This window comes from Dipodomys merriami, unplaced genomic scaffold (assembly GCF_024711535.1).
Source record: "Dipodomys merriami isolate MVZ:Mamm:240054 unplaced genomic scaffold, mDipMer1.0.p SCAF_322, whole genome shotgun sequence".
NCBI classification, from domain to species: Eukaryota; Metazoa; Chordata; class Mammalia; order Rodentia; family Heteromyidae; genus Dipodomys; species Dipodomys merriami.
The window spans coordinates 593539-717195 of NW_027204738.1; the positions used below are offsets into that span (position 1 = coordinate 593539).

General features: G+C 63.6%; 3 protein-coding genes across 11 annotated transcripts; 2 read left to right on the forward strand and 1 right to left on the reverse strand.

Annotated features, from left to right (window-relative positions):
* The first annotated feature begins 3603 nt into the window (after positions 1 to 3603).
* Positions 3604 to 21635, forward strand: LOC138841561 (ADP-ribosylation factor GTPase-activating protein 1). Of its 7 annotated transcripts, none has more exons than XM_070042286.1 (14): positions 3604 to 3744; positions 8333 to 8396; positions 8710 to 8819; positions 9083 to 9254; positions 9639 to 9739; positions 11043 to 11129; positions 12126 to 12222; positions 14064 to 14120; positions 15230 to 15262; positions 17979 to 18008; positions 18532 to 18588; positions 19049 to 19108; positions 19615 to 19691; positions 20108 to 21635. In XM_070042286.1, the coding sequence occupies exons 2-14, from the start codon at positions 8337 to 8339 to the stop codon at positions 20439 to 20441; spliced, it is 1275 nt and encodes a 424-aa protein (XP_069898387.1). In that variant the 5' UTR covers positions 3604 to 3744; positions 8333 to 8336; the 3' UTR covers positions 20442 to 21635. The 7 variants fall into 7 exon arrangements, with proteins under 7 accessions (XP_069898387.1, XP_069898388.1, XP_069898390.1 ...); XM_070042287.1 differs by having other exon boundaries at positions 19621 to 19691; XM_070042289.1 differs by lacking the exon at positions 19049 to 19108.
* A 2803-nt stretch (positions 21636 to 24438) lies between these two features.
* LOC138841593 (collagen alpha-1(XX) chain-like) lies at positions 24439 to 60435 on the forward strand. The gene is made up of 38 exons (XM_070042382.1): positions 24439 to 24512; positions 24848 to 24994; positions 25831 to 25925; positions 28328 to 28438; positions 31606 to 31749; positions 31996 to 32154; positions 33105 to 33269; positions 35647 to 35766; positions 36870 to 37034; positions 39086 to 39238; positions 39377 to 39546; positions 39917 to 40046; positions 41072 to 41217; positions 41290 to 41413; positions 41523 to 41662; positions 42083 to 42212; positions 42404 to 42546; positions 42713 to 42845; positions 43077 to 43225; positions 43415 to 43544; positions 46261 to 46299; positions 48073 to 48211; positions 48937 to 49076; positions 49303 to 49409; positions 49954 to 50112; positions 50268 to 50345; positions 50473 to 50559; positions 51398 to 51451; positions 56785 to 56880; positions 56951 to 57004; positions 57091 to 57144; positions 57933 to 57986; positions 58723 to 58794; positions 59306 to 59341; positions 59430 to 59496; positions 59587 to 59712; positions 60011 to 60088; positions 60356 to 60435. Exons 1-37 carry the CDS (start codon positions 24439 to 24441, stop codon positions 60082 to 60084), a joined length of 4164 nt encoding a protein of 1387 aa, XP_069898483.1. The 3' UTR covers positions 60085 to 60088; positions 60356 to 60435.
* A 10019-nt stretch (positions 60436 to 70454) lies between these two features.
* On the reverse strand, positions 70455 to 90011 carry LOC138841563 (neuronal acetylcholine receptor subunit alpha-4-like). 3 transcript variants are annotated; one of them, XM_070042295.1, is made up of 6 exons: positions 89909 to 90011; positions 84932 to 85083; positions 77697 to 77741; positions 77508 to 77617; positions 71155 to 72520; positions 70455 to 70822 (listed from the first exon to the last, which is right to left on the reverse strand). In XM_070042295.1, the coding sequence occupies exons 3-6, from the start codon at positions 77724 to 77726 to the stop codon at positions 70697 to 70699; spliced, it is 1632 nt and encodes a 543-aa protein (XP_069898396.1). In that variant the 5' UTR covers positions 77727 to 77741; positions 84932 to 85083; positions 89909 to 90011; the 3' UTR covers positions 70455 to 70696. The 3 variants fall into 3 exon arrangements, with proteins under 3 accessions (XP_069898396.1, XP_069898394.1, XP_069898395.1); XM_070042293.1 differs by lacking the exon at positions 89909 to 90011 and adding an exon at positions 86078 to 86209; XM_070042294.1 differs by lacking the exons at positions 77697 to 77741; positions 84932 to 85083; positions 89909 to 90011 and having other exon boundaries at positions 71155 to 72384; positions 77508 to 77580.
* Between the last annotated feature and the right edge of the window lie 33646 nt (positions 90012 to 123657).

Genomic DNA, 123657 nt, shown 5'->3' on the forward strand with positions numbered 1-123657 from the left:
GGGCCTCATGCATGCAAGGCAAGCACTCTACCACTGGGCCACCTTCCCAGCCCCACAATTTGTCTGTCTTAAGGTGGACTATGGAAATACTCCAAACTGCAGCTAGCCATTTTGTACCATGCATCATGTATTGCTATTTTGGCCTTAATGGACATCTCCTCCCGCTCTCTGTACTGTTGCCACTGCATAAAGTGACACAGTAGAGCCAGAGGCGGTCATGGGAACTCCAGGTGGCAGATCACCTGTCCCTGGAGAAGCCACACCTCCATCTTAACTCTGGGGATGAATGCAGCTCCAGACCTCCTAGAGTCATGGAGCCAGCCAGAGGGAGAGAGAGAGACCAGCAGACAAACACACACAGACACAGATGGCTGGGTGAGGAGGCGCGGTGACCTGTTTATGATCCCCAACCAGAAAGAGCCTCCGCTGGTGGTCAGAGGTCTGTGTGGCAGTGCCTTCCCAGGAATGCTTTCCGTTTCTCTTTCTCCTCTCCCAGGAAGCCTGCTGTGACTACACAGCTGGTCGTCCTGCCCACCGGAGGGCCATGCCGGCTGGCACTTTCCGCACTTGTGGAGATGCCGCCCAGGCCCACCCATTGCCTTGGCCCCCACCCTTTCTGTACATTTTACTAAGTGGGTGCTCCCTCTCAAGCACGCCCTCTGGGGGTGTGTAAGTGCAAGCAGCTGTAAGGGTGTAAAGAGCCCCTCTAACCAGGGACGAGGGAAATGCCAATCAACTGCAAGGACAGGATTTGGTGCCTCCTGCCTGTCTGTAGTATTAGAGCTCTCATATGGATGGCCCAGCCATTCTGGAAAGCTGTTTGACACTGTTATCAAGTCCAATCTACATCTACGAAATTATCCAGGGGAAACAGACAAAATACTCATAACATTCAAGGCTTTATTCCTAACAGCTTTATTGAGTGGAAAAAATCTAGAAACAGGGGCTGGGAAGATGGCTCAGTGGTAGAGCGCTTGCCTTGCACGCAGGAGGCCCTGGGTTCGATTCCTCAGCACCACATAAGCAAAAAGAAAAAAGCCGGAAGTGGCACTGTGGCTCAAGTGGTAGAGCTCCAACCTTGAGCTGAAGAGCTGAGGGACAGCGCCCAGGCCCAGAGTTCAGGCCCCACGACCGGACCCACCCCCCAAAAAAATCTAGAAACAATCAAAGTGTCTACTCTATGAACAGAGGAGTGCCTGTCCACCCAACGGAAGACCATGCAGCAATAGAGTGAGTAGTGGCCAAACGAGGGGGAATCTGAGCATCATAATGAACTCTTTTGTGTGTGATTCTATTTATATGAAGCTCTAGGCCAGGTAGGGACAGAAATGCAGGGTACGCTCTATTATTCAATGTAGAGGAGACACAAAGGGGTCACGTTTACCAAAACCACTCAGTGAGCTATAAGCTTTATTGAAAGTGGATATTTCCTCAATAAAAATGTATCTTATTTCCAGGAGATGGTGACTCACGCCTGTAATCCTACTTGGGAGGCTGAGCCCTGGAGGAGTGCCAGCCAATTAATGAACAATAAAAGACTGGCGTCCCAAGTGGTGGAGGGCCAGGCTGTAGGAAAGGCCAGTCCCGGAGCTCAAGTGCCACACAAAAAGAAAGAGAAAGAAAGAAAGAAAAAGGTTCTACTGACTAATGAGGGACAGGTAGCAGAGGAAGGCACAAAATAAACACTATCAAAAATCCACCTGCAGATGCCCTCCAGAGACTGGCAGAGTAGAGGCTCGCCAGAGCCTATCTTCACCCAGAGCCTAGGCTTCAAGGGCCTGTGGCCACAGCCAGCTTCCTCTGGGGGAACGATGGTGCCCTCCCATGCACGCCAGGGGAAGGGGGTGGCGAACTCCTGCTGGACACTCCCAACCTGGGCACCCCACACCGGGCACCCCTACACTAGGCATCCTCACACCGGGCACCCCCACACTGGGCACCTTCACATACTGGGCACCCACACACACCAGGCACCCCACACCGGGCACCCCTACACTAGGCATCCTCACACCGGGTACCCCCATACCAGGGACTCACACACACTGGCACCTTCACACACTGGGTACACACACACCCCAGGCACCTCCACACACCGGGTACACACATACATAGGGCACCCCCACACACTGGGGACCCCCACACACTGGGGACCCCCCCCACAAACTGGGCACCTCCACACACCAGGTACACACACCCCAGGCACCTCCACACACTGGGTACACACGCACACCGGGCGCCCCCACACCAGGGACACACACACCAGGTACACACACACGGGGCGCCCCCACGCCGGAGACACACACACCGGGTACACACACACAGGGCGCCCCCACGCCGGGGACACACACACCGGGTACACACACACAGGGCGCCCCCACGCCGGGGACACACACTGGGTACACACACGCCGAACGTCTCCACACGGGGCACCCCCACGCCGGGGACACACACACGGGGCACCCCCACACTGGGGACACACACACGGGGCGCCCCCACGCCGGGGACACACACACGGGGCACCCCCACGCCGGGGACACACACGGGGTACACACACGGGGCACCCCCACGCCGGGGACACACACGGGGTACACACACGGGGTACACACACGCCGGGGACACACACGCCGGGGACACACACGCCGGGGACACACACCGGGTACACACACGGGGCGCCCCCACGCCGGGGACACACACGCCGGGTACACACACACCGGGGACACACACACAGGGCGCCCCCACGCCGGGGACACACACACGGGGCGCCCCCATGCCGGGGACACACACGGGGTACACACGCCGGGGACACACGCCGGGGACACACAGACGGGGCACCCCCAACGCCGGGGACACACAGACGGGTACACACACGCCGGGTACACACACGCCGGGGACACACACCGGATACACACACGCCGGGGACACACACGCCGGGGACACACGCCGGGGACACACACGCCGGGGACACACACCGGATACACACACGGGGCGCCCCCACGCCGGGGACACACACACCGGGGACACACACCGGATACACACACGCCGGGGACACACACGCCGGGGACACACACACCGGGGACACACACGCCGGGGACACACACACCGGGGACACACACGCCGGGGACACACACGCCGGGACACACACCGGGGACACACGCCGGGGACACACGCCGGGGACACACACGCCGGGGACACACACCGGATACACACACGCCGGGTACACACACGCCGGGGACACACACGCCGGGGACACACACGCCGGGGACACACACCGGATACACACACGCCGGGTACACACACGCCGGGGACACACACGCCGGGGACACACACGCCGGGTACACACACGCCGGGTACACACACGCCGGGGACACACACGCCGGGGACACACACGCCGGGGACACACACGCCGGGGACACACACGCCGGGCGCCCCCAGGCCGGGCGCAGCCTTCGCCCAGGGGCTCAGGCGGGGCTCCAGCAAGCAGCGGGGCGGGGACCGGAAGGACGTCGTCCGGGTCAAGCGCCGGGCCTCACTTCCGGGCTCCGACACGGAGGCGGAAGTCCCGCCCTGCCCGTCTCCCGTGAGGCCTTGCGAAGCGCGACGTCGCCGGAAGCTGCTGGCGGCCGGTGGCGACCTGTGCTCCGGGCGCGGCGGCCCCGGGGTCCCGACCCGACGCCCGGCCCGGCCCGACCCGGCCCGACGCCCCGCCGGCCCCGTCCCGACGCCCGGCCCGCCCGGCCCTGCCAGGTAAGCGCGGGCGCGGCGCCGGAGGCCGTGCGGAGCCGTGCGGAGGCCCCGCGCCCGCAGGCCCCGCGCGCACCCCGCAGAGCCCGGCGCGCCCCGGCCCGGGAGCGGGGAGACGGCGGCGGACCGGCCCCGGACCCGCGTCGCCCGGTTCGCCGCCGGCCGCGGGTTCCGGACTAGCGGGGCTTGTGGCGCGGGCTCGCGCGCCTGCCGGCTGCCAGCCGGGGCCGGCCGTGCGGGGCGCTGACCCTGCCAGGCCTGGCCCTGCGGACCCTGCCCCGGCCTGACCCTGCGGACCCTGCCTGGCCTGACCCTGCGGACCCTGCCCCGGCCTGACCCTGCGGACCCTGCCTGGCCTGACCCTGCGGACCCTGCCCCGCCTGCCCTGCCCGACCCTGCCTGGCCTGGCCCTGCGGACCCTGCCCCGGCCTGACCCTGCGGACCCTGCCTGGCCTGGCCCTGCAGACCCTGCCCCGGCCTGACCCTGCGGACCCTGCCTGGCCTGGACCTGCAGACCCTGCCCCGGCCTGGCCCTGCAGACCCTGCCCCGCCTGCCCTGGCCGACCCTGCCTGGCCTGCCCTGCCCGACCCTGCCCCGCCTGCCCTAGCCGACCATGCCCCGCCTGCCCTGCCCGACCCTGCCTGGCCTGGCCCTGCGGACCCTGCCCCGCCTGCCCTGCCCGACCCTGCCTGGCCTGGCCCTGCGGACCCTGCCCCGCCTGCCCTGCCCGACCCTGCCTGGCCTGCCCTGCGGACCCTGCCCCGCCTGCCCTGTCCGACCCTGCCTGGCCTGGCCCTGCGGACCCTGCCCCGCCTGCCCTGCCCGACCCTGCCTGGCCTGGTCCTGCTCGACCCTGCCCCGGCCTGTCCCGGCCCGCTGACCCCGCCCGGCCCTGCCCGACCCTGCCCGGCCCGCTGACCCCGCCCGGCCCTGCCCGACCCTGCCCGGCCCTGCCCGGCCCTGCCCTGCCCGGCGCAGGGAAGGCCTCTGCTCTGAGGCACAGCTTCTCCCAGCGCCTGGCTGCCTCGGGCCTCGAGCCAGGCAGCATCCCCGAGCCCCCGAGCGGGTCTCAGCGAAAGGACCCGGTGGTCTGTGGCCCGACAGGTGGCTGCATGAGGTCTCTTTCTCTCTTTTTCTTCTTTTTTTTGTGTGTCGTGGGGCCTGAACTCTGGGCCTGGGCGCTGTCCCTCAGCTCTTCAGCTCAAAGCTAGCGCTCTACCACTTGAGCCACAGCGCCACTTCCGGCTTTTTCCTTTTTGTTTATGTGGTGCTGAGAAATCGAACCCAGGGCCTCTTGCATGCGAGGCAAGTGCTCTACCACTGAGCCACCTTCCCAGATCCATCGAGTTTCTTCATTTCTTTTGCATGTAACCACACTGACGTCTACTTAAAGCCACAGCAACATTGGCTTTAGGTGTTCTGAAGTCTAGAGCTATTTTTTGTGCTAGGCTCCAGTTATGCTCTTGAAAGCCAGCAGGTATTTGCTTTGCTATTGTTAAAGGTGGCATTTCTGGTTTTCAAACTTCCAAGATTGGTGCCCGGTGGAGGATGCGCCAGACCCAAGGCCAGCCCGCTCTTCCCATTTCCCCCCTGGGGTTCCGTTCTGTGAGCATCCTTTGGCCTTGTTTTGGTCTTGCCAGCTCGGCCCCTTGGTTTACCTCTGAGAGGTTGGCTAGGGTGTGAGCCCCTGACGGTGGGCAGTGCCGCTGCAGGAGGCCAGGCTGAGTGCGGCTGCCCAGGTGCTGTGACTGCTGCCCAGGCCAATGGGCGTGGGGCCTGGGAGCTTTGCAAACTCAAGCCGCCGGGTGCCTCGCCACATACATGTTTATGAGAGGCTTGGTCTAGTGACAGTGGTCTGCCCCAGTCACGTGGGCCTGGGGCCTGCAGGTGGGAGTTGGCACTTGTGTTCACCTCCCGTTTGTAGCTTCAGGGCCACATCCTGGCACAGACAGCCACGCCATGGAAGGAACGAAAGGGGAACATATGCTTTTTTTTTTTTGTCGGTCGTGGGGCTTGAACTCTGGGCCTGGGCGCTGTCCCTCAGCTCTTCAGCTCAAAGCGAGCGCTCTACCACTTGAGCTACAGCGCCACTTCCGGTTTTCTGGTGGTTTATTGGAGATAGGAGTCTCACGGTCTCTCCTGGCCGGGCTGGCTTTGAACCGCGATCCTCAGATCTCAGCCTCCTGAGTAGCTAGGATTACAGGCGTGAGCCACCAGCGCCCGGCAACCATATGCTTTTTTTAAAGTCAGTTACAAAAAACACTTCGTAACGTCAGGTAGCTTAGGAGTGGGTCCTAGTGGAGGTGAAGTAATGAAGGTTTGGTAGGTTGAGAGTGCTTCCTTCTGTGGAGACCCCTTCTCTGCAGACTTAAGATGAAAAATAATATACAAAAGGCTCTGGTGGCTCATACCTGTCATCCTAGCTACTCAGGGGGCTGAGATCTGAGGATCACAGTTTGAAGCCAGCCTGGGCAGGAAAGTCCATGAGACTAATCTCCAGTTAACCTCCATAAAACCAGAAGTGGTGTTGTGGCTCAACCTTGAGCAAAAGAGCTCAGGGACAATGCCCGGGCCCCAAGTTCTAGCCCCATGACTGACCAAAAATAAATACAGAATATATCACAGGTGTTCTTTTTGGTTGTTTGTTTTCAACGTGTCCCTCACATTGAGCTCGACTTACATCATAATAGAAAGCCAGTCTTAACTAGCTATCTTTAGACTACTAGTACAGTGGCAGTGAAAATGTTGCCTGAGTATAGCTTCTGTTACTTACTAAGTCCTCCTGAGTGTGCTGTCTGTGGGAGAGTGTTACCCAGTGCTGGTGAGTGTGCTGTCTGTGGGAGAGTGTTACCCAGTGCTGGTGAGTGTGCTGTCTGTGGGAGAGTGTTACCCAGTGCTGGTGAGTGTGCTGTCTGTGGGAGAGTGTTACAGAGTGCTGGTGAGTGTGCTGTCTGTGGGAGAGTGTTACAGAGTGCTGGTGAGTGTGCTGTCTGTGGGAGAGTGTTACCGAGTGCTGGTGAGTGTGCTGTCTGTGGGAGCGTGTTACCCAGTGCTGGTGAGTGTGCTGTCTGTGGGAGAGTGTTACAGAGTGCTGGTGAGTGTGCTGTCTGTGGGAGAGTGTTACGGAGTGCTGGTGAGTGTGCTGTCTGTGGGAGAGTGTTACCCAGTGCTGGTGAGTGTGCTGTCTGTGGGAGAGTGTTACCCAGTGCTGGTGAGTGTGCTGTCTGTGGGAGAGTGTTACCCAGTGCTGGTGAGCGTGCTGTCTGTGGGAGAGTGTTACCGAGTGCTGGTGAGTGTGCTGTCTGTGGGAGCGTGTTACCGAGTGCTGGTGAGTGTGCTGTCTGTGGGAGAGTGTTACCCAGTGCTGGTGAGTGTGCTGTCTGTGGGAGAGTGTTACCCAGTGCTGGTGAGTGTGCTGTCTGTGGGAGAGTGTTACAGAGTGCTGGTGAGTGTGCTGTCTGTGGGAGAGTGTTACCCAGTGCTGGTGAGTGTGCTGTCTGTGGGAGAGTGTTACCCAGTGCTGGTGAGTGTGCTGTCTGTGGGAGAGTGTTACAGAGTGCTGGTGGGTGTGCTGTCTGTGGGAGAGTGTTACCGAGTGCTGGTGAGCGTGCTGTCTGTGGGAGAGTGTTACCCAGTGCTGGTGAGCGTGCTGTCTGTGGGAGTGTGAGCAGCACACGCAGGCTCACTGGGACGCCCACAGCCTCGGTGTGGCGAGGGCGTGGCCCTGGGCCCAGGCCCCGCCTCCAGTCGCGTCGCTGTTGGTCTGGGTTAAGTCATGTCTGACATGGTTTGGTCGCGCTGCTTTCTCCAGCTTTGATATTCCTGGCCCTGAATTAAACGGCCACTGGTTGAATTTGAGCCTTGCTAAAACCTGTAGATGTATAAATAAATAAGTAATAGCTTTCTCTTCAGCCTGAGCGCTGGGGTCATCATGCCCACTCGTGTTCCAGTCAGGTTTTTTTTTTTTTTTTCCTTAAACCAGTCCTGGGGCTTGAACTCAGGGCCTGGGCACTGTCCCTGAGCTTCTTTTGCTCTAGGCTAGCACTCTACCACTTGAGCCACAGTGCTCTTTCTGGCCTTTTCTGCGTATGTGGTGCTGAGGAATGGAACCCAGGGTTGTATGCTTGCTAGGCGAGCCCTGTGCCACTGAGCCACCTTCCCAGCGCCCAGTCAGATTTTGACAGGCCTCGTGGCTGGGGCCAGCACCCAGGAAGGGCGGGGGTGTGGCTGCCGACTGTAGGACCCTTCATGGGCTGGTCCCCTGCACATGGTCAGCGGCTGCAGAGTGCCCCCCCTGCCGTCCCGGTGTCGCTGTTGCAGCCGATCTGCTTGTTTTGTGAAGCCCTCCCCCTCTGAAAGCTGTCTTAAAAAGCATGGTGTTGATGACCCACGGTGCCAAGTGGAGAGACACCCCGGTAGTTCCTGGTTTCCTCGTCACCACACCCGCCCAGCCCGGAGCCTTTCTAGCTGTGGGCTCTGGCGTGGCCTGTGGAAAGTGCTTTCTCAGAGGGGTTCCGGAACTCCCAGTTTCTTTCCTTTCTTGTAAAGTAACCTGTTCATAAGCTGAAGGGCTTGTCTTCTTCTTTGCAGCATCATGGCCAGTCCAAGAACCAGGAAAGTTCTTAAAGAAGTCAGAGTGCAAGATGAGAACAACGTGAGTGTGTTGGTGCGGGTGAGCTTCCGGCCGCACTCTCCCGTCGTGGCTGGCCTGGGTACACCTGGCCCTCAGCCGCACTGTGCAGACCTCTGAGGACCATTCATATCCCCTTCACACTCATTTCTGGGAAGACCCTTCTGTAGCTTTTCCCTGACTCATGCCCTAGGGCCAGCCAGGAAGCCCTGTTAGTCTCCCTCCCTGCTCTTTAAATGCTGCCCGTCCTCCCCTGCACCCGTGTGGGGCAGTTGTCAGGTCGTTAGGCCCTGCCTACCTTGGGTTGCCTGGTAACCTGCACGTGGCTGCTTTGCAGGTTTGTTTTGAGTGCGGCGCATTCAACCCTCAGTGGGTGAGTGTGAGCTACGGCATCTGGATCTGCCTGGAGTGCTCCGGGAGACACCGCGGCCTTGGAGTGCACCTCAGGTCAGTGTCCTCTCGGCCTCCGCAGTTGGCGTCTGCCCCAGCGTCCCTGTCACGCCATCTGACTGGGACGTGCAGGGGACTGGTGCTGCTGGGTGGCCTGGTCAGTAGCACCACCGTCCATCTTGTCACCTGCCTGGCTGTTCTCTGTGGAGCTCCGGCCTGGCCTGCTGTAGGAAGCACCCCTGGCCAGTTCTCAGCTTGACCCTGGCTGGGGGCTTCTGGCTCTCTCCTCCTGTTTGGTGACTCTGTCACTCCGTTTCTAGCTTTGTGCGCTCCGTTACAATGGACAAATGGAAAGACATCGAGCTGGAGAAAATGAAGGCTGGTGGGAATGCCAAATTCCGAGAGTTCTTGGAGGCACAGGAGGATTACGATCCTGACTGGTCCCTGCAGGACAAGTACAACAGCAGGGCCGCAGCGCTCTTCAGGGATAAGGTAAGAGGCCCGGCTTGTCCCACTGTGGGCGGTGCCCCCCGGGGTGGCGGCCGTGTGGCTTTAGTGGCCCTGGGAGGCCCTTGCCTTTTCCAGAGCAGGCTCTTCCTGCCCAGAGGAGATTACTGCTTCCAGAGTGTCTTGGAGACGCCGTGAAGCCATTGTTTGGGGTCCCAATAAGTGGGTCCCTGTGCTTTTGAAATTGGAGCTGCACTGGTTGGGTGCTCACCAGACTGTTGTTTACTGCAGCCCTGCACTTACCCTTGGTGTGTAAACCTGAGCCGTGGCTTCCTAGCCCAGACAGAACCTGCAGAGGAGCTGGCGGGGAGGGCTGGGCGTGCTGAGAGGACAGTGAACGTGCCCTCCTGCCTCATGTCCCTGTCTCAGGTGGCCACGCTGGCTGAAGGTAGAGAGTGGTCTCTGGAGTCATCACCTGCCCAGAACTGGACCCCACCACAGCCCAAGATGCTGTCATCCACTGCCCACAGGTAGCTACACCTGGCCTGCCGTGTGGGCTCAGCTGTCCTCAGCTCAGCCTCGGTCTTAGCTGTAGCTCAGGGATCCCAGCAAAGCCTCACGAATGGCTCCTGTTGAGAGCTGCTTCTGAAAGTCAGTGTGGAGACCCCTTTTCAAAAAGATGCACCTAGTAAAGACATGTCTGGGATGAAGAGCAGCGCCCCCATGCTCAGGAGGTCGTGGCCCCGTCCCCATGCTCAGGAGGTCGTGGCCCCGTCCCCATGCTCAGGAGGTCGTGGCCCCGTCCCCATGCTCAGGAGGTCGTGGCCCCGTCCCCATGCTCAGGAGGTCGTGGCCCCGTCCCCATGCTCAGGAGGTCGTGGCCCCGTCCCCATGCTCAGGAGGTCGTGGCCCCGTCCCCATGCTCAGGAGGTCGTGGCCCCCTCCCCATGCTCAGGAGGTCGTGGCCCCGTCCCCATGCTCAGGAGGTCGTGGCCCCGTCCCCATGCTCAGGAGGTCGTGGCCCCGTCCCCATGCTCAGGAGGTCGTGGCCCCCTCCCCATGCTCAGGAGGTCGTGACCCCCGTCTCCATGCTCAGGAGGTCGTGACCCCATCCCCATGCTCAGGAGGTCGTGGCCCCGTCTCCATGCTCAGGAGGTCGTGGCCCCGTCCCCATGCTCAGGAGGTCGTGGCCCCATCCCCATGCTCGGGAGGTCGTGGCCCCGTCCCCATGCTCAGGAGGTCGTGACCCCGTCCCCATGCTCAGGAGGGCGCAGCACACTCCAGGTGGTGCCACCCGTGAGTGATGGCATGTTGGGATGGTGTTGGTTTCTCACAATCACTGGTTTCTGAGTCTCCGGTCACTGGACAGCACAGCCTCTTGACACCGCAGCCCCCTAGGTGTGGATGCATCCCACTTCCTGTGGGGGAGTCAACCAGAGGCTGGTGTAGGGCCAGCAGCATGGGAGGACCCTGTGTCTGCTGGGTGACAGTGTCCCACTGCCTGCCTCTCCCCTGGCCCTGCCTTCGATGGCCTCAGCCTATTTCTCAGCCTGGAGCCTCCCTGCCTTTCCCAGCTGCCACAGATCCTACTCTGGGCTGCTTTTGAGGACAGTGAGTTTGGGCGCTGCTGGGATTTTGGTACCTGAACCGGATCATCCTGTGGGTCAGAGCTGGGGGGTGGGCCTGGCCGTGGTGCTCTCCAGGTGTGGTGTGAAAGGCCCTGTCCCATGGACCATGTGGCTCAAGTGAGCATTGCCGGGCCACCCACGGTCTGTGAGCCTCTGCCTGCTGCTCCCAGGCCTGGCTCCTCTGGACTTTGACTCTTGGTTTCAGGCCCACCGGCCAGTCTCAGCACATGAGCGCCTCTGGGGACAAGGCCTTCGAGGACTGGCTGAACGACGACCTCAAGTCCTATCAAGGGTAAGGCTCGTCCAGCTGCCATGGTGCCTGGGGCAGGCCCCTCTCGAGGCTGAGCCATGGGGTTAGGGCCGCCTCCTGTGTACCACCACAGCATGTGTGCGGCCAGCCTGAGTAGCCCAGCTGTGAATGGAAGGCTTTCTGTTTTACAGTACTGGTGTTTGAATTCAGGGCCTCAGGTTTAATGGATAGGGTCAAATATTGAGGGTCGTGAGGGTAGAGAAGATCTAAAACTTCAGAAGAGAAAAAAAGGTGCGTTTTATTTCTTAAAGTATTTATTGTGGGCCAGGCACCAGTGGCTCATGCCTGTAATCCTAGCTACTCAGGAGGCTGAGATCTGAGGATTGCGGTTCAAAGCCAGCCCGGGCAGGAAAGTCCATGAAACTTATTTCCAATAAGCCACCAGAAAACCGGAAGTGGTGCTGTAGCTCAAGTGATAGAGCACTAGCCTTGAGCTGAAGAGCTGAGGGACAGTGCCCAGGCCCAGAGTTCAAGCCCCACGACCAACAACAACAATGAATTACTGTGGGTGTGGGTGTGTACTGGGACTTGCACTTGGGGCCTTGAACTCTTGCATGGCGTTTTACACTCAAGGCTGGCACCTTCTGCCTGAGTCACACCTCCACTTTCAGCTTTTTGCTGGTTACTTGGAGACTAAAAAGTCTCATAGACATTTTCTACCTAGGCTGGCGTAGGTAGATCTCAATCTCCCAAGTAGCTAGGCGTGAGCCACCAACACCCAACTAACAGGTGCCTTTTCTAAGTGGGTTTTTACTCCTGGAACCGTTGTTTTGGTGTTGCTGGTTTGAGTACTGGTGAGGACGCTCGGGTGGCGTGGCAGAGGAACTTCTCTTGACTTCTAATATCTAGATGGGCCCTAGTGGATGTTCAGAGGCAGAACTGTGTAGTTCTGGTCAGTACCTCCTCCAGAGGCCGGGAGCCTTGCCGCTTAAGAGCAGAGATTCATGTTCTTGCCTGGTGTTTTCTATTCACCCTCAGGGCCCAGGAGAATCGCTACGTGGGGTTTGGGAACACCGTGCCACCTCAGAAAAGAGAGGACGACTTCCTCAACAATGCCATGTCATCCCTGTACTCGGTGAGGCCAGCGGCCGGCCGGCCAGTGCGGCCCAGCCAGCCAGTGCGGCCCAGCCAGCCAGTGCGGCCCAGCCAGCCAGCGCGGCGCCGGGGCAGCCTGCCCTGCAGAGCCAGGCTGCCTCAGAGCCCAGCAGTAGTTGTGGGCCCCTAGGAACCTCCCTGTCCTGCAGGTCTTCCAGTCACTCGGGAAGCCTGGGAGATGGCCTGACTGGGCACTGGCAGCCATAGTTACTCTCCCTAGTCAGGCCACGTCTAGTGTGGGTAGGAAAGGCAGGCTCTTCACCTAAAGCCTGTCGTGTTTTTTTCTTTAATCGCACCCCAAAGTCATGTCTGAGCCAGCATCTTTCCCTCTGGTGAGGACTCCTGTGGTGGTAGAACCATGCGCTATGCGCCTTTGACGGGTGGGGTGCCTTACACACACACACACACACACACACACACACACACACACACGCATACACACGCACGCACGCGCCCCCGGGGGGGGGTGCCTTACACACACATACACACACATACGCACGCACGTGCCCCGGGGGGGTGCCTTACACACACATACACACCCCCCCCGTGGGGGGTGCCTTACACACACACACACGCACGCACACGCCCCCATGGGGGGTGCCTTACACACACACACACACATACACACACGCACGCGCCCCCGGGGGGTGTGCCTTACACACACACACACACATACACACGCACGCACGCGCCCCCATGGGGGTGCCTTACACACACACACACGCCCCCGTGGGGGGTGCCTTACACACGCACGCACGCGCCCCCGTGGGGGGTGCCTTACACACACACACACGCACGCGCCCCCGTGGGGGGTGCCTTACACACATATGCACACACACCCGCCCCCGTGGGGGGTGCCTTACACACACACACCCCCGTGGGGGGTGCCTTACACACACACACACCCGCCCCCGTGGGGGGTGCCTTACACACACACACACACCCCGCCCCCGTGGGGGGTGCCTTGCACACACACACACACACCCCGCCCCCGTGGGGGGTGCCTTGCACACACACACACACCGCCCCCGTGGGGGGTGCCTTGCACACACACACACCCCGCCCCCGTGGGGGGTGCCTTACACACATACACACACACACACACACCGCCCCCGTGGGGGGTGCCTTACACACACACACACACACCCCGCCCCCGTGGGGGGTGCCTTACACACACACACACACACCCCGCCCCCGTGGGGGGTGCCTTGCACACACACACACACACCCCGCCCCCGTGGGGGGTGCCTTACACACATACACACACACACACACACCGCCCCCGTGGGGGGTGCCTTACACACATACACACACACACACACACCGCCCCCGTGGGGGGTGCCTTACACACATACACACACACACACACACCGCCCCCGTGGCGGGTGCAGGTTGAGGTTGATCTCAAACAAGGCTGTCTTTGAATAGCCTCAATTTGCCATGTGAACTTAGAGTGGCCTGAGGTGAGCTCTGTCCATCTGTCTGCTCTGTGTGAGCGGGGAGGGCCAGGAAGAGGGCTCCCCAGAGGCCCAGGGCCAGGCTGCAGGGCCAGAGATTCCCTGGGCGTGGAGCCTGGCCCCTTGCTTTTGCCAGTCGGTCCTCTTGGGGACAGGCAGTGCGGATGTGAGTTGTGAGGGGTGAGGGCGGCTGCGGCTGTGGCTTCCTCACGGGACACGGGGGCCCTGGAGGGCCTAGGTGCTTCTGTCTAGCCTCTTCTCTGCTGCAGAGCTTTGTCAAGGGGCCAGGAGCCCAGCATGCCCAGGTCTGACGCGGCCATGCAAGGAACTGTGCAACATGGCTTGTTCTCTGTTGTCTCCCCAGGGTTGGAGTAGTTTTACCACTGGAGCCAGCAAGTTTGCTTCTGCAGCCAAGGAAGGTGTAAGTAACCTCAGAACATGGGAGTCTGGGAGCTTTGACTGCTGGGGCTGCCCACTCCCCAGCGGGCTGGCCTGAGGCCCTGGCACCAGGATGGCCCTGCCCTGCCTGTGGTAGTGGGCGTTCTCTGTTAGGAACAAGGTGCCTGCAGAGTTGACTTGCCTGATGGTCCTGTCTGACCCCTGATGACATGTGCTTAGACACTTGTGCACCCTGAGTTTCTGCACCAGGCTCTCTCTCTCACCTTTGCCTGGAATGAGGAGGGAACTTGGGGTCTCACTAGACATCCATGTAGGAGAAGCATGCCTGGCTGTGGGTGTCATCTACCAAGTGCTGGTAGTGAAGGAAAGGGGGTGGGCTGGAGGAGTGAGTGGGTGTGGGGCAGGTGGTCAGGGACAGGCAGCATCATCCCCTGACCAAGCAGACAGGCCACAGCGCCCATAGCTGTCCAGTCAGTCAGTCAGAAGCCATGTGACACCAGTCAAGGCCCATGAATGCAAGCCTGGCTTCTCAGGAGGCTTGGAGCAGCTCAGGCTAAGGAATCCTTGAGATTTCTACCTCCAGTTAACCAGCAGAAGGTTGGAACTTGAGACTTGACTCAAGTGGTAGAATGTCAGTCATGAGTAAAAAAGCCAAGTAAGAATGCAGAGCTCTGAGTTCAAACCCCAGTGCCTGCATCCAAAAAAGAAAAGCCACTTGCTTGGTTCTCACCATTCCCTTTGCCGCATAGCTGCTGCGGGGCCTCTTGTCTCATCTGTAGAGAGGCTGGAGGTCAAGGCAGGGCCAGGCATCTTCCCTCGGGGCCATCCATGTTAGTCTCTCCTTCCTTACCTGGTGTGTCAGCCCTCAAGTTCTGTGCAGCCACATGTGCAGGCAGGCGGGGTGGCGGGAAGGCCAGCTTCTGGACCTAGCTCCACAGCCCGGAAGATTGGCTCCCTGGTGGGGCCGTGGCTGGACAATGTCCGAGAGTGGAGGAAGTGCCAAGCCAGGCCTTCCACCTGGGAGCCGCCGCTGCATTACCAGTGTCAGGACAGAGTCCTGGAAGCCACAGGCCCTGAGGGAATAAAGCCTGTGGCCAGGGTTAAGAAACTCATCTTTGTTTTTCCTTTTAGGCTACAAAATTTGGATCACAAGCAAGTCAAAAGGTAAAAAGCAGGAGCTTGCGCCTTCTAGTGTGTTAGAAACTTTTTGCATCTGTGATGACATGTGCAGTGTCCAGGAGCCTTTGGGCCAGACGCCTGGTCTGAGAGGGTCCCGGTGCACAAGGACCTGCACTGTGCTCACACGTCCAGGTCTGAGGGTCCCGGTGCACAAGGACCTGCACTGTGCTCACACGTCCAGGTCTGAGGGTCCCGGTGCACAAGGACCTGCACTGTGTTCACACGTCCAGGTCTGAGGGTCCCAGTGCACAAGGCCTGCACTGTGCTCACACGTCCAGGTCTGAGGGTCCCAGTGCACAAGGCCTGCACTGTGCTCACACGTCCAGGTCTGAGAGGGTCCCGGTGCACAAGGCCTGCACTGTGCTCACACGTCCAGGTCTGAGGGTCCCAGTGCACAAGGCCTGCACTGTGCTCACACGTCCAGGTCTGAGGGTCCCAGTGCACAAGGCCTGCACTGTGCTCACACGTCCAGGTCTGAGGGTCCCGGTGCACAAGGACCTGCACTGTGCTCACACGTCCAGGTCTGAGGGTCCCGGTGCACAAGGACCTGCACTGTGCTCACATGTCCAGGTCTGAGGGTCCCGGTGCACAAGGACCTGCACTGTGCTTACACGTCCAGGTCTGAGGGTCCCAGTGCACAAGGACCTGCACTGTGCTTACACGTCCAGGTCTGAGGGTCCCAGTGCACAAGGCCTGCACTGTGCGCTCACATCCAGGTCTGAGAGGGTCCCGGTGCACAAGGCCTGCACTGTGCTCACACGTCCAGGTCTGAGGGTCCCGGTGCACAAGGACCTGCACTGTGCTCACACGTCCAGGTCTGAGGGGTCCCAGTGCACAAGGCCTGCACTGTGCTCACACGTCCAGGTCTGAGGGTCCCAGTGCACAAGGCCTGCACTGTGCTCACACGTCCAGGTCTGAGGGTCCCAGTGCACAAGGCCTGCACTGTGCTCACACGTCCAGGTCTGAGGGTCCCGGTGCACAAGGACCTGCACTGTGCTCACACGTCCAGGTCTGAGGGTCCCAGTGCACAAGGCCTGCACTGTGCTCACACGTCCAGGTCTGAGGGTCCCGGTGCACAAGGCCTGCACTGTGCTCACACATCGGCACGGTCACCGTGGGTCTGGCAGGTAGAGGCAGCAGCCTCCTTGTTGGGAAGGGAGTCAGACTGCCTGGGTCACTGCCACTTAGCAGGAAAGGTTGCTGCTGCCACCCAGCACCTCTGTCAGGTTCCTGTGGGAATTCTGTCTTGGGCGAAGCCATCTGGGCCTTGCCATTTCTTTCTCTTCCCCTCGCCCCCCTTCAAAACTTGATGTAGCCCAGCAGTAGCCATGAGGACTCAGTGTAGATCAGCAGTAGCCGTGAGGACTCGGTGTAGCTCAGCAGTAGCCGTGAGGACTTGGTATAGATCAGCAGTAGCCGTGAGGACTTGGTATAGATCAGCAGTAGCCGTGAGGACTCTGTGTAGATCAGCAGTAGCCGTGAGGACTCGGTGTAGCCCAGCAGCAGCCGTGAGGACTCGGTGTAACTCAGCAGTAGCCATGAGGACTCTGTGTAGATCAGCAGTAGCCATGAGGACTCGGTATAGATCAGCAGTAGCCGTGAGGATTCTGTGTAGATCAGCAGTAGCCGTGAGGACTCGGTGTAGCCCAGCAGTAGCCGTGAGGACTCGGTGTAGATCAGCAGTAGCCGTGAGGACTTGGTATAGATCAGCAGTAGCCGTGAGGACTCTGTGTAGATCAGCAGTAGCCGTGAGGACTCGGTGTAGCCCAGCAGCAGCCGTGAGGACTCGGTGTAGCCCAGCAGCAGCCGTGAGGACTCTGTGTAGATCAGCAGTAGCCCTGAGGACTCTGTGTAGATCAGCAGTAGCCGTGAGGATTCTGTGTAGATCAGCAGTAGCCGTGAGGACTCGGTGTAGCCCAGCAGTAGCCGTGAGGACTTGGTGTAGATCAGCAGTAGCCATGAGGACTCGGTGTAGATCAGCAGTAGCCGTGAGGACTCGGTGTAGCCCAGCAGTAGCCGTGAGGACTCGGTGTAGCCCAGCAGCAGCCGTGAGGATTCTGTGTAGATCAGCAGTAGCCGTGAGGACTCTGTGTAGATCAGCAGTAGCCGTGAGGACTCTGTGTAGATCAGCAGTAGCCGTGAGGACTCGGTGTAGATCAGCAGTAGCCGTGAGGACTTGGTATAGCCCAACAGTAGCCGTGAGGCACACAGGCCTCTGGTCTTGCCTTGGTGGCTCTGCAGGTACTTACTGTTCTGTGCTCCGCCCTCACACCCTGAGGGACAGCAGCAGTTGTCGTGAAGCTTCTTCCCTGCAGCCTGCACTTCTGCTCTGAGGGCCTCTCGTCTGCCTTTTGTGCTGAGTCTATTCCGGGCCATGTCTTTGGCTCCAAGTTGGGCTTCTGAGGCTCTTGGGATTCTGGACAGTGGCAAGTTTGAAGCAGAAAACTGTTGATGCAGGGGCCCAGGGCAGGCTGGCAGGACCTGGTCCCACCATTAGGAATGTCAGGTTGAGCATGGTGGCACATGACGTAAGCCCAGCGCAGGTCAAGCTGATGTAAGTTGAGGCTGGAGACCCTGTCTACAAAGAAAAAAGCCAGTTCTGGGGAAGAGTGGTATTGTTAAGGATTTCCTGGGTATTGCTAAATCCTGCTCCTACTCCCTTGCTCTCTCTGCTAACCTGCTCCGGGCGATCTGGGTGAAGTTTTGGGGTTATAAGCAGCAACCAGAGCCGGTAAAGCCCGTGTCTGCTGGTGCATGCAGCCCACGTCTGCTGAGAATGCTTTGCTCCTGGCTGCTACCTGTCTGTGTGCTTGTCACCTGTGTGTGCTGTGCTTGCACCTCCGTGGCCTGCTGGAGCTGGGGGGTGGGCGGCTGGCCCCAGGCCCAGAGCCCAGGTACTCGCAAACATAATGCCGGGGAGCCTTGGGAATTCACCTGCTGGGAGGCGGTGTGGGAGGGGAGAATGCAGCTCAAAGCCACTGTCACCAAGGTGGTGCAGGGAGGCTGGGCCCTTCCCTTTGCCTCCCTCTGCCTGTGGTCAGCAGGGCCCACGGCCTTCCCTGTCATGGATGAGTGTGGGCTCAGGCTTGTTCCTGTTGCGCTGCGTGTGAGGAAGGCCCAAGGGTGCGGGCTTTGCCCTGGCTCTGCGCTCAGCCAGCCCGTGCCACCGCTGTCCCCTACCTCGGCAAAGCCTGTGCGCTTGCGCCTCGCAGAGCCTGCCTGCCGTGAAGCTCACGCCACACCCTTTCCAACAGGCTTCAGAGTTGGGCCACAGCCTGAACGAGAACGTCCTCAAGCCTGCTCAGGAGAAGGTAGGGGGAGGCCCTTCATTTCCGAGCGGAGCGGGACACGGGGGGGGGGGGGGGGGGGGGGGGGGGACGACACAGGGCTCGGAGCACCGTCGGCCCCGCCCCTTGTGCGGCCCCGCCCCTTGTGCGGCCCCGCCCCTTGTGTGGTCTGGGAGCCGGGGCACCTCTGCCCTCCAGTGTGCTCATCCATTCCAGGCTCGCTTCTCTCTGCTAGGTCCCCAGTGCGTGGGTTGCGTTTGCCTGTTCTCCACTGGCCTGTTGAGCCTTGAGAGTGCACAGATCCTGGGCCGGGGGGGTCACCACCCCCCTCCGCAGCAGAGGCCAGGCCTAGACACCGGGGTCCCCCTTGCAGTGGCGGGTGAGGTCTCCTGAGGTGCACTTGATGGTTGTGACAGTGTGACGGGTTTCAGATGACCCCTCCCTGAGGTGCTCCTCCCCTGACTGTGCTCTTTAAACCGCACAGGTGAAGGAGGGAAGGATTTTTGATGATGTGTCCAGTGGGGTCTCTCAGTTGGCATCCAAGGTAGGGCAACCCTGCCAGCATGGGCACAGCTAGAGCCAGTCTCCATGTTCCAGGCCCTGGGGCCAGTGTCCCTGGAGGAGCCGGGCACTGGTGTCCACGCAGGTCTGGCCAGGAGCCGCAGTGCCTGCTGTCGAGCCCCGGGCTCGAGTGTGGGGGCAGCAGGCACTGCCGGCCACTAACCTGTCGCTCTCCTCCCGCTTCTCTCGCTGCCCTGGCCTTTCCTGTGGTAAGTGCCAGCACCTGTCTGCCACAGCCTTGGCTCTTCTTCTCTGCTAATGGTGGCCCACCGGTGGCTTCAGGAAACTGCTGAGGGCAGGGTGTGGGGAGGGAAAGGGAGGCTGCCACGGCCGCTGCCACGGAAACAAGCCGGGGCCTCCCCTCGTGCCTGAGCACTGCGTTCTGACCCAGGTCTTCTCAGCAAGGCCTAGGTGTGCTGTCTCAGGCCAGCCCACTGGGGGCTGCGGGCCGCTGCAGGACCCTGGCTAGCTAGCCTCTTTCCCTTCCAGGTTCAGGGAGTTGGCAGTAAAGGATGGCGGGATGTCACCACCTTCTTTTCTGGGAAGGCAGATGATCCCTTGGATAGGTATGTTGCGATCCCTCCCCCCAGACCCCTTGGATAGCTATGTTGTGGTCCCTCCTTCCACCCTCCCCCCAGACCCTGGGTCTTTGGGTTCTCCCGGTTCTTTGAGGCTGTCGGCCTCCAGTGTGCTTCCTCTGGGCCTGGCACCGTGTGCAGGGCTTGCTGTTCGGGGCACAGGCTGCCTTCCTTCCCTGACGTGCTGCGGTGCAGGGTGGGCTCTCTGTCCCTCCATCAGGCTCCAGGCTTGGCACCAGGGTAGAGCCTCACCAAGGCCAAGTTTGCTCTGTGCGTGTAAGGTGCTCTCACCCCACGCGCATGCTTTGACGGGGTGTGTGCGGGGCTTGGGAGGGCTGGCGTGGGAAGTGCCAGCGTGAGTCTGGTTCTGTACCCACCGTTGAGAGCTTTTCTCTCTGTGCAAGGCCCCTGGAGGGCCAGAGCTACCAGAACAGTGGCGGGGACGGCTTCCAGAACAGCGCTATAGACCAGAGCTTCTGGGAGACCTTTGGGAGCACCGAGCCCATGAAGACCAAGTCGCCCAGCAGCGAGAGCTGGACCTGTGCAGACGCCTCAGCGGGGCGGAGGAGCTCGGACAGCTGGGAGGTGTGGGGCTCGGGCTCTGCGTCCAACAACAAGAACAGCAACAGCGACGGCTGGGAGAGCTGGGAGCCCAGTGGGGAGGGCAGGGCCAGGGCCGGCAAGCCGGCCGCGCCGGCCACAGCTGCCGACGAGGGCTGGGACAACCAGAACTGGTAGGGCCCCGTCTGCCGGCCCGGCCGTTGGGGCGACTGGTCTGTTTGCACTTTGCCCTTGTTGTTCCTCTTCCCATTAATCCAAAAAACAGCGACCTCGGTGAGAAGACAGGCAGGACTCAGGTGTGCGGCGGTGCCCCGGGGCCCCGCGGAGCGCGCCACCCGCCGTGCTGTCCGCGTGGGACCAGGCTGCTGTGGGGGCCGGCTGTCGTGCCCGGCCGGCCCCGGGTCGGCGGGGCCTCCGCCCCAGGAGTGCTGTCGGCAAGGCCAGACGTCACCTGCGCAGTTGGCATGGAACACTAAGCGTTTGCTCTCGTTCTTCTGTGTGAAGAAACCTGGAATCTTACAAGAAACACCAAAAGCAATACTGGAGCTCGTACTGCCACCCGACGCCCCTCCCAAGTCCACGTCTCCTTGTGGCCTGTGCTGTGAATCGCCCACCGTGACGACCCTCCTGCATCCCCTGCATCTCCGGAGCTGCCGTCCAGCCCCTGGTTCCCCAGGACGCCCCCCCCCGCAGCCCCTCCCCCCTCCGTGGCCCCAGACAGCCACGAGGGCTCCATCCCTGACCTGAAGTCACAGCTGGTCTCCAGTCTCCACGTTGAGCTTATCCCTCCCGGACACGCTGGACAGCTCAGGGATGAAAGGAGAGCCACTGGGAGGGGGCGGGGAGACGTCTGTCCCCTCCCACCCCTGGTACAGGGGCTGATGTGGTGGCCTAGCGATGTCTGTCCCCTTGTACAGGGGCTGATGTGGGAGGCTGGGCATCGGCAGGCAGGGCCTGTGTCACGGCCAGGGTCAGGACAGCACCTTGTGGGGACACTGTCCAGGAGGGGCAGTTTGTTGGACATTTTGCTGTGTGTTGTGTCTGCACAGCTGGACTTTGGAGGTTCAGGGCCGCTGAGCACCCAGGGCACGCCACTGTGCCGTGGCTCTGTCCCTCAGGCCTGGCCCCATCCATGGGCATTGAGTGTCAGTGACCCTCCGGGAGCCCTCCCCACTTTTAACCAGTGACTGTGTGAAGAGTGCTGCGCCGGCCTGCTTGGTGGACTTGTGGAGCCTGGTGCCCTGCAGATGAGATGCTTCCCTCCCAGAGTTGGGGTAGAGCCGCCTGGAATGCTGGGGGCACGGCTGGGCCTCTGACCCCACACCCATTCCTTTTCCGATCCTCAGTTTGACCAGCAGTGCATGAACTGAAGCTCCTGTGTTCTTTGTGTGTGACAGTGCCTACACCTGCCGCAGCCAGCCGCTACCTTTAGTCTCTCTACCCAGGGCCCACAGTCCTCCCCCTGGGACAGGGGGGGGCTCTGTCCACCTGGGGACCCCCCTGGGACAGGCGGGGCTCTGTCCACCTGGGGACCTCCCTGGGACAGGCGGGGCTCTGTCCACCTGGGGACCCCCCGGGACAGGAGGGGCTCTGTCCACCTGGGGACCCCCCTGGGACAGGAGGGGCTCTGTCCACCTGGGGCCCGCAGTCCTCCCCCTGGGACAGGGGGGGCTCTGTCCACCTGGGGACCCCCCGGGACAGGAGGGGCTCTGTCCACCTGGGGACCTCCCTGGGACAGGCGGGGCTCTGTCCACCTGGGGACCTCCCTGGGACAGGAGGGGCTCTGTCCACCTGGGGACCCCCCTGGGACAGGAGGGGCTCTGTCCACCTGGGGACCTCCCTGGGACAGGAGGGGCTCTGTCCACCTGGGGACCTCCCTGGGACAGGAGGGGCTCTGTCCACCTGGGGACCCCCCTGGGACAGGCGGGGCTCTGTCCACCTGGGGACCCCCCTGGGACAGGCAGGGCTCTGTCCACCTGGGGCCCGCAGTCCTCCCCCTGGGACAGGCGGGGCTCTGTCCACCTGGGGACCCCCCTGGGACAGGCGGGGCTCTGTCCACCTGGGGCCCGCAGTCCTCCCCCTGGGACAGGCGGGGCTCTGTCCACCTGGGGACCCCCCTGGGACAGGCGGGGCTCTGTCTTCTGAGGTGTGCTCCCTGTGGCTGGCCAGGTGCCAGGGTGTTCCAAGCAGGAAGGGCAGGTGCGCCAAGGTCAGTCTGCAACCCCGGGCAGGCCTTCACTGTATGTATGTGTCTTTCTCACAAGGGTTTTTCTTTTTTCTTTTTTGGTCAGCTGTGGGGCTTTCAGCTCAAGGCTATTGTTCTACCACTTGAGCTACAGCACCACTTCGGTTTTCTGAATGGTTTATTGGAGATAGAGTCTCATGCCCGGGCTGGCTTTGAACTGCGATCCTCAGATCTCAGCCTCCTGAGTAGTTACGATGACAGGCGTGAGCCACCAGTGCCCAGCTTCACAAGGATTTTTCTTTGTGTCCCAGCACCAATGAGATTTATTGCCCCTCACCCCTGAATTCAAGGCCTATCTCTGTGTAAGCCGGACCCTCCGGATGAAGTAGCCAGCAAGGGGTTGAGCGCCCCTCAACAAGGGGTGTTGCTGCTCCTAGAAACCGGACAGCCTTGGAGGTGGAGCAGGGTGTGGAGTAGGAGTGGGTCCTGGGACCTCAGTGCACAGCACCCCTGCATCCCCCGGCTGAGCAGGAGGCCCTTCTGCAGACCTCCATGCCCAGGCTGGACCCGTTCCTCACCCCAGAGGACAGGGATGTGGGTGTGTGGGCTGGGCCCTCTTCAGATGGTCTGGCTCCGGAGCACGAGGGACCAGCAGCCATTCAACACAAAGGTGGTGTCCCGGGCCCTGGATGGTTGGGGGCCCTGGAGTGAGGGGTGGGGGGTGAGCATGGAGCTAGCTCCCGAGGCCAGCTGACCACTAGAGATGGCGTATCTGAAGCCAGCCTCTGGTTTGCTCTAGCCCAGAACCAACCTTCCTTCCTTCCTTCCTTCTTTCCTTCCTTCCTTCCTTCCTTCCTTCCTGTCAGTCGTGGAGCTTGAACTCTGGGCCTGGGCGTTGTCCCTCAGCTCTTCAGCTCAAGGCTAGCGCTCTACCACTTGAACTACAGCACCACTTCCGGTTTTCTGGTGGTTTATTGGAGGTAAGAGTCTCACGGACTTTCCTGCCTGGGCTGGCTTTGAACTGCGATCTTGGATCTCAGCCTCCTGAGTAGCTAGGATGACAGGTGTGAGCCACTGGTGCCCGGCTGAGCCTTCTTTTGTAAAACTTCCTACGCCCCACCTGGCGGCCCTCAGGATGCCCTTCACCCATGCCACTTCTACCCGGGTGTGTCCACTGGCAGCAGCTGGCAGGATGGGCCTCCCCAGGTGCCCGTGGCCCCACAGGCCCTGCCCCGCACCTCTGGGCTTTGATCCACTGCCGAGTGAGGACTTGTGTGTTCCTTCCAGATGTCCTCAGGTGAGCGGGACTGCTGGCATGCAGATGAAACAAACACCTGCTGCTATGTGTCCCAGCCCCAGTGGGGGTGCAAGGGGGGCTGGTCCAGTTCAGCAGCACCCATCTGCAGGGCTATGGACCCCGCTAGGTCTCGACGCAAGGCCGGATGGGGTCCGGGGACACGCCGCGGCTTCCCTTGCATGGGCTGCCAGTGGTTGCCAGACTGGGCTGCAGGTGACTTCCAGGTGTCCTATGGTCGGATGGCATCACGAGGGTCCTCTGTGGCAGGTAGCAGCCTGCCTTTCCCCAGGGGATGGGGACTGCAGTAGAGAAGGAAGTAGCTCTCAAGATCTCTATGGAGCTGGGCACCGGTGGCTCACACCTGTCATCCTAGCTACTGAGGAGCCTGAGATCTGAGGATCGCGGTTCAAAGCCAGCCTGGGCAGGAAAGTCCATGAAACTCTTATCTCCAATAAACCACCAGAAAACTGGAAGTGGTGCTGTGGCTCAAGTGGTAGAGCATTTGCCTTGAGCTGAAAGGCTGAGGGACAGCGCCTGGGCTCAGAGTTCAAGCCTCACGACCAAACCAAATAAAGAAATGTAAAGATCTGTGGATGAGCCCAGGACAAGAAGACAGGCTGCCCAGTGCTGCCCAGCAATGAGGTCCGTGGGGACCTGCAGGACAGCCTTGTCTGGGGGGGGGGTCTTCACCCATGGATCTGGCCTGTGGGAACCAGCAAGAGCCAGACCACCGGGCCAAGCACATGGGAGTTGTGCAGGAGGCAGTGTGGGCCTGAGCCTAAGGAGCGCAATACAGGGTCTTGGGGGAAAGCAGAGGTTCCCTGAGCCGGCGGCTGCTGCCCTGGACCTCCCCCCCCCCCCGGCTCTGCCAAGAGCCACACTGTCTGCCCCAAGTGTCTCTGAGACGGGATGGGGTGATTGGCTTGTGTCTCCTCACCTTCCTCGCCTGGCAGGACCCCTGCCTGTGTACGTGCAGTGGTGGGGCGTGTATCACTGCTGTTTCCCATCTGGGCGCCTCAGACGCCAGCAGGCGGAGTGAAGGGGGGGGCGGTGACATTAAGAGAGGGCCTTTGATAAGCTTCACAATTCACGTGGCCACAGCCAGCAGATGGAACCAGATGGCCCCCAGGAACAAGGGACGCTGCCTGTGGAGCAGGAGGTGGGTGCGGTGCCTGCGGCCCTGGGCCCCAAGGGATTCCCAGGTCCGACAGGGCCGCCTCCATGGGTGCTGTCCCTGGGCGCAGCCAGGTGAAGCTGGGCACGCTGGAGCCACAGCCACAGGCTCGGGGGAGGGGGGGAGTCCAGCATGGGCTGGACTCCCTGCGGGGGGAGGGGGGGAGTCCAGCAGAAAGGGGCTTTGTACTGACCCCTTCACCCGTGGTGGCGGCAGTCTGGCTTCGGTGTGCAGATGGAGAAGGGCCTTGCTCTGGGAGGGCGCTCATGTGTCCTGTGCTTCCTGGTCACAGGCGGTCAGCCCATGCCACCTCCTGGAGGCTGCCTGAGCCTCAGTATTGGAGCCAAGCTTAAATGTGGAAGGGGGCAGGTACATGGTGGGGGCAGAGAGTGTGTTTCCCAGCAAGCCACTGCTGGAGGCCTCTGCTCAGGGGGACCGACCCCCTGGTGGGGACACCCTGGCGCTTGTGCAATGAGGGGGGCCTCCAGGAGAGGGGCTTGGGTCCCTCAGGCCACTGGGGAGGACTCGGGGATGCCTCTTCCGTCCTCAGCTGTCCTGGGTAAGCAAGGGGCAGGGGCAGAGCTGGGCCTTGTCTGGAGGCCCGCCCCGCCTGCACAGGGCTCTCAGTGCTGGGGTCGGATGGCAGGTGGTGTACTCTGGTTATCTCCAGTCGGCATGGCCGCAGCCCGTTCCTGCCTGGCTAGGGTGCCCCGGGCCCACCCTGTGTCACCTGAGCTGGGTCTGGCGTCAGTTCTGCCTTGAGGAGCAGGCTGAGGCTGGCAGCGACTGCTGTGCACCACGACAAGGCCTCTCCGGCCTGTGGCCCCGTGGGAGCAGGCCTGCTCTGCCACGCTGGCCCTGGGGCCCAGGGCCCTGGCCTGTTGTCAGGAAGCACGACCTCTTCCCTCAGGCTAGACGCCATGAGCCGGAGAGTGTTCCGCCTCAGCCTCTGCCTGTGGGCGTGGATGTGGCTGAGCATCACCCTGGCCCTCGGGCAAGGGCGAGGTAAGGAGTGGAGCCCGTCCCCGCACCTCCGGCAGGCCTGGCCACTGCCCCCCACCTCCCCTCAGGAAGATCTGCTTAAGTAAGAGCCCTGGAGACAACAGACAGAAGCAGGAAGGGCTTCTCGGCCAGTCCTCTGCTTTGGCCTTGACCTCTGACCTCTGGCCTTTGGTCTTGCAGTCTTTCAGCCTTGCTTCATAAGCTTTTGTGTGCTGTGCTTCTGTGCAGGCTATCGACGTACTCTTCATTTAACTCTCCATTAAATGTTTCCCTTAGTCATCCCACAAAGGCCTTACAATTTCAGGCAGCACACATCTGGCGTGAAGAGAGGCGCTCCATCACCCCCCCCGCCCTGCTGCCCTCCAGCCCTGTCCCGCTGGGTAGTCAGGGTTTAACTGGACTGAGGGCTGCCTCCCCAGAAAGAAAGGCTCTCTGTCCTCTGTGAGCAAGGGGGCATGCACGGACGCCGGGCTCTGTGCCAGGCCCTCCCTGCTGGCCCAGGCAGAGTCCTGGAAGGCAAGTTCCGGCGTTCCCTGGGTCCCTCAAGGCCCCATTCATGCCCTACACTGCTTCCTGGGCCAGGCAGCCCCGTGCCTTTCCTGGCACATGTCACTCTGCAGAGCGGCGTCCACTGCTTGTTCCTGTCTGCATCTGCCTTCTGGGCACCACGGAGGGCTGGTGACCTCCGAGTTAGGATCCCTGCCACCCACAGTACGCCCCGCCCCATGGCCTTGTCACCCCTCCTGTCCTCTGCCGACCACAGCCCCCTGACCACCTCACCCCTCCCGTCCTCTGCCGACCACAGCCCCATGGCCTTGTCACCCCTCCCGTCCTCTGCCGACCACAGCCCCATGGCCTTGTCACCCCTCCTGTCCTCTGCCGACCACAGCCCCCTGACCACCTCACCCCTCCTGTCCTCTGCTGACCACAGCCCCATGGCCTTGTCACCCCTCCCGTCCTCTGGTGACCACAGCCCCTGACCACCTCACCCTTCCCATCCTCTGCTGACCACAGCCCCTGACCACCTCACCCCTCCCGTCCTCTGCTGACCACAGCCCCCTGACCACCTCACCCCTCCCGTCCTCTGCTGACCACAGCCCCCTGACCACCTCACCCCTCCCGTCCTCTGCCGACCACAGCCCCTTGACGACCTCACCCCTCCTGTCCTCTGCCATCCACAGCCCCTGACCTCACCCCTCCCATCCTCTGCCGACCACAGCCCCTGACCTCACTCCTCCCGTCCTCTGCCGACCACAGCCCCTGACCACCTCACCCCTCCCGTCCTCTGCCATCCACAGCCCCTGACCTCACCCCTCCCGTCCTCTGCTGATCACAGCCCCTGACCTCACCCCTCCCGTCCTCTGCCATCCACAGCCCCTGACCACCTCACCCCTCCCGTCCTCTGCTGACCACAGCCCCTGACCACCTCACCCCTCCCGTCCTCTGCTGACCACAGCCCCTGACCTCACCCCTCCCATCCTCTGCCGACCACAGCCCCTGACCACCTCACCCCTCCCGTCCTCTGCCGTCCCTGTACAGAGGTGAGCTGAGGGGACCCTGACGAGTCAAGGGCAGGGGGAACAGAAGGCTCTTCATGAGCTGGAGAGGGACCCCTCTCACAGCTGGCTTTCCAGCGCCCCCACCGCCCCCACACATTGCTGCCTGTCAGTGGGCACCCCCAGGGCAGCGGGCCCCATCTGGAGATGCTTCGAGTGCGCCCCGCTCTGAATGGACCATTGTGTCTGCCCCGGGCCCACTTGGCTGTGGCCGTCTGTATCCCGTTACAATGAAGCCATCTCTGTCCTCATTTTCCACAACCAGCCCTTCACACCAGGCCCGGAAGCTTCCCGGAGGCCGGCCCAGGCCCCGCGCCCCTTCTCCACGGCGGGAGTCGGCCCCAGCGTGAGCGCTGAGGCCGCTCGCACACGGGCCCGCGCGGACACTGCATTCGGTGGCACGCCAGCGGGCGTCGGCTAAGGCTTCCATCCGGGATGCTTTGCGGCCTCCCGCAGGGGGCTCACGGGAGGCGGGGCTGCGGGGCGCCGCTGTGCTGTGACCTCCTCGCCAGGGCCGGTGGGCAGCTCTGAGCCTCGGGACGGCGAGGGCTCCCGAGGGCCCCGTCCACCCTCGCTGGGGGTGATTTGTTTATGCGTGGGCCTGGGCGCTGCCCCTTCGCTCTCTTTACTCAAGGCTGAGCCCCAGCTCCACGTCCAGCCTTTTGTGGTTGGTCGGAGCGTCTGCCAGACTTCTTCCAGGGCTGGCTTCGAACCGTGGTCCTCAGCGCCAGCCCCCTGCGCCGCGGGGGTGGCGGCGGACGCCGCTCCCGGCTGGCTTCCCCGCGGCCGGGCTGTCCTCAGGGTGCTCGGTGGAGGGGGTCTGCGGTGACCCGCCTGTCCTTTCTGCAGCGAGGGGCCGCCTGCGGCTGGCCGTGCTGCCCGAGGACCGGCTGCAGATGCAGTGGAGCGAGTCGGAGGCCAGCGGCCGCGGCTACCGCGTCCAGGTGAAGCCCATGGCCGGTAAGGGCACTGCGCCTTCCTCCTCTTCAGATCCCTCCGCCAGGCCAGCACCTCCACGTGCAGACTGGGGCGGTCACCGCCCCACCCGGGACACGTGGCACGGCCACGCCTCCCAGCGGGGACACGTGGCAGGCCACGCCTCCCAGCGGGGACACGTGGCACGGCCACGCCTCCCAGCGACAGACACGTGGCAGGCCACGCCTCCCAGTGGGGGACACGTGGCATGGCCACGCCTCCCAGCGGGGACACGTGGCATGGCCACGCCTCCCAGCGGGGGACACGTGGCATGGCCACGCCTCCCAGCGGGGGGGGGAACACGTGGCAGGCCACGCCTCCCAGCGGGGGGGGACACGTGGCATGGCCACGCCTCCCAGCGGGGGGGGGAACACGTGGCAGGCCACGCCTCCCAGCGGGGGACACGTGGCATGGCCACGCCTCCCAGCGGGGGGGGGGGGAACACGTGGCAGGCCACGCATCCCAGCGGGGGACACGTGGCATGGCCACGCCTCCCAGCGGGGGGGGGGAACACGTGGCAGGCCACGCCTCCCAGTGGGGGACACGTGGCATGGCCACGCCTCCCAGCAACGGACACGTGGCACGGCCACGCCTCCCAGCAACGGACACGTGGCACGGCCACGCCTCCCAGCGGGGCTCCAGCAGGTGACGCGTGGATCGTGCGCTCAGCAGGCGTGCGCCTCAGACGTACGGTCGCAGGTAGAGGTGCTCAGGACGCGTGCGCCTCAGGCGGAGGGTCGCAGGCGAGGTGCTCAGGACGCATGCGCCTCAGGCGGAGGAGGGTCGCAGGCGGAGGTGTTCAGGACCAGGACGCATGCGCCTCAGGAGGAGGGTCGCAGGCAGAGGTGCTCAGCACGCTGCGCCTCAGGCAGAGGGTCGCAGGCGGAGGTGCCCAGGACGCATGCGCGGGTCGCAGGTGAAGAGGGTGCTCAGCACGCGTGCGCCTCAGGCGGAGGGTCGCGGGCGGAGAGGGTGCTCAGCACGCTGCGCCTCAGGCAGAGGGTCGCAGGCGGAGGTGCCCAGGACGCATGCGCGGGTCGCAGGTGAAGAGGGTGCTCAGCACGCGTGCGCCTCAGGCGGAGGGTCGCGGGCGGAGGGGTGCTCAGCACGCGTGCGCCTCAGGCAGGCGCTGGGCTCCGGTGCCGGGCGCGGCCGCGGTGCCCGGCCGAGTCCACAGGCCGTCTCCCCCGTTTGCCGGCCGCGTGCCCCGGGCCTGCGGCTGACCGCTGAGGTTGGCGTGTGGGGCTGGCAGCGGGCGTCTCCGTGGTGCTGGTGTTTATCGCCCCCTTCGCGGTGGGAGGACTGGCCGGGTGCGGCTGGGGCTCCGCGCCCCTTGGGTTAGTGGCTCCCTGGGGACCGTGCGTGCGTGCGAGTGGCTTAGTGGCACCCTGGGGACCATGCGTGCGTGCGCGTGCGTGCGTGCGTGTGCGCGCTCACACACTGCAGTGGCTGCTCGCACCTGGCGCTGCCCCCGCCCGGAGCACCCCACCTCCACGGGAGCCGCATCCATCCTGACGGTCATGCGGCAGGACTCACGTCCTACTTTGTTTTCTGCCTCTAGAACGGTGAGAATAGCTCACTTGGCTCATGGTTGCAGAGGCTGGGCATGTAACGGGGCCTGCAGTGTGTGCAGTGCAGAGAGCTACACCCTCCTATTCGGGAGATTGACCCTCTCCGGCCTCCCCTGGGCTCGCTCACCTCCCAGCAGTGTGTGGATTTCCTAGGAGATGTGAAAGGGATGCTGCCTACAAATTGTGATGGTGCCCACACATCAAAGAAGGATTTGAGCAACGCCAGCTTGCTGAGTAAATAAATACCAGGGCCAGCCGAGCGCATCACCTTGGGGTGGCCGGGGCCGCGCCGGGCGTGGGAAGACTAGCTCTGCTGCCTGCGGTCTGACTGGACTCAGCGAGGACGGCGAGGCCGCAGCCGCGCAGGCAGCTGCACTTTGGCTGGCGGGGAGCATCCTCTCTGTGCCCAGTCACAACCGCAGTTGAGTCTTGCACACACTTGGAGAGGACGTTCATCGCAGGGCGGGAGGGGTGTCAGTCACATGGCCAATGCCCAAAAAGCCAACTGTGGCTGCGGTGGGGCCACCTGTAATCCCTACACTCAGAAGGTGGAGCAGGATGGTGAGCTCCAGGCCAGCCTGGGCTACAAGACCCTGTCTCAAACCCAGACCAAAGAAAGCCAAGTTAGCCGTCAGTACCAGCAAGGTGCTCTCCTGCCTGTTCTACCCCGTGTGCTCAGGAGCACAAGCGTCAGCCCCGGGGTGGGTCCGGGAGGGGTGCTGAGCTGGGGTCAGCACAGGCTGCTTTCCTCCAAGGGGCGAGTGTGACTCCCCTCCTGCTGCTTGAGGCCGAGGCTCCCGTGGGCCTCTGCCGTGCTGCCTGCGTCTCTCCAGCTCGTGCCAGGCCACTCCTGGCTCTGACTTCTGGAGCAGCACAGGGCCCTCTGGAGCGGTTTGTGTTTAACACTGAAATCCAGCCCTGTCTGTAGTGGGCCCCGAGCGGGCCGTGTGGGTGCGGGGGGAGGCGGGGTCCCTGGAGGGCTCTGCGGGCAGTGCAGCCCTTTTCCTGCAAGTTCCCGGGAGAGCCAGTCATCCCCCCCCACCTCCCACCGGTCGTCACCCCTCCTCTTCCGTGGCCTCCAGGGAGACCTGCAGGGCATCCTACCCTGTGTGCACATGCCCCCACATGCATGAGAACACAGCACATGGGTGCAGGCACACACAGTCACACGAGGCACAGACACAGCCAGAAGACACATGAGCGCACACCCCATGTGCACACGATGCTCCCACACACAGATGTGAGAATCAGTGTGTATGCACACACACACGGACACCATTTATCACCCATGTATGCATTCTCAAGGCACGGAGATACGTAAGCACACACCACAGGCATGTGTGCACACACATGCACACCAGTGCTCACAGGACCACAGTCAAGTGAGCAGATACAGCACATGTGTATGCATGCGCGCACAAATACGTCTACCTCACACATGTATGCAGAGAACACGTGGCCACACGAGCACACATCACAGACGTGTGATGTGCTCTATGAAGACATGTGAGTGAACACGTGTGCGTGCATACATGTTCACACTCACTGGACAGCACCCACAGCTCTCCCACCCCCACCCAGGGGACTCGGAGCAGGAGGTCATGCTGACCACCAAGACCCCGAAGGCCACTGTGGGAGGCCTGAGCCCCTCCGAGGGCTACACCCTGCAGATCTTCCAGCTCACGGACTCTGGGCCTGTGCTGCGGGTGCAAAGGGATTTTGTGAGTAAGTCCGCTGCCCCCTGCTGGCCCAGGCTGGGTGGGTGAGGGAGAAATGCCCCTGGATTCAGCCCAGGCCCTGGGTCAGGTCCCAGCTTGCCCACAAGATGTCTTGGGGTCTTGTCACCTGCCCACTTCCTGGGGACAGTTCCTGGGGCCCGCAGCAGTGTCCTCCTCGGAGGCTGGTGTGCATGGCCTCAGCCCAGGCCCTCTGTGCCTCCCCAGAGGACCCTGACAGCCCTTCTCTCTGCAGTTGACGCTCTGAAGAGGAATTCCCCGGGCAGGAGCAGCCGGAGGCCTGCAGGACCCGCCCTGGAGCCCAGCCCTTCTCTGGGGGGCCCAGACCTCGAGCCGACTCCGGAGCCAGCTCCTCAGCCCAGCATCACTTTTGCTTCACCACTAGACCTACCCACTGTTCATCCACCCAAGCCAAGAGAAAGTGAGCCCTGGGGAAGGGAGCATGTGTGGCCCACGGCCCACCCTGCATCCGGAATTCTCCTCCTGGCTGTATGGTCTAGCTTTAACTGAAGCTCGCCCATTGAGTGCCTGGATTCACTCCAGCCTGGGCACCGGAGGCAGCCGCCTGGCCAGCCCGGGTGCTGAGGTGCGGGGGGGCTGCGTCCTCCCGCAGGAGTGCGCAGCGTGGGTCAGGAGCCGGAAGCAGAGCCGGTCCCAGGGCCCTGCTCCGGACCTGGAGAGCCGGAGCCACGACCCAGCCTCCACCGGAAGGAGGGGGAGGCCGGGTGCGTGGGGCGGCTCTGCGGTGGGCCCGGGGCTGTCTGTGACATTCAGTGTCCTCAGGGGGAGGGCCCTGCCCATCTCCCAACAGCTCAGGAGTGCCTTGCTGCAGACCCTGTGCCCGGAACTCGGGCCCACGGCGGGGGTCACCGCCACCAGTCGGCCCGCCGCAGAGGGGTCGCCATGCTGGCCGTGCCAGGCAGCCCCAGGGCCAGCCTGGCTCTGGGGCTCAGCCACCAGCGCTGTCAGGAAGGCTGGAGGCGCCGGCCTTGCATCTCCAGAGGAGCTTCCTGGCGTTGTGGGAAGTGCTGACCTGCCCCAGTCCAGGCGGGGACCCGGGGGACAGCTGGCTGGGCAGCCTGGGCTTCAGAGCCCCTCAGCTGGGGGACGGCAGAGTAGCGGCTGGCAGGACCTTGGAGGGCAGGGCAGCCGCTGAGGCCATTGGCTCTCTTCGTGGAGGTCTTAGATGCGCTGCCGCTGACCAGCGTTCTGTGAGATCTTCCAAGTCTGGTCAGACCCGAGGTCCTCAGAGACCCTGCTGAGCCCTCCTTGGAGGAGAGGCCACAGCCAAGCCCACACGCTCGGGGTCCGTAGAGGCCACAGGCCTCACCCACCCCCTCCTGCTCCTAGCCGGCCCCCACTTCCGCTGTACACCCCCCGTTCCCACGGACATGGTCTTCCTGGTGGATGGGTCCTGGAGCGTCGGCCACAGCCACTTCCAGCAGGTCAAAGACTTCCTGACCAGTGTCATCGAACCCTTTGAGATTGGGCCGGACAAAGTCCAAGTAGGTGAGCTGTGCCCCCTGCTGCCCCTCTGTGGGCTGGGCCTCGTCCCTGGGGCTCCCTCGGGAGGGCCACCGGCCACCTGCTCTGAGTGGCTCATGCCAGCCCTGCGCCAGCTGCAGCTGCCGAGCTGGTCTCCTGGACCAACTCCAGAGGCTTCTGGAGGCTTCTGCGTCAGCTCTGGGCCTGTAGCTGTGTCTGTGGGAGGAGCCGCCATCTGCCCAGAACTCTAGCAGTCCACACGGGCCACAGTCAGGGCTCGGCCAGGCTGTGGTCTGGCTGTGGTCAGGATGGGGCCCTGTGGACACACTGCATGCCACCTTGTCTGCTGCACGCTGCACTCAGCCCTGTCTGCTGCACTCAGCTGTCTGCTGCACACTGCACTCAGCTGTCTGCTGCATGCTGCACTCATCCCTGTCTGCTGCACTCAGCTGTCTGCTGCATGCTGCACTCAGCTGTCTGCTGCACACTGCACTCAGCTGTCTGCTGCATGCTGCACTCATCCCTGTCTGCTGCACTCAGCTGTCTGCTGCACACTGCAGTCAGCTGTCTGCTGCACACTGCACTCAGCTGTCTGCTGCATGCTGCACTCAGCCCTGTCTGCTGCACTCAGCTGTCTGCTGCACACTGCAGTCAGCTGTCTGCTGCACACTGCACTCAGCTGTCTGCTGCATGCTGCACTCAGCCCTGTCTGCTGCACTCAGCCCTGTCTGCTGCATGCTGCACTCAGCCCTGTCTGCTGCACTCAGCTGTTTGCTGCATGCTGCACTCAGCCCTGTCTGCTGCACACTGCACGCTGCACTCAGCTGTCTGCTGCATGCTGCACTCAGCCCTGTCTGCTGCATGCTGCACTCAGCTGTCTGCTGCACGCTGCACTCAGCCCTGTCTGCTGCATGCTGCACTCACCTGTCTGCTGCACTCAGCCCTGTCTCTGCACTCAGCTGTCTGCTGCATGCTGCACTCAGCTGTCTGCTGCATGCTGCACTCAGCTGTCTGCTGCACGCTGCACTCAGCCCTGTCTGCTGCATGCTGCACTCAGCCCTGTCTGCTGCACGCTGCACTCAGCCCTGTCTGCTGCATGCTGCACTCAGCCCTGTCTACTGCACGCTGCACTCAGCCCTGTGTGCTGCATGCTGCACTCAGCCCTGTCTGCTGCATGCTGCACTCAGCCCTGTCTGCTGCACTCAGCCCTGTCTGCTGCATGCTGCACTCAGCTGTCTGCTGCATGCTGCACTCATCCCTGTCTGCTGCATGCTGCACTCAGCCCTGTCTACTGCATGCTGCACTCAGCCCTATCTGCTGCATGCTGCACTCAGCTGTCTGCTGCATGCTGCACTCAGCTGTCTGCTGCATGCTGCACTCAGCCCTGTCTGCTGCACTCACCTGTCTGCTGCATGCTGCACTCAGCCCTGTCTGCTGCACTCAGCTGTCTGCTGCACTCAGCTATCTGCTGCATGCTGCACTCAGCCCTGTCTGCTGCACGCTGCACTCAGCCCTGTCTGCTGCATGCTGCACTCAGCCCTGTCTGCTGCATGCTGCACTCAGCTGTCTGCTGCATGCTGCACTCAGCTGTCTGCTGCATGCTGCACTCAGCCGTCTGCTGCACGCTGCACTCAGCCCTGTCTGCTGCACTCAGCCCTGTCTGCTGCATGCTGCACTCAGCTGTCTGCTGCACGCTGCACTCAGCCCTGTCTGCTGCACTCAGCTGTCTGCTGCATGCTGCACTCATCCCTGTCTGCTGCACTCAGCTATCTGCTGCATGCTGCACTCAGCCCTGTCTGCTGCACTCAGCTGTCTGCTGCACGCTGCACTCAGCCCTGTCTGCTGCACTCAGCTGTCTGCTGCACGCTGCACTCAGCCCTGTCCGCTGCACACTGCACGCTGCACTCAGCTGTGCTGCATGCTGCACTCAGCTGTCTGCTGCACGCTGCACTCAGCCCTGTCTGCTGCACGCTGCACTCAGCTGTCTGCTGCACGCTGCACTCAGCTGTCTGCTGCACGCTGCACTCAGCCCTGTCTGCTGCACTCAGCCCTGTCTGCTGCACTCAGCCCTGTCTGCTGCACGCTGCACTCAGCTGTCTGCTGCACGCTGCACTCAACCCTGTCTGCTGCACGCTGCACTCAGCCCTGTCTGCTGCACACTGCACGCTGCACTCAGCTGTCTGCTGCACGCTGCACTCAGCCCTGTCTGCTGCATGCTGCACTCAGCTGTCTGCTGCACTCAGCTGTCTGCTGCACGCTGCACTCAGCCCTGTCTGCTGCACACTGCACGCTGCACTCAGCTGTCTGCTGCACGCTGCACTCAGCCCTGTCTGCTGCATGCTGCACTCAGCTTTCTGCTGCACGCTGCACTCAGCCCTGTCTGCCGGGCGCCTCTCCCCAGGCCTGACACAGTACAGCGGGGACCCCCGGACAGAGTGGGAGCTCAGTGCCTTCTGCACCAGGGAGCAGGTGCTGGCCGCTGTGCGCGACCTCCGCTACAAGGGAGGAAACACCTTCACAGGTAGGTCTGCGCGGCCTGTGTGGCTGTCCTGCCGGCCTCCGTTCTGTCTGGTCTCCGTCCCGGTGTCCTGGCCTGAGCATGTGTGCTGTGCAGACTCCCAGCCCTGTTTGCACCCTCCTTTACCGCGGCCCGGCTGGGTCTGGCGGGAAGCCAGTAGCTCTCCAATCAGACCCTGCCTTTGTTTGGGTCCTCCCCGCTGCCCGGCTGGGCAGCGGATGCCCTTGGAGGAGGCACTGGGGGGGAGGGGGGGAGAAGGGCACCAGAGGAGGGCACCAGGGAAGGGCACCAGGGCAGGGCTGCAGGAGGAGGGCACCGGGGCAGGGCTGCGGGAGGAGGGCACCGGGGAAGGGCACCGGGGCAGGGCTGCAGGAGGAGGGCACCAGGGAAGGGCACCGGGGCAGGGTTGTGGGAGGAGGGCACCGGGGAAGGGCACCGGGGCAGGGCTGCGGGAGGAGGGTACCGGGGAAGGGCACCGGGGCAGGGCTGCGGGAGGAGGGCACCGGGGCAGGGCTGCGGGAGGAGGGCACCGGGGAAGGGCACCGGGGCAGGGCTGCAGGAGGAGGGCACCAGGGAAGGGCACCGGGGCAGGGTTGTGGGAGGAGGGCACCGGGGAAGGGCACCGGGGCAGGGCTGCGGGAGGAGGGCACCGGGGAAGGGCACTGGGGCAGGGCTGCAGGAGGAGGGTACCAGGGAAGGGCACTGGGGCAGGGCTGCAGGAGGAGGGTACCAGGGAAGGGCACTGGGGCAGGGCTGCAGGAGGAGGGTACCAGGGAAGGGCACCGGGGCAGGGCTGCGGGAGGAGGGCACCAGGGAAGGGCACCGGGGCAGGGCTGTGGGAGGAGGGCACCGGGGAAGGGCACTGGGGCAGGGCTGTGGGAGGAGGGCACCGGGGAAGGGCACCGGGGCAGGGCTGTGGGAGGAGGGCACCGGGGAAGGGCACTGGGGCAGGGCTGCGGGAGGAGGGTACCAGGGAAGGGCACTGGGGCAGGGCTGCAGGAGGAGGGTACCAGGGAAGGGCACTGGGGCAGGGCTGCGGGAGGAGGGTACCAGGGAAGGGCACCGGGGCAGGGCTGCTGCAGGCTGTCTGGTGTCTTGCTCCCCAGGCCTCGCCCTGACCCACGTGCTGGGTTGGAACCTGCAGCGGGCGGCAGGTCTCCGGCCAGAGGCCGCCAAGGTGGTGGTTGTGGTGACGGACGGCAAGTCACAGGACGACGTGGGCACAGCTGCCCGTGTCCTCAGGGACCTGGACGTCCACGTCTTCGCTGTGGGTGAGCCACATCTCCCTGGCCCTGGGTCAGCCAGGAGAGATGACACCCTGGCCTCACCCTGCTGGCTTCTGACCTGACCTTGGAACTGGCCCGGGACCACGTCCCTCCCTCGGGGGCACTGTGCTGTGTATCCATGGCCCAGGACCACGTCCCTCCCTCATGAGCACTGTGCCGTGTATCCGTGGCCCAGCCCAGGACCACGTCCCTCCCTCATGAGCACTGTGCTGTGTATCCGTGGCCCAGCCCAGGACCACGTCCCTCCCTCATGAGCACTGTGCCTGTGTATCCATGGCCCGGGACCACGTCCCTCACTCATGAGCACTGTGCCCGTGTATCTGTGGCCCGGGACCACGTCCCTCACTCATGAGCACTGTGCCCGTGTATCCGTGGCCTGGGACCACGTCCCTCACTCATGAGCACTGTGCCCGTGTATCCGTGGCCCAGCCCAGGACCACGTCCCTCACTCATGAGCACTGTGCCCGTGTATCCGTGGCCCGGGACCACGTCCCTCACTCATGAGCACTGTGCCCGTGTATCCGTGGCCCAGCCCAGGACCACGTCCCTCACTCATGAGCACTGTGCCCGTGTATCCGTGGCCCAGGACCACGTCCCTCCCTCATGAGCACTGTGCCGTGTATCCGTGGCCCAGCCCAGGACCACGTCCCTCCCTCATGAGCACTGTGCCTGTGTATCCATGGCCCAGCCCAGGACCACGTCCCTCACTCATGAGCACTGTGCCCGTGCATCCGTGGCCCAGGACCACGTCCCTCACTCATGAGCACTGTGCCGTGTATCCGTGGCCCAGTCTGGGACCACGTCCCTCACTCATGAGCACTGTGCCCGTGTATCCGTGGCCCGGGACCACGTCCCTCACTCATGAGCACTGTGCCGTGTATCCGTGGCCCAGCCCAGGACCATGTCCCTCCCTCATGAGCACTGTGCCTGTGTATCCGTGGCCCGGGACCACGTCCCTCACTCATGAGCACTGTGCCGTGTATCCGTGGCCCAGCCCAGGACCACGTCCCTCCCTCATGAGCACTGTGCCGTGTATCCGTGGCCCAGCCCAGGACCACGTCCCTCCCTCATGAGCACTGTGCCTGTGTATCCATGGCCCAGCCCAGGACCACGTCCCTCACTCATGAGCACTGTGCCCGTGTATCCGTGGCCCGGGACCATGTCCCTCACTCGTGAGCACTGTGCCCATGTATCCGTGGCCCAGTCTGGGACCACGTCCCTCACTCATGAGCACTGTGCCGTGTATCCGTGGCCCGGGACCACATCCCTCACTCATGAGCACTGTGCCGTGTATCCGTGGCCCGGGACCACGTCCCTCACTCATGAGCACTGTGCCCGTGTATCCGTGGCCCAGTCTGGGACCACGTCCCTCACTCGTGAGCACTGTGCCCGTGTATCCGTGGCCCAGTCTGGGACCACGTCCCTCCCTCATGAGCACTGTGCCCGTGTATCCGTGGCCCAGTCTGGGACCACGTCCCTCCCTCATGAGCACTGTGCCCGTGTATCCGTGGCCCGGGACCACGTCCCTCACTCATGAGCACTGTGCCCGTGTATCCGTGGCCCAGGACCACATCCCTCACTCATGAGCACTGTGCCGTGTATCCGTGGCCCAGGACCACGTCCCTCACTCATGAGCACTGTGCCGTGTATCCATGGCCCAGCCCAGGACCACGTCCTTCACTCATGAGCACTGTGCCATGTATCTGTGGCCCAGCCCAGGACCACGTCCCTCACTCATGAGCACTGTGCCCGTGTATCTGTGGCCCAGGACCACATCCCTCACTCATGAGCACTGTGCCTGTGTATCCGTGGCCCGGGACCACATCCCTCCCTCGTGGGACCACCCCACTGAAGCTCAAGGTTCACTGGACAGGCTGGAAGACCCTGGCTCCAGCTCCCCTCTCCCATGGCTCTGATCCCTCCCTCTCCTATGTGGGGGGCTGGTAGGGTACCCCACCTAATCCTGTTTGGACGGAGGAGGATGAAGGCCAGGTGGCAGGCAGCCCCACACTCTTAACCCTCTTGACCCCAAGCAGGTGTGAAGAATGCAGACGAGGCTGAACTGAAGCTCCTGGCATCCTGGCCTCTGGACATCACTGTCCACAATGTGCTGGACTTCTCCCAGCTGGCCACTTTGGCTGGCCTGCTCAGCCGCCTTATCTGCCAGAAGGTCCAGGGCAGGAGCCCAGGCAGGAACCCAGGTAGGGGCCTGGGCAGAGCCTGCCCCACCCCCCTGGGGCTGTGGACTAGCCTGTGGCCAGCTCTCCTTCCTTTCTCTGAGTGGCCATGGGGGACTTGGGTCCTGACTGTGGCCTACCTACCCACAGCCACACAGGCTCAGCCCGTGTCAGCCCTGCCCCCTCTCCCTGCATCTGCCAGCCTGGACTTCACCCGGGTCACCTCCTCCAGCCTCCACCTGTCCTGGACTCCGGCCCCGCAGCCTCCCCTCAAGTATCTGGTTGTGTGGCGATCTTCCAGGGGCAGCGTCCCCAGGGAGGTAAGGGCCCGGCACCCCACCCGCCCCAGAAGGCAGCTGGCGGGGACCCTGCCAGCCACGCTCGGGGTCTGGTGAGCTGTGGCTGAACACTGGAATCGAGCCCACGGATAACCGGGTCCTGTGGACAAAGGGGGCCAGAGTGAAGGGCAGGTTCCTTGAACACATGGGTGGGGCTGGAAGGGGAGCACTGGTGCTGGCCGGGGCGGGTGGGCTCTGGTGCCCGGGGCTTCGCTGTCAGAAGGGCTGGATTGGGAGGGTGTGTCCCATGCCTGGGCCTGGGTGCACGTCTTATGTCCCTGAACCTACGCTCTGTCCTGCGTCCCTGCTGCCTGCACCTGCCCGGCCCGGCCCAACGTGGCCCTCTGTCCAGCTGCTGGTGGAGGGGGCCGCCTCATCCTTGGAGCTTCACAACCTGACGGCCAGCACGCAGTACCTGGTCTCCGTGCTCCCCGTGTACGAGGGAGGGGCTGGTGAGGGCCTGCAGGGCCTGGCCACCACAGGTAGGTGCCGCCCGCCTTCCTCCCGGGGCCTGGCTCCGTCAGCGCAGTGACCTCGCAAGGCCCGGCCTGGGGCTTGCCGGCCTGTGTCCTCCGCGGGACGCCAAAGGCATTCCACTGTGGCCGGCACTGCCCATACCACGCGGCCGGGTCCGGGCTTCACGGGCCATGACCACGGCCGAGCCAGGTTCTCAGTCAGCCCCAGGGACGGCCACCACAAGTTACAGCTCCAAAGGAAAACCACAGTTCCCAAAAGAAAACCACACCCTCACCTTCACCCAGGCCCCTTGCCCGGCCCTGGCGACCTCTGACCTGTCTGCCGCGCTGGCATTCATCGATGGCCGTGTTCCCTGTGTGGCTTTTAGTGAGCCCTTCCCGCCAGCGTCCCCGCCCCCACTGCCCCAGGGACCATGACCTTCATTTCTCAGCGTGGTTTGCCTTCTTAGAACTTTGAGCCAAAAAGCTCAGTCAAATTGGGCTGGGCTGGGGCTCAGCACCCTGTGCCCCCTGGCTTTCCCCAGCCCCCCCAGCCCCCCCAGCCCCCTCCAGCCCCCTCCAGCCCCCTCCAGCCCCCCCCCAGCTCCCTCTAGCCGGGCTGGGCTGGGGCTCAGCACCCTGTGCCCCCCTGGCTTTCCCAGCCCCCCCCAGCCCCCTCCAGCCCCCTCCAGCTCCCTCCAGTCCCCTTCAGCCCCCTTCAGCCCCCCCCAGCTCCCTCCAGCCAGGCTGGGCTGGGGCTCAGCGCCCTGTGCCCCCCTGGCTTTCCCCAGCCCCCCAACCCCCTCCAGCCCCTTCCAGCCCCCTCCAGCCCCCTCCAGGCCCCCCCAGCTCCCTCCAGCCAGGCTGGGATGGGGCTCAGCACCCTGTGGGCCCCCCTCCCCCTGCCCCACGTGTTCCCCATCTTACCCAACCCCATTTCCGGGAGGCACTGCACAGGCCTTGCCCTATGAGAGGGCCCCTGTGTTTGTGGGTTTGATTTCTGCATGTGCCGTGTGCCCCGACTCCCCGCTGATGGTCACCCTCCCCCCCAGCACCCCTGCCTCCGCCCCAGGCCCTGACCCTGGCCGCAGTGACGTCCAGAACCCTTCACCTCACCTGGCAGCCCTCGGCCGAGGCCGCCCAATACCTGGTGAGGTGCCTGCCCGCCTTCCTCCCAGGCGAGGAGCAGAGAAGAGAGGTACGAGGCTGGGCGAGGGAGCTGGGGGCCAGGGAGGCGTCGCGGCGCCAGCCTTGATGCTCCGTCCCCCAGGTCCGTGTGGGGCGGCCGGAGGTGCTGCTGGGTGGTCTGGAGCCAGGCAGGAGCTATGAGGTTTCCGTGCAGAGCCTCCGTGGGCCGGAGGTCAGCGAGGCCCGACGCCTCCGTGCCAGGACCTGTGAGTGTCCCCTCCCCCCACAGCCGCCCTCGGTCCCCGCACACCAGCCACTCGGCCGGAGTGTGCACAGGCGCTGGGGCTTGGGCTCTAAGGCTCTGCGTGCCCACAGCGGCCCTGGCACCCACAAGACACTTGAACTTCACGAACGTGAGCCACAGCTCAGTCCATGTGTCCTGGGAGGCCACCCGGAGGCCCCTCCGCCTGGTCAGGGTCAGCTACGTTTCCAGTGACGGTGGCCACTCGGGGCAGGTGAGACCAGAGCTGCCACGGTCCAATGTCCAGCGTTTACACACCGACCTCGGGACCCCTGGGGACCAGCGTTTACACACTGACCTCGGGGACCCAGTGTTTACACACCGACCTCTGGGACCCGGCGTTTACACACTGACCTCGGGGACCCTGCGTTTACACACCGACCCCAGCAGGCCCCGGTGCGCCCTCGTGGGCCGGCCTCGGGCTGAGGCTCCAGGGCTGCACTGTGCAGCTTTGGGGGAGGGGCGGGCTCACACGGGCGCCGTGGACAATGCAGGGAGACTGAGGCTGGGCTTGGTGTGGGCAGTTGGGGGGAGGCCCCACCCGTGGGTTATTCCGGGGTTCCTCATGTTAAGGGCCCTGGGCCTCCGTCCTGGCAGCAGCTCTGGGTCTGTGGGTCTGCCCGTGTCCCCACAGACGCAGGTCTCTGGGGACGCCACTTCAGCCGCCTTGGGGCCCCTGTCCTCCTCCACCACGTACGCCGTGCGCGTCACCCGCCTCTACCTCGGGGGGGGCTCTTCCTCCCTGACCGGCCGTGTGACCACACGTGAGTTGGGGAGCAGGCTGGGGCCAGAAGTGACACGCTTCAAGTCCCCAGCCTGCATGGACGTCTGAGCCACACGGGGACCAGCGTCCGGTGGCCGTGGCGGGCGGGCTGGGTGTGGGGCGCCCCCACACGGGGCCGGGGCCGACACTGGTGTAAGGAACAGAGGCTTCACCCGCACCTCCACCCTCCAGGGCGGACCCCCGGCCCCAGCCAGCTGTCGGTGACGGAGCTGCCAGGGGACGCGGTCAGACTGTCCTGGGTGGCCGTGGGCTCTCCGGGCGCGCTCGGCTACCACATCACGTGGACACCCTTGGGAGAGGAAGAGGCTCGTGAGGTGCAGGGGCTGAGAGGGGCGGCTGACCCTCCCTTTCTAGATCCCAGGACAAGCTGGGGCCGGGCCCTGGGCATCCCCAGATCCTGTATCTCCAGGACTTCCTGGGCCCACGAGCTAGTCCCCCAGTGCAAGGTCCGGGAGGACACTCGGGCCCTCCTCTCCCCAGATCTCTGTCGCAGGGACTCTACGCACGGCCGTCCTGCCTGGGCTGGGCAGGCATGCAGAATATGAGATCACCATTCTGGCCTACTACGAGGACGGGGCCCGCAGCCACCCCGTGTCCATCCGCTATGCCCCTGGTAGGTGGCCCTTCCCCCATTCCCAGAGGGAGCCTAGACGCTTCCAGACCCTGAATTCTGTGAGTCCCCAAGCCCCGGACTTGGCCACCCAGCAGCAGGGCGCAGGCGCTCCTGGTGGCTGAGGGACGGAGCCTGGCCAGGGTGACACCCCGGCAGAGGCAGCGGGTCCCCTGGTGGCAGCATGCCCCGTCCGGAGGGCCTGAGCCTCACACCGCCCGTGCCATTGGCCAGCTGCAGCGAGCAGAAGCCCTCCATCCAGTCTGGCCCTGGCCTCGGACATCCCCAACAGCCTGCAGGTCAGCTGGACACCCCCAGCTGGACACGTCCTCCACTACCGGCTCACCTACGCCCCGGCCTCAGGCGCAGGACCTGAGAAATCGGTGAGTCCGTGAAGAGCTAGCAGCTGCCACTCCACAGAGGTCTTTGGGTCTGGGGGGAATGGCCAACTGGGGTCCTGGGGGCCAGTGGATGACGTGGCCCAGTTGGTCTGCTGAGGTCCTCGGTCGTGGAGCAGACAAGAGGAAGTGGATGCTCCGGAAGGGGCGGCTTGAGGAACCCCTGTCCCACAGATCTCTGTACCAGGCCCCAGGAACCACACAATACTCACTGACCTCCTGGCTGCCACCAAATACAGAGTCCTGGTCTCGGCCATCGACAGAGCAGGGGAGAGCGTGGCGGTGTCTGCCACTGGCCAAACAGGTAGGTGAACGCAGATGTCAGAGCCAGACAGATAACCCAGGCCTGACCAGATGCCAGAAGGCAGCAGACCGGTCCTAGTGCATTCACGTGGCGTGGTCACGCTTGTTCCTGAGTGTGCACTTCACGTGGCGCGGTCATGCTTGCTCCTGTGTGTGCACTTCATGTGGCGTGGTCACGCTCGCTCCTGCGTGTACACTTCACGTGGCGTGGTCACACTCCTGTGTGTGTACTTCACATGGCGTGGTCACGCTTGCTCCTGCGTGTGCACTTCACGTGGCATGGTCACGCTTGTTCCTGAGTGTGCACTTCACGTGGCGCGGTCATGCTTGCTCCTGTGTGTGCACTTCATGTGGCGTGGTCACGCTCGCTCCTGCGTGTACACTTCACGTGGCGTGGTCACACTCCTGTGTGTGTACTTCACATGGCGTGGTCACGCTTGCTCCTGCGTGTGCACTTCACGTGGCATGGTCACACTTGCTCCTGTGTGTGCACTTCACGTGGCGTGGTCACGCTTGCTCCTGCGTGTGCACTTCACGTGGCGTGGTCACGCTCCTGCGTGTGCACTTCACGTGGCGTGGTCACGCTCGCTCCTGCGTGTGCACTTCACGTGGCGTGGTCACACTTGCTCCTGCGTGTGCACTTCACGTGGCATGGTCACACTTGCTCCTGCATGTGCACTTCACGTGGTATGGTCACACTTGCTCCTGCGTGTGCACTTCATGTGGCGTGGTCACACTTGCTCCTGCGTGTGCACTTCACGTGGCGTGGTCACACTCCTGTGTGTGTACTTCACATGGCATGGTCACGCTTGCTCCTGCATGTGCACTTCACGTGGCGTGGTCACACTCGCTCCTGCGTGTGCACTTCACGTGGCGTGGTCACACTCGCTCCTGCGTGTGCACTTCACGTGGCGTGGTCACGCCTGCTCCTGCGTGTGCACTTCACGTGGTGTGGTCACGCTTGCTCCTGCGTGTGCACTTCATGTGGCATGGTCACACTTGCTCCTGCGTGTGCACTTCATGTGGCGTGGTCACACTCGCTCCTGCGTGTGCACTTCACGTGGCGTGGTCACACTCCTGTGTGTGTACTTCACATGGCATGGTCACGCTTGCTCCTGCGTGTGCACTTCACGTGGCGTGGTCACACTCGCTCCTGCGTGTGCACTTCACGTGGCGTGGTCACACTTGCTCCTGCGTGTGCACTTCACGTGGTCACGCTCGTTCCTGCGTGTGCACTTCATGTGGCGTGGTCACGCTCGCTCCTGCGTGTGCACTTCACGTGGCGTGGTCACGCTTGCTCCTGCGTGTGCACTTCACGTGGCGTGGTCACGCCTGCTCCTGCATGTACACTTCACATGGCATGGTCACGCTCGCTCCTGCATGTACACTTCACATGGCGTGGTCACACTTGCTCCTGTGTGTGCACTTCACGTGGCGTGGTCACACTTGCTCCTGTGTTCACTTCACGTGGTGTGGTCACACCTGCTCCTGCGTGTGCACTTCATGTGGCGTGGTCACGCCTGCTCCTGCGTGTACACTTCACGTGGCGTGGTCACGCTCGCTCCTGTGTGTGCACTTCACGTGGCGTGGTCACACTCCTGTGTGTGTACTTCACATGGCATGGTCACGCTTGCTCCTGCATGTGCACTTCACGTGGCGTGGTCACACTCGCTCCTGCGTGTGCACTTCACGTGGCGTGGTCACACTCGCTCCTGCGTGTGCACTTCACGTGGCGTGGTCACGCCTGCTCCTGCGTGTGCACTTCACGTGGTGTGGTCACGCTTGCTCCTGCGTGTGCACTTCATGTGGCATGGTCACACTTGCTCCTGCGTGTGCACTTCATGTGGCGTGGTCACACTCGCTCCTGCATGTGCACTTCACGTGGCGTGGTCACACTCCTGTGTGTGTACTTCACATGGCATGGTCACGCTTGCTCCTGCGTGTGCACTTCACGTGGCGTGGTCACACTCGCTCCTGCGTGTGCACTTCACGTGGCGTGGTCACACTTGCTCCTGCGTGTGCACTTCACGTGGCGTGGTCACGCTCGTTCCTGCGTGTGCACTTCATGTGGCGTGGTCACGCTCGCTCCTGCGTGTGCACTTCACGTGGCGTGGTCACGCTTGCTCCTGCGTGTGCACTTCACGTGGCGTGGTCACGCCTGCTCCTGCATGTACACTTCACATGGCATGGTCACGCTCGCTCCTGCATGTACACTTCACATGGCATGGTCACACTTGCTCCTGTGTGTGCACTTCACGTGGCGTGGTCACACTTGCTCCTGTGTTCACTTCACGTGGTGTGGTCACACCTGCTCCTGCGTGTGCACTTCATGTGGCGTGGTCACGCCTGCTCCTGCGTGTACACTTCACGTGGCGTGGTCACGCTCGCTCCTGTGTGTGCACTGTGTGGATCCGGTGTGGGGCCGGCCTGCATCTCCCGCTGCAGACCTCATCCCGTCCCCAGGGTGACCATCACCAAGGCAGCCCCTGGCCGTGCTGTTGGGATCTGGGGCTCTGGGGATGGAGTGCAGCCCCCGCGTTGGGCCAGGACTCAGGATGGCAGCACCATCCTGTCCCCTCCTGGAGGGTGGAGAGAAGGGGGGCGGGGAGGGGGCGGGGATGCCATGCAGGCCCTCGGGAAGGAGGTGTCTCCCCAAGGTGGCCCTCCCTGGTGGCAGGGTCAGGCTCGAAGTGACCCCTGATTCTGTGTCCTCTCAGCAGCCTGCCCGGCCCTGCACCCAGGCGCCCCCAGCGCTGGCACCCTCCCAGGTAGGCGCTGCACACGTCTGGCCGCTGTTTGTGCTTTGCCTGCTTCTCTCCGGCTCCTGCTGGCCGGCAGGGGCAGTGGTGGCCAGGGACCCTCCACGAGGTGCTGGGGAGACCGCCTTGACCCTCGAGGGGCCCCGGAGGCTGGGAGGGCAGTTTTGTTCCTGCCTCACGGGAGAGAGGACCCACCTTCGCCTCCGAGGACGCTCAGCCCGGAGCCGAGGCAGAGGCCAGGGTCCCGCCAGGCTCATGGCTGCCGGTGAGCCAGAGGTGCACGACGCAGAGCCAGGCCCCTCGCGTGTGCGTCTCCAGGGCCCGGGCCTCTCCAGGGAGGACTGTGGGGGACACTGTCGTGAGCTCTCAGAGGACGTGTGTGAGCAGGCAGCATAGGCAGGTGCTCAGCCCCTGGGGAGCCATGCCTGGCCTGGGCCGCTGCGGGGCTGGCAGAGCCGGTGGGTGGCCGTGGTGGGCCAGGGGGAAGAGGGACAGCCACAGGTGATTCCCAGGAACAGGACTTGCGTCGGGCGTGTCGTGTACACCTGAAGGTGAGCCCAGCCAAGGAAAAGTTGGAGAGAATCTGTCTCAAAAAGGAAGTAAGATCCAAGAGGCTCAGGGTGCAGTTCAAGTGGTAGAGCGCTCTCCTAGCACGGGAGAGACCATGGTTCAACCAGTGCCACAAACAGAAGAGAAGGAGGGGGAGGGAGGAAGACAAGGAAGAAGAGGAGGATGGAGAGAAAAACAGGAAGAAGAAGAAGATGAGCAAGATGGAGAAGGGAAAGGCAATGGAGGAGGAAGAGGAACAGGAAGAGGGGGTACCATGTTGAAAGGGCCCTGGGCCTGCTGGCGGGTGACGGCGCTGAAGTCCCCGAGAGCGGGCACCTCCAGTGAGGGCAGTGCCCCCGAGGAGGGGCGGAGCTTTACAGACCCGTCGTGGGCCCCAGCCCTTTGGGTTCAGGCCTTGGCAGGCCTGGCTGGGTCAGATCGTAGCGGGGGGGGGGGGGTGTGGAGGGAAGGTGCACGGTGGGGAGGTGGGGTGGCTCAGGCCGTGGCTGGGAGGCCGTGGCTGGCTCAGGCCGTGGCTGGCTCAGGCCGTGGCTGGGAGGCTGTGGCTGGCTCAGGCTGTGGCTGGGAGGCCGTGGCTGGCTCAGGCCGTGGCTGGCTCAGGCTGTGGCTGGCTCAGGCCGTGGCTGGCTCAGGCCATGGCTGGCTCAGGCCGTGGCTGGCTCAGGCCGTGGCTGGCTCAGGCTGTGGCTGGCTCAGGCCGTGGAGGGCCCCTGGGCTCTGCGGAACAGATGGGCATGGAGGGTGTGGTGCCAGGCAAGTGCACACAGGGAGGTCTTCTTTAAGGAGAAAAGCACGTTGGGTGCTGGGCTCTGCTTGCTGCAGGGGTGAGCCGGGGCTTGTGGAGGGCAGGGGCAGACACCCCACCCTGTGCCAGCCCTGGGCCTCCCAAGCAGAGGCATCTGGCTGAGCGTTTTCCCCGGTATCAGCTGTGGAGGCCGGGGAAGGGGTAGTGTGGAATGGGATAGGATGAGATGGCCAGCCAGGGACTGGATGCCAGGGCGGGCCACACGCGCCACCCTCCTGCCCCCATCTGCCACCCCAGATCCCACCCCTGTCCCCTCTGAGCAGTGAGCCTGCCCCCCCGTCCCCCCCAGATCCCACCCCTGTCCCCTCTGAGCAGTGAGCCTGCCCCCCCGTCCCCCCCAGATCCCACCCCTGTCCCCTCTGAGCAGTGAGCCTGCCCCCCCCCGTCTCCCCCAGGGTTTGACCTGATGGGGGCCTTTGGCCTGGTGGCAACGGAATATGCCTCCACCCCGGGCGTGGCCATGGAGCCCTCGGCCTGGGGCTGGGCCCCAACCTTCACGCTCTTCAAGGATGCACAGCTGACGCGGCGGGCCAGGTATGCGGGCAGAGGGACCGGGGCGGCGGTGGGGGCTGTGGGAGGCCAGGCGTGCAGGGGGGCGTGGGAAGACTGGCCGCGTCTCCTGTGGCCCGTCACGACCTCCACCCCGGACTGACCCGCCCCCCACGCCACTTCACAAACCAGAGACAGACCTCAGCCCATGCGCTTCACGGGTCAGTCTCCGGCGGTGGACGGGGCCACTCCCTGGCATGCGCCACTCACACGAATCTGCCCCATGTGGCCTAGGCACTGGTCACACCTGCAGGATTTTTTTTTTCCAATTCTGGGGCTTGAACTCAGGGCCTAGGCACTGTCCTTGAGCTTCTCTGTATTCAAGGCTAGCACTCTACCACTTGAGCCATAGCACCACTTCCAGCCTTTTCTGTGTATGTGGTACGGAGGAATCGAACCCAGGGCTTCATGCGTGCCAGGCTAGCACTCTACCACTGAGCCACCTTCCCAGCCCACACTTGCAGGATTCTGTGTGTGGGACACCATGCTGGTCTCCTTTGGCAGGGCAGGGCAAAGGCTCTGTCTTTCTGTGCAGTATCACAACCTTCCTGTTCTGTGCTTCACGCACGCCTGGTTACTCCTGGGAATGGAGGCAGGGAGATCTGGGCTCTGAGGGTGGATGGACAGCGCTGGGGGACAGGGCCTGGAGCAGGGGCAGCGCTGCCCGGCCCGGCCGCCCCTGGCGACCGGTGATGGAGCCCTGTCCTCAGGGACGTCCACCCCGCCCTCCCGCCCGAGCATACCATTGTCTTCCTTGTGCGCGTGCTCCCCGAGACACCCCGAGAAGCCTTCGCTCTGTGGCAGATGACCACGGAGGACTTCCGGCCCCTCCGTGGGGTGCTGCTGGACGGTGACTGTCCCCCTGCCCTTGGGAGGGGGAGGGGCCCTACGTTGCCTCTCTCGACTCCACGGCTGGTGGTCTGGGGAGATGGCCTTGCCCGGCTTGCCCGGCTTGGGCGTGGTGCCCGTCCTCAGGGAGACAGGCGGGGTCTGGGGTCCCCACGAAGGGCTGCCCCACCCTGGACCCTGCCCTCTGCCTTCTCTGCCGTTCTCACCCGCTCCCCCTCCCCCCACAGCTGGCAGGAAGTCGCTGACCTACTTCAACCACGCTGCTGGGACCCCCACGCAGGCCACCTTCGACCTGCCAGAGGCAAAGAAGATTTTCTTTGGAAGCTTCCACAAGGTTCTGAAACCACCGGCTTGCCCTATAGGCAGCTGCCTGCCCCAGAGCTCTAGAATGTTCTCTGCCTCAGGGGCTGGTCAGTCCGGGGACTCCGACCCTCCCACCTCTGTCTTCAAAGTTAACGATGGCAGTACCAGACTGTCCTCGGGGCAGCCCTTGCCAGGCAGGTGCTCTCCCGCATAGCCACCCCCCCGTCCATCTGCATTGGTTGTGAGGAGGGCCTCACGCCATGCCTTTGCTGGTGCAGCCTTGGATCCTGCCGCCTGGCTGCCCGGTGTGCTGGTGTGGCAGGTGTGTGCCACAGTGCTGGGCGTTGGCCGATAAGGAGTCTCCCAGAGGCTAATGTCTGAGCTAGCCTTGGACCGGCTTCATTTGGGTCAAGGGGCTCTGCAGCCCACGTCCTTGTCTACGGAGGCACCTTGGGCTTCTGGGGCCTCACAGGTCTGGGTGGGGTCAGGAGACTGCCCAAGTCCCAATGGGGAGCACCTCCTTCGCGTGGCCCGGCCCTGGTCTGGGCAGGACCTCCCGTGGCGTCTCTGTGCAGGTGCACGTGGCCGTGGGCCCCTCCAAGGTCAGACTGTACGTGGACTGCCGCAAGGTGGCGGAGAGGCCCATCAGGGGGGCAGGCAGCCCCCCTGCCACCGGCCTCGTCACGCTGGGGAGGCTGGCCAAGGCCAGGGGGCCCGAGGACAGCTCGGCCACGGTGAGTCCCGGGGCCGGGGGTGGGCAGGGGGTGTGCAGGGGGAGGGCAGGGGGTGGTCAAGGGGCCGAGGACAGCTCGGCCACGGTGAGTCCCGGGGCCGGGGGTCATTTCTGGGCTATGTGTGGTGCCTGCGTCCAGCTGACCCCCCCCCCCAGTTCCAGCTTCAGATGCTGCAGCTCCTGTGTGGGGACACCTGGGCCGCCCAGGACAGCTGCTGCGAGCTCCCAGGCTCGGTAGGTGGCGGCAAAGCCCTGGCGCTCGAGGCCCTCGGGGATTGTACGGGCTGGTGTCTGTGTGACCTCTGACCCTGAGGTCAGACAGAGCCAGGCAGAGTCCACAGCAGGAGCGCCTTCCTTCCAGAGGGGCGGAGAGGTGTGCCCGGCCTTCCCTTCTACCTGCGCCCACTCCCCAGAGACCCCTGGACCCCCAGGGCCCCAAGGTCCCCCGGTAAGTCCAGCAGCATCTTCCTGAGTGGTCAGGGTCTCCTCTGTCACTGAGGAATAGAGTCCCCTCCCCGCCCCTAACTGGCAGGAGCCCGGGCCTCCAGCGCCCTCCCCAGACCTGCTGCACCGAGGGCCGGCTTCACCAATGGCTTCCGAGGTATCCAACCAACCCTGAGACCAGCCTGGCCGGGCCTGTCCTGCCCTGTGTGGGCCTCTGCCCACTACAGGCAGGCGCTGCCCTCTCTCTGACACGAATCCGACCCTCCTCATGCATCCCTGCTGGGGCGGGGCCACAGGCTCCGCTGGCCTCAGTGCTGTGCAGGGGCCGTGGCCAGGCTGGGAGGGGACGGAGGGGAGGCAAAGCACACAGGGGGCTCTGTCCTGGATACCGCGGGGCTGGAGGCTCTGTCCACCTGCAGGCTCTCACCTGGCAGGCATCCTCGTTGATGAAGCCCGGTCCCTCCCACAGGCCCGGCCGGGTGTCTGGAGCCAGCTCCCCTCCCCGCTCCCCCCCGACCCCCGAACTCTCCCCTGAGCTGAGCCGAATGCCATGGCTGACTCCCCCCCAGCTCCCCCCTGAGCTGAGCCGAATGCCAGGGCCAGCTCCCCCCCAGCTCCCCCCTGAGCTGAGCCGAACATCAGGGCCAGCTGCCCCCTGAGCTTAGAGGCTCGCAGACGCACACAGGGCCCAGGATCTGAACCTCATCTACCCAAATCCAGGCATGCCTAGGACTGAAGGGATGGGTGGCCGGGACGTCTGGCCCTTGGCATCCCCCTCTGCGCCCCTTAGCCACGGGTGCAGGGCTGAGTGGGGTGCGGTGCTCGTCTGTCTTGCTTTGTAGGGCCTCCCCGGGAAGACGGGCATCCCAGGAGAGCCAGGGGTTCCAGGGCCCAAGGTAAGTCTTGTAGGTGAGAGCACTGTGTGGGGCACAGGAGGTCAGCCCTGCTCCCTTCCCCAGGGCAAGAGGACCGGCCTCACCAGACAGCACCCCATGCCGGGTGCTTAGTGCACAGTCCTCTTCCCCACCTGTGCCTGAGAAAACAGGCTTGAGGGAGGCCTGCCAGGGGAGTCCACCCTGCCTGGCTCTGGGGCGGCCTCTCGAGTCCCTCCACAGGCCGCTCCAGGACCTGTGTCTGCGGACACTAAGTCCCAAAGTAGCTCTGTCCACAGGGAGCGCCAAGCACAGGGCCATCTGCAGGGTCTAGGGGTGACAGGGGTGGGAGCAGAGGTTACACAGAGGGCTGTGAATATGCAGAGGTACAGGCCTGCTCTGTGCAGGTGTGTGCTCTGTGCAGGTGTGTGTTCTGTGGAGGTGTGTGCTCTGTGCAGGTGTGTGCTCTGTGCAGGTGTGTGTTCTGTGCAGGTGTGTGTTCTGTGCAGGTGTGTGCTCTGTGCAGGTGTGTGCTCTGTGGAGGTGTGTGTTCTGTGCAGGTGTGTGTTCTGTGGAGGTGTGTGCTCTGTGCAGGTGTGTGCTCTGTGCAGGTGTGTGTTCTGTGGAGGTGTGTGTTCTGTGGAGGTGTGTGTTCTGTAGAGGTGTGTGTTCTGTACAGGTGTGTGTTCTATGCAGGTGTGTGTTCTGTGCAGGTGTATGTTCTGTGGAGGTGTGTGCTCTGTGGAGGTGTGTGTTCTGTGCAGGTGTGTGTGCTGTGGAGGTGTGTGTTCTGTGCAGGTGTGTGCTCTGTGCAGGTGTGTCCTCTGTGGAGGTGTGTGTTCTGTGCAGGTGTGTGTTCTGTGCAGGTGTGTGTTCTGTGCAGGTGTGTGTTCTGTGCAGGTGTGTGTTCTGTGCAGGTGTGTGCTCTGTGCAGGTGTGTGCTCTGTGCAGGTGTGTGTGCTGTGGAGGTGTGTGCTGTGCAGGTGTGTGTTCTGTGCAGGTGTGTGTTCTGTGGAGGTGTGTGTTCTGTGCAGGTGTGTGCTCTGTGCAGGTGTGTGCTCTGTAGAGGTGTGTGCGCTGTAGAGGTGTGTGCTCTGTGGAGGTGTGTGCTCTGTGGAGGTGTGTGCTCTGTGCAGGTGTGTGCTCTGTTGAGGTGTGTGCTCTGTGCAGGTGTGTGCTCTGTGCAGGTGTGTGCTCTGTGCAGGTGTGTGTTCTGTGCAGGTGTGTGCTCTGTGCAGGTGTGTGCTCTGTGGAGGTGTGTGCTCTGTGGAGGTGTGTGCTCTGTGGAGGTGTGTGCTCTGTGGAGGTGTGTGCTCTGTGCAGGTGTGTGCTCTGTGGAGGTGTGTGTTCTGTGCAGGTGTGTGTTCTGTGCAGGTGTGTGCTCTGTGCAAGTGTGTGCTGTGGAGGTGTGTGTTCTGTGCAGGTGTGTGTTCTGTGGAGGTGTGTGCTCTGTGCAGGTGTGTGCTCTGTGCAGGTGTGTGCTCTGTGCAGGTGTGTGTTCTGTGGAGGTGTGTGCTCTGTGGAGGTGTGTGTTCTGTGCAGGTGTGTGTTCTGTGCAGGTGTGTGTTCTGTGGAGGTGTGTGTTCTGTGGAGGTGTGTGCTCTGTGGAGGTGTGTGTTCTGTGCAGGTGTGTGTGCTGTGGAGGTGTGTGTTCTGTGCAGGTGTGTGTTCTGTGCAGGTGTGTGTTCTGTGCAGGTGTGTGTTCTGTGGAGGTGTGTGCTCTGTGGAGGTGTGTGTTCTGTGGAGGTGTGTGTTCTGTGCAGGTGTGTGTTCTGTGCAGGTGTGTGTTCTGTGGAGGTGTGTGCTCTGTGCAGGTGTGCGTGCTGTGCAGGTGTGTGCTCTGTGCAGGTGTGTGTTCTGTGCAGGTGTGTGTTCTGTGCAGGTGTGTGTTCCGTGCAGGTGTGTGCTCTGTGCAGGTGTGTGCTCTGTGCAGGTGTGTGCTCTGTGGAGGTGTGTGTTCTGTGCAGGTGTGTGTTCTGTGGAGGTGTGTGTTCTGTGCAGGTGTGTGTTCTGTGCAGGTGTGTGCTCTGTGCAGGTGTGTGTTCTGTGGAGGTGTGTGTTCTGTGCAGGTGTGTGTTCTGTGGAGGTGTGTGCTCTGTGGAGGTGTGTGTTCTGTGCAGGTGTGTGCTCTGTGGAGGTGTGCGTGCTGTGCAGGTGTGTGTGCTGTGCAGGTGTGTGTTCTGTGCAGGTGTGTGTTCTGTGGAGGTGTGTGTTCTGTGCAGGTGTGTGTTCTGTGGAGGTGTGTGTTCTGTGGAGGTGTGTGTTCTGTGGAGGTGTGTGTTCTGTGCAGGTGTGTGCGCTGTGCAGGTGTGTGTTCTGTGGAGGTGTGTGCTCTGTGCAGGTGTGTGCTCTGTGCAGGTGTGTGTTCTGTGGAGGTGTGTGTTCTGTGCAGGTGTGTGTGCTGTGCAGGTGTGTGCTCTGTGGAGGTGTGTGTTCTGTGCAGGTGTGTGTTCTGTGCAGGTGTGTGTTCTGTGCAGGTGTGTGTTCTGTGGAGGTGTGTGTTCTGTGCAGGTGTGTGTTCTGTGCAGGTGTGTGTTCTGTGCAGGTGTGTGTTCTGTGCAGGTGTGTGTTCTGTGGAGGTGTGTGTTCTGTGGAGGTGTGTGTTCTGTGGAGGTGTGTGCTCTGTGCAGGTGTGTGCTCTGTGCAGGTGTGTGCTCTGTGGAGGTGTGTGTTCTGTGGAGGTGTGTGTTCTGTGCAGGTGTGTGTTCTGTGGAGGTGTGTGTTCTGTGGAGGTGTGTGTTCTGTGGAGGTGTGTGTTCTGTGCAGGTGTGTGCGCTGTGCAGGTGTGTGTTCTGTGGAGGTGTGTGCTCTGTGCAGGTGTGTGCTCTGTGCAGGTGTGTGTTCTGTGCAGGTGTGTGTTCTGTGGAGGTGTGTGTGCTGTGCAGGTGTGTGCTCTGTGCAGGTGTGCGTGCTGTGCAGGTGTGTGTTCTGTGGAGGTGTGTGTTCTGTGCAGGTGTGTGTTCTGTGCAGGTGTGTGCTCTGTGCAGGTGTGTGTTCTGTGCAGGTGTGTGTTCTGTGGAGGTGTGTGCTCTGTGGAGGTGTGTGTGCTGTGCAGGTGTGTGTTCTGTGGAGGTGTGTGTGCTGTGCAGGTGTGTGTTCTGTGGAGGTGTGTGTTCTGTGCAGGTGTGTGCTCTGTGCAGGTGTGTGCTCTGTGGAGGTGTGTGTGCTGTGCAGGTGTGTGTTCTGTGGAGGTGTGTGTGCTGTGCAGGTGTGTGCTCTGTGGAGGTGTGTGTTCTGTGCAGGTGTGTGTTCTGTGCAGGTGTGTGCTCTGTGCAGGTGTGTGTTCTGTGGTGGTGCCCTCTCTCTGTAGGCGTAGGCCGTGTCTGTGGAGACATGAGGAATCGGTGTCCTCTCGTGAGTTTCCCTTGCCAGCATGGACACACCCTTCTTCCTTGTTGTAGAAACGATTAGGCCGTGACACTGCATGCGCAGGGTACAGATGCAGGTGAGGTTGTGGCCAGGCACAGTGGCTCCTGCCTATAATCCTAGGTACTTAACAGACAGAGATCCAAAGAATTGTAGTGTGAGGCCAACCTAGGAAGAAAAGATTTTGAGTCCATCTCAATTGATGGGTCTGCATGGTGATGGATTTGTCATCTCAGCCACTCAAGGAGCATGCATGGGAACGCTGTGCTTCAGGCCCGCCTGGGCTCAGGGGAGGGCCCCGTCCTAATGAACAAAACGGGCTGTCAGGGTGGCTCACGTGGTAGAGCACCTGAGCTCATTCCCCAGTGGGCCACAGGAGCAAGGAGGGGGTCTGCCACCCCAGCCAGTCCACGGGGAAGGAGGAGGGCTGCCACCCCAGCCAGTCCACGGGGAAGGAGGAGGGCTGCCACCCCAGCCAGTCCACGGGGAAGGAGGGGGTCTGCCCCCCAGCCAGTCCACGGGGAAGGAGGGGGTCTGCCCCCCCAGCCAGTCCACGGGGAAGGAGGGGGGCTGCCCCCCAGCCAGTCCACGGGGAAGGAGGGGGTCTGCCCCCCCAGCCAGTCCACGGGGAAGGAGGGGGGCTGCCCCCCCAGCCAGTCCACGGGGAAGGAGGAGGGCTGCCACCCCAGCCAGTCCACGGGGAAGGAGGGGGTCTGCCCCCCCCCAGCCAGTCCACGGGGAAGGAGGGGGTCTGTCCCCCAGCCAGTCCACGGGGAAGGAGGGGGTCTGCCCCCCAGCCAGTCCACGGGGAAGGAGGGGGTCTGCCCCCCCAGCCAGTCCACGGGGAAGGAGGAGGGCTGCCGAGCTGTCCTGGGCCCCACCCCCATCCACGTTGTTGCTGTCTTCTGTGGCTTTGGGGCTTCATGACCAACTTCAAAAGCTATTCCTTAGGCTGACAGTAGTACATGTCTATCCAGAAACCTCTAGAAGGAATTTCCTAGGGCTTGGTTTGAGGGGGTGGGCGCCGGCTCCAGCTTCTGCAGACCCCGCCTGCGGCAGCTCCCTTCAGAGCAGCAGCCCGCCACAGCTCGGGGCTCTCCATCCCATGGGACTGCCTTCCCCGTGCCCCAGGTTCCTCTCACCTATCCTCCACGCGCAGCTTCACACACACGCACACGCACGCACGCACACACAGAGTCATCACCACAGCCCTCCACCCGCAGCTTCACACACACACGCACACACACACGCACACACACACACACACATAGTCATCACCACAGCCCTCCACCCGCAGCTTCACACACACGCACACGCACACGCGCACACACACACACACACATAGTCATCACCACAGCCCTCCACCCGCAGCTTCACACACACACACGCACACACACACACAGAGTCATCACCACAGCCCTCCACCCGCAGCTTCACACACACACGCACACACACACACACGCACACACACACACAGAGTCATCACCACAGCCCTCCACCCGCAGCTTCACACACACACACACACACACACACACACAGTCATCACCACAGCCCTCCACCCGCAGCTTCACACACACACACACACACACACACACACAGAGTCATCACCACAGCCCTCCACCCGCAGCTTCACACACACACACACGCACACACACACGCACGCACGCACACACACACGCACACACATGCACACAGAGTCATCACCACAGCCCTCCACCCGCAGCTTCCCCGCGCACAAGTTCCTCACCCCAGGCGGGCGCTGCGTGGAGGAAGCCCGGTCTGCTGGACACGGTGCTGTTCTGGTCATCCTCCCCAGCCTCGCGGTGCAGCCCCGCGTGCACATGCGTGGCCGTGCCGTGGCTTCGGGCCCTGCAGGCCTCTGAGATGACAAAGTGTGTGGAGGACGTGGGTTGTGTGTGACACGGGGGGCGTCGCGGCTGGGACGCAGGGGACATGCCTTCTCAGTCCTCCTCTCCTCGGCCTGTTTCCAGGGAGAGCCAGGGCCACCCGGGCAGATAGGGCCAGAGGGCCCTGGAGGTCAGCAGGGGTCACCGGGGACCCGGGGCCGCGCCATCCAGGGGCCCATGGTAGGTGCTCCCCTCCCCCCCTTCTCCTCCCTTCCCTTTCCCCCGCTGCCCAATCTACCTTTCCCTCCAGGGTCCGCCAGGGGTCAAAGGAGAAAAGGGGGACCACGGACTCGTGGGCGCGCAGGTACCTTGCGCAGGGCTGTGGCGGGGCACAGGTCGGACTCCTCTGGTATGACCTTGGCCACTGCCCAGTGCTTCTGTTCCCTCCAGGGCCACCCTGGCCAGCCAGGCACCCCTGGGAGAGCCGGCCTCCAAGGGCCGAAGGTACGGGCTCTGCGCCCAAAGGCACTGAGTGGACGGGGAGAGCTGACCTGGGGGCAGTGAGGGACAGAGGCTTGGCGTCAGGCTATGAGGAGGCTGTGGACGGAGGCTGTGGAGTCAGGAGGAGGGGAGGCTGTGGATGGAGGCTGTGGGAGTCTGGAGGAGGGGAGGCTGTGGATGGAGGCTGTGGGAGTCAGGAGGAGGGGAGGCCGTGGATGGAGGCTGTGGGAATGGGGGGAGGGGAGGCCGTGGACGGAGGCTGTGGGAATGGGGGGAGGGGAGGCCGTGGACGGAGGCTGTGGGAATGGGGGGAGGGGAGGCCGTGGATGGAGGCTGTGGGAATGGGGGGAGGGGAGGCAGTGGATGGAGGCTGTGGGAATGGGGGGAGGGGAGGCCGTGGATGGAGGCTGTGGGAATGGGGGGAGGGGAGGCAGTGGACGGAGGCTGTGGGAATGGGGGGAGGGGAGGCCGTGGATGGAGGCTGTGGGAATGGGGGGAGGGGAGGCTGTGGATGGAGGCTGTGGGAGTCGGGAGGAGGGGAGGCCGTGGATGGAGGCTGTGGGAATGGGGGGAGGGGAGGCCGTGGATGGAGGCTGTGGGAATGGGGGGAGGGGAGGCCGTGGCCTGTGCACCTGGGACAAGCACTGCGCTGTCCAGGGGCTTGGGGATGGGCAGGGCTTAGAGGGAACAAGTGGGTGCCAACTCCACCTTCTGGGGTGGTCGCCTGCGTCCATCACAGGGTGAGGCTCTGTGTGGGACTCTGGTGAGTTTGCCCTTCCTCTGTCTGTCAGGGAATGAGAGGACTGGAGGGGCCGGCCGGCCTGCCTGGATCCCCCGGCCCCAGGGTAGGACCCCCCCCCCCCGCGGCAGGTGGGAATCTGGGAAGAAGGGACCGGTGGCCGCCGCTCCGTGGTGGCCTGAGGCGTGCCGCCTCCACCGCACCTTCTGCAGGGCTCCATCTGCCCGGAGCTCGGCGCCCGTGCCGGGCGCTCATTCCTGGAGCCCCACACAGCCCCCTCGCACCTGTACCCCGACTCCACAGGGCAGAGCGCGGGGGTCCTGGCTGGCCAGGAGGGGGCAGGTGGGCCGGGTTAGCCCAAAGGCTTGGGAAGCTGCCCCCTGGGCTTCCCGGGGTCTTTGCTTTGGGCTCAGTACCATGGGACCCCAGGGTAGGGTCTCTGGGCAGCTGAGGCTCACCTGGGACCCCACAGGGCTCCATGGGGGAGGGCGCAGCTGAGGGGGTGCTGGGCCCTGCTGGTCAGCCAAGCACAGACTGACTCTTCAGTGCAGAAATGCTGCAGGCCGCTGGGGAATGGGGGTCAGCCATGGCCCAGAGAGGGGCGGGGTCAGCCCTGGCCCCGGAGAGGGGCGGGGTCAGCCCTGGGCCCGGAGAGGGGCGGGGTCAGCCCTGGGCCCGGAGAGGGGCGGGGTCAGCCCTGGGCCCAGAGAGGGGCAGGGGCTGGGGCAGGCTCAGGTGCCTGGCTTTGCTGACCAGGGCAGGGGCGCTGGATGTTCAGGTCCAGACTGGAGGGTCGCCTCCCTTAAGGCTCTCATGGAGCCCCAACTTCTCCATCCCTGCAGGGGCTCCAGGGCCTGGCAGGGAGCAGGGGCTCCAATGGGGAGCAAGGGCCCCCAGGGGCCGTGGGACCCACGGTAAGTGGCCTCCTGCCCAGCCAGAGGGCTGTGCAGGCTCAGGGCTCCCTTCCCGAGGCCCGGCCTGCGCTGTGCCCCTCCAGGCTGGGGGGCAGAGGGGGGGCAAAAGCCACATCCTGGGCTCTGCACCCTGGCAGGCATCTTGGCTGTGGCACGGTCGGGGGCTCTAGCAGCTCAGTGGGGGAAGGGACTGAAGAGAGCAGAGGTGGCGGTGTCTGACTCAGGCCTGGCTCTGGTGGGCTGGGGGAGAGGGGAGGGAGCGAGTAGACACTCCCCAGGCGGAGACCCCGAGCTTCCAATGTTCACCTGCCGCAAAGCCCCCCGTGGGGGCGCTGCTCTGCCGCAAGCCGGCCCCAGGCCGCTCCCCATGGGGCCACCGTGGGGCCTCCAGCGGCCTCTGCTCCTGGGGCCTTGGCTCCGCCTGGCCTGGGCCGGGATCCCAGGCTGCATGGGGGTCCCAGCCTGCGGCACCTGCGCTGCTGACCGTTTTCTGCATTGCCTCCTGCCACAGGGGCTGCCGGGGCCCAAAGGGGAGCGCGGAGAGAAGGTGGGTGTGGCTGAGAAGCGGGGTGCTGGGCTCCGCTGGGGCGCCCCGGTCACCGGCCACGGGTCTCAGAGCCATGGCTTCCTTTCAGGGCGAGCCACAGTCACTCACCGCCATCTTCCAGCTGGTGAGCCAGGCCTGCGAGTCGGCCATTCAGAGTGAGTGAGGCAGGCTGTCTGTCTGCGTCCTGGGCGTGAGTCTGGGCTGGCTGACGCCCACCGACGCCCACCAAACCCACCCTCTCCCAGTGCACGTGCGGAGACTCAACTCCTTCCTCCACGAGAACGCCAGGCCCCCGATGCCCATCCTGGTGGGGACCGCGGAGCCCGGCGGGCCTGGACCAACGTCCCCGGACAGGAGCCGCGAGGATCAAGGTGCCAGGCGCCCGCCAGGGTGGAGAGTGGGGGCCCCTGCTTCCTGTCGGGAGTCAGCTGAAGCCCCCCGAGGTTGTCTCAGGGGACTGGGCAGCCTGGGCGCCCGGAGCCCATGCCCCGGCCCGGCGCCGGTGATGGGAGCGCACGGGGCTCAGAGCCCAATGAGCTGCTGCCCTAAGCTTTCAGCTCTCTGAGGGCTGGACCTGCCGTCCACCCCAGCACCACGGCCCCCAGTGCCCCAGCCAGACCAGAGGGGCAGGGGAAGCAGCACCCCCCCCGCTCTCCCCCATCCTCCCAGGTGAGCCGGCAGCCATCGGTCAGACGGGCAGCCCCGGGCTGGGGGGGAGCCAGCCCCCAGCCCCCCTCGGATGAACCGGTGAGTTCTGGTCACTGCGTCTTCCAGGAACATGTCCCAGAAGGAGGAGCAGCTGGGCGGGACATGCCCGGAGGGGACAGAAAACTACGGGATTGTACAGGGTAGGGGAGTGGAGAGCAAGGCCAGCATCATCAAGGTGCTGCCGGGCCTCTGAGCCGGGCTCTGGAGGGATCCGGGCCTCTGAGCCGGGCTCTGGGGGAAGCTAGGCCTCTGCCAGGTCTTGAGCTGGTGTCCAGGTCTTCCAAGTGTCACCTTCTCTCCTTCCAGGTGTTCGCGGTACTACCCTGGCTAGCCCTGTGCCTCCTCCTATGCTTCATCCTGGGCTTGGACAGGCACGGAGCGTGGAGACCTGGGAAGGAGCAGACGGGAAGAGGGAAGCCGGGGTCTTTGTAGCCCTCCGAGTTCACATAAATGTCACTGCAGAAGCGCCGCCCGGGCCCGTCCTGGGAAGGGGCCTTGCTCTGCGCCTCCGCCACACCCCGCAGGGTTCTCCACTCCGTCCTCTGGGCGCCTGCGGCCGCAGACCCCCTCCTGCCTCGAGACAGTGAAGCCCTGGCCCGCCCACCACCCACGGTCCCCACGGTGCCCTCCACTCCCAGACAGTGAGGGCCTGGCCTGGACCGTGTCCACAGGGCGCGTGTCAGGACACAGCATCACCGGGGGAGAGGCTGGGGCAGGGCGTGTGTCAGGACACACACATACACACAGCATCACCGGGGGAGAGGCTGGGGCAGGGCGTGTGTCAGGACACACACATACACACAGCATCACCGGGGGAGAGGCTGGGGCAGGGCGTGTGTCAGGACACACACACATACAGCATCACCGGGGGAGAGGCTGGGGCAGGGCGTGTGTCAGGACACACACACATACACGCAGCATCACCGGGGGAGAGGCTGGGGCAGGGCGTGTGTCAGGACACACACACATACATGCAGCATCACCGGGGGAGAGGCTGGGGCAGGGCGTGTGTCAGGACACACACACATATACACAGCATCACCGGGGAGAGGCTGGGGCAGGGCGTGTGTCAGGACACACACACATATACACAGCATCACCGGGGGAGAGGCTGGGGCAGGGCGTATGTCAGGACACACACACATACATGCAGCATCACCAGGGAGAGAGGCTGGGGCAGGGCATGTGTCAGGACACACACACACAGCATCACCAGGGAGAGAGGCTGGGGCAGGGCGTGTGCCAAGACACACACATACACGCAGCATCACCGGGGGAGAGGCTGGGGCAGGGCGTGTGTCAGGACACACACATACACGCAGCATCACCGGGGGAGAGGCTGGGGCAGGGCGTGTGTCAGGACACACACATACACAGCATCACCAGGGGAGAGGCTGGGGCAGGGCGTGTGTCAGGACACACAGCGTCCTAGGTGGGGGTCAGGACAGAGGTGCGTGGGGCACTGCAGGGTCAGAGCCCCACTGTGGGTGCCCACCCGTCCCCAGGTCTTTTAGTTGTGTGTGTGTGTGTGTGTGTGTGTGTGTGTGTGTGTGTGTGTGTGTGTAAGCTGGATGCACACAGAGCCCTCTACCTGGTCCTACCTCTGTCCCCACCCCAGACCAGATCCTAACGTCTACCGCGCGTCACCCAGCCTCTGCTGGCCTCCTGGTGGGGAGTGGCTTGTGCCGGGGGCACGGAGGGCACACTGCTGGTGAGCGCACCCTGGGGGCTGCGTGGCAGAGCCTGGCAGGCCGAGGAGGCGCCACCGCGTTGTGGAGCCAAGCAGGGGAGGCCTGGACGTCACGCCACGTGGCTCAGGAAGCTTCGCCCGGCCGCTGCTCACTCACGAGCACACGCAGGAGCAGGAGGGGCGCCGGCCAGAATCCCTGCAGGCATGCCCAAGCAGCCCTGTAGCACCCCGGGCACAGGTCACGGGCCAGGCCTAGCTGGGGAGCGGGATCATTTGGGGTGCTGTGGGCCTGGCCATTCCCTGGGACAGGAAGGGGGGCGCGCATTGGGGTGGGCTCGCACTCAGGGAGGGAGGAAGCTGGTCACACCATGATGTCAGAGCAAGCTGCAGATAAGCCAGGCCTGAAGGCCAGGAGTGCGGGTCACGGGCAGGTGAGGTCCAGCAGAGTCAGGAGTGGAGGTCACGGGCAGGTGAGGTCCAGCAGTCAGGAGTGCGGGTCACGGGCAGGTGAGGTCCAGCAGTCAGGAGTGGAGGTCATGGACAGGTGAGGTCCAGCAGAGTCAGGAGTGGAGGTCATGGACAGGTTAGGTCCAGCAGTCAGGAGTGGAGGTCACGGGCAGGTGAGGTCCAGCAGAGTCAGGAGTGGAGGTCATGGACAGGTGAGGTCCAGCAGAGTCAGGAGTGGAGGAGGTCACGGGCAGGTGAGGTCCAGCAGTTAGGAGTGGAGGTCACGGGCAGGTGAGGTCCAGCAGTCAGGAGTGGAGGTCATGGACAGGTGAGGTCCAGGAGAGTCAGGAGTGGAGGTCATGGACAGGTGAATCGCTTATGCTGGTGAGTCCCAGCTCCTGACTCAGTGGACTTGGACCCGTGGATTCCCTGCAACCCCCCATGGTCCTGATAAGATGGCGTGGCACCATTTCCTGCCCCTCAGAGACCAGCCTTGGAGGAGCTGGCATGGAGGCGGCGTACCCAAGAGCCTGCCAGGCTGTGGTAAGCACTCCAGAAACACCACCGCCCCACACGTGTGTGCACCTGTGAACATGTCCACACTCAACACCGTGCACGTCTGCGTGAGTGCGTGGACATGTGTCTTGTGCCTTTGCACATGCTGATGTCTGTACTCGTGTGTTGTCTGCGTGTGCACATGTGTGCCTCTGGCGTGTGCATCTACACCAGCCCATCTGTAAACCTGACCTTTACGGGGGTAGATGTTGACAAAATGAACGTGGAGAGAACACTAGGCACTCACTCCACACTCACCAGCTGCTCAGGCCCACCTGAGCCGCGTGACGGGGCAGGAACCTGCTGTGTCTCCCTGGGAGCATTTCATTCATTCAGCTTCTCAATCTTCATTAAAAGGTAAGACAAGCTGTGTTCTCCCTCAGCTATGATCACGTAATCCTAGACCCGAAATGGGCCTACAAGCCTCACCAGCCCTCCACAGGCCGTGTGGGGCACGCCGGGGAAAGGGTTGGTGGTGTGGCCCAACAGTGAAACACCCCAGTGTCTGAATCCACAAATGACCGTTGGAAGACACAGGAGCCCCTGGGCTGCGGTCGTGCAAATCTGAACACTCGGCCTTTGGAGGCAGAGACAGGAGGACTGAGCGCTCAGGACCAGCCTGGCCGAGTGTGTGAGGCCCACTCCCGAGACAAACACACACTCAAAATCAAGTCACTTGAGTGTAAACACTAACGCTGTACTTCCAAAAGCATAGACACAGATCCTCGGGGCGGGCAGATTTCTTAAGCAGTGTACAGGAAAGGAAAAACTATGATACTTCATCAACATTAAAAGCCTTTCTTCAAAAGACAGCGTTAAGAGCAGGAGAGGACCGAGCCGAGAGACAAGAAACTCCTGCATCTGCCAAGGGCCTGTGTGGGGTAGCAACCCAAAACCTACAAAAGCACACGCCTTGCAGCCATGGCCAGAAGACACTGAGAAGCCAGCATGGAAGCCCTCCAGGGCAACAGCACGCAAGCGGCCGGGCAGCACGCGGGGAGGGCGCAGGGAGGCCGAGGGCACATGGACGGCTGACACTACACGCCCTGGGTGGCCGGGTGCGGGGCGAAGCGGCACAGCCACGATGGTAGTGCCAACGAGGAAACAGAGGCCAGTGTCGCGCAGCCGGCGAGCCTGCTAAGGATGGCCTGCCCAGCTCCACGTGGGAACAACCCCACGTCCAGCCCCGAGCACATGCTGGATAAAGACCACAGGAGATTCTACCAGGAGAAGCCACGAAGTCCACGGTGAGAGAATCAGTGCAGTGCTGACGGGACACCGCAGTCTCAGGCAGACCCGAGGCTCAAGCAGCAGGGCTGGAGGGAGGTGGTTCACGCCCAGCCAGAGGAGAGCCAGGGAGGCCTCGGGGCCTCGGGGCGGGCTCAAAGCCAGAGAGAGAAGCGAGGATGTGGTGGTGCCAAGCCGGTCATAAGGCTTGAAAGCAGGGCTGGAAGGCGACTCAGTGGTAGAGCGCTTGCCTGGCACGCAGGAAGCCCTAGGTTTGATTCCTCAGTACCACATACACAGAAAAAGCCAGAAGTGGCGCTGTGACTCAAGTGATAGAGTGCTAGCCTTGAGCAAAAGATCAGGGACAGCGCCCAGGCCCTGAGTTCAAACCTCAGGACAGGTAAGGGAAAAAAAAAAACGCTCCAAAGCACACAGGGCTGAGCGAGGGGACGGAGCGAAGGGACGGAGGGAAGGGACAGAGCGAGGGGGCGGAGGGAAGGGACAGAGCGAGGGGGCGGAGCAAAGGGACAGAGCGAGGGGGCGGAGCGAAGGGACAGAGCGAGGGGGCGGAGCAAAGGGACAGAGCGAGGGGCGGGGTGAGGGGTGGAGCGAGGGGCGGAGCGAGGGGCGGAGCGAGGGGCGGAGCGAGGGGGCGGAGCGAGGGGCGGAGCGAAGGGACAGAGCGAGGGGGCGGAGCGAGGGGCGGAGCAAAGGGACGGAGCAAGGGGGCGAGGGGCGGGGCGAGGGGCGGAGCAAGGGGGCGAGGGGCGGGGCGGGGGCGGAGCAAGGGGCGGGGCGAGGGGCGGGGCGAGGGGACGGAACGAGGGGACGGAGCGAGGGGACGGAGCAAAGGGACGGAGCAAAGGGACAGAGCCAGGGGGCGGAGCGAGGGGCGGAGCGAGGGGCGGAGCGAGGGGACGGAGCGAGGGGACAGAGCGAGGGGCGGAGCGAGGGGCGGAGCGAGGGGACGGAGCAAAGGGACAGAGCGAGGGGCGGAGCGAGGGGCGGAGCGAGGGGGCGGAGCGAGGGGACGGAGCAAAGAGAGGGAGCGAGGGGCGGAGCGAGGGGACGGAGCAAAGGGACGGAGTGAGGGGGCGGAGCAAAGGGATGGAGAGAGGGGGAGGAGCGAGGGGCGGAGCGAAGGGACGGAGCGAGGGGCGGAGCGAGGGGCGGAGCGAGGGGTGGAGCGAGGGGTGGAGCGAGGGGCGGAGCAAAGGGACGGAGCGAGGGGACGGAGCGAGGGGCGGAGCGAGGGGGCGGAGCGAGGGGATGGAGCGAGGGGACAGAGCGAGGGGCGGAGCGAGGGGCGGGGCGAGGGGGCGGAGCGAGGGGCGGAGCGAGGGGCGGAGCGAGGGGATGGAGCGAGGGGACAGAGCGAGGGGCGGTGGCGAGGGGCGGGGCGAGGGGCGGGGTGAGGGGACGGAGCGAGGGGGCGGAACGAGGGGGCGGAGCGAGGGGGCGGAGCGAGGGGGGCGGAGCGAGGGGACGGAGCGAGGGGCGGAGCAAAGGGACGGAGCGAGGGGGCGGAGCGAGGGAGACGGAGCGAGGGGGCGGAGCAAGGGGCGGGGCGAGGGGGCGAGGGGCGGGGCGAGGGCCGGGGCGAGGCGCGGAGCGAAGGGGCGGAGCAAGGGGGCGAGGGGCGGAGCAAGGGGGCGAGGGGCGGAGCAAGGGGGCGAGGGGCGGGGCGAGGGGCGGAGCACCACCACCCTGGGACAGCAGCTCGGGACTCCGCAGAAAACAGAGAAAACCCACAAGGGCAGGGAAGACCCAAGCACGGCGGATGCTCAACCGCACCTGGTCAGCATTTCTAGAACATTTCTTGGAACAATAGAAAACATCTTGTTCTTTCCCGGTGCGTGAGGAATGGTGGTCAAGAGCAGCCGTGGGGCCTCCAAATGTGGCAGGCTCAGAAGAGCTAGGTCAGCAGGAGAGGTCTCCAACTACCAAGAGAGGAAACTTGACAAAGGACAATGGGCATCTTCAAGAAGAGACACCAGCCATGGAAACCTCACGGCATTATGAGTGCAATTCAGGCTGAAGTGAGGGAACCAATCCCCTAGGCTGGCAAAGCCCCTAGGAATCCTTGGTCTGGGCTGAGCACCGGGGCCTGGTGCTGAGAATCGCTCGTCAGCAGCGAATGAGCCCCAGCTGCTCACCCAGCCTGCTCTGCATCCGCCAGGAAAATTCCTTCCTCAAGACGCATTCGCGGCCGCGTGGCTCCTAAGCCCCAAATAGAATCGACAGGGGCATCTCTCCCCAGTATGCCAGGCTACAGATGGAACCATCGCCATGCGCAAATGCACACACGGCCACATGGAAGCACACACATGGCCACACGGAAGCACACACATGGCCACACAGATCACACATGGCCACACGGAAGCACATATGGCCACACACAATCACACACACGGCCACACGGAAGCACACATGGCCACATGGAAGCACACACACGGCCACATGGAAGCACACATGGCCACACAGAATCACACACATGGCCACACGGAAGCACACACATGGCCACACGGAAGCACACATGGCCACATGGAAGCACACACATGGCCACACAGAAGCACACACGGCCACATGGAAGCACACACATGGCCACACAGAAGCACACACGGCCACATGGAAGCACACACATGGCCACACAGATCACACATGGCCACACAGAAGCACATATGGCCACACACAATCACACACACGGCCACACAGAAGCACACACACGGCCACACAGAATCACACACACGGCCACACAGAATCACACACACGGCCACACAGAATCACACACACGGCCACACAGAATCATACACATGGCCACACGGAAGCACACATGGCCACACGGAAGCACATACATGACCACACGGAATCACACACATGGCCACATGGAAGCACACACATGGCCACACAGAAGAACATGCATGGCCACACAGAAGCACACACGTGCACAGAAGTGCACATGAACTGCTGCAGCAGCAGGCGATGCCCAAGTCTGTAGGGAGGGCACCCCATGGTGGAACCCAAGCCCCCGCTGGCTGACCAGCCAGCTCTGAGAGAGGCGGCCTCTGGGGCGGGGTGCTGGGCGGGGCCACAGGCTGAGATGGGACAGACGTGCAGCCTGGCCTCAGCTCGCGAGAGGCAGGCCCAGGGCAGGAAATGTCAGCCGGGATTAGGGAAATGGGGGGTGCGAAGGGCACAGGCACAGAAAGCGTTTTTGCCTTATCTTCTAAATCCCAACACAAACACACTCTGCCGGGTATTAGGTCCTAAGCAGCGTGCTCTCCGCTGTGGTCAAGAAATTAATTTTGGGGGTTACAGCTGACATTTTTCTAGCCGGAACTAGAAGAGACCAAAATAAGAATAAAGCAAGTCAGAGCACAGATTGTCATACAGTTGTGTTCCCCAGTGTGCAGGCTGTGGGCGAATCCGAGGTGCCAGCAGACACGCCCAGGGAAGCCCAGGCAGTCGGAGTCCCGGTGGCAGCTCGGGGGCCCACGTGGCCATGTGTCCGCAGAACCTGCCTTGCACGTGTGGTGTCAGCTTGTGATTCCGTGGCCTGTCCGGGACGTGGCTGCTGGACTTCCCGTGGGGAGAGCGCCGGGCCCAAGCGCCGTGGGCGGTGCCAAGCCAGGACTTGCCCCTCACGGAAGGACGCCCGGGCTCCGCACTGCTCAGAGGCCAGCGGCACCTCCTCCAGGGAGGCCTCCGGTGCGGGCACGGCCTGCCCGAGGTGGGAGGCGCGGGAGGGCTGCAGCCGCAGCCTCACACAGGGCTCCACGGAGGGCCCACGGCAGGCGGTGAGCCGCCGGTCTACAGAGGTGGCCAAGCCCTGGGGCGATCCAGGGCAGGAAAATACTGGCCCGGTGTGAGCTGGCAAGGAGGCGGGCACAGGCCTAGATTGCCCGCTGGCCTTGACGATGAGCGTCAGCCAGCCAGGCGCCCGAGGCAGCCCACCCTGGGGCACCGGCCTTGAGCCCGAAAGGCCCTGCAAGAGGACAAGACTCGATCACTGCATACAGACAACAACGCAACACAGGAGACACAGCACTTGCGCACACAGACAACAACGCAACACAGAAGACAACACATGCGCACACAGCCCTGCACCTGAAAACCGTTACAGGTGGGGAACAAGCACACCGCAACTCGGTTTATTCTGACAGAACAGCTCAGCAACAGAAAGCGGGAAGCACACACAGCAACGCACCGGCACACACAGCACCACCATGAGCCCGGACACGGCCGTCTGCAGCGAGTTACCAGACGCCAGGGCTCACACACCGGACCCTGGAGGCTTGGTCTCCAGTTCACATGATGCCAAGGCCCACACCAGGCGTGTGTGCCATAATCAACCTTCAGGCGAGGATGGGGGCTGCCACCCAGGGCTCGGGACATGGCTGCCTGTCCTCTCTCTGGGCTCTGGCTGCCCTTCGATGACCCTCCGAGTCTCTGACGCGTGCTGGTCTGCTGGGATTCCGGGCCTCGCCTCTGCTGACCCAGAAAGAACAGGGCCGGCCAGTCCCACAGCTGCGCACACAGCTGAGCCACGGATCCGCTTATGCAACACGGATCCCGGCTGATCCGAAGTCTGCGTCTGTGCCCTTCTCCAAGGCCGACCTCTGGTCCCATGTCACCTGCCCCCGGGGCCCCCAGCACCTCGGGGGATGAGGGTCAGCTTGGGGTGTGGCTAGATGGTGGGTGAGAGATGGTGCAGAGCAAACCCGGGCAGTCTCTGTGCCCGGAGCCCGGGGTTGGCAGCCAGGTGACATGTCTCCCGGCCAGGCCCCCAGCTCAGGGCCCGCCTCCCAGGGCGCCAGCTCAGGGCCCGCCTCCCAGGCCCCCAGCTCAGGGCCCGCCTCCCAGGGCGCCAGCTCAGAGGCGGTTGGCCAGAGCTGGGTGGGGCCGGTGACACAGCACTTAGAGCTGCCTGTCCGGATGCCACGGTTCAGCGGGGACCATGAGTGGCACCGCGCGACGGCAGCCGCAGGCTGGGCGCGGGGTGTGCCAGCCCCAGACCTCACCGTGTCTGTCAGACACCTCGTGTCTGTCGAGCACATTCTGCCGGAGGGCAGCGGGGCTGGGCTCCCTGCCCGGGGCCTAGGGACAAGATGGTGGAGGGCACAGGGCCCGCACGGGGGTGGGGAGGACACAGGGAGATCCGCTGGCATCTCCCGCACTCGGTTCTCTCTGGGGCTGGGGGCTGTGCCAAGCTGCCCCTCCCCCTGCAGGGACTGTGCTGTCCCCGCCCCTCTGCACCCCCAGGGGTCCCCCAACTCCCCTCCAGGGACGCTGAGGCCCGGTGCGGTTCTGCATGCAGGTCCTGAGCAGATCCTGGGCTGCTTTGCCTCCAGCCCCCAACACCCCCGTCCCTGCGGGACCCCGGCCTCCTCTCCCTCCCGTGGTGGGGGCGTCTGGGCCCTCGGGGGCCCAGCAGATCCCAAGGTGGGGATCCCCCGTGTGCCTGGGGGTCCCAGGCCTCCGGGAGCACCGAGCTCAGCACTGCAGGCCCGTCACTCAATGATGACAGGAAGTCCTTCCTCAAGTCTACCCAGCCCCAGAGGGTCCCCCAGGCTGTGGACAAAGGTAGAGACATGGCGGAGGGAGGGGGGAGGTTGGGGAAGGCGGAGAGTGTTTGGAGCTCAGGGTCTGGGCTGGGCTTGAGCTCCACATGGTCCTGGAAAACCCCAGACACAAGTCTTAGGAGTCCGGGGTGGTAGGGCCCTGGAAGGGGAGCCTAGCTCTTGGGGACCAAGGTCTTGCATGTGTATGCATGTGCGCAGGGTCCTGACCCGAGGTCTATCTGTGTGTGTGTGTGTGTGCAGGCATAAGGGGCCTGAACCAAGGTCTCGTGTGTGTGTGTGTGTGTGTGTGTGTGTGTGTGTGTGTGTGTGTGTGTGTGCACCCTCACAAGGGGCCTGACCCGAGATCTCATGTGTGTATGTACATATGTGCACACGTGGTCTTGACCTGAGGTCTTGGGGGAGGGGGAGTCTAACTATTCTGCAGGCAGGCCCCGGCACAGGCTGGGCTCTTGCTGACGTACCCCAAACCAGACAAAGCAGAGCTGCTTGGACCACGCCAGACCCTGGCCAGACCCCTGGCCAGACCCCGGCCAGACCCTGGCTAGACCCCTGCCAGACCCCCAGCCAGACCCCGGCCAGACCCCGGCCAGACCCTGGCTAGACCCCTGCCAGACCCCCAGCCAGACCCCGGCCAGACCCCGGCCAGACCCTGGCTAGACTCCAGTCAGACCCTGGCCAGACACCAGACAGACCCTGGGTGGACCCCGCCAGACCCTGGCCAGACCCCCATGGCCCTGGCGCCCCCACCTTGGGATCTGCCAGGCCCCCGAGGGAGCGGATGCCCCCACCTTGGGGGGGGAAGGCGGGCGCCCAGGGACGGGCGGGGGCTGCGAGGCAGAGCTTGTGCGGGGCGTGCAGGATGTCTGCCATGCGCGGGAGTGCGTGGACGGCAGGAGGTGGGTGTTGCCTGCTATAGGAGCTTTAATCGGGCTCAGGGTGCGACTCTGCCCTGCGAGGGGCACAGACTGGCCACCGCTGACCACTGCTGTCCAGTCCCGCAGGCCCTGTCTCGCTCCAGGGCGTCACAGCAGGCTCGGGAGCCGGGGGGAGGACGGCAGGCCGGGGCTGGGACCTCCTGCCTGGAGCCAGGAGCATGCAGACTCAGCCACTGCCATGTCCTGCAGACCCCGGGCCCTGATCATGTGCCTAGATCATGCCGGCCAGCCAGGGCGGCAGGAAGAGGCCCACGGTGCCCAGCAGGCAGACGATGATGAACATCCAGAGGAAGACACGGTCGATGACCATGGCCACGTACTTCCAGTCTTCCTTCACCTGCAACACAGACACAGTCTGCCGTGGTCCCAAGCCGCCCCAGGAAGGCCCTGTGATGCCTGGCGAAGCCAGCACCTGCTCCATGTGTCCAGGAACGGGCCAGTCCTGACGCCTGAGGGGCGGCGCCCAGCCCCAGCCCCCTGCCCGCCAGCCACTCTGGCCCTGCCTGCTTCACCCAGCTCAGCCCAGGGGCCCACAGGGCTCTGAGCAGAGGCCAGTAAGGTGTCCCCAAGTGGAGCAGCCGTGTCTGGGGACATGCAGGAAGCAAAGGGCACCAGATGGTCCCAACGGGCCACAGCCTCCTCCCAGACCCAGCCGAGGCAGGGACTTACCGAGAAGTCCGTGTCTTCTGCCTTCAGGTGGTCTGCGATGTACTGGACGCCCTCCACTGCCCGCGCCAGGGCCGGCGACAGCGGCAGGGGCCTGGGTGGGGCCTTGGTGCTTTGGGTCTTGAGCACAGTGACTGGGAACACAGCGGAGGGCTCCTTGCACGAACATTTGCACGGAGACGGCTGGTCTGGGGTGGGAGGCTTGGTCCAGCGGGCCTTCGGGGGTGTTGGGGAGCTGGCCGGCGGGCCCTCGGCGGGAGGGGGGCCGTCTCGGGGAGCACAGTACTGGATGCTCCGAGACCGGAACCGGACACTGACCTCCACTGCCTCCCCGGGGCTGGACACGAGCTGGGCACTCAGGGACCTGGCTTTGACAAGCCCCGGGGCCCCGGCCCCACCGGGCAGCCCATGCGGACCGGGTGAGGGACAGGGGCTGGTCTTCTCGGCCTCTGAGAGCTGTGAGGCAGGGGCCTGGTCGGAGGGCGGCTTGCAGACGGGCGGGCTCTCTGCCGGCGTGTCCGGGGGGACACTGAAGGACGGGCTGGGCGACAGGCCACAGGTGTCGCTTAGGATGTTAGGCTGGCCCTCCGGCGGGGGCCAGAAGCGGGGTGCACTGGCCATCTTGTGCATGGACTCGATGAGCCGCCGGCAGTTGTCTTTAACGACGGACGGCCTCTTCATGAAGAGCAGCCGTGGGACAATGTCCAGGAAGACCCTGCGCACCCAGGCCGGCATGGTGTGCGTGCGCGGCGAGCGGTGGTGCACGTTGAGCACGAAGACGGTGATGATGATGGACAGCGTGACGAAGATCATGGTGAAGAGCAGGTACTCGCCGATGAGCGGGATGACCAGTGAGGTGGACGGGATGATCTCGGTGATGAGCAGCAGGAAGACGGTGAGGGAGAGCAGCACGGAGATGCACAGCGTGATCTTCTCGCCGCACTCGGAGGGCAGGTAGAAGACCAGCACGGTGAGGCAGGAGATGAGCAGGCAGGGGATGATGAGGTTGATGGTGTAGAAGAGCGGCAGCCGGCGGATGATGAAGGCGTAGGTGATGTCGGGGTACACCTCGGCGCAGCACTCGTACTTTCTGGTGTTGTAGGTGCCCACCGCATCCACGATGACCCACTCCCCGCTCTCCCAGAAGTCCAGCTGGTCCACGCGGCTGTGCATGCTCACCAGGTCGATCTTGGCCTTGTCGTAGGTCCAGGACCCAAACTTCATGGTGCAGTTCTGCTGGTCAAAGGGGAAGAAGGTGACGTCGATGCTGCAGGAGCTCTTGTAGATGGCCGGGGGCGTCCACTGCACCCTCCCGTCGTGGAAGAGGTGGGCCTTCGTCAGGTGGGTGACGGCGAAGTCGCCGTCCGCACTGGGCAGGAAGGGAGGGGGGGTGAGAGCCTCGCACGGCCGTGCCCCAGCCCTCCCATGCCTGCTCACAGGATGTTCCCGCACAGACGGGCTCCGTCTCAGCCGGAGCCCCCTGCAGCCAACGGTGAGGCCGCAGGGCTCCGCGGAGCCTGGCGGGAGCTCTGGCTGTGACTCATCTGTGTGCTTTCCCAGCCGTTCCCAGAACACAGGCGGAAGGAGCCGACACAACAGCACCGTGGCTGGTGGTCGTGTCTATCTGCAAGAGAAGCGGGACTGGGGCCGGTCCACCTGCTCCCACCGTCTCCACACCTGCCTCCACCCGTGCAGGGTTCTGGGAGGCTCCGTCGGACTTCGCCGCCCTGGCTTCCGTGGCGTATGAGGAATGTCTGGGGAAGCACAGGTCCCGGAGCCCCCGGCAGGCAGCCTGGAGGCGCTGGCAGAACGGGTGTCCCTGTCCACAAGGACATGCTACGCGGTCCCCGGGGACGGAGACTGCGGGACCAGGGGCAGAGGCATCGGACCAGCGCGGCTCAGCCCGCAGCTCTCCCGCACACCTCTCCCTGCTGCAGGCAAGGAGCTGCGCCCTGGGCCCCTGCCGGGCTTGCTTGAGGTCCATGGGCTCTGCCCACGTTCCACCCATGCCCAACAAAGACATGGAAGAGGCAGACTGCAGAGCTGTGCCAGATGCCCCCGGGACCCAAGCTTTCTCTTCCTCCTGGGCAAGACCCAGATCCAGCCACCTCCTTCCATCACTGGTGCCAAATGGGAAGGCTGTCCCACCAATGGCCCCGGGAACAGGAAGGCCAAATCCCTGCATGCAAAGGTCAGGACTGTGCAGGGCCAACAGCACATCGGCACCTCCTGCCTCTCCGGTTCTCTGGGGAATGCTCACGTCCGGCATAGAGGCTGGGGGGGAGTGGGCAACAAACAGGAGCTGAGAGCCCTCAGCCCCTTCCTGTGGACAGATCTCCAGCTCTGATCCTCAGCCCCCTCCTGTGGACAGATCTCCAACTCTGTGACCCTCAGCCTCCTCCTGTGGACAGATCTCCAACTCTGTGGCCCTCAGCCCTTCCTGTGGACAGATCTCCAACTCTGTGACCCTCAGCCCTTCCTGTGGACAGATCTCCAACTCTGTGACCCTCAGCCCTTCCTGTGGACAGATCTCCAGCTCTACGACCCTCAGCCCTTCCTGTGGACAGATCTCCAACTCTGGTCCTCAGTCCCTTCCTGTGGACAGATCTCCAGCTCTGATCCTCAGTCCCCTCCTGTGGACAGATCTCCAGCTCTACTACCCTCAGCCCTTCCTGTGGACAGATCTCCAGCTCTGAGACCCTCAGCCCTTCCTGTGGACAGATCTCCAGCTCTGAGACCCTCAGCCTCCTCCTGTGGACAGATCTCCAGCTCTGTGACCCTCAGCCCTTCCTGTGGACAGATCTCCAGCCCTGAGACCCTCAGCCCCCTCCTGTAGACAGATCTCCAGCTCTGCGACCCTCAGCACCCTCCTCAACTTCCCCAGAGCCGAGGTGCCTGCCCCACCCACGTGCCCGTGCGACCTGGACTGAGGTGCACTCCAGACCTTGCCTTCCCTTCTCCAGCCCAGGTCTGCGGAGCGGAGGTGGTGGCGGTGCGCCTGCCCCTGCTTCCATGCAGGACGATGATGGACACCCCGCTCCACACTGAGCTCCCTGAAGCCTGAATGGACCCCACGCTGCAGCACTCACCGTGGGAGCCCCCACGGTGCTGGTCTGACCCTCAGAGGACAGTGCAGCCCTGAACCACAGGTTCTGGTGCTTTCTGTTTGCTCTGCTGCCCAGCCCCGCTGTTGATTCGTCCTGCCTCTGTCTCCCAGGCCGGAGTCAAAGGCTCTGAGCTCTGAGGGGCATCGCTCACCTGGGCGTGTGCCCGCTGGCCCTGTGCAGCTCGCCGGTCGCCAGATCTGGACCAGTTATAAAGCCATGGTCATCAGCCAGGACCCTCAAGGACCTTCCTGTCACCTCCCCCACTGGAGCCCCCACGCGGGCCACAGAGACCTCATCAACCCCCCCCCCCCGGGCGTCCCGGCCCCTGGTTTCTGCTGGTGAGGAGCCAGACCCTCCCCCCGTCACTCCAGCCCTCCCCGCTGGCCAGACCCTCCCCCCCTCACTCCAGCCCTCCCCGCTGGCCGGACCCTCCCCCTCCTCCCCCCCTCACTCCAGCCCTCCCCGCTGGCCGGACCCTCCCCCTCCTCCCCCCCTCACTCCAGCCCTCCCCGCTGGCCGGACCCTCCCCCTCCTCCCCCCCTCACTCCAGCCCTCCCCGCTGGCTGGACCCTACCTCCCCCCCCCACTCACTCCAGCCCTCTCCGCTGGCCGGACCCTCCCCCTCCTCCCCCACTCACTCCAGCCCTCCCCGCTGGCCGGACCCTCCCCCCCCCCCGTCACTCCAGCCCTCCCTGCTGGCCGGACCCTCCCCCTCCCTCCCCTCCCCCCCCTCACTCCAGCCCTCCCTGCTGGCCAGACCCTCCCCTGCGCACTCCAGCCCTCCCCGCTGGCCGGACCCTCCCCCTCCCCCCCGTCACTCCAGCCCTCCCTCCTGGCCGGACCCTCCCCTGCGCACTCCAGCCCTCCCCGCTGGCCGGGCCCTCCCCCCGTCACTCCAGCCCTCCCCGCTGGCCGGACCCTCCCCCCCGTCACTCCAGCCCTCCCTGCTGGCCGGACCCTCCCCCTCCCTCCCCTCCCCCCCGTCACTCCAGCCCTCCCTCCTGGCCGGACCCTCCCCTGCGCACTCCAGCCCTCCCCGCTGGCCAGACCCTCCCCCCCGTCACTCCAGCCCTCCCCGCTGGCCAGACCCTCCCCCTCCCTCCCCCTCTCTCCCTCCTCCCCCCCCCCCCCGTGGCACAGGGAAGAAGCGCAGCTGCGAGTCTCACATCCATCCCAATGAGGCTGTGGCTGGCGGCGCCGGCTGCAGCTTCCTTCCCCGCGGAAGCCGTTCCCTCTGGACGCGTGGGGGCGGATCTTGCGGCTCCGCTCATTTCAGGCTCCAGTGTGCCTCCTGCTCCCAGCCCCATCTCCCCAAAATCAAAGCCTTGCTCCTTCGTGGCACAAATTAAAATTCCCACACAGCAAGTGACCGAGTCCCCTGCCCAGCGACCTCCTGCCAACAGGACACAAATGGCGGGCTCACTGCTGCCACCGGCCCAGGCCACGGGGGCCGTTTCCACGCTCAGAGCCTTCTGCAGGCTCCTGGCGCACGCCCCTCCGCTCCAGACCCGGCTCCGGACCTTACCCTGTGGCCACAGCAGGGGAGGAGTCCAGGGCTCATTCACTCCGTGCGGCTGGCCCCGGAGGGCCCGCAGCACCGCTGAGCGCCGGGACAGGGCCGGCTCTCCCGGGCCGGCTCCCCATGTCTCCAGAGGCAGATGCGTGGCCTGCCGTCTCCGGCCCTGGCCCTCCGGGAAGAGCTGGGGCAGGTTGAGAGCGAGTTCTGGACCCAGGCCCCCCAGTGCCCAGTGTGTCCCTGAGGTGAGCAAGACCCTCTCCTGCCTGCCTAGCCCCGGATCGGGAGCTTCTGGGCTCCCATATCAAAGGGCCACACTTGGGGCCAGCAGGCGTCCCAGTGAAGGGGTCGCCAAGCCCGGGAACCGGCCCCTGGCCTGCTCGGCAGTGGGGCTGACACTGGCTAGGCGGCCTGCCACTCTTGGGCGTCCTCTGCAGCGGTCGCCGAGCCCGGCATCAGCTGCCCGTGCCGTGGCCTTTCTCCCCCCTCAGACCCGAGGCCGGGGCCAGCCAGCCTCAGACCCGAGAGGCGCCCGCACCCATCCACTCCCAGGAGTCCCGGCAGGGAGGAGGCTCGGAGCGGGGCGGCCGGGCACGGTGGCATCCCAAGCTCCGGTCCTGGTGGGTTTGGTCCCTGGCTGCTCACCCGTTCCCCTGCCTGGCCCAACCCTCCCAGGAAGAGTTTGTCCTTCCTAGACCGTGCATGTCCTCATGCGTCCAACAGGCTGCCCGGGCTTGACCGGTGCGGCCCAGGGGTTGAGGGGAGCCAAGTGTGGGCTCCAGGACGCGAGTTACAGAGGCAAAAGGCCATCCAGAGGGAGGCCAAGAAACGCCCGTTCCCCACCCTGCCATCACCTGCCAGTAGTGCACCCGGAACCCCCAGCCGCTTCCACAACGTATAGCGAGACCATTACCGGCCCCAATGAGGCAGAAGAGCCGGGTGCTCTTAATCTGACAGGGCCATTTGTGGGTCAGGAGGACCCCGGGGCTGGCAGCGCTGCGGCGGACGGCTGGGCCCCGCGCGCAAGGCTCCTTCGCTCCATTTGTCGAGCATTGCAGGAGTCTCTCCGGCCTAAGTGAGACCGAAGGCTCATCCTGGGTGGGTTCAGCTCGGAGCAGGGCTGCGTCGGCTCAGGGGTCCTGGCAAGGCTCCACGGGGGGCGGGGGAGCACGGATGCCAGGCGGCGGGGGCCACGGCCAGCGCCTGGACACAGCGCGAGCCACGCCCCAGCCAGCCTCGCTCAGCCTCCACCAGCCTGGCCGCAGGCCGCGGCAGGGCCCCAAGAGCTGCTTCGCTGATGGCCTGACGCCCGGCGGGCGCAGCCACAGGGGCGGGCTGAGGAGGGCAGATGCAGGCACCTGGGCGCTCTGCCTCCTCCTTCCAGAACCTCCCGCGGCCTGCAGAACCCCCACAAGGTGACGTGTGCTGCAGGGAGGGCCCGCCCGAGGGGCCCTGGTTGTGGAAATCACTGGAGTGGAAGGGCCTAGGCCCGCTGTCACCCAGAGAGGCGTCTTAGCGCTCTGCACCCTCGGGGGAGGGGGGTGAGATGGCTCAGACACCAGAGGCCCCAGGCCAGGGCAGGCAGGCTGGCGCCCCGGCCCCCGCCACCACGGGCAGGCCCCTCCAGCGCTGAGCACTGGCCTGGGAATCCCACCGATGCCACGCACGCATGCACGCACGCACGCACGCAGGCCCTCCCGCGGCAGCCCCTTCCGGGCCTGCGCCTGGCTCACTTGTTGTAGAGCACGATGTCCGGCCTCCAGATCAGCTCCGAGGGGATGCGGATGGAGGTGACGTTCTCGTAGTCCCCGGGGTCCCAGCGCAGCTTGTAGTCATGCCACTCCTGGGCAGGGAAGGAGAGCCACAGGTGAGGGGGCGGGGGGCAGCCGGGCGGCCCGGGACGGGGAGCCCTGGCCTCTCACCTGCTTCACCCACACATTCGTTGTCATCATCTGGTTCTTCTCATCCTAGAACACAGCAAGAGCAGAATTCAGGATCTATCCTTGTCTCCCGTTCCAGGCTCCCTAGCCACAGCGAAGGGCATGACTGGGGCCACACACCAGAGGGGACCTGGCCCCGGCCATGAGGTGGCCCCTGTGATGGGGTGGCCCCTGTGGTGTCTGTGGTGTCTGTGGTTGGGTGGTGTGTGTGGTTGGGTGGTGTGTGTGGTTGGGTGGTGTGTGTGGTTGGGTGGTGTGTGTGGTTGGGTGGTATCTGTGGTTGGGTGGTGTGTGTGGTTGGGTGGTTGGGTGGTGTGTGTGGTTGGGTGGTGTGTGTGGTTGGGTGGTGTCTGTGGTGTCTGTGGTTGGGTGGTATCTGTGGTTGGGTGGTATCTGTGGTTGGGTGGTGTCTGTGGTGTCTGTGGTTGGGTGGTATCTGTGGTTGGGTGGTATCTGTGGTTGGGTGGTGTCTGTGGTATCTGTGGTTGGGTGGTTGGGTGGTGTCTGTGGTGTCTGTGGTGTCTGTGGTTGGGTGGTGTCTGTGGTTGGATGGTGTCTGTGGTGTCTGTGGTTGGGTGGTGTGTGTGGTTGGGTGGTATCTGTGGTTGGGTGGTGTGTGTGGTTGGGTGGTATCTGTGGTTGGGTGGTGTCTGTGGTTGGGTGGTGTCTGTGGTTGGGTGGTGTCTGTGGTTGGGTGGTGTCTGTGGTGTCTGTGGTTGAGTGGTATCTGTGGTTGGGTGGTGTGTGTGGTTGGGTGGTATGTGTGGTTGGGTGGTGTGTGTGGTTGGGTGGTGTGTATGGTTGGGTGGTGTGTGTGGTTGGGTGGTGTGTGTGGTTGGGTGGTGTGTGTGGTTGGGTGGTGTGTGTGGTTGGGTGGTGTGTGTGGTTGGGTGGTGTGTGTGGTTGGGTGGTTGGGTGGTATGTGTGGTTGGGTGGTGTGTGTGGTTGGGTGGTATGTGTGGTTGGGTGGTGTGTGTGGTTGGGTGGTGTGTGTGGTTGGGTGGTGTGTGTGGTTGGGTGGTATGTGTGGTTGGGTGGTGTGTGTGGTTGGGTGGTGTGTGTGGTTGGGTGGTGTGTGTGGTTGGGTGGTTGGGTGGTGTCTGTGGTTGGGTGGTGTGTGTGGTTGGGTGGTGTGTGTGGTTGGGTGGTGTGTGTGGTTGGGTGGTGTGTGTGGTTGGGTGGTATGTGTGGTTGGGTGGTGTGTGTGGTTGGGTGATGTGTGTGGTTGGGTGGTATGTGTGGTTGGGTGGTGTGTGTGGTTGGGTGGTGTGTGTGGTTGGGTGGTGTGTGTGGTTGGGTGGTGTGTGTGGTTGGGTGGTGTGTGTGGTGTGTGTGGTTGGGTGGTGTCTGTGGTATCTGTGGTTAGGTGGTGTCTGTGGTTGGGTGATATCTGTGGTTGGGTGGTGTCTGTGGTGTCTGTGGTTGGGTGGTATCTGTGGTTGGGTGGTATCTGTGGTTGGGTGGTGTCTGTGGTATCTGTGGTTGGGTGGTTGGGTGGTGTCTGTGGTGTCTGTGGTGTCTGTGGTTGGGTGGTGTCTGTGGTTGGGTGGTGTCTGTGGTTGGGTGATGTCTGTGGTGTGTGTGGTTGGGTGGTGTCTGTGGTATCTGTGGTTGGGTGGTGTGTGTGGTTGGGTGATATCTGTGGTTGGGTGGTGTCTGTGGTGTGTGGTTGGGTGGTATCTGTGGTTGGGTGGTGTCTGAGGTGTGTGTGGTTGGGTGGTGTCTGTGGTTGGGTGATGTCTGTGGTGTGTGTGGTTGGGTGGTGTCTGTGGTATCTGTGGTTGGGTGGTGTCTGTGGTCGGGTGGTGTGTGTGGTTGGGTGGTGTCTGTGGTGTCTGTGGTTGGGTGGTATCTGTGGTTGGGTGGTATCTGTGGTTGGGTGGTGTCTGTGGTGTCTGTGGTTGGGTGGTATCTGTGGTTGGGTGGTATCTGTGGTTGGGTGGTGTCTGTGGTATCTGTGGTTGGGTGGTTGGGTGGTGTCTGTGGTGTCTGTGGTTGGGTGGTGTCTGTGGTTGGATGGTGTCTGTGGTGTCTGTGGTTGGGTGGTGTCTGTGGTTGGGTGGTATCTGTGGTTGGGTGGTGTCTGTGGTGTCTGTGGTGTCTGTGGTTGGGTGGTGTCTGTGGTTGGATGGTGTCTGTGGTGTCTGTGGTTGGGTGGTGTCTGTGGTGTCTGTGGTTGGGTGGTGTCTGTGGTTGGATGGTGTCTGTGGTGTCTGTGGTTGGGTGGTGTCTGTGGTTGAGTGGTGTCTGTGGTTGGGTGGTGTCTGTGGTTGGGTGGTGTCTGTGGTTGAGTGGTGTCTGTGGTATCTGTGGTTGGGTGGTGTCTGTGGTTGAGTGGTGTCTGTGGTTGGGTGGTGTCTGTGGTATCTGTGGTTGGGTGGTTTCTGTGGTTGGGTGGTGTCTGTGGTGTCTGTGGTTGGGTGGTTTCTGTGGTTGGGTGGTGTCTGTGGTGTCTGTGGTTGGGTGGTGTCTGTGGTTGGGTGGTGTCTGTGGTATCTGTGGTTGGGTGGTGTCTGTGGTTGGGTGGTGTCTGTGGTGTCTGTGGTTGGGTGGTGTCTGTGGTTGGGTGGTGTCTGTGGTGTCTGTGGTTGGGTGGTGTGTGTGGTTGGGTGGTATCTGTGGTTGGGTGGTGTCTGTGGTGTCTGTGGTTGGGTGGTGTCTGTGGTTGGGTGGTGTCTGTGGTTGGGTGGTGTCTGTGGTGTCTGTGGTTGGGTGGTGTCTGTGGTTGGGTGGTGTCTGTGGTGTCTGTGGTTGGGTGGTGTCTGTGGTTGGGTGGTGTCTGTGGTGTCTGTGGTTGGGTGGTGTCTGTGATGCGGTGGCCTCAGCAGACAAGACCTCCCCGCTGGGAGCCTGCACTGCCCCTTGCAGCTGTCAGACAGCCTGGTAAGTGGGTCCAGCTGCTGGTCAAGTAGCCTCGAGCAAACCTGGCCCTGCGAGGGTCGGAAGGCCCCGGCTGGCCAAGGTCACTTGTGGCTGAGAGTCCAGCTAACAAGGGCACTGTGTGGTGCTGAAGCCCCTGCCCAACCATGGGTCACCTTTGCTGTGATTTCCCTTCTAGGTCTTGTCTCCAGGCCCAATGCCCACATTTCCAACGGGGAGCCTGTGCTCTGGGAAAGCATCCCCGGAGGGAGGAGAACCTCTAGAGAAGGGGGGATTCAGGTCTGTGGAGACAGGATGCCCCCAAGGTCCTCCAACGCTGTGGGTGTCGAGTGCCAATGTAAGCCCAGCCATCCCTGCCCACGGGGCTCCCAGGGGACCTCCTGCCCGGGACCTCACCAGAGCAGAGGGTGCGGCACGGGGCACTAAGTGCCGAGGGAGACGACCCCGCACCACCCCAGAGCAAGCAGGAAAAGCGGGCTCCACTCAAAGCTACCACCTCCAGCCGTGGAGGGCACCTCGCTCAGCCGTGCAGGGGACGGGCCGACCACGAGGGACTCGGCCTGGCCCAGAGCAGAGGAATGGGGTGGTGCAGGGCCAAGCACGCAGCCACTGCCTGGCCACCCTGCAGCAACCCGCATGCCACACGGCTCCGTCCCTGGGTGACCGCATCCCATATCCAAGGAGGTGGGCACGGGGGAGGCACCTGCTCACTCCACAGGACTCCAGAGCCCTTAGAACAAGCTAGGCTCTAATGCCCAGCCTCCCAGCCTCCTGCTCAGACTATGCCCAGAATCATGCCCAGATTCCCAGCCTCCTGCCCAGCCTCCTGCCCAGTCTCCTGCCCTGACTCCTGCCCAGACTCCTGCCCAGACTTCTGCCCAGCCTCCTGCCCAGACTTCTGCCCAGATTCCTGCTCAAACTCCTGCTCAGAGTCCTGCCCAGACTCCTGCCCAGTCTCCTGCCCAGACTCCTGCCCAGTCTCCTGCCCAGACTCCTGCCCAGCCTCCTGCCCAGACTCCTGCCCAGACTCCTGCTCAAACTCCTGCCCAGACTCCTGCCCAGACCCCTGCCCAGACCCCTGCCCAGACTTCTGCCCAGCCTCCTGCCCAGACTCCTGCCCAGTCTCCTGCCCAGACTCCTGCCCAGTCTCCTGCCCAGACTCCTGCTCAAACTCCTGCTCAGACTCCTGCCCTGACTCCTGCCCAGACTCCCGCCCAGACTCCCAGTGCCCTGGCTCCCTCAGAGCCAGGAGACATGTCACCACACCCAGGCACACTTCCTCAGGATGGGAAACGGCTGGGATTCCACGGAATCCTCTGCATCTGAGCTCGGTGGCCGACAGTAGCTCCAGAGGACATCTCCAGAGGGCACAGAGCCACCAAGGGGGCGGGGTGCTGGGGCGGGGCGTCCCGTCCCATCTCTAGAGGGACATGCCAGGCAGGCCTGATGCTCTGTGTGGAAGTGGATCTGCCGTCCGCGTACGTGTGTGTGTTCGTGTGTGCTTGTGCTCGTGTGTCCTTAGCCAGCCCCAGGCAGGTAGTGGAACCAGGAGCTACGTTCTATGGGACCTGTATAGCTAAGTCTTTCCTGGGCCCCGGCGTCTCTTGGGCAACTGGGTGCTGCAGCCCGAGAGAGCACCTGAGACAGTGTAATGGGCTGGGGTGGGACTGGGCAGGAGTAATGGGCTGGCTTTGGCCTGGAGGTAGCAGTGGACTGGCCTTGGGCCAGGTGGTGATAATGGACTGGCCACTGGCTTGGCAGTGGCAACGAACTGGCCTTGGGCTGGGGTGGGACCGGGAGGGGGTAATGGACTGGCTTTGGCCTGGGAGGTAGCAGTGGTCTGGCCTTGGGCCAAGCGGTGGTAATGGACCGGCCTTGATCAGCCACCTCTGCCCACCACCCCTCTGCAACCGTGTCTGCAAGCCTCCGCAGGTTGATGAGTCTGCACTCTCGCACTGTCCTGGGGCTGGACGTCAGCCAGGGACACCGCAGGAGTGTCATTCGAGGGCCGGTTCCAGGACACCCAGGGTGGCAGTGCGAGCGGTCAGCTTGACCGGGCTGGCCAGCCCTGTGCAGGCCTCGCATCTGTCAGAGCCCTGGGGTGCTGCCCACAGCCCGAGATGGTGGGAATGCTGTCACCCCACACCAGGAAAGTGCCCCAGGGTGGCCGAGGACCGGCCCCCCAACACACATGGTGCCCACCTGAGGCCAGCTCCTCCCCCCACTGCAGGGGGTCCTGGAGGGCTGGGGACGCACCCAGGACCCCTGACAGCTCTCCCTTCCCCAGACTATACCTCCAACCAGGAGCCTGGAGGCTGGATTCCATAGCAGGCTGGAGCCGGCTGGACTCGTGCTGAAACTTCAGGCCTTTCAGACAGCCTGGACCCCCACTGGCGAGGCCCCACCCTGGCCACAGCCCACGGGGTGAGGGCTGATCTCAGCGTGAAGAGCTGCTGAGGCGTGAGGCAGCCTCGCTGTGCACCGGCACCCAGAGGGGCTCCCAAAGGCCGGTCTCCCAGGGAGCACTGAGCCTGGCCAGGAAGCCCGGGGTACATAACAGCATCTCCACTGTGCAGAGGCCTGTGCCCTGCGGCCATCACACCAAGGCCACAGGCCCTGCCGGCACCAAACCGAGGCCCGGCGCCCTGCGGCCTTCCCATGGAGCCCACACCCTGCAGCCTTCCCACGGAGCCCTGTGCCCTGCGGCCTTCCCCCAGAGCCCCACACCCTGCGGCCTTCCCCCAGAGCCCTGTGCCCTGCGGCCTTCCCCCAGAGCCCCACACCCTGCGGCCTTCCCCCAGAGCCCTGTGCCCTGCGGCCTTCCCACAGAGCCCCGAGCCCTGCGGTCTTCCCATGGAGCCCCATGCCCTGTGGCCTTCCCCCAGAGCCCCACACCCTGCAGCCTCCCCCCCCCCCAGCCCTGTGCCCTGCGGCCTTCCCACAGAGCCCCGCGCCCTGCGGCCTTCCCATGGAGCCCAGGCCCTGCGGCCTTCCCACAGAGACCCGCACCCTATGGCCATCACACCAAGGCCACAGGCCCTGCCGGTACCAATCCGAGGCCCGGTGCCCTGCGGCCTTCTTCCGGAGCCCAGGCCCTGCGGCCTTCCCATGGAGCCCATGCCCTGCAGCCTTCCCATGGAGCCCTGCACCCTGCAGCCTTCCCACGGAGCCCACGCCCTGCGGCCTTCCCACGGAGCCCTGTGCCCTGCGGCCTTCCCACAGAGCCCCACGCCCTGCGGCCTTCACATGGAGCCCTGCACCCTGCAGCCTTCCCATGGAGCCCAGGCCCTGCGGCCTTCCCATGGAGCCCTGCACCCTGCGGCCTTCCCATGGAGCCCTGCACCCTGCGGCCTTCCCACGGAGCTCCACGCCCTGCGGCCTTTCTTCAGAGCCCCACACCCTGCAGCCTTCCCCCGGAGCCCTGTGGCCTGCGGCCTTCCCATGGAGCCCTGCACCCTGCAGGCTTCCCATGGAGCCCAGGCCCTGCGGCCTTCCCACAGAGCCCCACGCCCTGCAGCATTCCCATGGAGCCCTGCACCCTGCGGCCTTCCCCCGGAGCCCCGCGCCCTGTGGCCTTCCCACAGAGCCCTGTGGCCTGCAGCCTTCCCACGGAGCCCACGCCCTGCGGCCTTCCCACAGAGCCCTACGGCCATCACACCAAGGCCACCGGCCCTGCCGGTACCGAACCGAGGCCCAGCGCCCTGCGGCCTTCCCACGGAGCCCCGTGCCCTGCAGCCTTCCCATGGAGCCCAGGCCCTGCGGCCTTCCCACGGAGCCCTGCACCCTGGGGCCACCACTTCGCCAAGGCCTGGCCCTGAATCACACTCTTTTGAGAGTGCCCACATCTCTGGGTGCTCCCCCCACCCAGGGCTCCTTGGGATCCTACCCATGCTGCAGGGGCTTCTGGTTGGACTCAGGAAGAGGAACGCATCCCAGGCGAACAGGACCTGGCCTAGACTTGACCCCGCGTTCCAGACCTCTGCGATCAGCTAGGGATTGGGGGTACCTCCAGGCCTGACAGCACCCTCTTTTCTACCCAAGGGGTGCCCCAAGGAAAGTTCCCGCCGCTGAGCTGCCCCGGGCCAGGGCACATCCCTCTCCCCTGCCCACAGACATTTTTCCATTCTTTGCCCCCAAAGGTGCCCAGCTCACAGTGGACAATGCGGCCATCGTGTGCCAGGGCCTGAGACCACACCAACCTCCCCTCCTACCGCCAGACATGAGCATGCACCTGCACAGCCGGCCACCTGAGCCCCGCCCAGCCCCGCAGGGCCCGCAGGGCCCTCCAGGCAGGGTGGCCCGTGCCATGCAGGGCAGCAGGCCACCTCCAGGCCTACCACGTCAATGAGCTGCGCAATAGACAGGCCGAAGCGGACCAGGACCACGTCGGAGATGTTGGCTACCGGCCGAGACCACTTGTTGTAGCCCAAGAAGAGTTGCTTCAGGAGTCGCTCCTCGGCGTGGGCGCGCGTCTCCCCAGGGCTGCTCGCTGCAGGGGAAGCAGGTGGGGGCTCAGGCGCGGGTGGGCCCCTGGGCCTTACACCCGGCCACGCAGACCCCTCCTCCTGGAGCCTCACGCATCCCCTCCCACCTCAGGACCCTCGGCCGCTGCCCTGGTGGTGCCCTTCCTGCCCGAATGTGTCATCTCCACTGCACGGAAGCCCACACCAGCCCACACCTGACCGACACAGGAACACGGACTGGGGTACAGAGGCAGTGAGTTCACAGGGCAGGCCTTTGTCTCCAGGGACGCAGAGACAAAGGGCTGGGGCAGCAGCAGCAGGCAGGGAGGGGTCAGGAGGGGGTAGGGAGGGGGCCAGGCTGCAGGGAGAGGAGGAGAGGGGGAGCCGCCTGGCCCCGCGCTAGACCAGCTCGCTGTCACTGTGGAAGCCCAGCGTTAGCAGTCACAGGAGCGCGCCAGCTGCGTGGGGGAACCGGAGCCCACCCCGACAACGCCCGGCGCCTGTGGGGTGCAGCCGGGCGCCCCCAGCTCCTGGACAGACACTCCAGGGCTTCCCTGCTGGACAGGCGGCTGGAGGGGGAGGGGACGCGGCTCACCTGCGCCCCGGGAGTCCCGGCCCCCCACCTTCACCCCAGCCAGAGCCCCCGCGGGGGGGGGGGGTCAGTGCCGGTTCACTCGGCGGGCCCAGCAGGCAGGGCGCGCGGCTGGACCTGGGCACCGGGCGGGCAGGGCGGGCAGGGCGGGCGGCTGGACCTGGGCACCGGGCAGGGCGGGCAGGGCAGGCAGGGCGGGCAGGGCAGGCAGGGCGGGCAGGGCGGGCGGCTGGACCTGGGCACTGGGCGGGCGGGACGCGGGGCGGCGGCGCCCCGGTGGCCCGGGCCCCAGCCCCCCCCCCCCCCCCCCCGCCGTCCCGCCGCCCCGCAGCCCGCGCCGGGCACCGCAGCCCGCAGCCCGCAGCCGCGCTCGCGGGTCCCCAGTCCTGAGCGGGTCCGGGCGAGGCGCCGCCAGCCCCGGAACTCACCGGGCAGGAGAGCGGCGCCCAGGAGCAGCAGCAGCGGCGGCGGCAGCGCCCCGCGCCCCCGGAGCTCCATGGCGCGCGGGTCGGCTCGGCGCGGCCCGACTTCACCCGGCGCGGCGGCTCCCGTGGGCGCGGGGCGCGGGGCGGAGCGCGAGGCTGGGGCTCGGCGGCGCGGCTGCGCCCGGACTGCCTCCACCCGGCGGCAGGGAGGAGGGAGGGGGGGAGGGGAGGGGGAGGAGGGGAGGGGAGGGGGGAGGGAAGAGGGGGGAGGGGGGAGGGAGAGGGGAGGGGAGGGGGAGGAGGGAGGGAAGGGGGGGAGGAGGGAGGGGAGGGGGAGGGAGGGAGAGGGGAGGGGGAGGGGGAGGAGGGGGGAGGGGGGAGAGAGGGAGAGGAAGGGGAGGGGAGGGGGAGGGGGAGGAGGGGGGAGAGGGGAGGGGAGGAGGGAGGGGGAGGGAGGGGAAGGGGAGGGGAGGGGGAGGAGGGAGGAGGGGGGAGGGGAGGGCGAGGAGTGGGGACGCAGACCCCCCCTGCACCCCGCAAACTTTCCTTGGCCCCCGGCTCGGGCTGCGCCCACTCTGATGGGGACCCCTCGGCCACTATGTCCAGGCTGCCCTCGTCTCTGGCCCTGGCCAGACCGGGAGCCCCACGCCCACGGGGTTGGGATCCCCACCCTCACCCCCCCCCCCCCCCCCGCGCCGAGGAGCCCGCCGCCCCCACCCCCGGCTCCAGGCCAGCGGATGGCGGATGGCAGACACGCCCCAACGCCCGCACCTGGGGTCTCCAGCCCCGTGGGCCGCCCCCACCCCAGGCGGAGCCGCTCTGTGGTGGCCGAGGATTCGGTGTGGGAGCAGCCCCGCCCCAGACCCACAGGGGACGGACAGGCGCAGGAAGGTGAACCGGGCCCTGCTGCCCTGCCCTGCTGACCAGCCGCACCCTCCATCCAGGCCGCTGCCCCGCTGACCTTGAGCCAGGAGCTCCAGCCCGTCTGGGCCAGCCCCTGCCCTCCTACCCACACCGGAGCCTCGCTCCCTCCCACCCGGCCGTCCTGGGCCTGCGCTGGGCCCCTCCGGAGTCTGCGGCCAGGCAGAGCCAGGGCTCTCACCACCCGGCAGGGGCAGCTGAGCAGGCCTGCTCAGGGGGTGCGGGGTGCGGGCTCCCTGACTCCACAGAACCCTGTGAGGACCATTTTACCCCATGCGGCAGGGTTTACCGCGTGAGGACGGGTTTACCCCACACACCCCCACGCCCGCCCCCTCCCCTGAGGAGGTTTTTACCCCTGTGAGGAGGGTTTTACCCCCCTCCCCAGGAGGTTTTTACCCCTGTGAGGAGGGTTTTACCCCTGTGAGGACAGGTTTCACACCTGTGAGGACAGGGTTTTTCCTTACCCCTGCTTCACTAAGAGGAAACGGATACAGGAAAGTCAAGCAGCTTCCTCAGGGTCACACAGCCTGTGGGGGGACTTGAACCTAGGCTGCCCCACTTCAGGCCTGCATCCTGGCCTCCTGGCTTCAGGGAGAGTGTGTCCTGAGCACCCGTGGTCCAGATGCCTACAGCCAGATCCCAGCACCACACACAGCTCTCGCTTGGGGTTCAGCATCCCTCTCAGACCCACATACCTGGCCCCCCACACCTGCCCCAGCAGCCCCCACCCAGCCTGACTAGGCTTGGAGCATCCATTACCCCTGCATGAGCCAGGGAGAGCCGGGAGGACACAGGCTCCACCTGACAGGCAGCTGGAGCTGAGCCCCAAAAGTGGCTGGGGGGGCAAGGCAAGTAGGGAGCCTGGGGGGAAAGGGCTGACCACATGGGGGGCTGGGGAGGGAGGGGCTGACCGCATGGGGGGCTGGGGAGGGAAGGGCTGACCGCATGGGGGGCTGGGGAGGGAGGGGCTGACCACATGGGGGCTGGGGAGGGCTGACCACATGGGGGGCTGGCGAGGGCTGACCGCATGGGGGCTGGGGAAGACTGTCTGGTCCTCGGCTTCTGTCAGAGGAAGCACATCGGGCTTGTCTCACAGCCATCTTGACTGAGGGGCGCAGACCTCAGAGTCCTCTGTGGCTTGTGAAGGGCCCATGGCTACGGCTGAGGCAGGGCAGGAAGAGGCCCGCACAGCTGCTCAAGTGACAGGGCCCCTCTGGGGTGAGGCTGAGTCTCCCCAGGGCCCCTCTGGGGTGGGCGGACGCCCCGTGTTGGAGTTTCATCCTGAGGGTGCTGGGGCTGGGCCTCTGGAACATCATGCTGGAGTAGAGGTGGGAGGGTCACGGTGAGCTGGTAGGCTCTGGAGGGGCTCCAGAGAAGGGAGGGGGACAGAGGCTGCTGGGTGGGGAGGTGAGCCCTCACGGCTGGGTGGGGAGGTGAGCCCTCACGGCTGGGGGGTGGGGAGGTGAGCCCCCCCTCCCCGCTGGGTGGGGAGGTGAGCCCTCACGGCTGGGTGGGGAGGTGAGCCCTCCCCGCTGGGTGTCTGTGTAAGGCCCAGGCTCTAGCTCAGCCTTCAGAGACCCGGGACCCGGTGCAGCCCCAGAGGCACCATGGCGCACAACCCACTACTCAACGTGGGGGAAGGAGCCGCTGTGGAACCTCGGCCCCCAGCTCAGAGCGTGAGGAGGCGCCCCTGGCCAGGGCTGTCCACACCTGGCGTCCCGCCTGGAGGGGCCCTGGGGCCCACCCCGGGGCAGGGTGGGGGGCTGTTCAGAGGCAGCTCAGGTCTGGCTCTGCACCCTCCCCGTCTCTCCTGAGGCAGGCTCTGCACCCGCCTTCTAAGAGGAGCCTTGGGGTGAGTGGCTTCCCCCGCTGGGCCTGTCCTGGGGGAGCCGTGGGGTGAGTGGCTTCCCCCGCTGGGCCTGTCCTGGGGGAGCCGTGGGGTGTGGGGTGAGTGGCTTCCCTCGCTGGGCCTGTCCTGGGGTGAAAACCAGGCCGGGGGCAGCTCCCGCCAGGCCAGCGTGCGCGGGCTCACGCACATCTGCACCGCCCAGTTGGCTTTCCCCGAGGATTTGCTAATGCGGCAAGATTAATCGGGCCTAACTTATTAATGTGCCAGGACCCCTTCCTCCCCTGCCCCAGCCGGCACCCAGTCCAGCCGAGCAGTGCTCCACGGTGGGCCAGTCACAAGCTGGGAGACCACTCGGAAGAAAGGCTGTGAGGGACCCCAAGGCTGGGGGAGCGGCGGTGGGGGGCAGGTGGGGGTGGGGCAGGCACTGTCGGGCTCCTCCCCTGGACGCTGCCCTTCCAGACATCCACTGCCCAACCGGACAGTAGCTCCTCAGGCTAGCCTGGGCCTCTGAGAGGCCTTCCCCTCCCTCCCTCTGCCCTGTCCCAAGGACATTTCCATGGTAACCACGTGCTGGTATAAAGGGATTCCTGTAAAGGTAGGAGCTGAGGCCCCGGCAGTACACTACACTGTGGCCAGTGATCGCAGGGCTGAGGGGCAGAGGGGCAGGGGAGAGGGGACAGAGGGGCAGGGGAGGGGGCAGAAGGGGAGGGGAGGGGGGACAGAGGGGCAGGGGAGGGAGGGGAAGGGGAGGGGAGATAGAGGAGCAGGGGAGGGGGGCAGAAGGGCAGGGGAGGGGTGAGAGGCAGGGGAGGGAGGGGAGAGGGGCTGGGAAGGGGGTGAGGGGCAGAGGAGGGAGGGGAGGGATGAGGGGCAGGGGAGATGTGCTGAGGAGGGGCTGGACCGGGACCAGCCCAGCTTCCCACCCTCCAGCCTCTCGCGGCCGCAGGCTGTGCAGAGAGCTGCTCATCCTCCCCTGAGCTGTCAAAGCCTCAGTCTCCTGGGGACTGCTGCACACCTGTGCACCCCTAGTTTTTCCTACATTAGCCCTTACGCACCAGACACACCTGGAAGTGGGACGGAGAGACTCGGACATCTCAATGAACGAGATGAGCTGTGATTTCCTTCCCGAAGCCTTAGCCCTCCAACAGCCCAGGCGCATTGCTGCTGCCCTCCCTGCACGGCTGGAGGTCCCCGGGAGCCTCCTGCTTTACGCTGCACAGGACAGCGCTCGTGTGGAATGCCGGGAGGGAGGGGGGACAGAGGGAGGGGACCAAGGCCTGTCACAGGGTCATGGTGTCCAGTACACAGGGAACCCATGGGGCTGCACATTGTCCAGGTGGGCACAAGGCCCTTGCGAGGGCAGGCCTGGCCTCAGAGATACCCAGGAGAGAGGCCGAGACCACGTGTGGTCAGGCAGCAACAAGGGTGCCGGGCCTGCAGGCTCAGGCTGGCCACGCCCCCCACCCTGGAGGTGGATTCCGTGGTGCAGCCTTGCTGGTCGTGGCTGGACCTGCAGCTCCCGCTTACCCCTCGGGGAGCCCAGGCTGGTCACCGGGGTCTCTGTGGTGGTCGTAGGACCCCAGCTGGGCTTCCGTCAGACCTCTTGGCTGGAACCCGCGTCTGGCAGCTAGGATCTCTCGTAGATCGTTGTCTGCCCAGGCTGCCGTTCGTGGTGCATCTCCGATTTCCTGCCCTTGGCACCTCTGCACTGAGTAGTTAATTATCAGCACTCAGAGGAGGGCGCCGGCCTCCAGTGAGCCTTCTGCGGTGATGAATGAGAATTACCAGGCGAGCTTCTGTCTCCAAGTTGGCCCAGGGACAGCTGGCCGGGAGGCAGGGAGCCCGAGCTGAGATTTAGAGCCTGGCCCAGGCCTCTCGGCCTCCCCAGGGACCTCAGGCGTCACCCGCTTCCCCCTGCCGTCAAGTGTGGCCGCTGAGCCAGGTCGCTGTGACGGGAGCTTGGCGCACTTGATGCCTGGACGTCGTGGAAACTGCCCGGCGGCTCTGCATTCTCTGAAACGTTCTGGGACCGTGTCGAAGGATCACACGCAGGGACTCCTGAGCCAAGCAGGCAGCTTGGGACCAGACCAGGGTTGGCAAGCCAGCCTGAACCTCCCCGGCACGGGCCTGGCCGCTGCCCCAGGGGCTGGGCCCCACCAGCCTCTGGCTGCACTCAGGGGCCTCGGGCAGCCCCAGGAGGACTGAGGACGTGAGGCCAGGCCTCACACCCACCCGTCCCTGGACTGGGCAGTCAGAGGCCCTGTGGCTGGTGCGGTGGGGCTGTGGCGGATGTCAGGGGAGGGGAGAGCCTCCTAGGTGAAGAATTCTCTGTGAAGAATTATATCCTGACAGGCCACCAGCACAGAAAAGCCCTTTGTCCTGGCCGGCTGCCTGCCTGCGAATGATTTCCAGCCAGAACCCTTCAGAAAACACCTCTGCACTGGTCATTCAGGGAGGAGCAGCACAGCTCACCTCCAGCGGGCTGGGGACGGGAGGGGGGGACAGAATGGGGGGAATGGGGGACAGGAGGGACAGCCGCAGCTTCCCTACAGAGCAGAGTCGGGAGGGGTGGCAGCCCCTGGCTCAGCCGAGGCGCACAGACTGGGGAGCGTGGGTAAGCCTACGGCAAACACAGGAGATGCGCATTCATCTACTTCCCTTAAGATTAAGGGATCGAAGTCATGTAGGGGAAAATGAGGCAGGAAAAATCCAAGAAGGTGAGACCTGGTGAAGACCACTCAGCAACAGTATTTAGAAACAGAAGCACCATCTTTGCTTCAAAGAGAGACAACAGGACCGGTTTCTTCCTGAGAGATGCATTTCTCACCCCAAGAACTAACATTGGTCTGGCAGGATGTGTGGCTTCCTGAGAGAAATGTCCCCTGGAAACTTAAGCAACCTCCTACCCAAATGCAGGCAAGAGCCTTCCTTATCTCAGGGATAAGGATCTGTTTTCTGGCAGGACGCATTCTTACCTGGAAAGAATACCCCAAACATCCAGAAACTCAGAAAGTGATCAGAGCAAAGATAAACCATCTGTCTTTGCCTAACTTTGAAGTCAGACCCCTGCCTTTACCTTAGAACTGTGCCCACTGCCAAGGAGCTGTCTCTCCTGGAAGGCCCACACTGATCATGCACCCCTTCCTTTCCGCTCCCCTGCATGTCATGTTGCATGCATGCTCACCTGCGTGTTGCATGCACACTTGCCTGTGTGTCACATGCATGCTTGCCTGCTTGCTAACTCAGACACCTGTGCCACACTTTCTTACCATCGTCACATGCCCAGAAATCATTATTCTTTTTATTGTTTTTTTTGGGGGGGTCCGGTCATGGGGCCTGAACTCTGGGCCTGGGCGCTGTCCCTCAGCTCTTCAGCTCAAGGCTAGCACTCTACCACGTGAGCCACAGCACCACTTCCGGCTTTTTTCTTTTTGCTTATGTGATGCTGAGGAATCGAACCCAGGGCCTCATGCATGCAAGGCAAGCGCTCTACCACTGAGCCACCTTCCCAGCCCCAGAAATCATTATTCTACAATGCAAGTCAAGGACCCTAAGTGAAGAGTCCCTACTTCTAGAGGGAGAATTCAAAAATCTTCACCTGCCTCTGGTGACACCACCAGGGAGAGAAGTCCTTCTGGTAGATTCTCCCCCTCCTTCACCTCCCTGTGACCCCTCACTCTTCCTCCGCCTGTGCAGTCCCACAGGAAGCTGGCACCACCAGGCCAAGGCGCGGCCTTGCTGGGCCATGGGGGTGCTGGGCCTGGCCCCGTCTCCCGGAGAGCTGCGCCCGGCCAGGGCCGAGCGCAGGACATGCGCTCAGGGTGGGCCTGGCCCCGTCTCCCCAGAGAGCTGCGCCCGGCCAGGGCCGAGCGCAGGACATGCGCTCAGGGTGGGCCTGGCCCCGTCTCCCCGGAGAACTGCACCCGGCCAGGGCCGAGCGCGGGACATGCGCTCAGGGTGGGCCTGGCCCCGTCTCCCCAGAGAACTGCACCCGGCCAGGGCCGAGCGCGGGACATGCGCTCAGGGTGGGCCTGGCTCCAGTTGGGTTTTGTCGTGTGGCGCTGTCCCTAGCCACGGTCAGCACTGGTGGGCAGCAGTAAGTGCACACTGCCAGTCCACACGGCTGAAGTTGCCACTGTGTGTGCCTGGTCCCAGCGGGAGTGTCCAGATGTCCTCTGCCCACTGCCAGACATCTCTCACTGCTCTTCTTGTCCAGACCAGCTCATGACCATAGCCGTGAACAGGACAGTGGACACATGGGAGGACAGGTGACACAGAGGACCGTGGACACCAGAGGACAAGACTTTTTCACAGTCCCACCCTGCTAAGACCACCCAGGAAATTAGAGCCACTTTGCCAGACTTGTTCTTTCTGTGGCCCCTCCAGGCCACAAAGTTCCCTGGTGACCTGTCTCCCACAAATGCTAAGAAAAGAAAACGTGGCCTGACCTCTGCCCGGCCATAGAGATGGCTCTTCCTGAGGTCCGCCGTGGGCAGGAGAGGGGCCTGGCAGGCAGAGAAGGTGGCATGAAGTTAGATCCATGTCCTGTGTGCAGACCTGGGGGTTGGTGCATAGTGCATGTGTCCATGGGGGTGTGCAGAAGTGTGTGTGTGTGTGTGTGAGAGGTGGGTGTTTGTGCACAGGCACGCATGTGCGTGGAAAGTATCCTGTGTGCATGGGTGTGTCTGAGGTGCATGTGTATGAATGCGAGTGTGTGTGGGGTGTGTCCTGGGTGTGGGTGTGTGCCTGTGTAGTGTATGCGCGTGCAGTCTGTGTGCACGCAGAGTGTGTGTGCATACAGTGTGTCGGGGGTGTGGCAGTGTGTAAACGAGTGTGCATTGCCCCAGCCCCTCCCTTGCTCGCTCCCCCAGCTTTCATGCTAGCTGTCCTAGGAGGATCCAGGCAGCGGGGCCAGGGGCTGCCTGTCGGTGGCTCAGCTTGGACTGAGGGAATCGGATTCTTGTCCTCCCTTGATCTAGCGATGCCCTGGCCGCTCTTCCAGCCTGTGGCGTGGAAACTTGGGTCTTGGGACACGGGGTCTTGTTTCAGAAAGGAGCCTTTTATTTCACTACGTGACCGGATTTTCCAATCAGCACTTGCTCTGTCCTCAGTGAAGGGCAGGGGCAGGGCTCTGTGCTCAGTCCCTGCTGTCCTTGGCATTCTTGGGCCCGCCAGCCTCTGTCTCCCACTGGACCTGGAAGACTCTGCGCCCCACCCCCTGCCCGCACAGCAACCAGCACAGCCACACCTAACCAGGGGAGAAGCCCCTGACTCCCACCAGCCTCTTCCTCCTTTTCCTGTCCCCTCCTTCTTGCTTGTGTCCCCAGTGATGTCCATCTGTGTCCCTAGGGTCTGTGCAGAACCACATTGGGCCTGGAAGTCAGCCAAGCTTGGGGCTGGGGGCTGGGAGCTGTGGTGGGGTCTCTCTGTGGAGCCGCGGGGCCCCGTGGCTAAGAAGACCGCAGACCCCACCCTCGGGGCACCTCTTCACCTCCTGTGGCCTGGGTGACAGTTTCCCACAGGGGCAGGAAGAACAAAGCTGGCTGTGTCATCTCTGATGCCGGGGATGGTGTTACCCGCAGTGCTCCCGCAGACAGGAAGGACTGCTGGGGACGGGGTCCTGGGGGCTAGAGGACCCCAGCCGCAGCACCAGGGCCCATGACGGGGAGGGAGCTGGGCAGTGGGGAGTCGGGGGGCCAGAGGCCGCTCACGGCCTGCAGGTGCCCCAGGGCTTCAGTCCCCCTCCCCCGCAGGGACACTAGGCATCTGGCCTCTGCCCTTGGAGTGGAGCCAGGCCAGGCCCGGGGAGAGGCCTCTGGGGGCAGGTGGGCCTGCTGGTTAGAAGCTAGCTGGGCTGGGCAGCTCCCAGTGCCCGCGGGCTGTGGAGGTTCAGTCTGCCGGGGCCACTGCCCGGGGCTTTGGAGCCCGTCCTGACGCAGCTGTGAGGAAGGGGCTCATTTGTAGCCTGGAGCGCTCTCTTCACGTTCGCGTGCTCTAACATTTGTTATACCAGATGGATCGTCAGCAGCAGCTATGGTGACATTGCCAAGGTCACCGTGCCGGGGAGAGCGTCTAGGTCCCCTGAGATCCCAGGGGCACAGCCCCTGTGTGTGCGGCTCCCAGCCCTGGGCCTGGACTGGGAGGGGGAGCTCTCGCGTCCCCGCTGTCCCTCCTCCTCCACAAGGGCTGGGCCAGGAGCCTGTCTGTGCAGGGAGTGCCGTAAGCCAGCCCTGGCTCATCATGACAGACACGTCTGCAAATAGCTCATCAAGTCTCCAGTCCAGAAGTGCTGGTGCCATTTCAAGCACGCATCCGCATCCGGTGCTACAGCCCGGCCCCGCGCTGCATGGGCAAGGCTGCTGCTCGGGCAGTCACCGAGCTGCGCCTCCCCAATCCGCCTCGCAGATACTGACCCCCCCACCCCGAGAGCTCCGTCCAGCGGTGGCGAGAGGAGGTCAACGTCAGGGCCCGACGCCAGGGTCCTCTTCTATTCCAGCTCTGCCGCTCTGGGATCACGGCCTGTCCCTGCTGTACTGCAGGGAGCTGGGGACCCCGGCATCCATTTGCAGAGTGGAAACAACTTTCCTGCCTTGGGAACGCGGATTTGGCTGTGGCACGTGGATGGGCTGGCACACGGCCTGCCTGGGTGGGGCCCGCGGGGAGCCTGCCAGGCAGCTTCCTGTGGGCCCGGGTGTCTCTTCCTGTGTGTTGCTCAGAGTCGGGGTCTGCTGCCTGCCTGCTGCGGTGCTGCCACCAGCTCCATCTCCAGAGGAGACAGCAGAGACAGCGTCTCAAATGGAGGACGGGACGTACAGGGTGGTGGGCCAAGGCTTGGGCTGCTGAGAACACGCATAACCCGAGGAAGGGCTCCCGAGCCTGGAGGAGGCACCCAGTGCCGCTGAGAAGGTTTTGAAGGAGGACAGGGAACTGCATCTCTGTATGAAAGCCCTGATCTAGGGAACCAAACTGGATGCCCAGCAGGCAGCCTAGAGCAGGTACAAACCACTGTCTCCAGTACTTCCTCAGCTAAGTGGCTCCAGTACTAACTCAGCTAGGTGGCTCCAGTACTTCCTCAGCTAGGTGGCTCCAGTACTTCCTCAGCTAGGTGTCTCCAGTACTTCCTCAGCTAGGTGGCTCCAGTACTAACTCAGCTAGGTGGCTCCAGTACTAACTCAGCTAGGTGGCTCCAGTACTTCCTCAGCTAGGTGGCTCCAGTACTTCCTCAGCTAGGTGGCTCCAGTACTTCCTCAGCTAGGTGGCTCCAGTACTAACTCAGCTAAGTGGCTCCAGTACTAACTCAGCTAGGTGGCTCCAGTACTTCCTCAGCTAGGTGGCTCCAGTACTAACTCAGCTAGGTGGCTCCAGTACTTCCTCAGCTAGGTGGCTCCAGTACTAACTCAGCTAGGTGTCTCCAGTACTACCTCAGCTAAGTGGCTCCAGTACTTCCTCAGCTAGGTGTCTCCAGTACTAACTCAGCTAGGTGGCTCCAGTACTAACTCAGCTAGGTGTCTCCAGTACTTCCTCAGCTAAGTGGCTCCAGTACTTCCTCAGCTAGGTGGCTCCAGTACTTCCTCAGCTAGGTGGCTCCAGTACTACCTCAGCTAAGTGGCTCCAGTACTTCCTCAGCTAGGTGGCTCCAGTACTACCTCAGCTAAGTGGCTCCAGTACTTCCTCAGCTAAGTGGCTCCAGTACTTCCTCAGCTAAGTGGCTCCAGTACTACCTCAGCTAAGTGGCTCCAGTACTACCTCAGCTAGGTGGCTCCAGTACTTCCTCAGCTAGGTGGCTCCAGTACTAACTCAGCTAGGTGGCTCCAGTACTTCCTCAGCTAGGTGGCTCCAGTACTTCCTCAGCTAGGTGGCTCCAGTACTTCCTCAGCTAGGTGGCTCCAGTACTAACTCAGCTAGGTGGCTCCAGTACTAACTCAGCTAGGTGGCTCCAGTACTTCCTCAGCTAGGTGGCTCCAGTACTAACTCAGCTAGGTGGCTCCAGTACTACCTCAGCTAGGTGGCTCCAGTACTTCCTCAGCTAAGTGGCTCCAGTACTTCCTCAGCTAGGTGGCTCCAGTACTTCCTCAGCTAGGTGGCTCCAGTACTTCCTCAGCTAGGTGGCTCCAGTACTACCTCAGCTAGGTGGCTCCAGTACTAACTCAGCTAGGTGGCTCCAGTACTTCCTCAGCTAGGTGGCTCCAGTACTTCCTCAGCTAGGTGGCTCCAGTACTTCCTCAGCTAAGTGGCTCCAGTACTTCCTCAGCTAAGTGGCTCCAGTACTTCCTCAGCTAGGTGGCTCCAGTACTAACTCAGCTAGGTGGCTCCAGTACTAACTCAGCTAGGTGGCTCCAGGACTTCCTCAGCTAGGTGGCTCCAGTACTTCCTCAGCTAGGTGGCTCCAGTACTAACTCAGCTAAGTGGCTCCAGTACTTCCTCAGCTAGGTGTCTCCAGTACTTCCTCAGCTAGGTGGCTCCAGTACTTCCTCAGCTAGGTGGCTCCAGTACTAACTCAGCTAAGTGGCTCCAGTACTAACTCAGCTAAGTGGCTCCAGTACTTCCTCAGCTAGGTGGCTCCAGTACTAACTCAGCTAAGTGGCTCCAGTACTTCCTCAGCTAGGTGGCTCCAGTACTAACTCAGCTAAGTGGCTCCAGTACTACCTCAGCTAAGTGGCTCCAGTACTACCTCAGCTAAGTGGCTCCAGTACTTCCTCTGCTAAGTGGCTCCAGTACTTCCTCAGCTAAGTGGCTCCAGTACTACCTCAGCTAAGTGGCTCCAGTACTACCTCAGCTAGGTGGCTCCAGTACTTCCTCAGCTAGGTGGCTCCAGTACTAATTCAGCTAGGTGGCTCCAGTACTTCCTCAGCTAGGTGGCTCCAGTACTTCCTCAGCTAGGTGGCTCCAGTACTTCCTCAGCTAGGTGGCTCCAGTACTACCTCAGCTAGGTGGCTCCAGTACTAACTCAGCTAGGTGGCTCCAGTACTTCCTCAGCTAGGTGGCTCCAGTACTAACTCAGCTAGGTGGCTCCAGTACTACCTCAGCTAGGTGGCTCCAGTACTTCCTCAGCTAAGTGGCTCCAGTACTTCCTCAGCTAGGTGGCTCCAGTACTTCCTCAGCTAGGTGGCTCCAGTACTTCCTCAGCTAGGTGGCTCCAGTACTACCTCAGCTAGGTGGCTCCAGTACTAACTCAGCTAGGTGGCTCCAGTACTTCCTCAGCTAGGTGGCTCCAGTACTTCCTCAGCTAGGTGGCTCCAGTACTTCCTCAGCTAAGTGGCTCCAGTACTTCCTCAGCTAAGTGGCTCCAGTACTTCCTCAGCTAGGTGGCTCCAGTACTAACTCAGCTAGGTGGCTCCAGTACTAACTCAGCTAGGTGGCTCCAGGACTTCCTCAGCTAGGTGGCTCCAGTACTTCCTCAGCTAGGTGGCTCCAGTACTAACTCAGCTAAGTGGCTCCAGTACTTCCTCAGCTAGGTGTCTCCAGTACTTCCTCAGCTAGGTGGCTCCAGTACTTCCTCAGCTAGGTGGCTCCAGTACTAACTCAGCTAAGTGGCTCCAGTACTAACTCAGCTAAGTGGCTCCAGTACTTCCTCAGCTAGGTGGCTCCAGTACTAACTCAGCTAAGTGGCTCCAGTACTAACTCAGCTAAGTGGCTCCAGTACTTCCTCAGCTAGGTGGCTCCAGTACTACCTCAGCTAGGTGGCTCCAGTACTACCTCAGCTAGGTGGCTCCAGTACTAACTCAGCTAAGTGGCTCCAGTACTAACTCAGCTAGGTGGCTCCAGTACTAACTCAGCTAGGTGGCTCCAGTACTAACTCAGCTAGGTGGCTCCAGTACTTCCTCAGCTAGGTGGCTCCAGTACTAACTCAGCTAGGTGGCTCCAGTACTAACTCAGCTAGGTGGCTCCAGTACTAACTCAGCTAAGTGGCTCCAGTACTTCCTCAGCTAGGTGGCTCCAGTACTAACTCAGCTAGGTGTCTCCAGTACTACCTCAGCTAAGTGGCTCCAGTACTTCCTCAGCTAGGTGTCTCCAGTACTAACTCAGCTAGGTGGCTCCAGTACTAACTCAGCTAGGTGTCTCCAGTACTTCCTCAGCTAAGTGGCTCCAGTACTTCCTCAGCTAGGTGGCTCCAGTACTTCCTCAGCTAGGTGGCTCCAGTACTACCTCAGCTAAGTGGCTCCAGTACTAACTCAGCTAGGTGGCTCCAGTACTACCTCAGCTAAGTGGCTCCAGTACTTCCTCAGCTAAGTGGCTCCAGTACTTCCTCAGCTAAGTGGCTCCAGTACTAACTCAGCTAAGTGGCTCCAGTACTACCTCAGCTAGGTGGCTCCAGTACTTCCTCAGCTAGGTGGCTCCAGTACTTCCTCAGCTAGGTGGCTCCAGTACTACCTCAGCTAGGTGGCTCCAGTACTAACTCAGCTAGGTGGCTCCAGTACTTCCTCAGCTAGGTGGCTCCAGTACTTCCTCAGCTAGGTGGCTCCAGTACTTCCTCAGCTAAGTGGCTCCAGTACTTCCTCAGCTAAGTGGCTCCAGTACTTCCTCAGCTAGGTGGCTCCAGTACTAACTCAGCTAGGTGGCTCCAGTACTAACTCAGCTAGGTGGCTCCAGGACTTCCTCAGCTAGGTGGCTCCAGTACTTCCTCAGCTAGGTGGCTCCAGTACTAACTCAGCTAAGTGGCTCCAGTACTTCCTCAGCTAGGTGTCTCCAGTACTTCCTCAGCTAGGTGGCTCCAGTACTTCCTCAGCTAGGTGGCTCCAGTACTAACTCAGCTAAGTGGCTCCAGTACTACCTCAGCTAAGTGGCTCCAGTACTTCCTCAGCTAGGTGGCTCCAGTACTAACTCAGCTAAGTGGCTCCAGTACTAACTCAGCTAAGTGTCTCCAGTACTTCCTCAGCTAGGTGGCTCCAGTACTACCTCAGCTAGGTGGCTCCAGTACTACCTCAGCTAGGTGGCTCCAGCACATACCCTGGCTTCTCCTGGGTGGAGAGGCTCTGAGTAGCAGCTTTGCCTTGGATTTCAGCCCCAGGCTGGATTGTGACAAGTGGCAGGAGTTTAGAGACAGACAGCTTCTCCCCAGACCACAGCACAGCTCAGGGCAGCAGCCGCACCCCCTCCCCACCATACTGTCTACCTGGCTCTCACCTGTGTGTACAGAGCCAAGGACAGACTCTGAGTTCTTGTCCTGCCCTCTGTCCAGAAGAGGCCCCTGGGCCTAGTTAAGCTCACTGGAAGAGCCAGGGTGGAGGCTCAAGGCGAATGTGAAGGTCTGCATCTTAGCCCTGAACCTCAGCCCTGCACCTCAGCCCTCAGCCCTGCACCTCAGCCCTCAGCCCTGCACCTCAGCCCTGCACCTCAGCCCTCAGCCCTGCACCTCAGCCCTCAGCCCTGCACCTCAGCCCTATACCTCAGCCCTGCACCTCAGTCCTGCACCTCAGCCCTGCACCTCAGCCCTCAGCCCTGCACCTCAGCCCTGCACCTCAGCCCTCAGCCCTGCACCTCAGCCCTGCACCTCAGCCCTCAGCCCTGTACCTCAGCCCTGCACCTCAGCCCTCAGCCCTGTACCTCAGCCCTGCACCTCAGTCCTGCACCTCAGTCCTCAACACTGCACCTCAGCCCTCAGCCCTGCACCTCAGTCCTCAGCCCTGCACCTCAGTCCTCAGCCCTGCACCTCAGCCCTGCACCTCAGTCCTGCACCTCAGCCCTGTACCTCAGCCCTCAGCCCTGTACCTCAGCCCTGCACCTCAGTCCTGCACCTCAGCCCTGCACCTCAGCCCTGCAACTCAGCCCTGCACCTCAGTCCTCAACCCTGCACCTCAGCCCTCAGCCCTGCACCTCAGCCCTCAGCCCTGCACCTCAGTCCTCAGCCCTGCACCTCAGCCCTGCACCTCAGCCCTCAGCCCTGCACCTCAGCCCTGCACCTCAGCCCTCAGCCCTGTACCTCAGCCCTGCACCTCAGTCCTGCACCTCAGCCCTCAGCCCTGCACCTCAGCCCTGCACCTCAGCCCTGCACCTCAGCCCTCAGCCCTGCACCTCAGTCCTCAGCCCTGCACCTCAGTCCTCAGCCCTGCACCTCAGCCCTGTACCTCAGCCCTGCAACTCAGCCCTGCACCTCAGTCCTCAACCCTGCACCTCAGCCCTCAGCCCTGCACCTCAGCCCTCAGCCCTGCACCTCAGTCCTCAGCCCTGCACCTCAGCCCTGCACCTCAGCCCTCAGCCCTGTACCTCAGCCCTGCACCTCAGTCCTGCACCTCAGCCCTGCACCTCAGCCCTCAGCCCTGCACCTCAGCTCTCAGCCCTGCACCTCAGCCCTGCACCTCAGCCCTGCACCTCAGCCCTGCACCTCAGCCCTGCACCTCAGTCCTGTACCCACAGAGACCTCTTGCTGCTCTCCTCTTTGTGGGCCCTGGCCCAGCCTCAGGGAAACTGAGTCCTCACCTGGTAGGTGACATGTTTGGGGTGAGCCCACATTTACCAGCTTTGGGTACTTGAGCACCTAAGTTGGGACAGTCCATTCCAGCCTTGGGGTGTGGATCAAAGGAGGCGGTTTACACCTGTCAGCCCTGGGCCTGGGCTGGCGGGCTGAGGGACCCGTCGGGGAGTAGCTAGGGACCCCCACCCTCCACAGGGTCAGCCCCTTCCGCCCCAGGGGTCACCACTAGGCAAACCTCAGCCCACTGTGGGACAACCACATTTGAGAGCAACCACGGATCGGTGGCGGGCAGATTCCATTTCTCCTCCGCAGCAGGGCCAGGCTACCCTCAGCCATGCCTGAGACCGGAGGGCTGAGTCCTCAGGCGGCCTGCTGCAGGGAGCTGCCCGAGGGGAGCCCCAGAACGCGGGACGGAGCGGGCACCTCCTTGGGGAGCCCCAGAACACGGGACGGAGCGGGCAGCTCCTTGGGGAGCCCCAGAACCTTGGGGAGCCCCAGAACTCGGGACAGAGCGGGCAGCTCCTTGGGAGCCCCAGAACGTGGGACGGAGCGGGCAGCTCCTTGGGGAGCCCCAGAACCTTGGGGAGCCCCAGAACGCAGGACGGAGCGGGCACCTCCTTGGGAGCCCCAGAACGCGGGACAGAGCGGGCAGCTCCTTGGGAGCCCCAGAACGCGGGACGGAGCGGGCACCTCCTTGGGAGCCCCAGAACGCGGGACAGAGCGGGCAGCTCCTTGGGGAGCCCCAGAACTCGGGACGGAGCGGGCACCTCCTTGGGAGCCCCAGAACTCAGGACGGAGCAGGCACCTCCTTGGGAGCCCCAGAACGCGGGACGGAGTGGGCAGCTCCTTGGGGAGCCCCAGAACCTTGGGGAGCCCCAGAAAGCGGGACGGAGCGGGCACCTCCTTGGGAGCCCCAGAACGTGGGACAGAGCGGGCAGCTCCTTGGGAGCCCCAGAACCTTGGGATGGAGCGGGCAGCTCCTTGGGGAGCCCCAGAACGTGGGACGGAGCGGGCAGCTCCTTGGGGAGCCCCAGAACTCGGGACGGAGCGGGCAGCTCCCTGGCCGTGCCACCCACTTCTCATCTTCACCTCCGACGCAGATTCTCCTCCAGTCCAGACTTCCACTGGTGAACCCGCTGCAGGGAACTCTGGCAAGGTGGAGACAAGCAATGCTGCTCACTGAAGTTCCCACCCTCACCTCCTCGCGTACTTAGCCGCAGCACCCCTCACCCCAGCGGGAGCTCCCGTCTCCCAGGAGCTGCCTGGAGCTGGGCCCAGGCAATTACGGCTGTCAGCTCTTCGTCTCCAGCAGCAGCTCTCGCTTGGGGATCAGGATCCGACCGGGCCCTGGGAGGCGGGGGACAGTGCGGGGAGCCTAGCCAAGAGGCTGTGGCGGCCACGCTCTGGGGAGATGCTAGGCTTGCTAGGTGCAGCCCCTGGGGAGGGGGGAGCCCCTCCCAGAGTGTGCAGGGTCTAATGAGGCCACACACCAAGGGACATACGGTCACAGCTGCCCTGGCCTCCAGCTGCGTCCAGACGCAGGACATGGGGACAGCTGCGTCCAGACGCAGGACATGGGGACAGCTGCGTCCAGACGCAGGACATGGGGACAGCTGCGTCCAGACACAGGACATGGGGACAGCTGATGTCCGGAACCTACCAAGGTTCCGTCGATGTCCCCCGCCCTCCCCCCACCGGGGCTGAGGCCAGCAGGAACACACCGCAGATTGTGGCTCCAGGTGGAAGTGGAACTTTGTTCTGTTCACAGGTTGCATCTTCAAAAGAAACCTTGCAGGATGGACCTTCTATTTATAAAACAGGAAACGCTGCACTGCCTTGATGGACCCTAGGGGGTGTGAGCCAGGTCGCCCGGCCCTGCGGCCCCCGGCTGCCCGGCCCTGCGGCCCCCGGCTGCCCGGCCCTGCGGCCCCCGGCTGCCCTGCAGCCACACCTCCCCCAGCCTGTGCCCCAGCCCTGTGTTCCAGTCCCTGCACCCCTCAGCCCTGGGCCCCAGAGCCCCCACAAGCCAGGCTCCAGGAAGCGGGCCAGGCCCTGCCGGCTCTGCCCTTCCACATTAGGAGAGGCCACTGGGTCACCCTCGCGCACGCCTTCTCTGAAGCAGGAAATGCTCAGGCTTTCATCACCGGACACCTCACCGGGTTAAAAAGACCTTCTATTTCTGGTTTGGGAGTTTTTTTTTTATTACGAATGACGTTTTGCCAAATGTTTTTCTTTTTTCTTTTTGGTTGGTCATGGGCCTGAACTCTGGGCCTGGGCGCTGTCCCTCAGCTCTTAGCTCAAGGCTAGTGCTCTACCACTTGAGCCACAGCGCCACTTCGGCTTTTTCTGCTTCTGTGGTGCTGAGGAATCGAACCCAGGGCCTCGTGCATGCAAGGCAAGCGCTCTACCACTGAGCCACCTTCCCAGCCCCTGCCAAATATTTCTCTGCAGCTACCCACATAATGAGGTACTGTCATATTGTTTGTTCACTTATTCCTCTGTGGAATTACATAAGCTGATTTTCAAATATTGAGCCAGCCTTATATCTCATGCTTTTCTATTTGTCATAAAGTATCATTCTTTTTATATATTGCTAATACTTTGCTTAGGATTTTGCATCTATGTAGGAATAGGTTATATTTTTCTGTGTGTGTGTGTGTGTGTGTGTGTGTGTGTGTTTGTGTGTGTGTGTGTGTGTGGTATTGGAGCTTGAACTCAGGGCCTTGTGCTTGCCAGGCAGGAATTCTACCTTTTGAGCCATGCCCCAGCCCGAATAATTTTCTTTCTTTTTTAATTTAATGTTATTGTCAAGGTGATGCACAGAGGGTTACAGTTACACGCATAAGGTAATGAGCACATTTCTTGTCCAACATTGCCAGCCCCTCCCTCATTTTTCTCCCACTTTCCCTCCTCTCCCTCCGTGTAATTTTCTTAAACTCTTTTTTTCCTGGCTTTTGTAATCAGCAACGCTTTGCTCTCAGATGAGTTGAGGGCTAGGGATGGTCGAGAGGGAATCTCATTAAGTTTTTCTTGTCTAGGCTGGTCTTGAAGGTCAGCCCTCCTCTCTCCACACCCCAAGTAGTTTACCGTATAGGCCTACGACATTGTGCCCGGTCCTAGTGTTTTAAAGAAAAAACAAAAGAAAATGTTCATTACATTTCCCCAGATATTTAATTTCCATTGTTCTTCCTTTGTCTCTGAGAATTCAGGTTTCTCCTTGACCTCAATTCACTGCCGGTGAGAAATGCGTTTGTCACTTCTCTTAGATCAGGGCTGCTGGTGAGGGATTTTCTTCGTTTTCCTTCACCTGAGAATGTATCTATTGGAAGTGGCGCTGTAGCTCAAGTGGTAGAGCGCTCAAGCCCCACGACCGACAAAAAAAAAAAAAAAGAGAATGTATCTATTTCACAAGGATTCCTGAAGGATCATTCTCATGGGACAGACTTCCGGGTTGACACATCTTGCTATTTTATTTTGCTTTGTTTTTGAGATGGGGTCTTGCTGTGTAACCTAGCAGGTCTCGAATTCGTCTGAGTGCCGGGTCACCGGCGTGGCTGCCACGCTGGCTTCCTCTGGACAATCCTTTCTCTCATCAACTTAAACATGCCACCTGCTGTCCCTTGCTTCACTGGCTTTCCCAGGGAACCTGGGGTCTTTCAAATCAGTGCTCCCCCATTATTTTTCCCTGGTTATTTGAAAGAACTTCCCTTTATCTTTGGTTTTCAACAACTGGATTGAGATGTGTCGTGTGGTTGTCTTTGACTTTATCCTATATGAGATTTGCTGGGATGCTTGATTCTGTGTGTGTGTGTGTGTGTGTGTGTGTGTGTGTGTGTACCAAATCTGGGGAGTTTTCACCTGGTATTTCTTTACCGTTTGCTCTTCCACACTCGGTCCTTTCTACTTCTGAGTTCCCGGTGACACCACGCGAGGTCCGTGGACTCTCTCCCAGGCCCAAGCCTCGCTTGCTGGTCACGCCTCTATTTCTTTTTCCTGACTCACACTGGAATGCGCGGCCAATGCCTGAGTCTGAGCTGGGCTGCAGCTCTTTCCTGTGCTCTGCCAAGTCCAGGCTTTGGATCCTTACTGTGGCCATTGCTCTCCAGGCTTATGAACATAGCAGCCATTGCGCACACATTGGCATTCGGAGCGGGTGTTCAAACAGGAATCAGCGAAGCACTCACTTTGCTGGAACACCCGGCGGCCGCCAGCCCCAGGAGCCTGGATTTTCTGCCCTGATCTCCTGCCACCCGGTCCTGTGTCCTGCTTCCTGCAAAGCATCGCATGATGGCGATCAGGACTGTGTTCTCTTCATGCGCTGCAGCTGGGGGGCCAGGCCTCCATAAGAACATCACCCTCATCGCCGGACGCGGAGACCACGGGAGCCTCCGGAACCACCGCTGTGAGCGCAGGACCTGCCGCCAGCCGTGGCAGAGGCCCACGGGGCCGGGGCCTCTCCTCCCAGGCGCCCGGGCTGCCGGCACCAGCCTCACAGCGCCCTGACAGAGCCGGCCCCTGAGGAGCGGGGAGGTGGGGCACGCGTCAGGTCCCGGAGCCGCTGGAGGACACGGAACGGCAGTGCCTGGCCCACCCGCTGCCCGCCCCAGTGGCTCCTTTGGTGTAAATGGCTCCAGGGAGCAAAGCAGGGCCTCAGTCCATGCTGACTCAGGACAGCCGAGCTGGGCAGCAGCTGGACTCTGGGGACTGGAGGCCGGTGAGAGGGAGGAGGGAGAAGACACCCCGGGAAAGGGGGGCAGAGCCCTTCTGTGGGCTCCCTGTAGCCAGGCTGGGGCGTCTCCCCGGAGCTTCCTGAAGTTCAGCTGTGGAGCACGGAGGCGATGGAGGGAAAGCCCGCACCCTGACGCCTGCCACTGGACCGGGTGCCAGGGAACGGGTCAGCTCAATTGGTATTGAGAGGAGAGCCCGGGCCAGGGGACGTGGAGAGGAGGGGGAGCAGCATCCCGGGAGGGGCTGGTCACCTGCGCCTGGCTCTGCCCCGGGAGACCAGCCAGCTCCGAGCACGCGGGGCTGGGCGCTCCAGAGGCCTGGGCCCGGTGCTGGGGAGGTGTGGACGGACCGCAGCTCCCTCTGGGCGCAGCCCCCGCCGTGCTCCCCTGCAGGAAGCCTGGCCCTGAGGCGGGGAGGGGGGAGGGAGGAGCCTGGCCTCCCACAGGTCTTGCTGATGCTTCTAAGTGGCCACAGCTCTTTGCAGAATGGGAGGATTTCTGCATGGGCTTTTCCAGAAGCTTCACGTCTGGCCGGAGCCCAGCCCCTCCCCATCTCCACCTGCCCTGCTGGCTGGAAAACTCATACATCTTTCAGCACCTCGTGGCCCCCCACCCCCACCCCAAATAGCCTGTTCCCATAGCAACCTGCACGTGACTCTGTGGGCCAGTTCATCAGACCCAGCTCCTTGACGCTCTGCCTGGTGTAAGTCCCTCAGGACAGGGCAGAGGCGTGGGCTGCGGCCCTGGGCGGGTGAGCGGGCCATGCCCCCACGCCCTCCCCCCACGTGCCCCTCCCCCACGTGCCGCCCTCCTCCCCCACCCCCCTCTGTCCCAGAGAGAAAGGCCCCTCCTGTCAGGGCTGTGGGGACGGCGTGGGCGCCGGCGGTCGGCACCTGCCAGGGTCCACGGTCTGGCGAGACCACAGGGCAGACACCCTCCTTCCTCCTCCCTCCTCCCTCCTCCTCCCTTCCTCCTCCCTCCTCCCTTCTCCTCCCTCATCCTCCCTCCTCCCTTCCTCCTCCCTCCTCCCTCCTTCGCCCTCCTCCCTTCCTCCCCTCCCCCTCCTCCCTCTTTCCTCCCCCTCCCTCCCCTTCCCTTCCTCCCCTCCCCCCTCCTCCCTCCTTCCTCCTCCTCCCTCCCTTTCCCTTCCTCCCCTCCCTCCTCCTCCCTCCTCCCTCCCCCTCTCTCCTTCCCTTCCTCCCTCTACCTCCCCTTCTTCCTTCCTCTCCCCTTCCTTCCTTCCTCTTTTCCATCTTGGCTTCCTTTTTCTTTTTGATGCTTTTCAGACAGTCTGGCTATGTAGCTCAAGCTAGTATTAAACTCCTAATCCTCCTACCTCAGCCTCCTGACTGCTGGGATTATGGACTTTTCTCCCCTAACCAGAGTCTGACCTGGGGTGACGCCAGAGGGGGTCACTGTCTGTGTCCTCTGCTGCTAGGGATGCTGATGATGGGGGGTCTCTTCCCTCAGGGGGAGGGCTGGGGACGGGATCTCTTCCCAGATGGGGGGGCTGGGGACGGGGTCTCTTCCCAGCTGGGAGGGGGGGCTGGAGACAGGGTCTCTTCCCAGCTGGGGGGGGGCTAGGGACGGGGTCTCTTCCAGCTGGAGGGGGGGCTGGGGATGGGGGTGCTGGGGATGGGGTCTCTTCCCTAGCTGGGAGGGGGTGCTGGGGATGGGGTCTCTTCCCAGCTGGGGGGGCTGGGGACGGGGTCTCTTCCCAGCTGGGGGAGTTGAGGACGGGAGGGGCTGAGGACGGGGTCTCTTCCCAGCTGGGGGGGACTGGGGACAGGGTCTCTTCCCAGCTGAGGGAGGCTGGGGATGGGGGTCTGTCCCCAGCTGGGGGGCTAGGGATGGGGTCTGTCCCCAGCTGGGGGGCTGGGGACGGGGTCTCTCCCCAGCTGGGGGGCTGGGGCTGGGGGGCTGGGGATGGGGTCTCTCCCCAGCTGGGGGGGGTGCTGGGGACGGGGTCTCTTCCCAGCTGGGGGGGGGGCTGGGGACAGGGTCTCTTCCCAGCTGGGGGGGTCTGGGGACGGGGTCTTTTCCCAGCTGGGGGGGTTGAGGACGGGAGGGGGCTGGGGACGGGGTCTCTTCCCAGCTGGGGGGGACTGGGGACAGGGTCTCTTCCCAGCTGAGGGGGGCTGGGGACGGGGTCTGTCCCCAGCCTGGGGGCTGGGGATGGGGGTGCTGGGGATGGGGTCTCTCCCCAGCTGGGGGGCTAGGGATGGGGTCTCTCCCCAGCTGAGGGGCTGGGGACGGGGTCTCTCCCCAGCTGGGGGGCTGGGAATGGGGGGCTGGGGGACGAGGTCTCTCCCCAGCTGGGGGGCTGGGGATGGGGGTGCTGGGGACGGGGTCTCTCCCCAGCTGGGGGGCTGGGGATGGGGGTGCTGGGAATGGGGTCTCTCCCCAGCTGGGGGGCTGGGGATGGGGGGTGCTGGGGACGGGGTCTCTCCCCAGCTGGGGGGCTGGGGATGGGGGGCTGGGGACGGGGTCTCTCCCCAGCTGGGGGTGCTGGGGACAGGGTCTCTCCCCAGTGGGCAGCAGCGCTGACCCCTCGTGTGGTAGCATCTGTCTGATGAGTGTGCCCTCCCGTCGCTCTCTCTGTCATCTACTTTGTCACTATCTAGGGCGTCTGAGCTGCGGCTGGTGAGCGAATGTCCAGAGGGCCGGCCCATGGCTGGGGTGCTGACCGCGTGGCCAGCCCCGTGCCCAAGCTTGCTGGGCACAGCGAGGTGGTGACACAAAGCCTTTGCTGGCAGCCCCCGTCCCCACCCCACAGCGTCACGCTGCCAGGGCTGGCTGCAAAGACATCTCAGGTGCGAGGGTCTCGGCCCACGGAAACTGTTGGAATGACCCCCACGGGGGAGAAATGGAGGCCACCCATCCCTGGCCAAGGCCTGGAAGCCTCTCACCACCCTCTGCTTCCCGGCCCTCCTCCCAACCTCCTCCTGGCCTCTTCCTAGCCTCCTCCCAGCCTCCTCCCGGCCTCCTCCCAACCTCCTCCTGGCCTCCTCCCAGCCTCCTCCTGGCCTCTTCCCAGCCTCCTCCCGGCCTCCTCCCAACCTCCTCCCAGCCTCCTCCCGGCCCTCCTCCCGGCCTCCTCCCGGCCTCCTCCCAGCCTCCTCCCGGCCTCCTCCCAGCCTCCTCCCAGCCTCCTCCTGGCCTCTTCCCAGCCTCTTCCAGGCCTCTTCCCAGCCTCCTCCCGGCCTCCTCCCCAGCCTCCTCCCAGCCTCCTCCTGGCCTCTTCCCAGCCTCTTCCAGGCCTCTTCCTAGCCTCCTCCCAGCCTCCTCCCGGCCTCCTCCCAGCCTCCTCCTGGCCTCTTCCTAGCCTCCTCCTGGCCTCTTCCCAGCTTCTTCCAGGCCTCTTCCTAGCCTCCTCCCGGCCTCCTCCCGGCCTCCTCCCACTAACACCTGGCAGACAGTGGGCAGCATCAGGGCACCCGGCTGTGCTGCTCCTCCACACTGGGCTTGGGGCCAAGACTGGAATCTCAGGCCGGAGGTGTTAAGGGGAAGTTTGCTGAGACCTGGGAGGAGGTGGAGGGAGGCTGCGTCCTGGGAAGGGGGAGCCCATGCAGGACCAGGTGCACGGGCTATGCCCTGGGACAGCCCTGCACCGACCCGCCCGGCAGCTCTCGTGACCTTTCTGGCCTGCAGGTGCCCAGCCCTGCGCCTGGGGTGGGGCAGAGCAGAGATGAGCCTGCCCTGTCGCGAGCTCTACACTTGGAGGAACTAGGGTAGGCTGGGCTGCGCAGGGTGAGGGGCTGCGCAGGTGAGGGGGCTGCGCAGGTGAGGGGCTGCGCAGGTGAGGGGGGCAGGCGGCTGGGGCTGTGCAGGTGAGGGGGGGCTGTGCAGGTGGGGGGGCTGTGCAGGTGGGGGGGGCTGCGCAGGTGAGGGGGCTGCGCAGGTGAGGGGGGCTGCGCAGGTGAGGGGGGCAGGTGGGGGGGCTGTGCAGGTGAGGGGGCTGTGCAGGTGAGGGGGGCAGGTGGGGGGGCTGTGCAGGTGAGGGGGCTGTGCAGGTGAGGGGGCTGTGCAGGTGAGGGGGGCTGCGCAGGTGGGGGGGCTGCGCAGGTGAGGGGGGCAGGCGGCTGGGGCTGTGCAGGTGAGGGGGCTGTGCAGGTGAGGGGCTGTGCAGGCGGCTGGGGCTGCGCAGGTGAGGGGGCTGTGCAGGTGAGGGGGGGCTGTGCAGGTGAGGGGGGGCTGTGCAGGTGAGGGGGCTGTGCAGGTGAGGGGGCTGTGCAGGTGAGGGGGGCTGTGCAGGTGAGGGGGCTGCGCAGGTGAGGGGGGGCTGTGCAGGTGAGGGGGCTGCGCAGGTGAGGGGGCTGTGCAGGTGAGGGGGCTGCGCAGGTGAGGGGGGCTGCGCAGGTGAGGGGGGCAGGCGGCTGGGGCTGTGCAGGTGAGGGGGGCTGTGCAGGTGAGGGGCTGTGCAGGCGGCTGGGGCTGCGCAGGTGAGGGGGCTGTGCAGGTGAGGGGGGGCTGTGCAGGTGAGGGGGGGCTGTGCAGGTGAGGGGGCTGTGCAGGTGGGGGGGCTGTGCAGGTGAGGGGGGCTGTGCAGGTGAGGGGGGGCTGTGCAGGTGGGGGGGCTGCGCAGGTGAGGGGGGGCTGTGCAGGTGGGGGGGCTGTGCAGGTGAGGGGGGGCTGTGCAGGCGGCTGGGGCTGTGCAGGTGAGGGGGCTGCGCAGGTGAGGGGGGCTGTGCAGGCGGCTGGGGCTGCGCAGGTGAGGGGGCTGCGCAGGTGAGGGGGCTGCGCAGGTGAGGGGGCTGTGCAGGTGAGGGGGGCTGCGCAGGTGAGGGGGCTGTGCAGGTGAGGGGGCTGCGCAGGTGAGGGGGCTGCGCAGGTGAGGGGGCTGCGCAGGTGAGGGGGCTGTGCAGGTGAGGGGGGCTGCGCAGGTGAGGGGGGCTGTGCAGGTGGGGGGGCTGTGCAGGTGAGGGGGGGCTGTGCAGGTGGGGGGGCTGTGCAGGTGAGGGGGGGCTGTGCAGGTGGGGGGGCTGTGCAGGTGAGGGGGGGGCTGTGCAGGTGGGGGGGGCAGGCGGCTGGGGCTGTGCAGGTGAGGGGGCTGCGCAGGTGAGGGGGGCTGTGCAGGCGGCTGGGGCTGCGCAGGTGAGGGGGCTGCGCAGGTGAGGGGGCTGCGCAGGTGAGGGGGCTGTGCAGGTGAGGGGGGCTGTGCAGGTGGGGGGGGCTGCGCAGGTGAGGGGGCTGCGCAGGTGAGGGGGCTGTGCAGGTGGGGGGGCTGTGCAGGTGAGGGGGGGCTGTGCAGGTGGGGGGGCTGTGCAGGTGAGGGGGGGCTGTGCAGGTGGGGGGGCTGTGCAGGTGAGGGGGGGCTGTGCAGGTGGGGGGGGCAGGCGGCTGGGGCTGTGCAGGTGAGGGGGCTGCGCAGGTGAGGGGGCTGTGCAGGTGAGGGGGGCTGTGCAGGTGGGGGGGCTGTGCAGGTGGGGGGGGCTGCGCAGGTGAGGGGGCTGTGCAGGTGAGGGGGCTGTGCAGGTGAGGGGGCTGTGCAGGTGGGGGGGGCTGCGCAGGTGAGGGGGCTGTGCAGGTGAGGGGGCTGTGCAGGTGAGGGGGGCTGTGCAGGTGGGGGGGCTGTGCAGGTGAGGGGGCTGCGCAGGTGAGGGGGCTGTGCAGGTGGGGGGGCTGTGCAGGTGGGGGGGGGCTGTGCAGGTGAGGGGGGCTGTGCAGGTGAGGGGGCTGCGCAGGTGAGGGGGGCTGCGCAGGTGAGGGGGGGCTGTGCAGGTGAGGGGGGCTGCGCAGGTGAGGGGGGGCTGTGCAGGTGAGGGGGGCTGTGCAGGTGAGGGGGGCTGCGCAGGTGAGGGGGGGCTGTGCAGGTGGGGGGGCTGCGCAGGTGAGGGGGCTGCGCAGGTGAGGGGGCTGTGCAGGTGAGGGGGCTGTGCAGGTGAGGGGGGCTGTGCAGGCGGCTGGGGCTGCGCAGGTGAGGGGGCTGCGCAGGTGAGGGGGCTGCGCAGGTGAGGGGGCTGTGCAGGTGAGGGGGGGCTGTGCAGGTGGGGGGGGCTGCGCAGGTGAGGGGGCTGCGCAGGTGAGGGGGCTGTGCAGGCGGCTGGGGCTGCGCAGGTGAGGGGGCTGCGCAGGTGAGGGGGGCTGCGCAGGTGAGGGGGCTGTGCAGGTGAGGGGGGCTGTGCAGGTGGGGGGGCTGTGCAGGTGGGGGGGGCTGCGCAGGTGAGGGGGCTGTGCAGGTGAGGGGGCTGTGCAGGTGAGGGGGGCTGTGCAGGTGGGGGGGGCTGTGCAGGTGAGGGGGCTGCGCAGGTGAGGGGGCTGTGCAGGTGGGGGGGCTGTGCAGGTGGGGGGGGGCTGTGCAGGTGAGGGGGGCTGTGCAGGTGAGGGGGCTGCGCAGGTGAGGGGGGCTGCGCAGGTGAGGGGGGGCTGTGCAGGTGAGGGGGGCTGCGCAGGTGAGGGGGGGCTGTGCAGGTGGGGGGGCTGCGCAGGTGAGGGGGCTGTGCAGGTGAGGGGGCTGCGCAGGTGAGGGGGGCTGTGCAGGTGAGGGGGGCTGTGCAGGTGAGGGGGGGCTGTGCAGGTGAGGGGGGCTGTGCAGGTGAGGGGGGCTGCGCAGGTGGGGGGGCTGTGCAGGTGAGGGGGGCTGTGCAGGTGGGGGGGGCTGCGCAGGTGAGGGGGGCTGCGCAGGTGAGGGGGCTGTGCAGGCGGCTGGGGCTGCGCAGGTGAGGGGGCTGCGCAGGTGAGGGGGCTGCGCAGGTGAGGGGGCTGTGCAGGTGAGGGGGGCTGTGCAGGTGGGGGGGCTGTGCAGGTGGGGGGGGGCTGCGCAGGTGAGGGGGCTGTGCAGGTGAGGGGGCTGTGCAGGTGAGGGGGCTGTGCAGGTGGGGGGGGCTGCGCAGGTGAGGGGGCTGTGCAGGTGAGGGGGCTGTGCAGGTGAGGGGGGGCTGTGCAGGTGGGGGGGCTGTGCAGGTGAGGGGGCTGCGCAGGTGAGGGGGCTGTGCAGGTGGGGGGGCTGTGCAGGTGGGGGGGGGCTGTGCAGGTGAGGGGGGCTGTGCAGGTGAGGGGGCTGCGCAGGTGAGGGGGGCTGCGCAGGTGAGGGGGGGCTGTGCAGGTGAGGGGGGCTGCGCAGGTGAGGGGGGGCTGTGCAGGTGGGGGGGCTGCGCAGGTGAGGGGGCTGTGCAGGTGAGGGGGCTGCGCAGGTGAGGGGGGCTGTGCAGGTGAGGGGGGCTGTGCAGGTGAGGGGGGGCTGTGCAGGTGAGGGGGGCTGTGCAGGTGAGGGGGCTGCGCAGGTGGGGGGGCTGTGCAGGTGAGGGGGGCTGTGCAGGTGAGGGGGGCTGTGCAGGTGAGGGGGCTGCGCAGGTGGGGGGGCTGTGCAGGTGAGGGGGGCTGTGCAGGTGAGGGGGGCTGTGCAGGTGGGGGGGCTGCGCAGGTGAGGGGGGCAGGCGGCTGGGGCTGTGCAGGTGGGGGGACAGGAGGTTGGACGCGACGGCCCCCAGCTGAGGGCCAGCCTTGCTTTCCCCCCCATCACCTAGACTTCACCAGAAGAGAAGGGAAACAACCAAGGTGTGGATGTGAACTCGGGATCCAAGTGTTCTATCTCGCCAAGCACCACCCCCCCCCGCAGGCTGCCAGCCCCACGCCCTGCAGGACCCAAGTGGTTCCAGATTCTCACACCATGTCCTTCCCACCCCACCCTTCCCAGGGTACTCAGCCGCCATCCACTGACCCCTCCCTCCCCCAGCCAGCACCCAGACCCCCCCTCCCCCAGCCAGCACCCATACCCTCCCTCCCCCAGCCAGCACCCACCAACCCCTCCCTCCCCTAGCCAGTACCCACCAACCCCCCCTCCCCCAGCCAGTACCCACCAACCCTCCCTCCCCCAGCTGTCCTGCACTGTCAGCATGCACTGACACTTCTACTCTGCAGTTTTTCCCTGGTGAAAGCCGGGCAGGGACTGGCTGGCTCGAGCCTCCGGCCTCTGCTCTTGTGTGCACGGAGCGAGCCAGGGGCTGGGCCGAGGGCTCTCAGCTCCTGACTGGGAAGGCAGGGCTTGGGGGGAACTGTGAGACCCAGGATTCCCCGAGGTATTTGGCTCAGGTGCAACGCTAGTTAAGCACCTGAGACTTCTATTGTGCAGGAATTTTCCACACAGAGCTTTCCCTCTGCACAAAGGACCCTGAGAGCGACCCCGACCCACCCGCAAAGCCCCAGTCCTATCTCCAAACCAAATCGTAGGCCCAGGCCAGCGTCACCACCGCACCACCTGCTGGAAGTCACTGGAAGTGCTGGGTGGAGCTGCAGGACACTGCTCCTCTCCTCTAGGAAGGGGGGTTACCTTCACCCCAGCGCTGAGGACGCCTGTTGGAGGGGCAGTGCACTGGGGCCCAGGCAGGACACAGGCCCCTGTGGGCCCCGCCCGCAGCCCGGTGGCCTCGCACAGAAGGCCGGCAGCCCTGGGAACCGGGTCGGCCTCTGCCTCCAGGGTGCCCTGCCCGGCCTGGGGTGGGCCTGTACCCTGGAGCGCCGCGCGTCGCGTGGGGTGCACAGGCAGCCCTCCCCTCTGTCCCCGACAAGGCTCTCCCCAGGGGGTCTTGTCCGCCTCAGCAGCCTCTTCCCCTGCTGTCCTTCCTCCTCTGACGAAGATGCCCGGCGCCCCCTGAGCCTCCGGGTCAGACTGTGACCCGCAAGTGACCGGGGCCCCGGCCCCTCCTCCCGTGACTGCCGGCCCACCCCGCTGGCCCTGCAGCCAGCAGACTCATCCGATGTGCAGCTCCTTCTCCCCGTGTTTAATAAATAATAAAATATTTACCAGGCTGTTTCTTGCTGCCTGAAGAACATGAAATTCATTTTCACATCTGCAGTCACCAAACGATCTCTTCGCACGACCCACCCACGTGGCCGGGGTCTGACCGCAGTCCCCGAGCAGCGCCCGCCGGCCTCACAGGCGAGGAGCCTCGAAAGTGGAGCCTCAGGGCCGGGGCTCACAGGACCGGGCTTCCCAAGCCAGGCCTCAGAGTGCCAGAGAAGCACTGGGCGCCTGGCAGAGGTTAGGAGCTACCTCGGATTTGAGGGAGGCCATGGGTGGGAGCACCGTGCACTGAACCCCTGCCCACGGGGAGCACCGTGCACTGAGCCCCTGCCCACGGGGAGCACCGTGCACTGAGCCCCTGCCCACGGGGAGCACTGTGCACTGAGCCCCTGCCCACGGGGAGCACCGTGCACTGAGCCCCTGCCCACGGGGAGCACCGTGCACTGAGCCCCTGCCCACGGGGGGAGCACCGTGCACTGAGCCCCTGCCCACGGGGAGCACTGTGCACTGAGCCCCTGCCCACGGGGAGCACCGTGCACTGAGCCCCCTGACCACGGGGAGCACCGTGCACTGAGCCCCTGCCCACGGGGAGCACCGTGCACTGAGCCCCTGCCCACGGGGGTGAGCACTGTGCACTGAGCCCCTGCCCACGGGGAGCACCGTGCACTGAGCCCCTGCCCACGGGGAGCACCGTGCACTGAGCCCCTGCCCACGGGGGTGAGCACTGTGCACTGAGCCCCTGCCCACGGGGAGCACCGTGCACTGAGCCCCTGCCCACGGGGAGCACCGTGCACTGAGCCCCCTGCCCACGGGGAGCACCGTGCACTGAGCCCCTGCCCACGGGGAGCACCGTGCACTGAGCCCCCACCATTGTCCCCCACCCTCCCAAGGCCACTCCTCTGGCACCTCGGTGGGTCTGCTCTCCACAGCCTGCCTGCACTGCCTGCATGGCCTCATCTGGACCAGGGCCTCCCTGAGCCGAGAGTCCAGTGGACCCCGGGTCCCAGGGTCATTCCTGGAACGCCCCATGACGCACGCAGACTGAGCCAATGCCAGCCATCTGTCAGCCGTGCCCAGCCTCCGGCCAGGCACATGCAACCCTGGAGCGCTCGAGGAGCCGTGATGGTGGCTGTGTTCTTGCAACTGGCCCAGACTCCTGCGCAAGCGGGCTAGGGGCAGGGGCCGGCGGGCACTGGGCACGGGGGACAGGGGCTGGGGAGCACTGGGCACAGGGGACAGGGGCCGGCGGGCACTGGGCACGGGGGACAGGGGCCTGCGGGCACTGGGGACAAGGGCCGGCCACAGGACAAGGTCACCTTCCCAGAACAGCTGGCAGCACACAGGAAGCCACAGCCTCCGGACACTGACACCGGCCGCCAGGAAGAGCAGCGCCAACGGGAGGAGCGCTGCTCAGCCGCTTCCCAGGGCTGAGCTGGGAGTCAGGCAGCAAGGAGCCGGAGAGAGGCTGTGGGCCTGGGCCTCAGAGATCTGCGAGAAGTTCCAGAACTCTACACAGTAGAAACGGAGCAAGAGGAAGAAAATCAAGCCAGAAACAAGGCTGTAATCCTCACTCTCAGGAGGCTGAGATCTGAGGATGGAGGTTCAAAGCCAGTCAGCGCAGGAAAGTCCTTGAGGCGCTTATCTCCAGTTAACCACCAGAAGAACTAAACTGGAATGTGTGACTCAAGTGGTAGAGCGCCAGCCATGAACAAAACAGCTAAGCAAGAGTGTGAGGCCCTGAGTTCAAGTCCCAGTACTGACACAGAAGAAAAAGGAAGGAGGAGGGGGAGGAGGAAGAGGAGGAGGGGGAGGAAAACAGAAGGAGAAGGAGAAGGAAAAAGGGGAGACAAAGTGGGGAGGGGGAGGAGGAGGAGAAGAAGGAGGAGGAGGAGGAGGAAGAGGAGGAGGAAGAGGAGAAGGAGAAGAAAGAAGAAGAGGAAGCGGAAGAAGAAGAGGAGGAGGAGGAGGAGGAGGAAGAGGAGAGGTAAAAGAGGAAGAGAGGGAGGAGGAGGGGGAGGAGGAGGAGAAGAAGGAGGAGGAGGAAGAGGAGGAGGAAGAGAAGGAGAAGAAAGAAGAAGAGGAAGCGGAAGAAGAAGAGGAGGAGGAGGAGGAGGAGAGGGAAAAGAGGAAGAGAGGGAGGAGGGGGAGGAGGAGGAAGGGAAGGGGGAGGAAAATTTAAAAGAATTAAAAAAAAAAGAATTTTAAGAAAACAGAAAAAGTGTATTTTCACCCAAAGCTATGTAACATAAACACATTGGGGTCAAATTTTTGAAGTACACAAGGAAAAATGTCAACCTGACGTCCCACAGGAGCCCAAGCCCTTTTAGAATAGGGTAAGGCTGCGCCCCAGCCCAGGGCAGTGCTGGAGACCCGCGCCAGCCGCGACGCACAGCCCAGCTTTTGGAGAGTACGCTTTATGGTGCTTAAAGAGCTGAACGGGGTCACAGCTCTGTCAGTCAGGTAGAGTGCGGCCCTTCTACGGCAGCGTCACCCGGCCCCCTCCCCGCTCCGCAGCCTCTTGCGGGAGAGGAGGCTGCCCGCTGCTGCCCGAGCCTGTGGCCTGTGTCCCCTGGGCTGCACAAAAGGCTTCACAGCCAAGAGCCCTCAGGAGCCCGAACAATCGTAAAGCCAGAGACAACGTGACCGATGCTGGCACTACCGGACGGAAAGCTTAAAGCTAAAACCGTCAGGAGCAGCGCGGACGCTCCTGGGACGGCGTAGAAGCACCAGTCCTCATCTCTGCAGGGGCTCAACCACAAGAACGAACCTGACAGAAACACTTGGAACAAAAGAGAGCTCAATGCCAGGAAGAATCGGACACAGCTCCCATGCCCAGTAGACACAACACGGCTGGAGGTCATGAAGACGAAGACACCAACCCCCCACCCACGGAACACACCCTCGTGCATGAGGGAACACCACCGAGGGCAACAGAGAGGATCTGGGGGAGCAGTGGACACCCTTTTCAAACTTAATTACAGACACAAACAAAAGAGCTAGTGAAATCACAGACATCCGATAGAATGACTGCCCACAGTGCTGCACATGGGAGTGTCCAAAGACAAAGCAAGACTCTTGAAGAAATATGTGCCTGCTTTCACACACACACACACACACACACACACACACACACACACACACACACACACACACACCCCACCCTGCACAAAGGCATGACAACCACCCAGACTTCTTGTAGCCACAGTTTGAACAAGAAGCCGGTTTTGGAGACATCACCTTCACTGAGCAACAAATCTGCCCATCCAGTGCCCAGCTGCGGCACCGTTGAGTTCCTCACCAAATGTGAAGGCAAAGCAAGGCAAGATCTTCACCCCCAGTGTTCTCCCAAAGAAACCCTGGGCACATTCTCCAGACAGAAGGAGTGGGGTGGTCATAGAGGAAACGAAGATTCCAGAGATCAGATAAGCACACTAACATACAGATCACTTTATTTACTTGCCCTGAAATATGTATCCTTTCCAAAGCAAAAACAGACAACAGAATAAATGTCTAACGTCTGAGATTGCAGGATAACATGTCGAGGGCTGGCTGGGTTATTCTTAATTTGCCCCACAGAAGACAGAAGAGTGATGGGAAGACAAGGCCAAACGCAACAGACAGTAGAAACAGCAGCAGGATGACAGGTGCCAACGCAGCGTGTCAGCAGTCTCTGCAGATAAGAACGCAGCGATGGGCAGGCAGGCCACAGGGCTGGGCAGGCAGAAGCCCTACAGCTCTGTCCCGGTGATGTCTGCAGGAGAGCAGCACACAGACCCCAACCCACCGGCCTTCAGCAAGATACAGCGCATTCTGGATCAGGAAACAGATCCTACCAAAGTCCAAGAAATGCAAATCATACCAAGTACAGAGCCAGAAATAAGGGAGAAAATTAGAAATAAGAGCCAGGCACTGGTGGTTCACCCTTGTCATCCTAGTTACTCAGGAGGCTGAGATCTGAGGATCCCAGTTCAAAGCCAGCCCAGACAGAAAAGGCCCGTGAGATTCTTATCTCCAATTAACCCCTCAAAAGCTGGATGTGGGTGGAACTGTGGCTCAAAGTGGTAGAGCACTGGCCTTGAGCAAAAGAGCTGAGGGACAACACTCAAGCCCTGTGTCTGGGAAAAAAATTAAAAATAAGGGAAATAAATTAAATTAGATCACAGCCACAAAAGAACTCATGAAAAGATACCTCAAGAAAAATTTGAAAATATATATTATATATAATATAATAAAAACAAACCCCCAACATATCAAATTTTGTGGGAGGCAGGTAAGGAAGTGCTTATAGAAGAATATTCCAAATATGTAAACTAAGCCTCTGCCTAAAGAGCCTGAAGAGAGAAAATCACCTAGTAGAAGTAGCTGGAAACAGTAAAGATTAGAGCAGAAATCCATAAAATTGACACCAGAAAAACATGAAAAGCAAGCCAAAATCCAAGTCTTTGAAAAAGTAAAACTGATGAAGCTTTGGACAGATTAACTATTTTTTTAATGGAAGGAAAAAAAAGTCACAAATGACTAATTTCAGGAGAGAGAGGACAGACACGGCCAGCCCCTCCCTCCCCCCGTTACTGGAACGGTGAGGGAATGATTTAGTTTGCCAGCTTCAATGGATGAACAAGTCCCTTGACTTGTGTCCCTTGACACAAACTGCACTCTCTTGAGCAGAAATGGAGAGCAAGGATAATCCCCTACTTCTTAAAGACATTGAATTTATTGTTCAAAGCCAGAGAGAGAGAGAGAGAGAGAGAGAGAGAGAGAGAGAGAGAGAGAGAGAGAGAGAGAGAGAGAGAGAAAGAGAGAGAGCGCACCTCTGGGCCTCTCGTTTCACTGAATGCTAACCCGGGCTTGTGGTTTGAGCCTGGTCAGGGCTTGGGGACAGGAGCAGGAGGCTGTGGCTCTCGGTGCTGGTCAGCGAGGCCTGGTTAGGGCTCAGCCCCCAGCGGGCTGCTCTCAGCAAATCTCCCATGGAGATCAGGAGACCGCACCCACCCTGCTGTCTCTGCCTCCAAGCTTGGGGTTTCCGCAGCAGGGCTGGAAGCCTTCCTGAAGGGCTGAGCCACGTTCTCCTCCTCCAGAAAGCAGGGGAACGCCTGGTCTGGGGTTCACGTGTACGGCCAGCGGGGCACCACCGAGCTGGTCAGGAAGGAGCCTGACATGAGGCTACTCCTGTGAGCGGTGAGCAGCAGAGGGTGCCGAGAAGGATGGCCTGAGCCAAGACCTGGCAGGAACGCCGCAGCAGTGCCGACAAGGCCGTGGCATGAACGGCAGTCGAGGCCTAGCCAGCACCTAGCCAGAAAAATCTATCCAGAAAATTAGCAGCTCTGAGAGTCGTGGGGTGCAGCTGTGGCCGCGTGGCTCCCATGGGGGCCGGTGGAACTGCTGAGTGTCTCTCCAGCTCCCCAGCATATAGGTGCTCCAGGACATGGTAAACTGAGGCACGGTTGGGAGGCAGGCAGCTGGACACAGGTGTATCCGGTGGAGAGGCCGCTGCAGGGAGAGCAGCCTGCGGGCCGGGCACGCAGGGCAGAGGGGAGACCCCGCCCCGACGGGCTGCCGAGGCCGCCCGCACACACCCAAGGCCACGTCGGGGCCAGAGGATGATCTCCTATGGGCAAAGTGACCTCCGACCCAGGTCACCCCCGAATTCACTGACAAGGGCCGAGAGCAGGTCCTAAGGAAGACTGAGGGTGTCATGGATGCACCCTGCCGCGTGCAGTACCCTCGGGCCGGGGGGCCAGGCTGAGAGCAGCCCGGGACCGGGTGAGAACGAGGACATGTCGGTGGACCGGCTGAGCCCAGCAGTCCTGGCCACAGGGATCGGCCAAGCACCAGAGGAAGGGGCGCTGGAGAGGCCACTCTTCTGCCCACGTGAGTCAGAGAGAGGGCGTGGCATCCTGGCAGACGTGCCCCCTTGTGTGGAAGGGACATGACACATCCAACAGACACCTCAGGCACCTGAGCCACCCACCCGGCCACGCGGCCACCCCGTGGACAGCGCTGCGTCCACCCTGCCACACGGCCACCCCGTGGACAGCGCTGCGTCCACCCTGCCACACGGCCACCCCGTGGACAGCGCTGCGTCCACCCGGCCACACAACCACCCTGTGGACAGCGCTGCATCCACCATGCCACGCGGCCACCCCATGGACAGCGCTGCGTCCACCATGCCACGCGGCCACCCCATGGACAGTGCTGCATCCACCATGCCACGCGGCCATCCCATGGACAGCGCTGCGTCCACCCTGCCACACAGCCACCCCGTGGACAGCGCTGCGTCCACCATGCCACGCGGCCATCCCATGGACAGTGCTGCGTCCACCATGCCACAGGCCACCCCATGGACAGAGCTGCATCCACCCTGCCACGCGGCCACCCCATGGACAGCGCTGCGTCCACCCTGCCACACGGCCATCCCGTGGACAGCGCTGCATCCACCCTGCCACACAGCCATCCCATGGACAGTGCTGCGTCCACCCTGCCACACAGCCACCCCATGGACAGCGCTGCATCCACCCTGCCACACGGCCACCCCATGGACAGCACTGCATCCACCCTGCCACACGGCCACCCCATGGACAGCGCTGCGTCCACCCTGCCACACGGCCATCCCGTGGACAGCGCTGCATCCACCCTGCCACACAGCCATCCCATGGACAGCGCTGCGTCCACCCTGCCACACGGCCATCCCATGGACAGTGCTGCGTCCACCCTGCCACACGGCCATCCCATGGACAGTGCTGCATCCACCCTGCCACACGGCCACCCCATGGACAGCGCTGCATCCACCCTGCCACACGGCCACCCCATGGACAGCGCTGCGTCCACCCTGCCACACGGCCATCCCGTGGACAGCGCTGCGTCCACCCTGCCACACGGCCACCCCATGGACAGCGCTGCGTCCACCCTGCCACACGGCCATCCCGTGGACAGTGCTGCGTCCACCCTGCCACACGGCCATCCCGTGGACAGCGCTGCATCCACCCTGCCACACGGCCACCCCATGGACAGTGCTGCGTCCACCCTGCCATGCGGCCATCCCATGGACAGTGCTGCGTCCACCCTGCCACACGGCCACCCCGTGGACAGCGCTGCGTCCACCATGCCACGCGGCCATCCCATGGACAGCGCTGCATCCACCCTGCCACACGGCCACCCCATGGACAGTGCTGCGTCCACCCTGCCATGCGGCCATCCCATGGACAGTGCTGCGTCCACCCTGCCACACGGCCACCCCGTGGACAGCGCTGCATCCACCATGCCACGCGGCCACCCCATGGACAGCGCTGTGTCCACCATGCCACGCGGCCATCCCATGGACAGCGCTGCATCCACCATGCCACGCGGCCACCCCATGGACAGCACTGTGTCCACCATGCCACACGGCCATCCCATGGACAGCGCTGCATCCACCATGCCACGCGGCCACCCCATGGACAGCGCTGTGTCCACCATGCCACACGGCCATCCCATGGACAGCGCTGCATCCACCATGCCACGCGGCCATCCCATGGACAGCGCTGCATCCACCATGCCACGCGGCCATCCCATGGACAGCGCTGCATCCACCCTGCCACACAGCCACCCCGTGGACAGTGCTGCGTCCACCCTGCCACACGGCCACCCCGTGGACAGCGCTGCGTCCACCCTGCCACGCGGCCATCCCATAGACACCTTTCCCCATCTCAGGCTAAGGTCCCTGCAGGAAGGACCAGAGAAGGGGAAGGGAAGGAGTTGTTGGGGCCCTGGAAGACAGAAGAGTGGACAGTAAAATGGCCAGCAGGTAACGATGCCTATTGGACACTCCGTGGGCAGAATGGCCTGGCTGGTGCCCTGAGGGAAAGGAGGGGCCCCAGAAGAGGCAGGGCCTGCATTGGCCTCTCCTCAGAGGCCCCAGGGCTCTGGTGACTCATCTGCCGCCACCTGACTCGAGCACCCAAGTCTATCACTGCCGGAAAGCCGGCCCTGGGTGTCACTCTGCCCAGCACCCCGCCTGCCCAGTCCAGACTCCATCGGGAGGTGCCCTCCTGCACACCTCCCACCCACCCCCTGCGCACCTTGTGCCCAAGTCTGGCCTCAAGGACCCGTGCATTCACGGGATCCAGGGAGCAGCAGGGCGGGGCTTCCTGGTGGAGACTGGCAGCAGGGGCCAATCGGATGGTCCCAGAGCCAATGTGCAGCCGGCGCAGAGTTCCCACTGCGCAGGACTGCACCAAGCCCAGCGTCCTCATCTGCACAGCCACCTGCTGGTGTGGCAGCCTCTGCAGGGGCAGCTCAGGGAGGGCTGGACACCTGTAGTGCTTGGCCCTGAGACCGGTGCATTCGTGGGGCAGCAGGATGCCCAGGGAGGTCAGAAGCAGCAGCAGAGCTGCGACTCGGCCCAGGGAAGCTGTCTTCTTCCTTTGCTTTGCTCCCGGTGACAGAGGATAAGCATTGACAACGGTGAAGGTCCAGCCCTCGCCCGAGTCCTGAGGGAACGTGTGGGCACAGAAGTGTGCAGGCACTGCCGCCCTTCCCCTGTGCTGGGCGTGGGGACCACCGGGGAGCCCAGAACCAAACTGAACCCCAGTAATCATGGTGGCTCTGGGCACCTGAGGGTCTTGCTGGCGTCCACTACAGCCAGCGGTGTCTGCCACAGCCCCGGGGCTCAAGCCCCTCCCCTCCCACACCCTGCAGCAGGGACCAGGCATCTGGGCAGGTGCGGACACCGAGTCGGAAAGAAGTTCTGGGCACCAAGCGCAGGGCCAGCCGCTGCTGCAGGGCACCTGATCCCACCAAGCTCAGCAGAGACCCAAAGAGAGGGAGGGTCTGCCTGGATAATTCCAGAGGGCAGAGACAGTAAACCGGGCCACAAGCCCCCATCCCGAGGGGCTACCTTGCCCCGAGTCCTCTGGGGCCCCACCAGTGAGGGCGATGAGCCAGCGGCCCGCC

Excerpts from the sequence above, each read along its gene's own strand:
- LOC138841561 (XM_070042286.1), top strand. The coding sequence starts at position 8,337 with ATGGCCAGTCCAAGAACCAGGAAAGTTCTTAAAGAAGTCAGAGTGCAA. Across the intron at positions 15,263-17,978 it reads GATCACAAGCAAGTCAAAAG|TTTTGGGGTTATAAGCAGCA; the intron begins GTAAAAAGCAGG and ends ATCTGGGTGAAG. Across the intron at positions 19,692-20,107 it reads GCAGATGATCCCTTGGATAG|GCCCCTGGAGGGCCAGAGCT; the intron begins GTATGTTGCGAT and ends TCTCTGTGCAAG.
- LOC138841593 (XM_070042382.1), top strand. The coding sequence starts at position 24,439 with ATGGATCTGGCCTGTGGGAACCAGCAAGAGCCAGACCACCGGGCCAAG. Across the intron at positions 50,560-51,397 it reads CAGGGCCCCAAGGTCCCCCG|GGCCTCCCCGGGAAGACGGG; the intron begins GTAAGTCCAGCA and ends CTTGCTTTGTAG. Across the intron at positions 51,452-56,784 it reads CAGGGGTTCCAGGGCCCAAG|GGAGAGCCAGGGCCACCCGG; the intron begins GTAAGTCTTGTA and ends GCCTGTTTCCAG.
- LOC138841563 (XM_070042293.1), bottom strand. The coding sequence starts at position 86,147 with ATGGAGCTCCGGGGGCGCGGGGCGCTGCCGCCGCCGCTGCTGCTGCTC. Across the intron at positions 72,521-77,507 it reads GACATCGTGCTCTACAACAA|TGCGGACGGCGACTTCGCCG; the intron begins GTGAGCCAGGCG and ends CTTCCTGCCCAG. Across the intron at positions 70,823-71,154 it reads CAGAAGACACGGACTTCTCG|GTGAAGGAAGACTGGAAGTA; the intron begins GTAAGTCCCTGC and ends TCTGTGTTGCAG.